Source organism: Salvelinus alpinus, chromosome 3 (assembly GCF_045679555.1).
Source record: "Salvelinus alpinus chromosome 3, SLU_Salpinus.1, whole genome shotgun sequence".
NCBI lineage: Eukaryota > Metazoa > Chordata > Actinopteri > Salmoniformes > Salmonidae > Salvelinus > Salvelinus alpinus.
Genome location: NC_092088.1, coordinates 64,740,811 through 64,856,470, shown reverse-complemented (window position 1 = coordinate 64,856,470; position 115,660 = coordinate 64,740,811). Strand labels below are relative to the sequence as shown.

The window sequence follows — 115,660 nt, the reverse complement described above, 5'->3', positions numbered from 1 at the left end:
CCAGTAGAGTCATTTTGGTTGTGAAGTGCATTATCAAAAAGCTTTGTCCTTTCATTAGAACAAAATGCAATTTACCACTTGGCTGTCTATTATATCACCCTGTCGCAGGACCTCCCAGTCATCACCACCTCATACGATTGCATGCTGCAGTTGTTTGAGAGATGTCCAGTATGCAGGTGAACATGCAGCACAGAGAAGACAAGCAAGGGGTCTCATCAGCATCATACAGACATGCTCTCGCTGTCAACAACCTTCACTAGCTAGCTAGCCAGACAGTTTTAGAGGAATGATTCCATAAATGTTTCTTATTAGCTGCCAGTATGCCAACATTCCAATCAAACAATGCAGTCAATCCACAGGTTTACACTGGCTGAAATCAGTTGATGATAGGACAGTTGTAAATGCAACAAGTACGGATATTGTATCATATTTTAGCACTCACACAGCTTTCCAAGAAAACCAAAAATGCATATAAAGTATATAAACTGTTTGCATATATTTTAGACACTATTTATACATACAATTTGTATAAACCCGTATAAACTGTATTTATAATTATATGACAATATTTTAGGTTGACAATAAATCTATTACACAATTTCTGATATATCACATGCCTTACTTTTATTTTCCTGCATAAGTAAAATCTGGATTATGCCTCTACTGCCTTTCATTCCAATTAGACTGGTATGGATTTCTCACTGGCTGTCATTTTCACCCCATTCTGTAAGTTTGAAGGTTTATGACACAGCCTGTCTAGTAATTTAATAGGATCTCTATGAGGGCCACTAAAAAAATTGCCCGCTTGGTGGGAGGGTCCCCCACCTTTCCTCGCCTCTTTCTGGATGTACAGGGTTCTGGTCTGGAGCCAATGGGCCTTCTTCTCTACCTCTATTTATTTCTCCATTTGTCTCCTTCCCAAGTAATATTATTGTTCAAGTTGATCATTAAACATCTTTATAACTTAAAAAGGTTTATTTTCTTAACCAAACTACTATACAGTAAAAAACAACAATATAGGTTTTTCAGATATCAAGACAGAATCGCTCTTTTGAAAATAGCAAAACAGGGCAAGCAAACTTGATGGAATAATGAGTAAGTCATATTGCCATTTAATGACCTACATTGTTGACGTTATTGTATCACATATACACACTGTTAACCTTAGATCTGTAATTTATTACTGGTAACTCACAGATGTTGGTTTTGAGATTATCTGTATTATCTATGCTGCAAGTTACAGGGCTAAAATTGTTTTTGCACACTTCGGCACTGTGAAGAGGACTGAAAATGTCGCCCTCTGTAGTCTACTACTTGTACTTCTTCTCTATGTGAGGTTTGAACCTGAGAGTCACAACGATTCAACAATGGGTGGAGTTAGACCATGAAATAAGGTTGCTCATGTATGATTATTCAAGTTCATAGGCAAATATGTCTCACAGCCATGGGATTTACTGCAAATAGGCCAAGTAAGCTCAGACCTGTTCAGCAGACCTGGGTCAAATACATGTAATATACTTTCAAATATAGAAAGCATTTGAGGTGTGCTTGATTTAGCTCACTCATTTAATTAGACTATTCCCTTGGTTCCATTGAACAGGTCAAACTAAATAAACTTCTCATGTACAGTTATTATACTGATTGATTGATGATGAATAACTTTTTGTAGATGTATGCCTGCAAATGAAATTACTTGGCTTCTGTGGCCTCACAAAAGTATGCAAACTCATATCAAAGATAACATGAAATATGTGTTTGCATATATGACAGTAAATTATAGCTTTGTAAAAATAACAGAGAAATAGTCAAGTTCAGACAATATTTATGTAGTTTTTTTTATAGTGGTGTATAGCCTTGAAGAAAAAGGCTATAGGCGCAGTGAAATGTGTTGTTTTACAGAGTCAGCCATAGTAGTACAGTATGATGAGACAATCCAGCTTCACCTACAAGTGAGGGTTACCTTTTTAAAATGTAAACATAAGAACAAGACAAATCATGAGCTTTCAGGGAAATTAAGAGGCACTGTTGCAGAGTGCCCACACCCTTAACAGCTCAGGCTAATAGCTTAATGTTCCAGTATTCACCATTTTTTACAAAACATATATGACCACTGTCAAATTCATTTTTGACCCCATTCAACCTTCATCATAACTACATTCTCCCAGACAGTACATAGGATCATAATTTGACCTATATTGTCACAGCAAAATAATCCTGCAGCTACAGGATTTGAATGTTTAGTCCACAATGTTGCTTGATCGGTGGTTAGGCTATTAGCTGGCCAAAAGTAGTCTACATGAAAAGTGCTGTTAATATAACCATGTGTTAGTATGTGTTTTCAGTGAATGTATGGGTTTCACTAAGCTCATCTGCATTTCCTGCTATGCAGGAAGATCTCAAAAGAGTGATCAAATTCATTCCAATTCACATAACTGTACTGTGTAGTGTGTTAAATGCTCAAGTAAAAGAAGCAACAAATACTAACCAACAGCACCTACTCCTGGTAGGTACAATATAACATTTCTTCATGATTTATTAATCCAGCAACAGAGTAATTCCTTTACCTTCTGCATTGACATCTAATTTCAGAGACATTTTCTTTTCAAGTTTGAAATGTTATTTCACAGTTGTATACCTGTATATGATGTTTTAAGTATACAGTCTTCCATCATCGTATGTCTAGTCTTTGTTTATACTATATGTCACTGGAAAATAATGATAGTGACATTATAACAAGGGTTCAATATATGGGCATGTTTATGTGTATTGTACAAATAATGCTGTTACTATTCACACATATACCGTCAAATAAGTATTATATTGGGAATAACAGCTATGGTCTGTGGAGTATTGGCTGATTCAACTATTATGGCTGAATAGTTCCCAAAATAAAATAAATGTTCCCATCATAATAGAAGATTTTAATTTGTCTCACAACACAAAACAACTTCCTGAATTGTCACACATTAAAGCCTTAATAAAAGTCATGAAAACAATTTGAATATATCTGATTCAATTCCAGATTAGTTGTATGCGTGACATTTGTATGTTATCACTTTTTTTCTGACCTTAAGTAGGGATGATCACTTTCTGCATTGAAACCCATAAAGGATTTTCTGAAATGAACTGGCTAGAGGATTTTTGGTCTTGCTTTAATTAGCAAGTAAACTACTTTTCAAACGCCCTACCAGACTCTATATGCTGACTGGCGCAGATAAAACTGAGCTGGCCCTGGACTCTCGTGTTTTGCGTGTGGGTATGGTAACGACACAGCATGAGATGCCAACTGTAGCCTCTGGCAACTCATCGTCCTCAGTCCATTCATTGAGGTCAGGGTTATACACCTGGATGCATTTCTTGTACTTCTTCTCAATCTCGTTCCAGCCTCCAAGAAGATAGATCTTATTATTCATGCTGACGATACCAGCAGTACTCACTCCTGTGTTCAGGGGGGCAGAGTAGCTCCACTGCCCATTGTGAGGGTTGAAACACTCAACAGCTAAGACATCCACCCTCTCTCCACGGCCACCCAGCTGGCTGCCACCAATCACGTAAGCCCGTTCTCCGACTGTAGCAGCGGAATGCCAGCCTCTAGGGGAGCTCAAACTGTTCTTATCCTGCCACACATCAGTGGAAGGATCATAGCTGCACACAGCCCTGGAGTACGCATTGTTGATGTAACCACCGCTAACAAGGATCTTGCCATCAATGACGGAGCTGGCGTGGCAGCACCGGGGGATTTCCATGGGGGCTTTCATCTGCCATTGGTTGGAGGAGGGCACGTAGCACTCCATTGAAGCCTGGCATCCATCAGAGTTACGACCACCAATAGCGAACAAGAGGCCATTGAAGGTGTTGAGACTGAAGTGGGTGCGCTTCTGGATCATGTTGGTCAAATGAATCCAGCTGTTGAATCGAGGATCGTACCTAATTGCCATTTTTTTTTATTAGATACATATTATTATTCAATACACAATTGAATGTACAGTACAATAGTCTATCATGGTCTATGTAATATCGACCATACTTTTAGAGCAGAGAAAATACATTTACAATAGAATAAGCTTATATAGAATCAAATCCTCACCTGCAGAAGTTGCTGACAGCATGTTTAGCCTGGTTCCTGGCATCATTCTGGTCTTCACCACCAGCAACATAAAGGAAGCCATCCAGGACTGCCACACACTGATTGAAGCTCTTGGCTGGCATCTCTGTGAGCCTATTCCATACATCGTCATCATCCCTGTAGAGGACCTCTTTGCTGAGAGACTTCTCCGTCAAGGCCGGTCGTCCACCCACTGTCAGCATGACCCGGATGCCACCACGTACCTTTGTTCTGCGGGACTGCAGAATGTTCTGCTGGTAGGGCAACAGGTGGTAATTCATGGCGTCCACTAGGAGACGATGGCACTCGGGGTCCTGCATCATTCTGGGCACACTCTGGACATGGTTGACCAGGTCCATGGCTGAGATGGTCCCGAAGCGGATGTTGGTCAGAAGATCTGGGGCGTATTTCAGCCTCTTCTCGTTGAAGTCCAACCACTTCATGGCTATCTGAAAGGCTGTAATCTCAGAGGGCAACTGCAGAGAATCATCACTGAGGAAGTCGTTGATCTGCTCGTAAGTGAGCTTCAGGAACTGCTCCATCTCAGAGAACTCTATAAAGTTCTCCCTCATGAACTTCTGGGTGGCCTGCTTTGTTTCTTTGAGGTTGTAGGTGTCGGCGATGTTGGCCACGTACATGCAGTTCTCTGCACTGAGCTCCTGCATGAGGAAGTCGCTGCACATCTTCACCAGGGTGTTGATCTGCAACAACATGGCTGCTGCGATGGTGCTGCCAATGCTGTACAACGACAGGGTTAGTTTCCCTGAGTAGGCGTATGTGATGGCTGTGGCCAGGCCTGTGGGTGAAAGGTCGTTCAGGTCGATCTTTGTGAGGGCGGAATCCCTCTTTAAGATATTCTGAATGTACTCACTGCAGGAGGCCATGACAACTTTGTGGACATCGAAGGACTTTGACTTGGTGGAGACGGTCAGGTCACAGAGGAAACTGTCCTGCCTCATGGTACTAAGACCCTCCAAGAGATTAGGAGCATAAACAGGGTCAGTGACTTCACTTGAGATGCAGCTGAAGCCGTTTCCTCCCTCTAACAAGGTATTCAGCCCATTGATATTATTTATCGGGCTATCCTCGACCATTATGGTTATTTCATTGATATCCCCTTTGTTTTTTTTGGCAGTCTTGTTCTTTTTGGGAGCCATGTCTGCAGCAGAGGGACACAGCCCAGATCTACTGTAAAGAAAATAATAATATGACAGAGAGAGAGCAACCTTTTGATATTAACAATCACAATCACAACACTAAATGGTAAATAATACATTGAAGGCAAATCTGACAGATGTACAGTTTACTAAATATTGTCATACAAATTATTGTCAAACTCAGATGTGTAATATAGTAGGTAATAATCATTACCTGTATTTGTGGTTATAAGTAGGTCTGCTTTAAGAAAATATCAGTCAAATCAAAGTGTATTTGTCACGTGCGCCGAAAACAATAGGTGTAGACCTTACAGTGAAATGCTTACTTACAGGCTCTAACCAATGGTGCAAAAAAGGTATTAGGTGAACAATAGGTAAGTAAAGAAATACTGCATTTATGCTGCATTTATGCAGTACTGCTACTGCATTTATGCATGTTATATATGTTTCTGATATGTTGCTGCTGCCATTTGAAAATGTCTGTTGTGGAATAATTGACAAAGTGGTTGAATAAATCAAATCAAACTTGCACCAAATACAACAGGTGACCTTACAGTGAAATGCTTACTTATAAGCCCTTAACCAACAATGCAGTTTTTAGAAAAATAAGTGTTAAGAAAGTATATACTCAAATAAACTGAAGTGTGAATAAAGGAATGAAGTGGCTACATAAGGCTGTCTGAATAATAAATAAAAAATGTGTGCATTTATACTGCAATTTGGATATTTTAACCAAAGTTCAACACGTTAATGAAAATATAACCTTTTTTTTTTCTTCTGACATTTGGAGAGGATTGTGACAAGGGCATTACATTCCCAAACCATGTGAAGGCCTATTCTATCTTAGTTGCATTTTTGGCATTTATATTTAATACAAATTTAAAGCAATTTTGTTAGACATAATCGACGTCAACAATATTACTATAAACTGCCAACTCCCCCCACCCATCAAATAAATTAAAACAACAGTAGGTATAGTAGGACTATACCGGAATAATGCTATAGGCCAAGTCAGCAAGACAACATTCCTCTCTCTGCATCTGTCATGATTTATCAGTACCATGTCCAGGAATAGCAACGCTTGATAGTTCAACCATGACGTTCCTTTTATAGACTTTGTGGCGTGAGGACCTGGCCTAATGTCCTTCTAAAAAGTTATGTTATTATTAAGATTTTTTTTTTACAAGAAGTCCCAATGATCAACTAATCAATTAAATAATCCACGTTTCTAGAAATTATAAATGTAAAATAAATAATAAATAAACATTATTGAAAAAGTCATCAGATCTACAGCCAATAATAATAGCAGCCTACAATAAAATATTGAGCCTATAGTAAAAACTTGCCTAGTTATTTGGAAATCTGATGGAAATACACTGACAATACAACTATACTTACAAACTTACACATTAGGCTACTGTATTGTGTCACTGTGCCAATATCAAACCAAACCTGTTGACACACATATAGGCAACTTTATTCATTGACAGACAGAGAAAATTCAGTGACATGGGAATAATATGGCCTAAACGGGGACTTACTTACCAAAGATATGAGAAGCCGGTGAAGAAAAGACTTGCACCTCCAGATAGTGTGCAGGAGAGAGAGAGACTCGCTATACTCAATAGTGCCAGAAGAGCTGGGCAAGCTCCTCCTCTGAGCATATGCGAATAGAAGTATTGCACAATATGTGTGAGGAAGACACTTGAGTTTGGAGCTCTGAAAGCTGAAACCATACTCCTAATCAGGCAACCCGACACCCTAACAATAGTGTATTGATAGGTAATATGATAGCTGGGTTCACCCTGAATAACTTTTCATATAGTATAAACTACATTAAAATCCATCTTTCTGGCTTGATATCACAGGCCTAGTTGTCAACCAAATTTAATACCTCAAGAGCATCGAGAGCATCCTGACCAGTTGCAGCAACTGCTCGGCATCTGACCACCTTTACTCCACACACAGAGATGCATACAAAGCTCTCCCCCGCCCTCCATTTGGCAAATCTGACCATAATTCTATCCTTCTGATTCCTGCTTACAAGCAAAAACGAAAGCAGGAAGTACCAGTAACTCGCTCAATACGGAAGTGGTCAGATGACGCGGATGCTACACTACAGGACTGTTTTGCTAGCACAGACTAGAATATGTTCCGGGATTCATCCAGTGGCATCTAGGAATACACCACCTCAGTCATCGGCTTCATCAATAAGTGCATCGATGACGTCGTCCCCACAGTGACTGTATGTACATATCCCAACCAGAAGCCATGGATTATAGGCAACATCCGCATCGAGCTAAAGGCTAGAGCTGCTGCTTTCAAGGAGCGGGAGACAAATCCGGACGCTTATAAGAAACCCCGCTATGCCCTCAGACGAACCATCAAACAAGCAAAGCGTCAATACAGAATTAAGATTGAATCCTACTACACCGGCTCTGACACTCGTTGGATGTGGCAGGGCTTGAAAACTATTACGGACTAGAAAGGGAAACCAAGACGTGATGCCTTTTATGCTCGTTTCGAGGCAAGCAACACTGAAAGCTGAGACTGAAAAACAGCTTCTATCTCAAGGCCATCAGACTGTTAAAAAGCCATCACTAACATTGAGTGGCTGCTGTCAACATACTGACTCAAATCTTTAGCCACTTTAACAATTAAAAATTGGATGAAAATAAAATATTTTATTAAAAATAAAAGTATCACCAGTCACTTTAAACAATTCCACTTTATATAATGTTTACATACCCTACATTACTCATCTCATATGTATATACTGTACTCTATACCATCTACCGCATCTTGCCTATGCCGTTCAGCCATCGCTCACCCATATATTTATATATTTATATGTACATATTCTTATTCATTCATTTACACTTGTGTGTATAAGATAGTTGTTGTGAAATTGTTAGATTACTTGTTAGATATTACTGCATGGTCGGAACTAGAAGCCCAAGCATTTCGCTACACTCGCATTATCATCTGCTAACCATGTGTATGTGACCAATAAAATTTGATTTGATTTGACTCTGAGACTAAACACCTCCCTCTGCAACTGGATCCTGGACTTCCTGACGGGCCGCCCCCAGGTGGTAAGAGTAGGCAACAACACGTCTGCCACGCTGATCCTTAACACTGGGGCCCCTCAGGGGTGTGTACTTAGTCCCCTCCTGTATTCCCTGTTCACCCACGACTGCGTGGCCAAACACGACTCCAACACCATCATTAAGTTTTCTGACGACACAACAGTGGTAGGCCTGATCACCGACAACGATGAGACGGTCCATATGGAGTAGGTCAGAGAACTGGCAGTGTGGTGCAAGGACAGCAACCTCTCCCTCAATGTGAGCAAGACAAAGGAGCTGATCGTGGACTACAGGAAAAGGCAGGCCGAACAGGCCCCCATTAACATCGACAGGGCTGTAGTGAGCGGGTCGAGAGTTTCAAGTTCCTCGATGTCCACATCACCAACGAACTATCATGGTGCAAATATACCAAGACAGTCGTGAAGAGGGCACGACAAAACCTTTTCCCCTCAGGAGAGGGTCCCCAGATCTGGGTTCCCAGATCCTCGAAAGGTTCTACAGCTGCACCATCGAGAGAATCCTGACCGGTTGCATTACCGCCTTGTATGGCAACTGCTCGGCATCTGACCGTAATGCGCTACAGAGGGTAGTTTGAATGGCCCATTACATCACTGGGGCCAAGCTTCCTGCCATCAAGGACCTATATAATAGGCGGTGTCAGAGGAAATCCCATAAAATTGTCAGAGACTCCAGTCACAGTTGCAGTTAAAACTTAAGCTCAAAGAATCAAAGAAGCAAGGAAGGTTTTTTAGACGCACTAACAACAAGTGTAATTGCCTGTTTTAATCTGATTCTTTATTGTACAATTACTCACATCCTGGACAGTAATAGATTGACACCAATGATTCAAATTTGGTAGCCCTCGTTTGCTTTGTCAACTGAATCCCAATTATTGTACATTAGGCTACTGATTTACTAAAGAAATTACATGGCCGATTATATTTTAAACATGCATATTGTCTGTAGGGCTGCTTCCTAAATCAATTCATGAAATGCTTGTTTTGTTTGACACTAATGAATGTTTGAAAGAGTTTACAAACAACTATAGTTAAAGTTTACATGGGAGTTTCTTGTGACTGATTGTATGCTGCTGTCTCTGAGAAGGCATTGGGAAGGCACCACTTTAGATTGGATTGGGAGTGTGGAGAAGCAGGGGTAGACATAACATAGTAAACGTAAATCTGGGACACGCCAATTAGTATGATATGTTATGTTTCATATGGTATGCATTACTTTGTGGATGTCCATCATCCATTTTGTATGATATGTTCCGAATTGCAATTCGTACAATATGTTACGAATTTGCAAAACATATGATATAATAAGAATTCCAAATTGCTGTGGCTAACAGTGGCTAGATGGCTAACGCTGACGTTAGCTAGGGGGCTAACATTAATTAGGCTAGTGGTTAGGGTTACGGTTAAGGTTAGGGTTATCGGAAGGGTTATCTAACATGCTAAGTAGTTGCAAAGTAGCTAAAAAGTAGTAAGAGGGTGCAAAGTTGCTAAAATGCAAAAGTTGTCCGTGATGAGTTTTGAACATGCAACCTTTGGGTTGCTAGACAGTCGCTTTATACGCCCACCCCGACCAAGCACCCTACTTTCATTTTTGTCATAAGTAACCTTTGGACTTGTGTAACCATACCAAACGTAACATATCACACTAATTTCAGTGTTTCCCAGATTTAAGTTGACTATGTTACATCTAGCCTATGAGACCAGGTTGGGGTGGAGGAGAGTGTTGGAGGGAAGGGGAGATGCTCTGGTGCTATAATTAACAACCCAGCCAGTTGCCCAACTTGTGGCTACTGTCTGTCAATTCAGCACTGAGTTGCAGAAACACTTACTGGAATGGTTTTGTTTGAGATAATTATGAATACAGATGTAGCGCTCACCATCTGTCATGTGTGAAGACCTTGTTTTAAGTGTGTGCCTTGTGTATCTGGGCTGCATGTGGGGCCTCTGCTGCATACATGCATGCAGTAGGCTACGTAGGCAGCCACATTTTACAACCGAGGTGGATGCAGGCATTGCCCATTTATAGTTCATAGTAAAAGGAGTAGCCTAGCTGGGCGGGGGGTGTTCCCATACATAGCTCCTTCTCGGAATGCACATTCAGCAATTCTGACTTTCTAGTGAACCGAAACAAGGATTACCATTTTGGGATGTATGTCAATTTGTTTCAGCTTTCATACACATTTTCTTTTGTACTTTTTCACACAAATTCTGCATGATGTCCATGGTAGTTCATGATAAACAATAATGTTGGCCATTATAATCGTGCAAGGACAGTATTATAATGTATCCTAATCACAGGTGATTGGTGGCACCTTTATTGGGGAGGATGGGCACACATGGTTTTCATGTATTTGATGCAATTCCATTTGCTCCACTCCAGACATAATTATGAGCCACCCTCTCCTCAACAGCCTCCACTGATCCTAATGTAAACTGAAGGTTTATGCTAAACATTATGGTTTATGCATAGACATCTGTTTATTTTACAGGTCCTGAAAATCATAAAGAAACTACAGGAGTTGGCTGTAACCCTAGACATTCTTGCAGTAAGACACTCCTATACTTAATTTTTTGTATTAATATATTATATATAATTTAGCATAAAGAGTTGTGGCTTGCATGCACCGATTTTTATTCAATTGAATGTATGTTTGTCTTGATTCTGATTAGGAGACCGGAATCAGTAAAGCTATAAACTGTTTGCAGGAGAAGCAGCCAGGCTTATTAGTCAGACACTATAAGAAATTGGTTCCAAAAGAGACCTCAAGGTACAGTGTACTTAACGTACTTGCTTTGACTCATTTGGAATAATTTGAATGATGATTGTGTCCATTGTCCATTATCAGCATGTTTGAATTTCTCCCTAATACAGCCATACAGACAAGGATGATGCTTTGCAGAACAAGTTTTTGAAAACTGAAGTGGAGGTTCAAAACAGCTCAAAGGAGGAGTGCTCAAAACAGTTTCTTGGGTATGACGCTACAAGCTTGGCACAGCTGTATTTGGGGAGTTTCTCCCATTCTTCTCTGCAGATCCTCTCAAGCTCTGTCAGGTTGGCTGGGGAGCATAGCTGCACAGCTATTTTCAGGTCTCTCCAGAGATGTTCGATCGGGTTCAAGTCCGGGCTCTGGCTGGGCCACTCAAGGACATTCATAGACTTGTCCCGAAGCCACTCCTGCATTGTCTTTGCTGTGTGCTTAGGGCCGTTGTCCTGTTGAAAGGTGAACCTTCGCCCCAAGTCTGAGCTCTTGAGCGCCAAAGTGTTCAATCTTGGTTTCATCAGACCAGTGAATCTTGTTTCTCATGGTCTGAGAATCCTTTAGGTGCCTTTTGGCAAACTCCAAGTGGGCTGTCATGTGCCTTTTACTGAGGAGTGGCTTCCGTCTGACGACTCTACCATAAAGGCCTGATTGGTGGAGTGCTGCAGAGATGGTTGTCCTTCTGGAAGGTTCTCCCATCTCCACAGAGGAACTCTGGAGGTCTTTCAGGGTGACCATCAGGTTCTTGGTCACCTCACCGACCAAGGCCCTTCACCCCAGATTGCTCAGTTTGGCCAGGCGGCCAGCTCTAGGAAGAGTCTTGGTGGTTCTAAACTTCCATTTAAGAAAGATGGAGGCCACTGTGTTCTTGGGGACCTTCAATGCTGAAAACCTTTTTTGGTACCCTTTCCCAGATCTGTGCCTCGACACAAGCCTGTCTCGGAGCTCTACAGGCAATTCCTTCGACGTCATGGCTTGGTTTTTGCTCTGACATGCATTGTCAACTGTGGTACCTTATATAGACAGGTGTGTGCCTTTCCAAATCATGTCCAATCACTTGAATTATCCACAGGTGGACTCCAATCATGTTGTAGAAACATCTCAAGGATGATCAATGAAAACAGGACGCACCTGAGATCAATTTCGAATCTCATAGCAAAGGGTCTGAATACTTATATAAATAAGTTATTTCGTTTTTTTATGTTTAATCAATGTGCAAAAATGTCTAAAAACCTGTTTTGCTTTGTCATTATGAACCGGAAGAGGCAGGTGTATTCTGGTGCCAAGTCCGCCTTTCTGCCAACCATGATGTCCTTGTACCAGCAATGTATCCGGGCACTGAAGAACAACATTGACTGTGAGTATGGCTCAGGCAGGGAACCTCAACACTCGCACACAGGTAGTCCTTTGGATGGAGGGAATGTTGAGGCTCTGTGATCTTTTCCTAGTGCTCTATGAGATCAGAGGGGCCCCATTTGAAATCCTTGAGCCAGTACTAGAGCACTGTACACCTGATCAGCTGCTTCATATTGAAGAGTGCAACCCGGTAAGAATCCCAGTCTTAAACTGATTTTGAAGAGTCCAGATTTAAGTGTTGTGCCTGCAAGGGTTAATGCTGGAAAGACCTCTGATAACCTAACTTAACCCATAATCTAACTTGATCCATACTTGACCTATAACCTAACTTGACCCATACATGGGTAAAATGTATGCATGCATTACTGTAAGTCGCTTTGGATAAAAATGTCTGCTAAATGGCATATATTTATTATTATATTGACCCCTGCGTGCCTACTCACAAGTACTTCCTGTATATCTGATAGGATTGCATAGGTAATGGCTTCACCTTGGCATGTGATAGGCTTGGTGATGGGTTTTTCATGTTTCTTACACCAAGTTCTTACACCTCATTGCTGTGAATACTGATGGCTTAGATTTGTAAGGTTTTGTAAGAAATATGTTGTCAGTATCTACTGTGAGCAGATTTGTCATTGTAACTGATCAGCCAATGCTCTCTGACAGGTGTACGTTGGATTGACTGATCACTTATGGGAAAATCACTGTCAGCGAGACTTTAGGAATACCCAGCTAGAAGAGTACGAGTCCTGGAGAGAGATGCACATGAGGCTATATGAGGAAAGAGAGTGGAAGCTCCAAAGACTGACAAAAACCATAGTCTCTGCCCATTCAGGAAAACTCAAAGGTGTGTGTCAAGTTGCTGTTTATGTATAATTGTATTGCTTTTTTATTGATTAATATAATTCACAGGAAATCCTTATCGTTCAAGCTCTTGGACAGGTCAAAAGGTAGCCCTAGCTATCTTACCAATCAGCCATGTGATTGGTAAGTTGCTCATGCTCAGTTGATGTTCATTTGTTACTCTATTTTTCAACTGAGATTTTCCTCTTCTTTACAAACTCTGGTCACAGTTTGAAGTTACTTATTTGTATTTATTTAACCTTTATTTTAAGAGGGAAGACATATTGAGACTTAGGTCTCTTTTTCAAATGCACCGTGTATAATACAACATAAATATACACATTATACACAATATATACTGTATAGACAGTACCAGTCAAAAATTTGGACACACCTCGTAATTCAAATGTTTTTTTTATTTTTCAAGTGTCACTAGCAAAACACCCCCACACAATCACACCTCATCCTCCATGCTTCACGGTGGGAACCACACACGCAGAGATCATCTGTTTGGAACCAAAACCAAAAATCTCACATTTCCACCGGTCTAATGTTTCTTGGCACAAGTCTCTTCTTCTTATTGGTGTCCTTTAGTAGGTTTTTTTTGTGCAGCAATTCGATCATGAAGGCCTGATTCACATAGTCTCCACTGAACAGTTGATATTGAGATTTGGCTGTTGAACTCCGTGAAGCATTTATTTGGGGTGCAATCTGAGGCGCAGTTATTCTAATGAACTTATCCTCTGCAGCAGAGGTAACTCTGGCTATTCCTTTCCTGTGGCGGTCCTCATGAGAGCTAGTTTCATCATAGCACTTGATTGTTTTTGTGACTGCACTTGAAGAAACTTTCAAAGAGCTTGACATTTTCTGCATTGACTGACCTTCATGTCTTAACTTCTCTAGGGTAGGGGGCAGCATTTTCACATTTGGAAGAAAAACATACCCAAATTCAACTGCCAGTTACTCATCGCCAGGAGATAAGATATGCATATTATTAGTAGATTTGGATAGAAAACACTCTGACGTTTCTAAAACTGTTTGAATCATGTCTGTGAGAATAACAGAACTTATTTAGCAGGCGAAACCCCGAGGACAAACCATTCAGGTTTCTTTTTTTGAGGTCATTGGGACATCAGATTTCTAAGCAACTTGCTTGCAGTTCCTACGGCTTCCACTGGATGTCAACAGTCGTGAGAAATAGGTTGAGGTTATTCCTTTGTGTAATGAAGAAATACGGCCATCTTGAAGTCGAGGCACTCCTGGTGTCCTAGACATGCGTTTCAATCAAACAGAAGGCATGCTACATATCGTTTTAATCCTGTATTGAACACATATCATCCCGTCTTCAATTGTATCGATTATTAACGTTAAAATATACCTAAAGTTGTATTACATAAGTAGTTTGACATTTTTTGGCAAAGTTTAAAGGTAACCTTTGATATATTTTGTCGTCATGTTTGAGCAAGTTGGAACCGGTGTTTTTCTGGATCAAACGCGCCAAATAAATGTACATTTTGGACATATATCGACGGAATTAATCGAACAAAAGGACCATTTGTGATGTTTATGGGACATATTGGAGTGCCAACAACAGAAGCTCCTCAAAGGCATGAATTATATTTTTATTCTGCGTTTTGTGTCGCTCCTGCAGGGTTGAAATGTTTTCTCTCTTTTGTTTACAATGGTGCTATGCTCAGATAATAGCATCGTATGCTTTCGCTGAAAAGCCTATTTGAATTCTGACATGTTGGCTGGATTCACAACCAGTGTAGCTTTAATTTGATATCTTTCATGTGTGATTTAAGGAAAGTTTGATTTTATAGTAATCTTCATAGTAATTCATATTAATTTGGGGCTCTGCATTTTCTCAGGCTTTTTGCCAAGTGATACAGTAGCGTCTTGCCTAAACTCAGATTTTAGGATATAAATATGAACTTTACCGAACATAAAATACATGCATTGTGTAACATGAAGTCCAATGAGTGTCATCTGATGAAGATTATCAAAGTTTTTTTTATTTTATCTCTATTTCTGCTTTTTGTTAATGCTCTCTTTAGCTGGAAACATGGCTGTCTTTTTCTGTGACTTGGCTCATACCTTACATAATCGTTTGGTATGCTTTCGTCGTAAAACGTTTTTGAAATCGGACACTTTGGCTGTATTTACAACCAGTGTAGCTTTAAAATGGTGTAAAATACTTGTATGTTTGAGGAATTTAAATTATGGGATTTCTGTTGTTTTGAATATGGCGCCCTGCAGTATCACTGGCTGTTGATGAGGTGGGACGCTAACGTCCCACCTACCCTAGAGAGGTTAAAGTAATGATTGACTGTCATTTCTCTTTACTTATTTGAGCTGCTCATGCCATAATATGGACTTGGTCTTTTACCAAGTAGAGCTATCTTCTGTATACCCACCCTACCTTGTCACAACACAACTGATTGGCTCAAACGCATTAAGAAGGAAAGAAATTCCACATATTAACTTTTAACAAGGCACACCTGTTAATTGAAATGCATTCCAGGTGACTACCTCGTGAAACTGGTTGAGAGAATGCCAAGAGTGTGCAAAGCTGTCATCAAGGTAAAAGGTGGTTACTTCGAAGAATCTCAAATATATTTTGATTTATAAAAATAAAAAAATGGTTACTACATGATTCCATATGTGTTATTTTATAGTTTTGATGTCTTCACTATTATTATACAATGTAGGAAATAGTCAAATAAAGAAAAACCCTTGAATGAGTAGGTATGTCCAAACTTTCGACTGGTATTGTATTGGCATGAAAATACAAAAATACAGACACGGGAAGCACAAATAAAACATCACAAATCACCCAGAAAGACGGGTACATTGCTCAAACAAATAATTCCCCAATCAATATTTTCCCCGAACTGCACCAAAACATCAAGATGAAGTGACTTGGCAACAGTTGGACCAGTTGTTTTCAGTGACATGAGCAAGATTACTCAAAAATAATGGCCAGGCACTGGGTTAACAAAGACATGGCCATCTGTCCCCCGACCATCTGAGGCTATGAATAGATATGGAGTGTAACTAGCTACAGGGCTAAATGAGACCCTTTCAATTTGTCAGAGTCCTCATTGGCATTGTCAGGCTAAAGTTTGTTTATTAATATATGAGAGGATCCTAACAGGGTTGAGGTCAATTCTGAATTGAGTTGCGAATTGCTATTTAATTCCAATATCAATTCACACCTCACAGGAAACAGAATGTTTTAATTGAGTTTGAATGAAAGGAGGTAGAATTTAATTCAATGAAATTGAAATGGATTATCTATTATACACATCACCATTTACATTTTTATTTTGACATCATGTATTCTTACCAATACCATGTAGCATAAGGTTGTGTTTTCTCATGTCATTGAACTTATTCGTTTTTCATTGGTGGCCCAAAAACATCTGACCATGGACAACGTTTGTTTTATTCCCGTGGTCTACACACTACTCCCCCAAATGAAAATGATCAGCAACAGTAGCTAAGCAGGGTCATAACATGGCTGTTAGAGATTGATGTGATGGTGCTGGCTGAAATACCTTTGAGGTTTCATTCTGGTTAGAGACGGCACGCTTGTCCTCGGTCTGATGTCCACTGGTGGTGTACATAGTCTCTGCCCTGCCTTTACTCTGACATCTGTAGCATGCCGTTATTTCAGGCCCAGTGGAACATCAACAAATCATCATAACAGACATTGTACACTAGATTGGACTAATTTGACATCATTTGGCAGTGTCAATACAACAGAAATGGTTTGTTAACAGAAATTGCTGATGGTGCTTTCGAACTGATGCTATTCAAAAACAGGACACCAAACATTTTCAATATTAATCCTTTACTTGGTCTGTGTGTGTGGTTTGCAGTTTATCACCAACAATGTATTGATATGAACCCTTTAAAGAGCAAATGCCTTTAAAAAGCAACAAATCCCTTTCAAAAACACCTATTGTGGCATCGATATAAGTCAGAAACAGTTATTCTAGTGTAAACATTTACTTTAGTGTAAATAGGATAATTTGGGTCACAAAGTCAGTCTTGTCTAAAACGGAGTTTGTGACATCCGTGTGTCACAACGGGTAAATTAAGGTTTGGTTTTGATTTGACAATGTCCATTTGCCCACTAACATGCGGTGAACAGCTGCGGTGATTGCTCTCTATCCAATAGCATAGACAGTGAGACAGACCTGCCCAGCAGCTCCTACTTTGTGTACATAAGACAACACATTGCACATTTATTTACTTGAGAAATACTGCACCAAACTCTTTAGTTAGAACCTCCGGTATTGGAGTTGTTGGTTCTGTGGGTCGGGCGGATGGGGCACCAGCATCCTCCTCCTGAATCGTCCTCACGATGGCTGCAGAAGCCGGTGTCGTGTTGTTGACTATCATTAAATGTGAAGACTGTATATTATCAAATCAATTCTCTGTGTAATTTAATTACGTGATTAAACTAATCATGTAACTTTAATTAACTAGGAAGTCGGGGCACCACAGAAAAATGATGTTTATAGAGTGTCAATTTCCTGAATATAACTCTTTAGATCTTTTCATATCTTATCAAAACAGTCGCTTATCAATGAATTTTATTACCTCATCAGTGTCATTACTGAACGTCGCAAACCCTTGGAAATTGCTAATACTTTACATGAATGACCGCTCATTCAAAAATATATTGCAATTTACATATTTCCGGGTGTATGTCTTGTTGTTTCTCTCTGTGGTTGCCGGTCCATCTGCTGGAGAGAGTCGACAGAAAAGTCTCTGGTTGCGTTCCTAGTGGATACATCATGTTGTCGCATAGAATAGATGTTCCGTGGCTTTTGGGATTCTTCGTCCTTGGCTACGTACATTTCCAGCTGCAGACAGAAAAGGCCTCATCTAAGATTTGTTCCTTCTGTGGCAATGTTTTAAAGTTCAACCATTTCTAGCTGTGTAGCCAATGCTACATGCTGTATGGTCTTAGAAATTAAACCATTTGCAACCTTAGATTACATCGTGGTTTACGTGGTCTGGTGTGAATTGCGTCACGGGGGATTTTATACTTGGGTAGAAAAGGGGCCTTCTCATCGTGTTTGTGCCCACCTGGGCGTGGCTACTGACTGTGCATAAGTTACCATAAAACAACCAATTCTCATTTAGAAGACTACATCACATTGTTATATTTTCAAAAGTATTCTTATACTTATTCATTCATCTTATACAACATTCAGATGTAAACCTGACAGCTGGGAAATGTACACTTTAGGAGATACAGTGTTTCCTGTCCTTCATGAGATAACCAAATGAAACACACTCGACATGACTGTCCCTTAAGTGTCCACGGACCATTCCCACACTCTCAAAAATATAAATATTGTTTAATTCTCCCATTTTGGGGATTAGGAGTTTTGGCAGGAGAAGCACTTTGTTCTCCATAGACTCTCCCTCAATACAGCATGGCAGTTTCTACCAGGTATTTATGACCGTTGTAAAACCTGATGTGGGAGAGAGAGTGAGAGAGGGGAGGAGCCACGATATACACCCCAAAAGGGCCATGTCGTGAAACCGGGTCTTTGGGATATGTTGCCTCCTCTGGATTTGATGTCTTAACAATGCCTTGGTCAGCCCCTCGAGAAAGAGCCATCTGGAGCTTCCCTCTGTTCCAATCTGGGTTCAACGCCATCCAGATGACAAACGCTGTCACGACTTCCACCGAAGTCGGTCCCTCTCCTTGTTCGGGCGGCGTTCGGCGGTCGACGTCACCGGCCTTCTAGCCATCGCTGATCCACTTTTCGTTTTCCATTTGTTTTGTCTTTGTCTTACACACCTGGTTTCAATCCCCCAATTACTTGTTAATTATTTAACCCTCTGTTAAATGTTTGTTTGTGTGATTGTTTCTTGTATTGCGGTCCGTTATGTGTGGCCTTGGATTTAATTGACATGTATTGTATTATTGTTGAGTAAATTGCGTACATTACTCTTATCTGCTGTCCTGCGCCTGACTCATCTACAACAGCTACACACAGACAAATTACAAACGCGTTGTACCCCTAGATGTCCAAGATGTTGAAGAATATCACAAGTGGCCAGCGTAGGGTCCTTCTTTTGCAGATGTAGTCAGGCACTAGCTTGTCTAAATTGTCCACCCATCCTTTTGTGGCATTGTAATCCATTATGATTTCTGGTTTTTGATGTTCCTAGCCACAGATTCTCCCATCCCTATGCAGCATACTCATGAGTACCACATTTGTGCCTTTCTTTTGCACGTAGGACACTATGGACTTGTCGGCCGTGAACACAAACTTAGAGGAATTGATAGGCTTGTTCCGTGTATTCAACAGTTAAGGTGGGAGCTCTGGCTTGTTTTTTCATACTGTTGCTACCATCGTCAGATTTCTCTTGAGGAGCTCCGGTCCCAGCTTGTGCGAATTAAAAAAGTTATCACATGATGTTGTGGCCACAGAGTCCCTTTGTCACGTCTAGGACAACCTGCATCCCTTGGTTCTTCTCAGGGGCTCCTCCATCTGGCTTCCTCGTATACACTTGCAAGTTTCACGCATACGATGAAGCAGTGTCACAGGCAGCCCAGATCTTGATTCCGTATTTTGCGGGTTTAGATGGTATATACTGCCTGAAGGGGTAGCGGCCCCTAAATGGCATAAGCTGCTCATCAACAGTAACGTTAGGCCCAAGGTTGCAAAACAGGGGAAGGCGGTCCACCCACTTGTCACACACTGACCTGATTGCAGCTAGCTTGTCTCTCTGCCGTCGTATTAGTTGTGTCCCTCCTCCAATTTGCACCTGGCTGGGGTAGAGTGTGGGAAAGTACTGCATTTTTTTTTTTTTTTACAACGTATCGAAATAATGTATTGAAATAATTTATTGTAATAACATTGTGCAAGTTCCCGCAAGACATTGTGTAGTTTCACACACTACAAAGGGTAAAGAGTGCGAGAAAAGCGGGAGACATGCAGGTTCTTGGTGCTATGTTGAAACAGCAGGCCCAGGGAGGAGGAAGACAGAGTGAAGGCACACACACACACTTTTCCACACTTTTATTACCCTCGGGTCCAGTGGACCCGCACACCACATATGTAATATAAATGTGTAGGAGTGTGCATAGTGTGCACTCAATGAAAATTTGTTATTTTACATGTTCTTCAAAGAAAATGAGCCAGGCGGTTGAGATAATTTCATTTAAAATTGGTTGTCAAAATTAAACATATGAATTTTGTTTGGCATATTTTATTTCTCAACCAATGCCATTTAATAAAATTATAATTTGGTTTTCATTATCAGACTCCTGTATTTTGAAAACCAGGAAGTGAATTTTAGCAAAACCGAACCTCATTAATTACACATTTTCAGTAGTAATTGTGTATAAAATGGGAAATTACAAGACTGTAAAATGTTGTTGACGTCTAAAACATTTGAATGATGAAATTATTAAAATGTTACTTCATAATTTTAGGAACTCTTGAAAAATATGCTCTACCGGGTGGTTGAGTTGCCCATTAAAGGAATGCTATTTACTCAAAGCTAGCTATTATGGACAATGGAGAAATATTGCTATGGGATTTTTTGGTCTGTGCAAATACACACACATTTTCATATCAGTATTTACAGCACGTTTTGTACATAGTCCTACCATTTTAGGGAACCAAAAGTATTTGGACAATTCACTTAAAGTAGTCAAAACTTTAGTATTTGGTCCCATATTCCTAGTATGCAATGACTACATCAAGCTTGTGACTCATGAATACACCCCCCCTTCCCTGTTATTGGTAATGGTGAGATGTTATCATGTCTTGGGGTTATGATCTTTGTGCCTCATCATTCATTCAGGATTATCAGTACTCATGGTAGCATCCACATTAATGTACAACTGTTCAGAAACATATTCTCTTCTTATTCACAATAAAAGTGACCCCAAAATGACAACATTATTTACCATTAATTTCTATTGGGCACAAAATAATCTGAAACACAACCAAAACAAACTGCAAATGCAACCAACAAGTTTGTTGAGTCACAAGCTTTTTGTAGTCATTGCGTGCTAGGAATATGGGACCAAATGCTAAATGTTTGACTACTTTAATACACAGTGCGTATCCTGAGTTGTGATACTTATCACGACTCAGGATATGACGCAGATGCCAGGTCAGATTTCGGCAGGTACAGGACGGCAGGCAGGTCAGATCCAGGAAGAAACATGCTTGTAAGACCTGACAAAACAAGATGAACAGAAAACGCAGGTTTCTCACCTTGTCAGGAAAGTTTGCGGGATTCCACCCGGAGGGGCAGATCCCGAGTGGAAAGTCATACACTCTGTGATAGCAGGGAGCAGGGGTCCGGTGGCGGTCCGCCTGTCGCCGATACCTAGAGGTGGTCTTGAGAAGAGCGGACCGGGTTCTCTTCTAGGTTTGTTGACAGCGACGGACAAACATCTGGGCAGAGCGTATGCTGACTTCTTTCTCTTGCTCTGGGAAGAGCTGGGGCTGATATCCCAAGGAACACTCGGAGGGCGAGAGACCAGTGGCCGAGCAGGGAAGGGTGTTGTCGGCGTATTCCACTCACACAAGTTGCTGGCTCCAGGCGGTGGGGTTGGCAGAGACTAGGCAACAAAGAGCCGACTGGCCGTTAGACTGGGGATGAAAACCGGAGGACAGGCTGGCCGACAACCCAATGAGGGTGCAGGACGCCTTCCAGAACCGGGATGAGAACTGAGGACCACGATCGGAGACCATTTTGACTGCAAGTCCATGGATCCAGAAGACGAGCTGGGCCATCTTCTTGGCAGAGGGTAACTTGGGAAGGGGAATGAATTGGGGAGCTTTGGAAAACCTATCCACCACCGCAAGGATAGTGGTGTTGCCATCTGACAGAGGGAGACCAGTGACGATGTCCAGGGATATATGAGACCAGGTGCGGTGAGGAACAGGGAGTGGTTGAAGGAGGCCAGCTGGAGCTTGTCGTGGAGTTCTATTCTGTGCACACGGCGATGAATGCAGAGACATCAGGAACCACGGTGGGCCACCAAAAATGTTGTCGGATGAAAGCCAGGGTCCGACGGGAGCCAGCATGGCAGGTCAGTCTAGAGGAATGTGCCTATACCAGGACCAGGGAACATGCAGACCCCTGTATAGCCCCGTTGGTGTAGCAACGGGGCTATACAGGCGTGAGAGCGTGTCAGGCTTCACATTCTTGGACTGAGGGCGGTAGGAGATAGTTTAATTGAACCGAGTGAATAACAGGGCCCATTGAGCCTGCCTTGAGTTGAGGCACATAGTGGTGCGGAGATATTCTAGGTTCATATGGTCAGTCCACACTAAGAATGGATGTTGCGCCCCCTCTAACCAGTGCCTCCAGTCCTCCATTTCCCATGTCATATTTCCTCAGCAGGGTTAAGATGATGGGAAAGGAAAGCGCAGAGATGCAGCTTTTGGTCTTGGTCAGAACACTGGGACAGGACGGCCCCCACTCCGACGTCGAAGGCGTCGCCTTCCACCATGAACTGACGGGACTGTTCCGGATGGATCAAGATGGGAGCTGTAGTGAATCGATGCTTGAGATCCGAGGATGCCCGGTCAGCTGCTGGAGACCACGTGAACGGAACATTGGGAAAGGTGAGTGCTGAGAGGGTGGAAGCCAGGGTGCTGTAACCACGGATGAAACGGCGGTAGAAATGAGCAAACCCCAGGAAACGTTGCAGCTGTGCTATGGATGTGGGTTGAGGCCAATCCACTACCGCTCTCACCTTGTCAGAATCCATCTGATTGGCCTGGAACACTGCGGGAGCGTTGGTCAGTCCGAATGACATAACAAGTTACTCATAGTGCCCGCTAGCCGTGTTAAAGGCTGTCTTCCATTAAGTCTTCTTCCCGTATTCAAACCAGATGGTAGGCGTTCCGAAGGTCCAACTTAGAGAAAAATGTCGCCCCCTGGAGACGCTCGAAAGCCAAGGAGATGAGTGGTAGAGGGTAACGGTTTTTAACCATGATGTCATTAAGGCCCTGATAGTCGATACACGGGCGCAGGTTTTTGTCCTTCTCCACAAAGAAGAACCCAGTGCCGGCGGGGGAGGCAGATGGGCGAATACTACCTGCAGCAAGAGAGTCCTCAATGTACCTTTCCATAGTCTTAGTCTCCGGACCCAACAGTGAATAAAGTCGTCGCCGAGTCAGTGTAATTCCTTGGAGAAGATCGATAGTGCAGTCGTAGGTTCGATGCGGAGGGAGAGATGTAGTGAGGGCCTTGTTGAAAGCCTCTCGGAGATCCTGGTACTTCGCGGGAATGACGGAGATATCCGAGGCTTCTCCCAAGCCCACAAGAAGACGTTCTGTGGCAGGTTGCGCCGACTTCAGACAATGTGTGGCAGAACAGGCTTCAACCCATGATAGAACCAGTAACACAGTTGATCAGGGGATTGTGCTTCTGAAGCCATGAAAACCCCAAAACCACAGGCACATGTGGAGATTCAATGAGCAGGAACTGCTTGATTCACTGCGATTACCTGACACTCACAGGTTAATAGGAACCATATTGTGGGTGACTGCCAATAGAGCACCCATCCAGCGCTCTGACGTCCATGGGAATGGAGAGGGGTTGTGTGGAGATTCCCAGCTCTGACACCAGGATAACATCGATAAAGGTCTCGTCGGCCCGAGTCAATGAGCACCCAGAGGAATTTGGACTAGTCACCCCACAACAGGATGACATGGATAGGGGTACGAGTATTGGAGGATTGGACACTCCCCGTACGGCTCACCAGCGTACTCGTACCTACTGATGAGCCTGGTCTTCTAATGGACAGGTAGATATATAATGTCCTGTTGTTCCACAATACAGACAGCTCTTGGTGCTCAGTCTGCATAAGCGTTCAGCAGGAGACAATCTAGCCCTGCCCAGTTGCATGGGCTCCAGAGAAGGCAAGTCGATAGCCCTCTGTGATTCCCGAGGGAACTTGGGTGACATCGGATTTCCCCGGTGTTGTAGACGCCAAGGACTTCCGGGATTCCTTGGAGGCGAGGTGGGAGCCATGGATGAGCGAGTGTGACCGGGAACGGACTTCCTCCCTCCTACGTTCTCGCAGCCGCCCATCGATCCCTATGGTCAAGGCTATGAGAGAGTCAAGGTCCATGGGAAGCTCCCGGGCTGCGAGCTCGTCTTTAACCACCTCCAATAATCTATGAAGGAATGTGTCAAACAGAGACTCCGGGTTGCAGGCACTCTGCATAGTCTGCCACACTACGGGGGTCTTGACGCAGTTGAAGTATCTTCTGAGCAGCCTCCCTCCCGGACGACGTAGAATTGAACACCTTTCCAACCTCCGCCTCAAACTCCTCCATACTGAAGCAAATGGTGGATTGTTGCTCCCACACTGCCGTAGCCCAGGCGAGTTCCCTGCCGGACATCAGCGTTGTCAGGTACGCTATCTTCGAGTGACCTGAGGGAAACGAAGAGGGCTGCAGCTCGAAGATAAGGGAGCACTGGGAGAGAAACGCCCGGCAGGTTCCTGGATCTCCAGCGTAGCGCTTTGGAGGGGGTAAGCGTGGTTCTCTGGAAGCCGGGGTAGGCTGGGAAGAGGCTCCGCTGGTAGTGGGGTTACTGAGAGTCTGGGGGGTTATCGTAGTGGCTTGCTGCCTAGTAGATAATATGCAAAATTGCTCCAGCAATGCATTGAAAGCGTGATCATGGCGTTCCGCCAAGGTCTGGAGTCTTTTCATAAGGTTTTGAAGTAGCTCCTCGTGTCTTCCAATGGTGGCTCCTTGGGAAGAGACAGAGTTGCGAAACTGGTCCGAGTCTGCTGGGTCAGTCATGGCCAGTTTGTACTATCACGACTCAGGATATGACCCAGATGCAGACACAGGAGGCGGATAGTTCGATTCTCTGAATATTTATTATCACAAAGAGGCAGGTAAAAGGCAGGGCAAGGGCAGGCAGAGGTTCGTAAACCAGGTCAGAGTCCGGCAGGTACAGGACGACAGGCAGGCTCCGGGTCAGGATAGGCAGAAAGGTCAGAACTGGGAAGACTAGAAAACAAAAACTTGAAAACAGGAGAAACGGGAAACGTGCTGGTAAGACCTGACAAAACAAGATGAACTGGCAAAAGATAAACAGAAAACGCAGGTATAAATACACAGGGGACAAGCACAAGACAGGTGAAACAGATTAGGGTATGACAAAATACTTTTGGTTCCCTACATTGGTGGGACCATGTACAAAAACTGCTTTAATTTCTAAACGGTTCACCCGATTGGATGAAAATACCTCCCAAAAATACCCCCTTTTGGAGCTCACTGTAGCTATTGGACCATTTTTGTCTTTGTACAACAAGCTGTTTGCACATGCTGCTTGTAAAATAATCGATGTGTATGAATGATGAGTATGTTGGCCAAAATCTAAGTTGCACCTGGAATAATAAAATTCTCTTGCATTTCAAATATGATGGAACACAAAAAAATACAAAAAAACAATTGTTTTTTTCTTTGTATTATCTTCTACCAGATCTAATGTGTTATATTCTCCTACATTCCTTTCACATTTCCACAAACTTAAAAGTGTTTTCTTTCAAATGGTACCAAGAATATGCATATCCTTGTTTCAGGGCCTGAGCTACAGGCAGTTAGATTTGGGTATGTCATCTTAGGCGAAAATTGAAAAAAAGGGTCCGATCCTTAAAAGGATAACTACAACAAGGTGTGTCCGCTCCCTCATGCTTGTGTACCCAAAATGTTCCCGCTTTGGGGTATTGTTCAATAGGGCACTGTGGAATGACTCCAGATAACCTGAGTTTACAAAAAGAAAAGGTCAGAAGAAAGGGCTAGACTAAATTGATTACATAGTCTGGAAGGTACTCTGTGGTCCTCAGGCTACCTCTAACCACCTGTAACCCCATAACAAAAACCCTACAAACACTACCCAATTCATGTTTATACCATGCCGTCAGATTGCAAATATTTTGGATAATTTACCTTCACCTCGTGGAGAGCTAGGGGTTGGAAGCATATGTTGGTGGATTTAGATTCTGTACCACCTACAACAAAATACACAACAATAACTAATTTATCCACCCCCAGTCTGCTAGACTGGCTAGCTAAGCATACCTAACATGGACATTTCAATATTGCCAGCTTGCTGTTAGCTAACTAGAGCCACTAAATTGGCAGCGAGCTGAGACTAGATTGCTACCCAGTTGAGACTGGCTGAGAACCAACTAACCTACCATAGACAATTTATACACATTCATCACTGCTACCAACACACAGAGTGAGTTAGCTATATTGAACATATTATTTTTAGTAACAGAGTGTTTTTGAGAAAAAGGTGGAATATATGGCTACCAAATTGATATACTCTTTATTTGGTAACATTAGCTAGCTTACGTTAGCTAACGTCAGTCAAAGATAGAACGAACAAACAAACGTGTTTACTCTGCTGAAGTTAGCTACCAGTCTAGCAGACTACCATGTCATAGGCGAAATTGACTGACAGTTTGTTTACCAAAAGATTGCTATACGATTTAGCTTATGGCTTTCAGAGTTCAATACAGGACTGTAGCGTTATCTAGCTAGCTAACTTACCCAGCTAAGCTAGCTAACGTTAGGTTACCTCTAATTGAGAATCTTCAGTGTTGTTGTGAAGTAAACAATTTGCTGGTGTTCCATCACTTCTGAGCTGCCATCGAAATGGATTCCGCATCAGTTCAGCCTGAAAATCCTTCTGATAATCTTTGGTCTCCGCAGCCATCATTCCATTTAGGAAAAAAATTGCAGTCAGAGTGCAGTATAACTGCAGCTAGAGTGCAATTTAAATGCAGTAAATACTGCGTTCTAAATAACATAGCTTTTTTTACTGCAGTAATTTTGCAGTGTGACTGCAGTTAGAGTGCAAAATAACTGCAGTTCAACGGCAGTACACTACAGTTATTCTGCAATTACTGAGTCCAAAATACCACGGTGGACTGAAGTTACTGCACTTTTACTGCAGTTTCAAAACTGCAATCTTTTTTTGTAAGGGTCTTGATAGCCCAAGCCACTGGCAGAATCGGGGTGAATCTCTGGTAGGTAGAAGATAACTCATTTTCGCGCGTGTTTGTAATTAGCACAGCCAGGCACAGAACACTATACGAGCATGATGACAAAAATCGTGCCTGGAGAAGTTCTGAGATTTACTGTGTTTTGGTCGTTCGAGGTAAACAACGCCATTATTCAAGTTTGTTTGCATGCCCCCTCTACCTAGCGGGCGGTATCAGCATTAGCTATGAATGTCGGACTTTGTGGTTCACTATGAGCAGACCAATACACAGGGAGTTGAAACTTCCCGATTCTACCAGTGAAATTAAAATGTGCTAGTTCTAGCTTGTGATTTGGATAATTGTGATGTTTATGATAAAAACATAATGTTGTTAATATAGTAATGACTATATGCCGTGGCAAAGCCAGGGAGAAATTCCCCTTTAAATTTCATAAACCATGCATGATTGTTTTTGGCCTTACATCCACTTGTGGACATAATGTGAGCGTTCATTTCAGGGTGCTAGTGTTGTCATCAAGTAGGCACTAGCGCCTCTTGGATAAGAGAAGAAAATTAGAGGCAAGTCAGTCGTGCCCATCATATTATCAAGGCTCTCATTTTGTCAAGGGGCAGTGGTTCTCAAAATGTTTGGTTACTGTATACCCTAATCACATTCTGCTCTACCCAAGGTATCCCATCATATGCAACTGATCATTATGGCTATGCTCTTGAGTCTTTCCAAGTATCACCCGTGGGTATACCATATAGCCCCAGGGGTACTAGTACCCCAGGGTTGAGACCCACTGACCTAAATGTTCACCAAGTGGAGACTAATTATTCATCTTGATTTACAAAGGCAAGCAATGACTTGAGTTCAGACACTACACCCTCACTATTTAGAAAATGGGTTCTATATTTATATTAATTACTTTTGATAAATGGACATACATTTGGGTGCGTTCAACATGACAGAACGGTGTTTAACAAGTCAAACGAAACTACTATACTCAACGACCAGTGAAGAACAGTGTGATTGTGGCCCAGAGGGCGGTTGTGCATGTGGGCTGCATGAGTTTTGCGATTTCTGATGGTCACACCCATATTGATTAGGCCAGACTTCGCCACACCCACCAAACGGGAGCAAACGTAGCCCTACCTCAAAGGCGGTTGAAGAATGATGCACACCCTTTTGGTAATTCAGTACACTACAAACCGTCAAACGTATCAAACGTTGAACCAAACTGAATGCACCCCAGGTTTACATGTTCAATTCAGACAGGGAGCCCATAAAGACAGGTTTACATTTGAGAGAAATGCTTTATTTGAAAAAATCGCCCATGCTGAAATGCATTTAATTTTTTTTTATTTGTACTCTACCTACCTACTCTAAAGTATAACTCCAGAATGAACTGTATAAAAGATATGTATAACTGTAGGCTATTTCAGGCTAAAATAACACTGAGCTGAGGTACAGTAGGCCAACTGAAGAATGAATCAGAAGCCTATCTATAATCCTCTCTGGCTTCTACTTTTCTAGAGGGGGAGGGAGATATACAAAGGGAGGAGCGGTTAGGATTGGTGACGTCAGATTGGAATGAGGGAGTGAATGTTCCGGGTCAGACACGGGACTGAGAGGAAATTAACTCTGGGACAAGGAAAACAGTAGGTTACACGAAATAAAACAGAGATGTGATCGTTTTCTGGACACGATTAGAAAAACTACTAACATCAGAGTGGCGACGTGATTAAAGGATAAAGAACCAAGCGAAAATCAGGTGCCTATAAGTATTCAAAGTGAGATAGACAGCGTATGTATTCCATGGTGTCCAGTGCAATTTATTTACGCCTGTGGAGGTGGTTTCGATGTTTGTTTTCTTTGAAAATTCGTTCGAAGAGCAAGAAGGTGTTTGGCAAGCCATCTAGCTAGTTCAGTTCGAGTAGTAGCTGGCCGTATTCAGTTGCGCCTTCCGTTTCTTTTATTTGACGTCTTTTCGGGATATTTTTTAAGAACGGATTTTGCCATCACCCCGTGATGTTTCAGTGTATACCCCTGTGGCGGTGCAATCGTCATGTTGAATTGATCGATAAGCGGCACTGTTCTCTGTTATACGTTCCGGATGAGATCTACCGCTACAGTCGGAGTTTGGAGGAGCTTTTGCTGGATGCTAACCAACTCAGTGATTTGCCCAAGGTAAGCAGAATGTTTTCCAACTGGCTAAGTTAGCTAAGCTAAACCTGTAGAATGCGAAGTTCACTGATAAGGTTTACATGGTGGCATGTCAGGAAACAACATAAGTTGTAAGTAAATTAAATGTAACCAATGACCACGTGTTGTTGTTCATGTGATGGAAAATACCATAACCTGCAGTTTAAACAGATCGTTAGGTACATGATTGCATCTCAGGGGGTCATCATTACGCAATATCGTCATTCGTCAGGACAGAGAGGGAACGCGTATGTCGTAGACATTTTCCTTGGACAGATTTTTTACGTGGACTGATGCGCACGCCCTATTATTTGACATTATGCAAACTACAAAACATCGCCTACTACATAAATGACACTTTCTACTGTCATGCTATTTGATCTTTATTATGACGAGGGAAGACTAATCAGCTGCAAACTTCTTTATTCAATAACCAATCTACATAAAAAAAACATTAGGATCAGCTTGATTGTCACACATATCTGGCTATGTGTATACTATATGGTAGTTGTCAGTATTTGAAAGATGAAAGGTGAAATAGGCCTGTCACAATGATGAGTATCTCTGGCCCTGTGGTTTTGAAGTGACTACAACAGTTAGGCCTAGGCTTAGCCCAATAATGGACTAAAGGAGCTTAACTTTAGTCTTTATAGTCCAAGGACCTTGACATGTTCTGCTTAAAGGTAAATTGTCTCTGGAAGACAAAACAGCCAAATACTCCATATAAACAGTAGCAGTAGCATCACTGAGGAAGACAGGTCAGTTAAAAAGCCATATTACAACCTATGTTGTGATAATGGCATTGTTTACTCTAACACATTCGTCCATACACCACCGTGATATACAATAATACCGTGGCAACAAAAAGACAACAGTCACAGGGGCGGAATGAATTCAACTACACCTACTTTTGTTTCATCACAAAACCGGAGAGCAAGATCTGTCTGGTGAAGTCCACAAAGCAAATATTGCATACAAACAGTTATATCACCTGCGGCATGGTCAAGCACGTTAATGTTTTCGACAGTTTACTAAACAACTACTGATTTAGAAAAACAGAGTCAGCACAAAGAGAACAGGAGCACATCCTCAGCTATTCCAGCAACATTTCAACTTAAACATCATCAAATCAACAAGGCTATATGTGCTTAGTTTAATACACTGAAAACACATTTTAAAGATACCAAAAACAATTAGTCTTATCAATGTTGCAAAATATAATGTGGCTGTCCATGGCACTGGGGGGTGTGTGTGTGCGCGAGCAAGTAAAACAAACATTTTAGACTCACCCTACTTTTAGACTAGTTGAACGCCAATGCCATCTTCCTCTCTTTCATGTTGTCAACGGTCTATGGATCTTTCATACAGATACAGTACACTTTTAGTTTTTGTTGTCACAGGCTACCTAGCTAAAATGCTTGATAGCCTGACTTCCTCCCACGGGCAACAATGAACCAGCTAAGTTAGCTAGCTGGCTAGGTAATGTGAGCCTACTAGGCTACATATTGAACTTCAATCGTCTCAGGCCAGTGGCACAACATATTCACTTATGGTTAGATCAGAAACACTGTCATAATCATTGGCCTGTACAGAGAATTAAGTCAAAACCACAAGTCCAAATCCCCATCTCCATCCATGGCTTAGGAAAAAGACAATTTAGCAAGCTAGCAGGACATCAACATAAGCAGACTAGAAACAGACAAGTGATTTGATTGGTCTGAAGCCAAATCCCAGCTGGCCTCCCTTGGGGGGTGTTTTGCTGCACCTGGACTACCCACAGTTGAGCTCAGCTCAATGCTGATTGGCTAATTATGATTTTTTTTAATCAAGGGAGACAAATGATTGCTGGCATCAATCAATCAAATGCTATGGCAGCAACATGTTATACTCTTTTGGTCCAGACAGCATCAAATACATGGGCTACACATTAGAGGTCGACTGATTTATGATTTTTCAACGCCGATACCGATTATTGGAGGACCAAAAAAGCCGATACCGATTAATCGGTCGATTTTAATTTTTAGTTTTGTAATAATTTCAACAATACTGAATGAACAATTATTTTAACTTAATATAATACATCAATAAAATCAATTTAGCCTCAAATAAATAATGAAACATGTTCAATTTGGTTTAAATAATGCAAAAACAAAGTGTTGGAGAAGAAAGTAAAAGTGCAATATGTTCCATGTAAGAAAGCTAACGTTTAAGTTCCTTGCTCAGAACACGAGAACATATGAAAGCTGGTGGTTCCTTTTAACATGAGTCTTCAATATTCCCAGGTAAGAAGTTTTAGGTTGTAGTTATTATAGGAATTCTAGGACTATTTCTCTCTATACGATTTGTATTTCATATACCTTTGACTATTGGATGTTCTTATAGGCACTTTAGTATTGCCAGTGTAACAGTATAACTTCCATCCCTCGCCGCTACCTGGGCTCGAACCAGGAACACATCGACAACAGCCACCCTCGAAGCAGCGTTACCCATGCAGAGCAAGGGGAACAACTACTCCAAGTCTCAGAGCGAGTGACGTTTGAAACGCTATTAGCGCGCACCCCACTAACTAGCTAGCCATTTCACATCGGTTACACCAGCCTAATCTCGGGAGTTAATAGGCTTGAATTCATAAACAGCAGAGCTGCTGGCAAAACGCACAAAAGTGCTGTTTGAATGAATGCTTACGAGCCTGCTGGTGCCCACCATCGCTCAGTCAGACTGCTCTATCAAATCATAGACTTAATTAAAACATAAAAACACACAGAAATACGAGCCTTAGGTCATTAATATGGTCGAATCCGGAAACTATCATCTCGAAAACAAAACATTTATTCTTTCAGTGAAATACGGAACCGTTAATATTGCCTGCTAACATGAATTTCTTTTAGCTAAATATGCAGGTTTAAAAATATATACTTCTGTGTTAGAGAGGGAGGGAGACAGAAACGATGACAGAGGGAGAATAAAGCAGAACTGAAGACGTGAGATGAGAAAAGGCTAACAATACAGTAAGGTGGCAGAGAGAGAAAAACACAAAAAATATAAATGGCAGATTCAAACAGCCTCAAATAGATTTTTGGCGATTTTTTTGCATCTCCTTTTAATACTGATTTGCATCATCAGTCTAAAGATTCCTGTTACATTGCACAACCTTCAATGTTATGTCATAATTACGTAAAATTCTGGCAAATTAGTTCGCAATGAGCCAGGCGTCCCAAACTGTTGCATATACCCTGACTCTGCGTGCAATGAACACAAGAGAAGTGACACAATTTCACCTGGTTAATATTGCCTGCTAACATGGATTTCTTTTAGCTAAATATGCAGGTTTAAAAATATATACTTCTGTGTATTGATTTTAAGAAAGGCATTGATGTTTATGGTTAGGTACACGTTGGAGCAACGACAGTCATTTTTAGCGAATGCGCACTGCATCGATTATATGCAATGCAGGACACGCTAGATAAACTAGTAATATCATCAACCATGTGTAGTTATAACTAGTGATTATGATTGATTGATTGTTTTTTATAAGATAAGTTTAATGCTAGCTAGCAACTTACCTTGGCTTCTTACTGCATTCACGTAACAGGCGGGTTCCTCGTGAGGCAGGTGGTTAGAGCGTTGGACTAGTTAACCGTAAGGTTGCAAGATTGAATCCCTGAGCTGACAAGGTAAAAATCTGTCGTTCTGCCTCTGAACAAGGCAGTTAACCCACCGTTCCTAGGCCGTCATTGAAAATAAGAATGTGTTCTTAACTGACTTGCCAAGTTAAATAAAGGTGTAAAAAAACGGCAAAATCGGCATCCAAAATTACCGATTTCCGATTGTTATGAAAACTTGAAATCGGCCCTAATTAGTCGGCCATTCCGATTTAATCGGTCGACCTCTACTACACATACTGAGACAGAGGGACACTTTTTCCTTCGCTCTGATGATTTCTCCAGTGAGATTTGGCCACTTGCGAATTGATGGAAAGTTCTGAAAACACAGAGAGAGATGAAAGATACATTAAAATTATGAAATAATTTATTTATTGGTCAAATATTTGGGGAAGCCTGGCTTCCCTTGGCATTCATGAGTACACGCCACTGCATCTAAAGGTAAATTGATTCTCAATTGTGGTACGGTTCTAGAAACATAAATCCCTCTACTTTCCTGTCACATCAAAATAATTTCACAAGTGCAAACTATCTGCGTTTTAACCATTTCAATTGAGTGCTTAAATTGAGTGATCAGGGGCATGCAAATAGTTTTCCTTCACAGAAAATACATTGGTGCAACACATTCGGCAGAAAATAGCTTAATTTTCATCAGATGACGAGAAGTGCAATTTTTTTGCTTCTTTTTTGCAAAAACGATGCATGGCTATCATATTTCTAATGTTTATCATAGAATGTAGCCAGCTACATTTCCTAATGTTTTTCTGAAAGTAAATCTTGCGTTTTATTTAAGTATTTTAGATCAGCGTTTAGTAAACGCAGCAAAATTTAACGAGTTAATTCTGCATTAACGTGACCCCTGAGTCCACTCTGTCTTTCGACTGTTTTCCATAAACAAGCACTGTAACATGGAAATACGGCTGTGCGGGAACCCTAACTCTATAAAGGTGCATATCAATTTAACCTTTTGCTTTTTGAAAATTATTTCTCACTGATATGAAAGATACGGTCCTTTTGCTTCCCAAATCATACCACAAGCGATGAGTGTTAATGTTCAGCCTGAGCATCGGGGCTCTTAACAGAACTTCCCTGTACAGAAGACTCCTTAGTCCAATGTCTAATGTAATGGAACTGAGAGTCATGATCAAGGGCTAAGCTTAGGCCAATATGGAATTGACAAGGCAGTTACTGGAAGAACTGTGCAGATGCAAAGTTTAGTAACAGAATTACGGTAAAATCTCAGTTTTTTTTATAGACCACGATTTCCAAAAACTGCTAAATATCTGTTCTGAATTAAGATTCAAAGATGTCTTCAGAAAAATGGGGTGTCAGTTATGACATGACAGCTTATTGAACTACAGTAAGTGAAGTGGATTTACACCCGGTAACAGAGTTTTATGGTAGTGGAATTACATCATGGGTTCTGATCTGTACTACACAGAAAAGCATAATTGTAGACATGATTGTCATTCTCTTCATAGTGCATCCTGAATAGGTTCACAAAGGTAGAAATATACAATATCATCCTTCGCATATATGGGTAGTTTTCTACACACTGGACCGAGTTTGGGAAACCCTGGAGTAGAGTTCAATATAGTACATTATACTGTACTGAACTATACAATACTTTTCTTTACTGTACTCTACTGTGCGTCACTGTACTGTGCTGTCCAAACTTGTGAAACATAGACATCTATGATTGGTTCAGATTTGGTCCGGTCACCGGTCTGTTTGGGCCAAATCAAGGCCGGTCTGTCCTGAACCAAGAAACTACATCTGTGGATGTTGAAATCAAGGCCAGGGCAAACTGACCAAGTATCAACTACTTTTCATTGTCCATGGATGTCCGGTGTCAGTCGGCGCTCAGTGGGTGCGGACACTGGTTACAGTAAATGGAAAGAGCGGGCTCATGGGTATGTTTCAGTAAGGGCCGGGAGAGGTCACATTAACTGGAGAGAGAAGAGATGGAGAAAGGCAGAATTACGAGTTTTAATCACTTAATTTGTAAACAAAAAAGTATATAAGTAAAAACACTAACCAATTGGTAAATCTACCTTTATTTTTTAGTTCTGTGAACTTTCATTATCCTCATGATGGAGAGAAATAAAATAATCTTAAAATATATACACAGTGGGGCAAAAAAGTATTTAGTCAGCCACCAATTGTGCAAGTTCTCCCACTTAAAAAGATGAGAGAGGCCTGTAATTTTCATCATAGGTACACTTCAACTATGACAGACAAAATGAGAGAAAAAAATCCAGAAAATCACGTTGTAGGATTTTTTATGAATTTATTTGCAAATTATGGTGGAAAATAAGTATTTGGTCACCTACAAACAAGCAAGATTTCTGGCTCTCACAGACCTGTAACTTCTTCTTTAAGAGGCTCCTCTGTCCTCCACTCGTTACCTGTATTAATGGCACCTGTTTGAACTTGTTATCAGTATAAAAGACACCTGTCCACAACCTCAAACAGTCACACTCCAAACTCCACTATGGCCAAGACCAAAGAGCTATCAAAGGACACCAGTACAGCTAAGACGACTGTCCTTCTCTCAGCACATATCAAAGCTGCAGGCTAAGGTTAAATCTAGACTTGGTTTCCTCTCATATTTTTTATTTTATATATTTTGTAATTTTTTACATTTAACCTTTATTTAAGTAAGCAAGTCAGTTAAGAACAAATATTTTTTTACAATGACGGCCTATCCCGGTCAAACCTGGACGACGGTGGGCCAATTGTGCGCCGCCCTATGGGACTCCCAATCACGGCCGGATGTGATACAGTGGATCGTAATTGCTCCTCTTTCACCACAGCTGCCAAACTAACCCTGATTCAGATGACCATCCTACCCATGCTAGATTACGGAGCAGTAATTTATAGATCGGCAGGTAAGGTTGCTCTCAAGTGGCTAGATGTTCTTTACCACTCGGCCATCAGATTTGCCACCAATGCTCTTTATAGGACACATCACTGCACTCTATACTCCTCTGTAAACTGGTCATCTCTGTATACACGTCGCAAGACCCACTGGTTGATGCTTATTTATAAAACCCTCTTAGGCCTCACTCCCTCCTATCTGAGATACCTACTGCAGCCCTCATCTTCCACATACAACACCTGTTCTGCCAGTCACATTCTGTTAAAGGTCCCCAAAGCACACACATCTCTGGGTCGCTCCTCTTTTCAGTTCGCTGCAACGAGCTGCAACAAACACTCAAACTGGACAGTTTTATCTCTTCATTCAAATACTCAATCATGGACACTCTTACTGACAGTTGTGGCTGCTTCGCGTGATGTATTGTTGTCTCTACCTTCTTGTCCTTTGCTGTTGTCTGTGCCCAATAGTGTTTGTACCATGTGTTGTGTTGCTACCATGATGTGTTTTTCATGTGTTGCTGTCATGCTATATTGTCTTAGGTCTCTCTCGTTATGTAGTGTTATGGTGTCTCTCTTGTTGTGATGTGTGCTTTGTCCTATAAAAAAAAATCAAAACAAAATCCCAGCCCCCGTCCCCACAGCAGGCCTTTTGCCTTCTTGTAGGCCGTCATTGTAAATAAGAATTTGTTCTTAACTGACTTGCCTAGTTAAATAAAAAATGAAATAACACATATGGAGTCATGTAGTAACAAAAAAGTGTTAAACAAATCAAAATATAATTTAGATTTGAGATTCTTCAAAGTAGTCACCCTTTGCCTTTGACAGCTTTGCACACTCTTGGAATTTTCTCAACCAGCTTCATGAGGCAGTTACCTAGAATGTGTTTCAATTAACTGGTGTGCCTTGTTAAAAGTTAATTTGTGTAATTTATTTCCTTAATGCGTTGGAGCCAATCAGTTGTGTTGTGACAAGGTAGTCAAGGTATACAGAAGATAGCCCTATTTGGTAAAAGACCAAATCCATATTATGGCAAGAACAGCTCAAATAAGCAAAGAGAAATGACAGTCCATCATTACTTTAAGAAATTAAGGTCAGTCAAGTCACAAAACCATCAAGCGCTATGATGAAACTGGCTCTCATGAGGACTGTCACAGGAAAGGAAGACCCAGAGTTACCTCTGCTGCAGAGGATACGTTCATTAGAGTTAACTGCACCTCAGATTGCAGCCCAAATAAATGCTTCACAGAGTTCAAGTAACAGACACATCTCATCAGCTGTTCAGAGGAGCCTGCTTGAATCAGGCCTTCATGGTCGAATTGCTGTCGAATTGCTGCAAAGAAACCACTACTAAAGGACACAAATAATAAGAAGAGACTTGCTTGGCCCAAGAAACACAAGCAATAGACATTAGACTGGTGGAAATGTGTCCTTTGGTCTGATGAGTCCAAATTGGAGACTTTTGGTTCCAATCGACTTGTCTTTGTGAAATGCAGAGTAGGTGAATGGATGATCGCCACGTGTGGTTCCCAACATGAAGCATGGAGGAGGAGGTGTGGGGGTGCTTTGCTGGTAACACTTATTTAGAATTCAAGGCACACTTAACCAGCATGGGTACCACAGCATTCTGCAGCGATACGCCATCCCATCTGGTTTGCGCTAGTGGTTAGAGCATTGGCCCCTGTTCCCCGGGCGCCGAAGACGTGGATGTCGATTATGGCAGCCCCCCGCACCTCTCTGCTTCAGAGGGGTTGGGTTAAATGCTGAAAACACATTTCAGTTGAATGCGTTCAGTTGTGCAACTGACTAGGTATCCCCATTTGTTTTTCAACAGCACAATGACCCAAAACACACCTCCAGGCTGTGTAAGGGATATTTGACCAAGAAGGAGAGTGATGGAGTGCTGTATCAGATGACCTGGCTTCCACAATCACCCGACCTCAACCCAATTGAGATGGTTTGGGATGAGTTGGACTGCAGAGTGAAGGAAAATCAGCCAACAAGTGCTCAGCATATGTGGGAACTCCTTCAAGACTGTTGGAAAAGCCTTCTAGGTGAAGCTGGTTGAGAGAATGCCAAGAGTGTGCAAAGCTGTCATCAAGGTAAGGGTGGCTACTTTGAAGAATCTCATATCTATTTTGATTTGTTCAACACTTTCTTTGGTTACTACATGATTCCATATGTGTTATTTCATAGTTTTCTTCATTATTATTCTACAATGTAGAAAATAGTAAAATAAAGAAAAACCCTTGAATGAGTAGGTGTGTCCAAACTTTTTATTGGTACTGTATATCTGCCTTAATTTACCAAAAATGTAGACCCTTAGCTTTCATTTGACACCCAATTTGATATGTGACTATGAACTTCACATGTTGGTGCTCATGGGTCCTTTTTACATGGAAATGACCCAAGGTAAAACATTAGGGAACATTGAGAAAACATGCATTTTCATCCCATTCATCATTCTCTAAGCTTTCATTTAATATCTTCGTGTGAGAGTAGGAGAAGAGGGGAGCTCCCTTGCTTTGCATGCCATGCAGTAAGAAAGACCACAACCATAGTTGATGGTGCTCCTTGGCATGTAACTAATACGATCTAGGCTAGCTGAGTGAGCGCAAGACGAGTCAAACAGAATAAATCCCCAGATCACTGTTGTACTGTAATGTGCTCTGCTCATTGTGTGGTCCCATCACATTTGCTATCAAGGTGGTGATGTAACACTTGCCTTAACACAAGACAGGCCTATAGTATTTACAGTTGGTCATTTCCATGTAATAGGACCCATGGTGTCAAATTTGGTGTCAAATGAAAGCTAGGATTCTATATTTTGGGGAAATTAAGGCATAGATACATTTTTCAACCATGTTCCATCCCAGAAATGTGTAAAAAGCAAAGGCTTTGATTTCTGGTCACTCAGATGGGGAATGGGGTCTTTTAAAAAGAGTACCAGAAAAAGTCTTATAAGATATTAGAAATACACCAACACAATATTGTTGAAGTAACGGCCCATAACAATTAATATCAACATTTTATATTTCGTTTTTCAGAAAGTATTTTATATTGCCTAATGTCTTGTCATTTTGTTACCAAAAACGGACTTATCTTTAAGATATTTTCAGGAAGGATTATGAGAGTTCACAGAAGTACCAAGTAAAGGTATATCTACAAATGTAGTTATAGTTAACACTATTAAAGCTGATCTCCCCCCCAACTTTTTTTTTGTGTGTTTTTACTGATAACTATTTTGTTTATGAATTATTAAGTTATTAAAGCACTTCACACTGTTACCAAAACGGTAACAGTGACCGCAATTGAATTGCCCACAATGGGGAAAATCATAGTATTCACAAAACAGTCAGAATAGGGCAAATAACTTTTTGGTCCACCAGCCACTGTGGCAGGTAGATTTAAAAAGAAAAAAATTAATAGTAATCTACCAGCAAAAACAAGGTTTTAGATTTTTTTTGCTAATTTATGTATAAAAAAACAAATACAATATAACATTTACATAAGTATTCAGACCCTTTACTCAGTACTTTGAAGCACCTTTGGCAGTGATTACAGCCTCGAGTCTTGTATGACGCTTTAAGCTTGGCACACCTGTATGGCGCAACTTTTATTTGGGAGTTTCTCCCATTTTTCTCTGCAGATCCTCAAGTTTTGTTAGGTTGGATGAGGAGTGTTGCTGCACAGCTATGTTCAGGTCTCTCCAGAGATGTTCAAATCTGGGCTCTGGCTGGTTCACTCAAGGACATTCAGAGACTTGTCCCGAAGCCACTCCTGCCTTGTCTTGGCTGTGTGCTTAGGCTTGTTGTCCTGTTGGAAGGTGAACCTTCGCCCCAGTCTGAGGTCCTGAGCGCTCTGGAGCAGGTTTTCATCAAGGATCTCTCTGTACTTTGCTCCGTTAATCTTTGCCTCAACCCTGACTAGTCTTCCAGTCCCTACTGCTGAAAAACATCCCCACAGCATGATGCTGCCACCACCATGCCGTAGGGATGGTGCCAGATTTCCTCCAGCAGTGACGCTTGGCATTCAGGCTAATGAGTTCAATCTTTGTTTCATCAGACCAGAGAATCTTGTTTCTCATGGTCTGAGAGTCCTTTAGGTGCCTTCTGGCAAACTCCAAGTGGGCTGTCATGTGCCTTTTACTGAGGAGTGGCTTCCGTCTGGCCACTCTGCCATAAATGCCTGATTGGTGGATTGCTGCAGAGATGGTTGTCCTTCTGGAAGGTTCTCCCATCTCCACAGAGGAACTCTAGAGCTCTGTCAGAGTGACCATCAGGTCCTTGGTCACCTCTCTGACCTCTTGGTCAGGGATGTCACCTCTTGGTCCTTCTCCCCCGATTGCTCAGTTTGGCTGGGCTGCCAGCTCTAGGAAGAGTCTTGGTGGTTCCAAACTTATTCCATTTAAGAATGATGGAGGCTGCAGTGTTCTTGGGAACCTTCAATGCAGCAGACATTTTTTGCTACCCTTTCCCAGATCAGTTGAATTTACCAAAGGTGGACTCCAATCAGGTTGTCGAAACATCTCAAGGATGATCAATGGAAACAGGATGCACCTGCGCTCAATTTCAAGTCTCATAGCAAAGGGTCTGAATACTTATATAAATAAGGTATTTTTGTTTTTAATACATTTGCAAAAAATTTACTTTCACTTTCATTATGGGGTATTGTGTGTAGATTGAAAAGAAATACAATGTAATCCATTTTAAAATGCGTAACGTAACAAAATGTAGAAAAAGTCAAGGGGTCTGAATACTTTCCGAATGCACTGTGTACCACCTTCACTTATTTGCTTAACCAGAAACCAATTAACCAAATTGTCTATACAGACAGATATTCAGTGAAACAAAATCACATTAATTGATTATCAAACAAGTCGGTGAAGTCACAGGCTTTTGGTCGGGAGTAGGCCTCGGCTACTAGGCGACTGCGAGTGTAGAGCAAAATAATCCATTAGTTAATCTACATAACATGGCAAAATGTTCTAATAAATGAGCATACTAGACAAGATGATCATGGGCAGCACTCACCTCAATTTAGGTAACATTTTCCCAGCCTAATTGTAGCATAACCAATATCCAAATGGAGATTCAGGGAAAACAAAAATCTGACATTTATTGATTTATCAAAACGAGTCCCCACGCTTGTCTCACAGCATGATGGTGCTGTCCCAATCAAAACCGTGCTGAATTTATAATCTAGTTGATCACATGCGGGTAGGCTATTGCTTCAAATTTATTACAAGGAGTGGATGACTTTGTGAGTTTCAGTAAGCAACATTTTGATACATGCCTTGAATTGCATTTGCCTACTTTATTCCAATATTTCAGTCATTCAGGGATATTTATTTCCATATAAATTATTTTATGCATCCATCTAGTTGTGGTTAAGAAAACAGTGCATGCTTAGTGATGGGTAGGGCTGTTGTGGTGACCGTATTACCGACACACCGGCAGTCATGAAGGCAGTCAAATTCCACATGACCGTCTAGTCACAGTAATTAGGCTTCTCCAAGCTCTACTACTGCTGGTCATTAGTAGCCTCCCGAACTTGCTAACTGCCTGGTACTTAGTACTCTATTGTCCCTCTAATCACTCTGACATCAATGCAAAGGTGTTCAAAATCTAATCAAGCACTTCATGAGAGCCCTTGATCTCATGTTGCGCAACATTTCTATAGGTTATGCAATTGCAGGAGAATACAGAGTTTTGATGGCCTCTTAAAAAGAGGATCCCATCTTTCTATAGGCTAGGCCTACGAATTGTATTTATTTATTTATTAACTTTCCTAATATTAAGCACATAAGTTATACTCCTGTTGTAAATATAAGCAACCTGGCTGGCATGTAAATAAACCACGGGGAAAAGCATGCACCATTCGCTATTTAAGTGCATAGATGACATGTTATTTTTCCCACTGCCCCTGTTTCGATACGGGTGCATATGTTATTTAGTATATGTAAAGACAAGATTAAATCAAGAATAGCCTGATGGGTGACAATATTAGCCTATCACTTGTGAATTATATATTATCACTTGTGAATGATGCCCAGCATAAGAAACAATGGCTTTTTTTTGTGCAACTTGTTTGAATCATAGTCGTCTAGCTCATATGTTTTAATAAGGTTTGTATCACAACTAAAGTGGCCAAATAATTAAGCACATTCATCTGCTTTACAAGGGGTGTAGAGCCTAACTGGCATACATAAACAGCGAGTGAGTTTCAAGTTTGGGAAAGATAATTTCCACCATAAAAATGAACCCTTTTCTAATAAGCATTACATGCATAATGGCATTTGTGGTCACTTTTGATAATGGTGTTTTCCTGCTAATGGAACATTTGCACTTATAGCCTACTACCATGTGCACATTGCTGTGCTTGTAATGTGAAGAAATAGCTGAATAGTCTATAAAAACTTTAAGCTAGGGATGCACGATATATCGGCGAACATATCGGAATCGGACAATATTAGCTAAAAATGCCAACATTGGTATCGGCCCGATGTCTAGTTTAACGCTGATGTTAAAAACCAATGTCAAGCTGCCATGCATACCTATATAACATAGGTACAAGACGTAATGACCCCACGTCAAATTTTGCACTACACGTGCAACACAACATCCCTAACCTAGCCCACAATGTCTGCTGTGTGAATCGAGCAGGCATTTGAAAGAGTAAACACATTTCAGTGAAACAACTCAAAGGCGAAATCCATTAAAGCCAAGATAATGGAATTCATTGCCCTTGACAATCAACTGTTCTCTGTCGTGGGTGTTGGCTTTCGCGACTGGTCGAGCACCGGTACACACTACCAAGTGCGCTATTTTTCAGATGTTGCCCTACCGGAGTTACACAGTAATAGCGTCACTGCTATTAGCTTCACGACATACATACTATGGAATGCCGTTTGGGTCTTTGCATGTCAAAAAATATACAGTAGCACTGTCAAAGTTGTACCAAAAAGTCTGCAAACAAGCAAATACTGGCCACGAACGATGTGTTTACAATATCGCTTTGGTAAAAAACATAATTAGTTCGACCGCAACTTCTGGGGTAGCTAGCTTTATCTTGATACCTAGCTAGCACCAATACAACCAGCCTGAAAACAATGACCAGTAGAAACTGCAGTCATTTTCATTATTCTTAGCAATGATTTAGGAATCCTTGTGAGTAAGTATTAGCAAGGTAGCCACATGTTGTTCGCCTATTGAAATTGAACTTCAGTTAATGAAAATAAATAGCTAGCCAGCTACTTAACCCTGTTGCCCAAAGATAACGTTATAAGCAGCCAGCTAGCTTCATCTGGCTAGTGAGGCTCGACTGGACCGGGTTATGTGTTGTGAAGCTAGCCACAATAAGGATTAGGCACAATAGTGGAATTTGCGGTCTGCCTTCAAAATAAAAGTATGTCATTGACGGTGATGCAAATGAATACAAATAGTAGAATTATGCCACACTTTTGTTTTGAAGGCTAACCGCAAATTCCACTATTGTGGCTACTCCTTATTGTGGCTAGCTTCACATAGATGGGTCCGACCACCATTAATCAAATAAGAACTGACTTATAAATTAGGATTCTTTTAGATGACACCTAGCTATCTAGTTAACTATAGCTACTGAAACAGATTGTTGTTTTGCTATGTTTTTGGGGAAGAACATTGTTTGCATCCATGAGCTAGCTAGCTTTTTTTTTAATGACCAGCAAGATAGGTGTGCGAGACAACTTTACCAGAATCATAGCATACGTGTCAATGAATCGTTGTGACATAAGAAATACGAGTGCTAGTGTGATCAATGTGTAATAAGTACATAAAAAATTAATGAACGTGTTAAATTATAATGTGACGTGCAGTCATATTCAGATCCTGATTGGTCAACAAGCTTATTTGACTCGTCAAATAGTGTTATTTTACACATCTTTTTTGACATGCAAAGACCCAAACGGCATTTCATAAAAATACTGGTTGAGATAGGAAAGAGCACAGAAAGTTATTGAAATAAATAGTTTTTGATTGTTTTACTGGTAATGGGGACATATGTAAATGGAAACAAAATATTTTTTGGGGTGTGTGTGTGTAATCTTTATTTAACTAGGCAAGTCAGTTAACTTCTTTCAGCTAGGGGGCAGAATTTTTATGTTTGGAAAAATAACGTTCCCAAGGTAAACGGACTATTTCTCAGGTCCAGATGTCAATTATATGCATATTCTAGCAAGTTTCCAAAACTGTCAAAATATTGTCTGTGAGTATAACAGCACTGATTCTGCAGGTGAAAACCTGAGGAAATCCAACCTGGAAGTGCCTTTTTATTTGGAAAAATCCCTGTTCCGTTGCCTGCCCCTCCATTTAAAGGGGTATCAACCAGATTCCTTTTCTAATGGCTTCCTCAGGCTGTGACCAGGCTTTAGACATAGTTTCAAGCTTTTATTTTGAAAAATGAGCGAGATTTTTCAAAACGCGTCAGGTGTCCTTTGATTAGTTCCTGCGTGCGAGAGATGTAGCTCGACATTTTCTTTCTCTGTAGTATTGAATAGGTTACCGTCCGGTTGAAATATTATCGATTATGTATGTTAAAAACAACCTGAGGATTGATTATAAAAAAAACGTTTGACATGTTTCTACGAACACTACGGATACTTTTTGGAATTTTCATCTGCCTTTCAGGACCGGAACGAGCCTGTGGTTTTCTGAACATAACACGTAAACCAAATGGTGGTTTTTGGTTATAAAACGAATCTTTATCGAACAAAAATAACATTTATTGTGTAACTGGGAGTCTCGTGAGTGCAAACATCCGAAGATTATCAAATGTAAGCGATTAATTTTATTGCTTTTCTGACTTTCGTGACCAAGCTAATTTGGGGCTAGCTGTTCTTACTGTTTTGTCTAGTGATTGATAAACTCACAAACGCTTGGATTGCTTTCGCTGTAAAGCATATTTTCAAAATCTGACACGATAGGTGGATTAACAACAAACTAAGCTGTGTTTTGGTATATTTCATGATTATAAATATTTTTAGTATTATTTTTGAATTTGGCGCTCTGCAATTCAGCGGTTGTTTACGAAAATGATCCCGATAAAGGGATCCGTGCGGCAAGAAGTTAACCTCTCTAGGGTATGTGGGACAGTAGCGTCTCACCTCGTCAACAGGCAGTGAAACTGCAGGGCGCCAAATTCAAAACAACAGAAATCCCATGATTAAAATTCCTCAAACATACATGTATTTTACACCATTTTAAAGATACACTTGTTGTAAATCCAGCCAAGCAAACCAAACGATTATGTTAGGTCAGAGCCAAGTCACAGAAAAACACAGCCATTTTTCCAGCCAAAGAGAGGAGTCACAAAAAGAAGAAATATAGATAAAATTAATCACTAACCTTTGATGATCTTCATCAGATGACACTCATAGGACTTCATGTTACACAATACATGTATGTTTTGTTCGGTAAAGTTCATATTTATATCCAAAAATCTCAGTTTACATTGGCGCGTCATGTTCAGTAGTTCCAAAACATCCGGGGATTTACATCAGTTTACAGAAATAGTAATCATAAATGTTGATGAAAATACAAGTGTTATACATGGAATTTTAGATCCACTTCTCCTTAATGCAACCTCTGTGTCAGATTTCTAAAAAACTTTACGGAAAAAGCAAACCATGCAATAATCTGAGTACGGCGCTCAGACGACAAATCAACCCAAAGAGATATCCGTCATGTTGGAGTCAACAGAAGTCAGAAATAGCATTATAAATATTCACTTACCTTTGATCTTCATCAGAATGCACTCCCAGGAATCCCAGTTCCACAATAAATGTTTGTTTTGTTCGATAATGTCCATCATTTATGTCCAAATTCCTCCTTGTTGTTCGCGCGTTCAGTACACAATCTAAACTCACGACGCGCGTGCAAGTCCAGCGGAAAGTATGGACGAAAAGTCCCAAAAGTTATATTACAGTCCGTAGAAACATGTCAAACGAAGTATAGAAACAATCTTTAGGATGTTTTTAACATAAATCTTCAATAATGTTCCAACCGGAGAATTCCTTTGTCTTCAGAAATGCAATGGAACTCAAGCTAACTCTCACATGAACGCGCATGGTCAGCTCGTGGCACTCTGGGAGAGACTTTACTCAATCCCCTCTCATTCACCCCTACTTCACAGTAGAAGCGTCAAGCAAGGTTCTAAAGACTGTTGACATCTAGTGGAAGCCTTTGGGAGTGCAACATGACCCCATTTCCACTATCTTGGATAAGCAAAGAGTTGAAAACCTACAAACCTCAGATTTCCCACTTCCTGGTTGTATTTTTTCTCAAGTTTTTGCCTGCCATATGAGTTCTGTTATAATCGCAGACATCATTCAGTTTTAGAAACTTCAGAGTGTTTTCTAGCCAAATCTACTAATAATATGCATATCCTAGGATCTGGGCCTGAGTAGCAGGCAGTTTACTCTGGGCACGCTTTTCATCCGGACGTGAAAATACTGCCCCCTACCCAAGAGAGGTTAAAAGCTTAACTTCTTGTTAACCTCTACTTCATCACCATCCCTGATCCTGGGAGCATCCTCATCAGTAAAAAGCTGACTAGCATAGCCTAGCATAGGGCCACAAGTAAATACTAGCATATAAATATCATGAAATCACAAGTCCAATACAGCAAATGAACGATACACATCTTGTGAATCCAGCCATCATTTCCGATTTTTAAAATGTTTTACAGCGAAAACACTATGTATTTCTATTAGCTAACCACAATAGCAAAAGACTCAACTGCATATTTTCACAATTTTTTTACCGCATAGGTAGCTATCACAAAACCGACCAAATAGAGATATAATTAGTCACTAACCAAGAAACAACTTCATGAGATGACAGTCTTATAACATGTTATACAATAAATCTATGTTTTGTTCGAAAATGTGCATATTTGAGGTATAAATCATAGTTTTACATTGCAGCTACAATCACAAATAGCACCGAAGCAGCTAGAATAACTACAGAGAGCAACGTGAAATACCTAAATACTCATCATAAAACATTTATGAAAAATACATGGTGTACAGCAAATGAAAGATAAACATCTTGTGAATCCAGCCAATATTTCAGATTTTTTAAGTGTTTTACAGCGAAAACACAATATAGCATTATATTAGCTTACCACAATAGTCAAACACACAACCGCATTTATTCACCACATAGATAGCATTCGCAAAAACCAGCAAAAGATATAAAATTAATCACTAACCTTGACCAACTTCATCAGATGACAGTCTTATAACATCATGTTACACAATACACTTATGTTTTGTTCGAAAATGTGCATATTTTGAGCTGCAAACCGTGGTTATACGTTGTGAATATGTAGCATCGATTCACCAAATTATCCGGAGATATTTTGGACAGTCACCTAATCTGACCAAAGAACTCATCATAAACTTTACTAAAAAATACATGTTGGACAGCAAATGAAAGATACCCTAGTTCTTAATGCAATCGCCGTGTTAGATTTAAAAAAAGAACTTTACCATAACAAACAGCCTACGTTATAGCGAGACAGCGCCCGCAAAAAGGAAGGAAAATAGGACTAAACATTTTCCACAGAAATACGAAATAACATCATAAATGGTTCTTACTTTTGCTGAGCTTCCATCAGAATCTTGTACAAGGAGTCCTTTGTCCAGAATAAATCGTTGTTTGGTTTTAGAATGTCCTCTTCTCCTGTCGAATTAGCAACCTTAGCTAGCCAAGTGGCGCGAAGATGTCCATCTTCACCTAACGCAGAGAACGGAAAATTCAGAAACTCCCGATAAACGTTGAATAATCTGATAAAACTATATTGAAAAAAACATACTTTACGATGATATTATCACATGTATCAAATAAAATCAAAGCCGGAGATATTAGCCGTCTATACCAAACGCTTTTCAGAAGCCAATGCTGATGTCCTTCCCGCGCCTTGGTAGACAAAGGAAATTGTGGTCACGTCATTCCAAGAGCTCTTGTTCGACCTCAGATCAAGCTAGACACCCCATTCCACCTCCCACTGCCTGTTGACATCTAGTGGAAGGCGTATGAAGTGCATGTATATCCATAGATTTCAAGCAATTGAATAGGAAGGCCCTGGAACAGAGCCTCGATTTCAGATTTTTCACTTCCTGTATGGAAGTTTGCTGCAAAATGAGTTCTGTTTTACTCACAGATATAATTCAAACGGTTTTAGAAACTTGAGAGTGTTTTCTATCCAATAGTAATAATAATATGCATATTGTACGATCTAGAATAGAGTACGAGGCAGTTTAATTTGGGCACGATTTTTTACAAAGTGAAAACAGCGTCCCCATATTGACAAGAAGTTAATCCAACCGCATTGTCAGATTTAAAAAAGGCTTTACGGCGAAAGCATACCATGCGATTATCTGAGGACAGCGCCCCACACCAAAATATTTTTTCAACCAGCACAGGCGTCACAAAATCACAAATAGCGATTTAAATAAATCACTTACATATGAAGAGCTTCCTCTGTTTGCAATCCCAAGGGTCCCAGCTACACAATGAATAGTTGTTTTGTTCGATACAGTCCTTTATATCCCAAAAAGTCTGTTTAGTTGGGGCCAATGATCTCAGTAATCCACTCTTTCAACATGCATACAAACGAATCCAAAAAGTTACCAGTAAAGTTCGTCCAAACAAGTCAAACGATGTTTCTAATTAATCCTCAGGTACTCTAATATCTAAATAAATGATCATATTTAAGACGGAGAATAGTATGTTCAATAGGGAAGATAAATAACGAAGAGCGCGCACCTCATTCACACCCCAACAAGACCACTTTTCTAATGAGATACCTTATAGTTATTCCAACTACTTATTCATTTTTCAAAAAACAAGCCTGAAACCCTTTCTAAAGACTGACATCTAGTGGAAGCCATAGAAACTGCAATCTGGGTCCTATCTATTTGTATTTCCCATAGGCAAGCACTGAAAATGCCTGTGACCTAAAAAAAGTAATAATTCCTGTTGGATTTTCCTCGGGTTTTTGCCTGCCATATCAGTTCTGTTATACTCAGACATTATTTTAACAGTTGTAGAAACTCCAGACTGTTTTCTATCCAATGCTACCAAGTATATGCATATCCTAGCTTCTGGGCTTGAGTAACAGGCAGTTTACTTTGGGCACGTCAGTCATCTGAAATCCCGGACAAAAAACAGTATTCTAATGAAGTTGAGCCATTTTGCCACAACTTTGGAAGTATGCTTGGGGTCATTGTCCATTTGGAAGACCCATTTGCGACCAAGCTTTAACTTCCTGACTGATGTCTTGAGATGTTGCTTCAATATATCCACATAATTTTCCTGCCTCATGATGCCATCTATTTTGAAGTGCACCAGTCCCTTCTGCAGCAAAGCACCCCCACAACATGATGCTGCCACCCCCGTGCTTCAGGTTATGTCGATATAGGACTCGTTTTACTGTGGATATAGATACTGTTGTACCTGTTTCCTCCAGCAACTTCACAAGGTCTTTTGCTGCTGTTCTGGGATTGATTTGCACTTTGCGCACCACAGTACGTTCATCTCTGAGAGACGGTATGCGTCTCCTTCCTGAGCGGTATGATAGCTGCGTGGTTCCATGGTGTTTATACTTGCGTACTATTGTTCGTACAGATGAACGTGGTACCTTCAGGCGTTTGCTCCCAAGGTCTTGGCTGATTTCTTTGGATTTTCCCATGATGTCAAGCAAAGAGGCACTGAGTTTGAAGGTAGGCCTTGAAATACATCCACAGGTACACCTCCAATTGTCTCAAATGATGTCAATTAGCCTCAAATGATGTCAATTAGCCTATCAGATGCTTCTAAAGCCATGACATAATTTTCTGGAATTTTCCAAGCTGTTTAACTTCTCTGGGATATGTGGGATGGTAGCGTCCCACTTGGCCAAAAGCCAAACAAAATGTAGCGCACCAAATTCAAACATATTACTATAAAAATCAATCTTTCATGAAATCACACATGAAAGACACCAAATTAAAGCTACACATGTTGTGAATCCAGCCAACATGTCTGATTGCAAAAAGGATTTAGCTCAGTACATAGCCACAGAAAAACACAGCCATTTTCCCAGCAAAAGATAGTAGTCACAAAAAGCAGAAATAGAGATAAAAGTAATCACTAACCTTTGATCTTCATCAGATGACACTCATAGGACATCATGTTACACAATATATTTGTTTTGTTCGATAATGTGCATATTTATATCCACAAATCTCGGTTTACATTGGCGCCATGTTCAGAAATGCCTCCAAAATATCCGGAGAAATTGCAGAGAGCCACGTCAAATAACAGAAATACTCATAAACTTTGATGAAAGATGCATGTTTTACATATAATTAAAGATACAGAGGTTGCATTAAGAACAAGTCTGTCAAATAAAAATAAAAAAGCGTATGTAAAAAGCACACCATGCAATAATCTGAGACGGCGCTCAAAAACATCATCATTCAAACAGTTTTAGAAACTTCAGAGTGTTTTATATCCAATAGTAATAATAATATGCATATATTACCATCTGGGACAGAGTAGGAGGCAGTTCACTATGGGCACGCAATTCATCCAAAAGTGAAAATGCTGCCCCCTATCATAAAGAAGTTAAAGACACTAAGTTGACTGTGCATGTAAACTTCTGACCCACTGGAATTTTGATATAGTGAAATAATCTGTCTGTAAACAACAGTTGGAAAAATTACTTGTGTCATGCACAAAGTAGATGTCCTAACCGACTTGCCAAAACTATAGTTTTATTAACAAGAAATGTGTTGAGTAGTTGAAAAATTAGTTTTAATGACTCCAACCTAAGTGTATGTAAACGTCAAACTTCAACTGTAGAAGTACCTATTTCTTTGTTAACCACTCGAGACAGAATAGCCGCATGTGCACACTCTCTCAAATTGTTTGGAGAAGATATTTATATGTTCTTCAGCTTTGTTCAATTGTATTCTTAATAATATAAAATAATGTCACTGAATTATAAGCAAATCTTGTCTGATAAATGAACTAGTGTAGCCCACAGCCGTTTGGCATAGCCACATCAGGACCTAACATAGGGACAACTCAGCGTATGCTATTATTTTCTTCTTAAATAGTCTACATTTTCTTTATATCATGCTTCCTTAGACCTGTCTAAAATAAATAATGGCTTTATTGTGAAGGTGTATGATGGATTTATTAGACTTTTAAAAATGGCTTGTAAGCTATGTGTGGAAGCCAGGAGATTAATTAACAGTAAATTACTGTGTGACCGACCAGTTATTTGCTTGACAACCACCGGCTGACAATTTCGTGACCGCCACAGCCCTAGTGGTAGGCTATGCGAAGAGATGGGTGAAGTGACATGCCTTGCAAAGTTTAGAACCTGTAGGAGGATGGTTAACGGGCTCTGCCTAGCAACCATCAAGAGTTTGAGAGCTTAGTGCATGCCAATGCCGCCTCGGTATTACGGCTATGTTTCATACTAAGCCGTAGGCAGAACTTTACCGAAATGATTACTAGGTTGTTTGGCGGAAATACAAACTTTTGCTTTGATACTGTCAATACCTTTCAGATATAAAGAAAATGCAGAAAAAAGTTGGTTGTGTAATAAAGTTTGCGGGAAAATGTCTTAGTATGAAAGGGATAATATTGCTATGCGTCAACATGATTGTTTCTTTGTTCTGTTGTACTCTAGTCCTAGCATCACACCTGAAGTTTATTGTCATTGTCTTATGTTAAGATGCTATCTTAGCCTAATATACAAAAGACAGTACGAGTCAAAACCGGACCCCTTTCTCCAATATGCAAGTTTTAAAGATATAGGCTAGGGTGCTAGACCACACCTAAACGCCTTCATCTATGTAATAATTTCCCCCTTTTAAAAACTGAGCCAGCAGAGATGTTGTACAAGGTAACCATGTCAAATGGCTTGGAATTTTTGACATTCCCCTTTACCCCTAGCCATGTTGGGTAGTGTGACCTCTTGGGGTCTCTCATTTTGAGACCGAGTCAGTACCAGTAGTTTGTGGTTAATTAATTTGGCAGCTGTTTGAACAAGTCATCCTTGAGGATCTGTGACTTCGACTGGTCTTAATTATGCTTGTACAGTTGTTTAGAAAACCTTTGTTAGGCCACAGGAAAATGCCTAGGTTAAGCTAAATGTAGGCTGGTTTTGGTTGTCTTTGTTCAGTTTTCAAGCTAATACCTTTGGGTAATGTTATGTGCAAGGTAGAAGGTAGACACTAAACTTCACTATGTTATATCCTAAATCATGAAATGGACTATTAGTGATGATCAAATAGCCTAGCTCACAGACCAAACTAGCATATCACGCTAACCATGCTGTGGATGTGTCTTAGATTTGTTCTATTTTGTTGCCATTTTCTCTTTTTAAACAGCAGCTCTTCTTTTTGTAAAGAAACTGATACAGAGACAAATTTAGAAGTTTAGTTTGTCGGAGTCATTAGGCTATCCCTCAGTCTGACTTAACCCAATTAGATTCCAAATATTGACTTAGGAGTGGAGAACGGTTTAAGTATAACCTACTTGTGAGTTTCTGTCTGCATGGTGTGGAGGGTGGTTTAGAGGGCTGCGGGTCCAGACCGAGATCATTGCGGCACGGTTGATATTTTTCATGCTGCGGGCGGGAGCTGGTGGTCACACAGACAACTGTGGGACGATATTATTATTTTTTGTCCCGCAGATTATTTGGAAATGATTGTTTCTGCTTTGTATGTGTTAGCCTACCTACTGTATTAAAATGTTTGTTGCTTTGTTCACACACTCTGCTTCAAGTGAAGTGGCGTTCCTCTCTTCTCCTAGTTGGACGTGCAAGACCAAGTGTGCCTACAGTAAACGTTAGAATGTTTAAACGTAATTGGGATCCTTAAAGTAAAAAAAAGAAACCCTAACGAACCCCCTTTAAATTTGTTTTTTATATACAATTTTAATCACTGCAATTGTCACAAAACTACCACTAACAGGTCCCAAACATCATATAACAAATAACACAACAATGTTGTAATAATAGTAAGAGGAGGAAAAAATGACATTTTAGTTACTTTATTAACCGGCTTGAAGCAGTGCAGCAGCTTAAATGTGAATGAAGAGGTAAGCAGGGAGGGGGAGAGATGGCAGCGAACTTGACTTGCACTGGTACACAAAATTTTGCTAGTTATTTATCTGATTATGTAGTACCTGTCTTGACTGCATCAAATTGAGAGAAGCTAGCGTTAGGTAGACTAATTGAGACTACATAACTTTTAACTGTGTGCTTTCTCCCCTTCCCGAATTCTACAGAAATAACAACCACTCCATTCAAATTATTAAGTAGCAGCCTACCTGTTGGCTTTTGGTGTTGTAGCTTGTCCTTCTCATTTAACTTTTAGTTCTGTCATTTTAATTCCATCTTCCTTTAATTAGCCTAGATATCGCCTAATAACCACACGGAGGCTCTATGACTGAATCCTAGTGCTGGTTTGACTCGTGATTGGACGATAACAACAAGCTACATGCGCCACTCTCGTGAAACTCAAGAGCAGCAGCAGGATAAATGATACAATTTTCTCCCTCTGCTGGATGCGCGATGTAAACCATCTGCATTGTAAATGTGGCAGTTTAAACTTAAAGAAAAACAATTAATTTGTCACATCCCTGTGGTGTCGAGGTTACACGGAACCCAAACCGGCTGCGCGCGTGCGCTATCGTGCATACATTTATTTTGCCCCCCCACACCAAACGCGATCACGACACGCAGGTTAAAATATCAAAACAAACTCTGAACCAATGACATTAATTTGGGGACAGGTCGAAAAGCATTAAACATGTGTAGCAATTTAGCTAGTTAGCTTGCACTTGCTAGCTAATTTGTCCTATTTAGCTAGCTTGCTGTTGCTAGCTGATTTGTCCTGGGATATAAACATTGAGTTGTTATTTTACCTGAACTGCACAAGGTCCTCTACTCTGACAAATTAATCCACACATAAAACGGCCAACCGAATCGTTTTTAGTCATCTCTCCGCCTTCCAGGCTTTTTCATTGTTGAATTCATATGGTGATCGCATCTAAACTTTCATAGTATTACCACGACAACCGGCAACAAAGTTCGTCTTTCAATCACCCACATGGGTATAACCAATGAGGAGATGGCACGTGGTTACCTGCTTCTATAAACCAATGAGGAGATGGGAGAGGCAGGACTTTCAGCGCGATCTGCGTCAGAAATAGGAATGACTTGTATTTTAGCCCGTGGCAACGCAGACGCTTGTTGGCGCGCGCGCGCAGTGTGGGTGCAATAATTGAATAACATGGATTTCAAAATGTATTTTGCAACGCTCACACACGCGACGTATCCGGTCTGGTCAGCATGTTAGGCTTTTTTCTTAATGTTTTGCTTAAAGTCAATCTTGCATGTTACTAGGCTGGCTACACTGAGAAAAGTATGGAGAAAAGTAGCTACACAATTAAAAAATAAATAAACTCAGTAGAAAAAGAAACGTCGCTTTTTCAGGACCCTGTCTTTTTTGAAAGATAATTCGTAAAAATCCAAATAACTTCACAGATCTTCATTGTAAAGGGTTTAAACACTGCTTCCCGTGCTTGTTCAATGAACCATAAACAATTAATGAACATGCACCTGTGGAACGGTCGTTAAGACACTAACAGCTTAAGACGGTAGGCAATTAAGGTCACAGTTATAAAAACTTAGGACACTAAAGAGGCCTTTCCACTGACTCTGAAAAACACCAAAAGAAAGATGCCCAAGGTCCCTGCTCATCTGTGTGAACGTGCCTTAGGCATGCTGCAAGGAGGCATGAGGACTGCAGATGTGGCCAGGGCAATAACTTGCAATGTCTGTACTGTGAGACGCCTAAGACAGTGCTACAGGGAGACAGGACGGACAGCTAATTGTCCTGGCAGTGGCAGACCACGTGTAACAACACCTGCACAGGATCGGTACATCCGAACATCACAGCTGCGGGACAGGTACAGGATGGCAACAACAACTGCCCGAGTTACACCAGGAATGCACAATCCTGCCATCAGTGCTCAGACTGTCCGCAATAAGCTGAGAGAGGCTGGACTGAGGGCTTGTAGGTACTCACCAGACATCACCGGCAACAACGTCGCCTATGGGCACAAAACCACCGTCGCTGGACCAGACAGGACTGGCAAAAAGTGCTCTTCACTGATGAGTCGCGGTTTTGTCTCACTAGGGGTGATGGTTGGATTCGCGTTCATCGTCGAAGGAATGAGCGTTACACCGAGGCCTGTACTCTGGAGCGGGATAGATTTGTAGGTGGAGGATCCGTCATGGTCTGGGGCGGTGTGTCACAGCATCATCGGACTGAGTTTGTCATTGCAGGAAATCTCAACGCTGTGCGTCACAGATCATTAAAATCCAGACGGAAAATATTTACACAAGAAGCAACCTAATATCACACAGTCAAACTCTTCAGTTGGTGGAAGAGTGGGGTGACATCTCACAGCAAGAACTGGCAATTCTGGTCCAGTCCATGAGGAGAAGATGCACTGCGGTACTTAATGCAGCTTGTGGCCACACCAGATACGGCTACTTTTAATTTTGACACCCCTTTGTTCAGGGACACATTCCATTTCTGTTAGTCACATGTCTGTGGAACTTGTTCAGTTTGTCTGTTGTTGAAACTTATGTTCATACAAATATTTACACATGTTAAGTTTGCTGAAAATAAACGCTGTTGACAGCGAGAGGACGTTTCTTTCTTGGCTGAGTTGATATATCTTATTTACGTAAGTATTCAGACCCTTTGCTATGAGACTCAATTGAGCTCAGGTGCATCCTGTTTCCATTGATCATCCTTGAGATGTTTCTACAACTTGATTGGAGACCACCTGTGGTAAATTCAATTGATTGGACATGATTTGGAAAGGCACACACCTGTCTATATACGGTCCCACAGTTGATGGTGCATGTCAGAGCAAAAACCAAGCCATGAGGTCGAAGGAATTCTCCGTAGAGCTCCGAGACAGGGTTGTGTTGAGTCCCAGATCTGGGGAACGGTGCCAAAAAATGTCTGCAGCATTGAAGGTCCCCAAGAACAGTGGCCTCTATCATTCTTAATTGGAAGAAGTTTGGAACCACCAAGACTCTTCCTAGAGCTGGCCACCCAGCCAAACTGAGCAATCGGAGGAGAAGGAACCCGATGGTCACTCTGACAGAGCTCCAGAGTTCCTCTCTGGAGATGGTTGTCCTTCTGGAAGGTTTTCCCATCTCAGCAGCACTCCACCAATCAGGCCTTCACGGTAGTGTCCAGACAGAAGCCACTCCTCAGTAAAAGGCACATGGCAATCAGCTTGGAGTTTGGCACCTAAAGGACTCTCAGACCATGAGAAACAAAATTATCTGGTCTGATGAATGAGTTTGAACTCTTTGGCATGAATGCCAAGCATCACGTCTGGAGGAAACCTGGCACCATCCCTACGGGGAAGCATGGTGGTGGCCCTCCAAGCTGATTTCACTACTGCCCTCAAGGAACTTCACTGGACTTCATGCAAACTGGAAACCATATATCCTGTGGCTGCATTTATTGTAGCTGGGGACTTTAACAAAGCACATTTGAGGAAAAGGCGACCTAAATTCTATCAACTTATTGACTGTAGTACTCGCCTGGAAAAACACTGTGTTGACCATTGTTATTCCGACTTCCGGGATGCATACAAGGCCCTCCCCCGCCCTCCTTTTTGCAAATCTGACCATGACTCCATTTTGCTCCTCCCTTCCTATAGGCAGAAACTCACACAGGATGTACCCGTGCAAAGTACTATTAAACGCTGGTCTGACCAATCAGAATCCACACTTCAAGATTGTTTTGATCACGCGGGCTGGGATATGTTCCGGGTAGCTTCAGAGAATAATATTGATGTGTATATACCGAGACAGTTACTGAGTTTATCAAGAAGTGTATAGGAGATGTTGTACCCACTGTGACTATTGCAACCTACCCTAACCAGAAACCGTGGATACAGTTGAAGTTGGAAGTTTACATACACCTTAGCCAAAGACATTTTACTCAGTTTTTCACAATTCCTGACATTTAATCCCAGTAAAAATTCCCTGTCTTAGGTCAGTTAGGATCACCACTTTATTTGAAGAAAGTGAAATGTCAGATTAATAGTAGAGGAAATGATTTATTTCAGCTTTTATTTCTTTCATCATATTCCTGGTGGGTCAGAAATGTACATACACTCAATTAGTATTTGGTAGCATTGCCTTTAAATTGTTTAACTTGGGTCAGAAGTTTCAGGTAGCCTTCCACAAGCTTCCCACTAAGTTGGGTGAATTTAGGCCCATTCCTCCTGACAGAGCTGGTGTAACTGAGTCAGGTTTGTAGGCCTCCTTGCTCTCACACGCTTTTTCAATTCTGCCCACAAATGTTCCATAGGATGGGGGTCAGGGCCTTGTGATGACCACTCCATTACCTTGACTTTGTTGTCCTTAAGCCATTTTGCCACAACTTTGGAAGTATGCTTTGGGTCATTGTCCATTTGGAAGACCCATTTGCGACCAAGCTTTAACTTCTTAACTGATGTCTTGAGATGTTGCTTCAATATATCCACATAATTTTCCATCCTCATGATGCCATCTATTTTGTGAAGTGCACCAGTCCCTCCTGCAGCAAAGCACCCTCACAACATGATGCTGCCACCCCCGTGCTTCATGGTTGGGATGGTGTTCTTTGACTTGCAAGCCTCCCCCTTTTTCCTCCTAACATAACGATGGTCGTTATGGCAGAACAGTTCTATTTTTGTTTCATCAGACCATAGGACATTTCTCCAAAAAGTCCAATCTTTGTCCCCATGTGCAGTTGCAAACCATAGTCAGACTTTTTTATGGCGGTTTGGAGCAGTGGCTTCTACCTTGCTGAGCGGCCTTTCAGGTTATGTCGATATAGAACTCGTTTTACTGTGAATATAGATACTTTTGTACCTGTTTCCTCCAGCATGTTCACATGGTCCTTTGCTGTTGTTCTGGGATTGATATGCACTTTTTGCACCACAGTAAGTTCGTCTCTAGGAGACAGCTCCTTCCTGAGCTTTCTGACTGCTGCGTGGCCCCATGGTGTTTATACTTGCGTACTATTGTTTGTACAGATGAACGTGGTACCTTCAGGCGTTTGGAAATTGCTCCCAAGGATGAACCAGACTTGTGGTCTACAACTTTCTTTCTTAGGTCATGGCTTTCTTAGGTCATTCTTTTGATTTTCTCATGATGTCAAGCAAAGAGGCACTAAGTTTGAAGGTAGGCCTTGAAATACATCCACAGGTACACCTCCAATTGGTCTCAAATGATATCAATTAGCCTACCAGAAGCTTCTAAAGCCATGACATAATTTTCTGGAATTTTCCAAGCTGTTTAAAGGCACAGTCAACTTAGTGTATGTAAACTTCTGACCCACTGGAATTGTGAAATAATTTGTCTGTAAACAATTGTTGGAAAAATTACTTGTGTCATGCACAAAGTAGATGTCCTAACTGACTTGTTAAAAAACTATAGTTTTGGCAAGAAATTTGTGGAGTGGTTGAAAAACTAGTTTTAATTACTCCAACCTAAGTGTATGTAAACTTCCGACTTCAATTGTCGATGGCAGCATTCGCGCAAACCTGAAAGCGCGAACCACCACATATAACCATGGCGAGGTGCACTGGGAATATGGCAGAATACAAAACAGAGTAGTCATTCCCTCCGCAAGGAAATCAAACAGGCAAAAGGTCAGTATAGAGACTGTGGAGTTGCAATTCAACGGTTCAGACACTATACGTATGTGGCAGGGTCTAAAGACAATCAAGGACTACAAAAGGAAAACCAGCCACGTCGCAAAACCAGGAAAACCAGGACACCGACGTCTTGCTTTTGGACAAGCTAAACGCGTTCTTTGCCCGCTTTGAGGATAACACAGTTCCACCAACGCGGCCAGCTACCAAGGACTGTTGGCTCTCCTTCTCCGTGGCCGATGTGAGTAAGACATTACACGTGTTAACCCTCGAAAGGCTGCCGTCCCAGACGGCATCCCTTGCAGCGTCCTCAGAGCATGCGCAGACCAGCTGGCAGGTTTGTTTACGGACATGTTCGATCTCTCCCTGTCCCCTATTTCTCCCTATCTGCTGTCCCCACATGCTTCAAGATGACCACCATTGTTCCTATACCCAAGAAGGTAAAGATAACTGAACTAAATGACTACCGCCCCGTAGCACTCACTTCTGTCATCATGAAGTGCTTTGAGAGACTAGTCAAGGATCATATCACCGCACCCTAGACACACTTCAATTTGCTTACCACCCCAATAGGTCCACAGATGATGCAATCACACTGCACACTGCCCTATCCCATCTGGACAAAAGGAATACCTATGTAAGAATGTTGTTCATTGACTATAGCTCAGCATTTAACACCATAGTACCCTCCAAGCTCATCATTAAGCTCGAGGCCCTGTGTCTGAACCCCGCCCTGTACAATTTGGTCCTGGACTTCCTGATGGGCTGCCCCAGGTGGTGAAGGTAGGAAACAACATCTCCACTTAGCTAATCCTCAACACTGGGGCAACACAAGGGTGCGTGCTTTGCCCCCTCCTGTACTCCCTGTTCACCCATGACTGCGTGGCCATGCACACCTCCAACTCAATCATCAAGTTTGCAGACAACGCAACAGTAGTAGGCTTGATTACCAACAACAACGAGACCGCCTACAGGGAGGTGGTGAGGGCACTGGGAGTGTGGTGTCAGGAAAACAACCTCACGCAACGTCAACAAAACAAAGGAGATGATCGTGGACTTCAGGAAACAGCAGTGAGAGCACCACCCTATCCACATCGATGGGACAGCAGTGGAGAAGGTGGAATGTTTAAAGTTCCTCGGCTTACACATAATGGACAAACTGAAATGGTCCACCCACACAGACAGTGTGGTGAAGAGGCTGAAGAAATTTGTCTTGTCACCTAAAACTCTCGTAAACATTTACAGATGCACAATTGAGAGCATTCTGTCGGGCTGTATCACCGCCTGGTACGGCAACTGCACCGCCCACAACCACCGGGCTCTCCAGAGGGTGGTGCGGTCTGCACAACGCATTACCGGGGTCAGACTACCTGCCCTCCAGGACACCTACAGCACCCGATGTCACAGGAAGGCCAAAAAGATCATCAAGGACAACAACCACCCGAGCCACTGCCTGTTCGCCCCGCTATCATCCAGCAGGTTAGGTCAGTACAGGTGCATCAAAGCTGAGACCGAGAGACTGAACAACAGCTATCTCAAGGCCATCAGACTGTTAAATAGACATCACTTGCACAGAGAGGCTGCTGCTTACATACAGACTTGAAATCATTGGCCACTTTATTAAATGGAACAGTAGTCACTTTAATAATGTTTACATATCTTGCGTTACTCATCTCATATGTATATATTTTATTCTATACTATCTACTCTTAATCTATGTCGCTCTGACATTGCTCGTTCATATATATAAATATATACTTAAATCCTTTGACTTGGTATTTGTTGTGAAATTTGTTAGATTTTATTTGTTAGATATTGCTGCACTGTCGGAACTAGAAGCGCAAGCGTTTTGCTACACCCGCAATAACATCTGTCCAATAAAATGTGATTTGATCTGGCATGGACTGGAAGACTTGTCAAGATCAAGGCACAGAGCAAAGTACAGAGATCCCTGCTCCAGAGCACTCAGGACCTCAGACTGGGGCAAAGGTTCACCTTCCAACAGGACAACGACCCTAAGCATACAGCAAAGACAATGCAGGAGTGGCTTCGGGACAAGCTGCTGAATGTCCTTGAGTGGCCTAGCCACAGCCCGGACTTGAAGCCGATCAAACATCTCTGGAGAGACCTGAAAATCCTGACAGAGGTTGAGAGGATCTGCAGAGAAGAATGGTAGAAACTCCCCAAATGCAGGTGTGCCAAGCTTGTAGCGTCAATCCCAAGAAGACTCGAGGCTGTAATCGCTGCCGAAGGTCCTTCAACAAAATACTGAGTAAAGGGTCTGAATACTTACATTAATTAAATATTTCAGTTTTTTGTTTTTATACATTTGCAAACATTTCAAAAACCTAGTTTTTGCCATGTCATTTTTAGGTATTGTGTTTAGCTTGATGAGGGGGGAAAAAACACTTTAAACCATTTTATAAGGAGTCAAGGGGTCTGAATACTTTCCCAATGCACTGTATGTATAACTTTGAGCTGGATTCCCTGTCTTTGCAATTTGTTTATTTTCGTTTGCGTGTACGTTAGCATTTTTTTGCTAGCAGACTCCATGGAAATTCGTTATTACTTGTGCTAATTTATTTAGCAATCTGGTAATAAATGCTCAATGGGCTTTTTTGTGGGGGGGTTTGGCGCCCCATTGTGTACTAAGCCGGTAATCCCGGTGTGAGAGAAGGACGGAATGAGGATATGAAAATCTGGATACTGCCCAACCCTAGTCGAGGTGCAATCAAAAAATTGTGAAAAGGCGCAACGTGCGCATAGGCTACCATGTTGAGTGAACGATAGTTGTGCCTTTTCCAACCTAACGGTTGCAAGATCGAATCCCCGAACTGACAAGGTTAAAATCTGTCATTCTGCTCCTGAACAAGGCAGTTAACCCACTGTTCCTAGGCAAATAAGAACTTGAAAATAAGAATTTGTTCTTAACTGACTTGCCTAGTTAAAGGAAAGAAAGTGCAAGTGTCTGCTGTCTGTCCAACTCTGCTCTCTTCAAAATGTCTAGCCTATTGGCTGATATAGACTATACCGATAACTTAATATAATGGGCCACGTGAGAATTGCAGGTAATTTAATATTTCTTCAGTTATTTGTGTGCATTTTGATGTTGCCTATAGGGTGCAAAATAGCTGGCACCATGGCTGGCAAGTGAGCTGTCACATTCGCCTAAAATAACTTTGCGGGACTGGGGGGAAGCGGTCGTACAGAAAGCCAGCAGGAGCGGGCCGGTACGGTATGAAAAGCTGCGGTTGTGGGTGGCAGCGGGATGAAGAAATCTGTCCTGCGCAGACCTCTTGATGGGTTTCTTGTGTTGGGTGTGCTCTGGGGGTGAATAACGGTAACAGGAAGAGCAGGTTAGGCTAGCTGACATTGTATTCTGGAGCAGCTGATTGACCTGTCTTGTCGGGACATTGGAATAGGCCTAGTCTATAATGAACACAATAGAGGCTTGTGTGCTCCTCTGTCTGGCCTAAGGATCATTGAAACCATGAGTTTCAGGCCAGGAAAAAACATTCTATGAAACCAGTGTAGGTTTAATCCACACATCAGATAGGCTAGGCCAAGGTTGTATTGTCTGGGTGTGTGTGTCTGTGCCTCCATCCCAAGAATACCAGTTTACAGTTCAGTTATCATTAGGCTAGGTTTGTTGTTGACATAGCAGAATGTGTTATTGTGAACAGGAAAATGTAAATTTCCAAAACTCAACCACAATGTAATGTTTTTATCAGGTAACCGCACAAACACAGTCAACAAGAAATGCACATGTAGGCCTATTAGCTTGCCTATTTCATTCTCTAGTTTACATTTTAGCATGTCATTGTCACCTCTATTTGATTATTATTATAAGTAGGCCAAATCACAGCCTGGCTACCATTCAAACATAATATACAGTTGGTGTTGAAGCTGTAGGCCTCGAAAGTCCCAGTATTGATCTACTTTCCTTCACGCGAAGATGGGCAGGCCTTTGTCATAAAGACAACCTGCAATAGTTATGAAAGTTATATCAATGGTAAAGGATGATCAAAACATTGATGTATTTGAATGACTCCTTATTACCTTTTGAGTTCATAGCACCTAAGAACCACTAGGCTATTTAGCCTGTGTGTTACGCTATTTAGGCTAACTCGATTTCTGTCCTGAAGTTGTGAAACCTTGAACATTTCTGGAAGTTTACTTACCGGTAGAAGGTCTAGGCTACATTTTCATTTAAATGAATGTAAAATATGGAAGCCTAGATTGAGTGTGCTCTTCAAAATGCAAATTGGAGTCCAGTTCACCATCACTGATTGCATTGTTTGCAATCAAAGTAAGCTACTTGTCCTTAAAATAGGCCTACTTCAATAGAGATTTTTTTATACCTGTTATGCTGTAGCTTATTATTCATATTCAATTAAAGTGGAGGACTATTCCCTCACGACTTCTGTTAGTCTCACTATAGGTCTCTACTTCTAGGGTCAATGTGCATTTACACAGGCAGCCCAATTCTGATCTTTTTCCACTAATTGGTCTTTTGGCCAATCACAGCTCTTTTGCCCATACTTGTGCAAAATCACACAATTGGGCTGCCTCTGTAAACGCAGCCTAATTCAGATCTTTTGCCAATTCTTTGCATATCTGATACCCATCCAAGTTATACCACCTTTACACAAGCAGCCAAATTCTGATAATTTTTTCACTAATTGGTATTTTATACAATCAAATCAATCAATAATCAGAGGCTACACCAGTGTGAATATGCAACTCTGATATGGTTAATGTAAAACTGAGTGTGGACAGTCCGAAAAAAAAGATTAGGCCTAGATATAGAAATAAAATCTGATTTGAGTTTTTAAAGTGGCTGTGTAAACACAACCATAGTGTTCTTGAAAATGCTGTATGTTTTTGAAACAAGTCTTTTGGGGTTAATGTTAATATTTATGAAACAGAGATGGTGTCTGGAAGTGTCAGGATAAGGCAGCATCCAAGTAGGTCATCATCCAGATAAAAGAATAGGCTAGTTGATTTACATCAGAGAACTGGGTAGGAACTGAACAATATTTGCCAGACCACTGACTACCACTCTTAGGCCTAATTGCTGAACTTTTTGCTGGTTAAAACTTATTTAGTGAGTTGATTGTGGTCAAGTATGGTCTTTCAGTTAGCCTGTTATTTCATATGTTTAACAGTAGCTAGGTGTCCATCCAGTTGGCAACAGATTTTAATGCAAATAATGTAAAAACTATGTGCATTTTCCCACCAAACATTTTTCCATCAAACTGACTTGTTGTAGATAAGTCTATGTATGAGGACGTAGTGCACATATAAATATATTTTGCAGTAAAATTTCCATATACCGAATAAATAAAAAAAGTTAAGTTCAATGGGTTTCCATCACATTTTCAACTCTACCCTGTTTTTATAGCAAATGTGCCCACTCTGGTCTTGGCACGTGTGCTGAAAAAAATTGCTTACAGATAGCCTACATGAGGAGATTATTTTTGTTGGTTAAACGGCAGCCAAGCATTGATCATCATGTCACCAGAACAAAACCCTCGATATTTATTGGAAAGGAGCATCAAGCTCATCAGCGTGCGCTTTCACCACCCTGTGAATTTCATCTTAACTTATTGCATTTTTGTAGCCTTATAAACTGCATGCTTTCCCAAGTTGTAGTGGGATAACAACAAAGAAATTGTCTATCAACATTTAAAAAAATTGTACTGACATTTCCTGTTTCCATCAACCTGGTTGTGACTTTTTTTTCATGCGTCAGGTAAGTCATCCACATGAAATGGTTGGATGGAAACCTGGTTAGTCACTCAACATTTTAAAGTGGCAATCCGCAGTTGAAACAATAACAAAGCATTTCCCTGCCCCCTTTTGGTAAAAAGTTGAGGGATGGGGCTGGAGAAATGTGACAATTCTCAAATTAAAAGACAGAGGTATTGACGCAAGGACTGAACATCCATGATATTAAATTATAGTTTTAACCATATTTTGAGGTTATATAGTGTTTGTTTAAATACATTTGAGTTAAACAAGCTTATATTTTGAATTCTGATTGACTGTTCTTGTCTACTGTTGTGTTTTAGGTTTTGTGTGCACCCTAGGAATAATAGCTGTTGCTTCGGCAAAAGCTAATGGCAATACAAATAAACCAATAAAAAGACAACAGTTATATTTTTCAAGAATCAAGTGGTACATCATTAATTTTATAAGCCCCAAAATGGATGTACAGTAGCAACTGCAGATTGCCCCTTTTAATTGGGTTCATAGGTTTCTGGAAACATTTTCAGGATGGGACAAATAGTAGGCCATTGAAAACCATATTTTATCTAATTTGTTCACACTGAATGCTTTACTACGTCCATGTCAACTATACAGCTAGTCTAATATGTGTGTTTGTCTTTTTCAGCCATTTTTTCAGCTGCTAAAGCTACGAAAGCTGGGCCTGAGTGACAACGAGATCCAAAGACTTCCTCCAGAAATAGCAAACTTCATGCAGCTAGTAGAACTTGATGTCTCTCGTAATGGTGAGAAGAGAGAACCACTGGTCTTAAACACTGTTGGAAGGATCTTCAACCCCACCAAATAAACTCACATTGATTCAACCACTGGTGCTATGAATGAACAAACATTTTAAAACTGCTGATATTTTGATAACAATCAATCAATTAAATGTATTTATAAAGCCCTTTTTACACCACCAGATGTCACAAAGTGCTATACAGAAACCCAGCCTAAAACCCCAAACAGCAAGCAATGCAGATGTAGAAGCACGATGGCTAGGAAAAACTCCCTAGAAATGCAGGAACCTAGGAAGAAACCTAGACCTTGGTTATAAGATGTTATTACTATGATAGGCCTATATGTTAGAAAATGCAGCGAGTAAGTGCTAGACAAGCAATAGAAGTAGCTCAAACCACCAGTCATGCTCAGCACTATCCATCCTCTCGCTTTCACTGTACACATCAAACATATTCTCAGAGCCATAATGGTGTGGTTTCTCTCATAATGTCTGGACTAAAAGGGTTAACATTCCTCAAAGAAAGCTGCCATCACAGAACTTCCAAGCAGGACCAAATCCAGAATGCTTCCCAGCAGAACCAAATCACATGCAACTCTCCATGTTTGGCGCAACAAGCATGATAATTTAGTGGCGATTACAAATTATTTTAAATAGACAGTTCTCCTTTATGTATGTTTTATGTCTATCTGTTTACATTATCTGGATCAGTAGTTTTAAGTGTAATGTCTAGTTGGATGGACTTTCTGAACTATTTTGTCATCTTGATTGAGGGATGTCATAGTTAATGGTTTTATAGTTTGGTCAAGAAAGCTTAGGCCTGGCTAACAAAACTTGTCTTAATTTTATGTCCAATATTTATTTATATTGTTTCTCTATACCAGTGGTTCCCAAACGTTTTATAGTCCCGTACCCCTTCGAACATTCAACCCCCTCTAGCACCAGCGTCAGCGCACTCTCAAATGTTTTTTTGCCATTGTAAGCCTGCCACACACACAGTATACGATACATTTATTAAACATAGGAATGAGTGAGTTTTTGTCACAACCCGGCTCGTGGGAAGTGACAAAGAGCTCTTATAGGACCAGGACACAAATAATATAATACTAATCAATAATTCTGCTCTTTATTTAACCATCTTGCATATAAAACCTTATTTGTTCATCGAAGATGATTGCGAATAACTCACCACAGGTTAATGAGAAGGGTGTGCTTGAAAGGATGCTCATAACTCTGCAATGTTGTATTGGAGAGAGTCTCAGTCTTAAATCATTTCCCACACACAGTCTGTGCCTGTATTTAGTTTTCATGTTAGTGAGGGCCAAGAATCCACTCTCACATAGGTACGTGGTTGCAAAGGGCATCAGTGTCTGAATAGCGCAATTTGCCAAGGAAAGATACTCTGAGCGCAGCCCAATCCAGAAATCTGGTAGTGGCTTCTGATTTATATTCAATTTTCACAGAACCGCTTGTTGCAATTTTGATGAGGCTCTCTTGTTCAGATATCGGTAAGTGGACTGGAGGCAGGGCATGAAAGGGATAACGATTCCAGTTGTTTGTGTCATCCGTTTCAGGAAAGTACCTGCGTAATTTTGCACCCAACTCACTCAGGTGCTTCGCTATATCACATTTGACATTGTCCGTAAGCTTGAGTTCATTTGCACACAAAAAAATCATAGTGATGGAAAGACCTGTGTGTTGTCTTTGTTAATGCAGACAGAGAAGAGCTCCAACTTCTCAATCATAGCCTAAATTTTGTCCCGCACATTGAATATAGTTGCGGAGAGTCCCTGTAATCCTAGATTCAGATCATTCCGGCGAGAAAAAACATCACTAGATGCCAGTCGTGTGAGAAACTCGTCATCATGCAAATGGTCAGACAAGTGAAAGTTATGGTCAGTACAGAGAACTTTAAACTCGTCTCTATTTAAAAAAACGTGTCAATACTTTGCACCTTGATAACCAACGCACTTTTGTATGTTGTAAAAGCATTACATGGTCGTCTGTCAGGCATTCCCTTGGCAGCAAGAGCTTCTCGGTGGATGCTGCAGTGTACCCAAGTGGCGTTGGGAGCAACTACTTGCACGCTTGTTACCACTCCACTATTTCTCCCTGTCATGGCTTTTGCGCCAGTACAGATACCAACATGAGCAGCAGCTACGTTTGGCTACATACGGACTGTCAGTCGAATTCCTGCAAGAGAGTAACGGTTGTGATTGGATGTTAATTATTTGACTATGCTACCTGTATTTGTATTGTATGTATTGGTCCCGTGTGGCTCAGTTGGTAGAGCATGGCGCTTGCAACGCCAGGGTTGTGGGTTCATTCCCCACGGGGGGACCAGGATGAATATGTATGAACTTTCCAATTTGTAAGTCGCTCTGGATAAGAGCGTCTGCTAAATGACTTAAATGTAAATGTAAATGTATTTGACATTGATGTTATTTCGCTGAACGCTAGATGGTTTCATTTTATTTTTGGCAGTGAAACGAGGCTACTCGGGCGAGAGAAAAGCCTCACCCAAATGCATAGCCCCGTTGGAAAATATAAATAGACAGTGTGTGTTGATCAAGATGTATCTAACATGTATTTCTTTTCATCCCTCATATAGACATCATGGAAATTCCAGAGAGCATTTCTAACTGTAAAGCTCTCCAAGTAGCAGACTTTAGTGGAAACCCATTAACAAGGTAACTGAACTTTGAATTCATGTCGCCATAAATGTTTAGCAAATCGGAGTGAACAAAACAAACATACCGTAGCAACACAGTAGTGTAGCAGCACTGTAGTAAGTTATATCTAGGAACTTTGCATGACTTAGAGAAGGAGTTGTTCAAACACAAGCTATATTGAGAGGAAAACGGAGTAACTTTTATAAAGGTATTTTCAGACAGGATTTCTTTTTTGCTCGAACTGCTATCTGATGGACCTGTTTTAGTGACAATTTCATTGATGACATTGAAGAACTACAGAATTAGATCTGTTGTATTTAACAGGTAATTTATGCTAATGAATATTGTATGTTAAATTTTTTGCCCCAGTTTGCCTGTCAGCTGTCTCATGGTGAGGTCTGTATAGTTTGCACCCTAGTGGTGGCAGTCACAATGCCATATGGTTCAGTTTGGGACTGGCCATGCTCTGGGATGTGCAATTTGCCTACCTAGTAAACATAGCCTAGATCTCTCAAACTCAACTCTGGACCTCAAAGCCAGTTCCACTGCATTTTTACATAGTTATGCTGTAATCAGGGACTCATTTAGACCTGGGACACCAAGTGTGCGCAATGAATTATCAGGTAGAACAGAAAAACCAGTCGGCTCTGGACCTCATAGGGTAAGAGTTGAGTACCCCTGGCTTAGATGTTCTTGTTAGACAGCTTTACAGCTACTCAGTCGGGGAAGGGAATATGTAGTGCTCTGACCTGCAGATGATATAATACGGTTAAGCGTTGTGCTTTGGATTGTAATGTGGTATGGCATTACAACCCACAAACAAACCTTTCACACTCCTACACTCTCACACTGACAGAAGCATTGTGTGTCTGAGATTGTCTCTGAGTGACCATGTTAGATAGAAGGGAATCCTGTCATGAAGGCTTAAAACTATACAGTGCATTTGAAATATATATATATATAACAATTAAATCAGATTTACATAGTTATTCAGACCCTTTACTCAGTACTCTGTTGAAGCACCTTTGGCAGCGATTACAGCCTTGGCTCTTCTTGGGTATGGCGCTACAAGCTTGGCACACCTGTATTCGGGGAGTTTCTCCCATTCTTTGCAGATCCTCTCAAGCTCTGTCAGGTTGGATGGGGATGGTTGCTGCACAGCTATTTTCAGGTTTCTCCAGAGATGTTCAATCGGGTTTAAGTCCGGGATCTGACTGGGCCACTCAAGGACACTTGTCCCGAAGCCACTCCTGCATTGTCTTCGCTGTGTGCTTAGTCGTTGTCCTGTTGGAAGGTGAACCCTCGCCCCAGTCTGAGGTCCTGAGCGCTCTGGAGCAGGTTTTCATCAAGGATCTCTGTACTTTGCTCTGTTCATCTTTCCCTCGATCCTGACTAGTCTCACAGTCCTTGCCGCTGAAAAACATCCCCACAGCATGATGCTGCCACCCATGCTTCACCGTAGGGATGCTGCCACATTTCCTCCAGATGTGACACTTGGCATTCAGGCCAAAGAGTTCAATCTTGGTTTCGTCAGACCAGAGAATCTTGTTTCTCATCGTCTGAGAGTCCTTTAGGTGCCTTTTGGCAAACTACAAGCGACCTGTCATGTGCCTTTTATTGAGGAGTGGCTTCCGTCTGGCCACTCTACCATAAAGGCCTGATTGGTGGAGTGCTGCAGAGATGGTTGTTCTTCTGGAAGGTTCTCCCATCTCCATGGAGGAGCTCTGTTAGTCACCATCAGGTTCTTGGTCACCTCCCTGACCAAGGCCCTTCTCCCCTGATTGCTCAGTTTGTCCAGGCGGCCAGCTCTAGGAAGAAGAGTCTTGGTGGTTCCAAACTTCTTCCATTTAAGAATGATGGAGGCCACTATGTTCTTGGTGACCCTTCCCCAGATCGCTCTACAGACAATTCCTTCGACCTCGTGGCTTGGTTTTTGCTCTGACATGCTCTGTCAACTGTGGGACCTTATATAGACAGGCGTGTGCCTTTCCAAATCATGTCCAACTAATTGAATTTACCATAAGTAGAAGTAGAAACATCTCAAGGAGGATCAATTGAAACAGGATGGACCTGAGCTCAATTTCAAATTTCATAGCAAAGTGTCTGAAAACGTATGTAAATGAGGTATTTATAATTTCTAAAAACCTGTTTTCGCTTTGTCATTATGGGGTATTGTGTGTAGATTGAGGATACATTTTCTTTTTTTTTAATCCATTTTAGAATAAGGCGGTAACGTAACAAAAAGTGAAGGGGTGTGAATACTTTACAAATGCACTGTCATCAAATGGAAAGAAAAAGTTACAGTTCCTGTTGATAGATTAAACTTTCCTGTCAGAGAGGAAAGTAGTAAACCTGTATTAGCTTTATAGTATATTTTATAGTATTCTTATTGCCTATATATGCAATCGGATCCATTGATTTTTCAGGAATCTGCCACCATTTATTTCAGCTGCAAAGATCTGATTTTGATTTGAATTCCTCTCTTGTTTTTGCAGATTGCCTGAGAGTTTTCCAGATCTTCAGAATTTAACATGCCTTTCCATCAATGACATTTCATTGCAGGCTCTTCCCGAAAACATTGGAAAGTAAGTGCTTCTTTCTGGCAAAAAAAATAAAAAATAAAAAAAATGTTTCATAGTCCTGTCATACAGAAACGTGTTTAATGGGTTGGAATGTAGTTCTCACTTATGCGCTTTTGATGTTCATATGGGCTGTGACTTTGAACATAAAAAATAATGAGTAAGAAATGGTATGCTACTGTCGGTCATATTTCTTAGTCACAGGTGGTTATGAAACTGCTTCCTGTTTTTAAGTTCTGAACAATGTAATGACATACTGTGACTACAAATTGTCTGTAACTGACATTTTTGGAAGTTGCTGGCACTCACACCCTCCTTCAATGGACGTGGTTTGGAGCTGTGTGTGTTTCCATGACAATCTATTTTAATAAATACTGCTATGTTACTGTGTAATATCTTTTGGTAGTTTCATGACGATCCATTGTATAATTTCATGGTGTTATTTGATTTATGGCATAATAACTTACAAGGGTAGTATCAGTAAGTTCTGCTTCTTTCCTGTCCCCCTCTATCCCCAGAGACCCTGAAATTTCCTGTGTAATTTCCTCCAGCCTGCCAAGTTCGTTTACGTTTCACTTACAAAAGAATGCCAGCCCTTTCTCCCTTCAAATAACTGAATAATATATCATGCAGTTATCATACAGCAGCTACAGTCATAATCTCTCTTTAGGCTCCTACTAGGATTTTTCATCATCAGATGAGGCACTAATATTATACGACACCTCCAACACTCACCGGCCGTATATCGTTCTATACTCGTTGACAGGGCCCTTTTGTGGTATGCACAACGCAGCAACAGATTTTGAATTAAGGAACACTTGAAAAAATGTAACTAGTGTAAAACTAAATAGGCCTCTGTTTGACTTGACATATTGCTGTAAATTAGGGATTACTGTATGTAGCATAACCTTACATGGTTAATGTAAATATGGTGTTTTGCAGAATGATTCAGCTGTGTTTCTCTCTCTGTGATAAGTAGGTCTAGATTGTAGACTGAGTAATGTTACTTATTGTGCTCGATTAAGTCATATTAAAGCTGTGTTGATCTGATTTACCATGGTGACCTAGTAAGAGCTCTGTGACAGTTGGTGAAGATGTGAGAAGACAGACCTACTCGTGCATAAATGCACAGTGTTAGGCCAGATATTGATTGTTCATCCATTCACTCACTCGCTCGTCTAGCTGTGGAGGGCTGAAATGCTGTCACCCAAATGGTGTAGGCTTAATGGATTTTGTAGGGGGAAAAAACTATTTTCTACACCTCTGTTAATCTCTCGTGGACAGACACACGTAACATAAATTGTATCGTAGTGTCTGTCAACAGACTGTGGGATGCGACTAAGGAGGAACTTTGTTCCGATGTGTAGATTTTTCATCACTGATCATTTGAACAAATCACAGTTTTGCATCTTTCAAAATTTCGAAGGGGATGGGACATTTGACCCATATACTTGCCTGTAACTTCAGAGAGAGGAGGGTGGAGCTACCCCTTGACTTTTTCCACCTTTTTCTACGTTACAGCCTTATTCTAAAATTGATTAAACTGTTTTTTCTCCTCATCAATCTATGGACAATATCCCATAATTACAAAGCAAAAACAGCTTTCTTGAAATTTGAGCAAAAAAACGAAGAAAAACCTGAAATGACATTTACAAACAGTACCAGTCAAAAGGTTGGAGACACCTACTCATTCAAGGGTTTTTCTTTATTTTTTTTACTATTTTCTACATTGTAGAATAATAGTGAAGACATAGACTATGAAATAACACATTTTGAATCATGTAGTAACCAAAAACGTGTTAGACAAATCAAAATATATTTTATATATTTGAGATTCTTCAAATAGCCACTCTTTGCCTTGATGACAGCTTTGTACACTCTTGGCATTCTCTCAACCAGCTTCATGAGGTAGTCACCTGGAATACATTTCAATTAACAGGTGTGCCTTGTTAAAAGTGAATTTGTGGAATTTCTTTCCTTAATGCGTTGGAGCCAATCAGTTGTGTTGTGACAAGGTAGTCAAGGTATACAGACGATAGACCTATTTGGTAAAAGACCAAGTCCATATTATGCCAAGAACAGCTCAAATAAGCAAAGAGAAATGACAGTCCATCATTACTTTAAGACATGAAGGTCAGTCAATCCAGAAAATTTCAAGAACTTTGAAAGTTTCTTCAAGTGCAGTCGCAAAAACCATCAAGTACTATGATGAAACTGGTTCTCATGAGGACTGCCACATGAAAGGAAGAACCAGAGTTACATCTGCTGCAGAGGATAAGTTAATTTGAGTTAACTGCACCTCAGATTGCAGCCCAAATAAATGCTTCACAGAGTTGAAGTAACAGAGGAGACTGCGTGAATCAGGCCTTCATGGTTTAATTGCTGCAAATAAACCACTACTAAAGGACATCAATAAGAAAGAGATTTGCTTGGGCCAAGAAACACAAGCAATGGACATTAGACCGGTGGAAATCTGTCCTTTGGTCTGATGAGGCCAAATTTGAGATTTTTGGTTCCAACCGCCATGTCTTTGTGAGACGCAGAGTGGGTGAATGGATGATCTCCGCGTTTGTGTTTCCCACCGTGAAGCATGGAGGAGGAGGTGTGGTGGTGCTTTGCTAGTGACACTGTCAGTGATTTATTTAGAATTCAAGGCACACTTAACCAGCATGGCTACCACAGCATTCTGCAGCGATACGCCATCCCATCTGGTTTGGGCTTAGTGAGCCTATCATTTGTTTTTCAACAGGACAATGACCCAGCACCTCCAGGCTGTGTAAGGGCTATTTGACCAAGAAGGGGAGTGATGGAGTGCTGCATCAGATGACCTGGCTTCCACAATCACCCGACCTCAACCCAATTAAGATGGTTTGGGATGAGTTGGACTGCAGAGTCAAGGAAAAGCAGCTAACAAGTGTCCAGCATATGTGGGAACTCCTTCAAGACTGTTGGAAAATCCTTCCAGGTGAAGCTGGTTGAGAGAATACCAAAGCTGTCATTAAGGCAAAGGGTGGCTACTTTGAAGAATCTCAAATATATAAAATAGATTTTGATTTGTTCAACACTTTTTTGGTTACTACATGATTCCATATGTGTTATTTCATAGTTTTGATATCTTCACTATTATTCTACAATTTAGAAAATAGTAAAAACATTAATTAAAAACCTTGAATGAGTAGGGGTGTCCAAACTTTTGACTGGTACTGTATACATGTTTACTTTTTGTGCCATTTGATTCACAATAACCCACGATTTGATTTTAGGCTTTAATTTTCCAGTCCACAAGATTTTTAGATTTCTCTGCTCATTTAACTAATGCAGTTAGGCCTATATTTCAACACTGATGTCCAAGCCATATCTTCTGAGACTGGAAGCAAATATTTGCCTAGTTAAATAAAATCAAAATATATATACCTTGGCAAGAAACGTCTACTTACAGATTGTGCATAATAATTTATTCTCACCAGAGCTTCATAGCTCCGCTGCTGCGATTACTAAATACAACTATTTTCCTTTCTTTTGGGAACGAAGATATTACCTCCAAGCCATGTTGTGCTCCTAAAAGCCTAAATTCTTGGAATTCATTGACTCTGTCCTAGATGGCTTCAATCAGTAATCCTCATGAAAAGGATTACTGTATTTTCTGTTGGTTGTGATCATTTGGGGACAATAACAAACACCAAATGGCCCTCCCTCTTTTGCCTCTCTCCACAGCCTCTCCAACTTGGTATCACTGGAACTCAGAGAGAATCTGCTGACATATTTACCAGAGTAAGTACTTACCCTGGATAGATACTGTATGTTTCAGGGCAAAAAATTAATTGGAGGCAGAAGACAAGTAGGCCTACTTTATTAGTCCATGCGAGATGGAAATTCTTATTTCGCTCTGCTCCCAACCCCCCAGACATCACTGTTCCACAAACGCTCTGTGTTCCACAAAGTGTAAGAAGTAACGTCTGTGTGGCTACATTATAAGCATGTAACAAATTCGGTAGACCACAGATGAAGCCTTATGTGTTTCACATGACGTGTGTGTGTGTAGACTTTAGAGGTGATATAGAATTCAGTGTACCCTCTAAAGAGTTGTTGGTCTATATTCAGCCAATGCGCGACTATTATGTTGGCACAACAACAGTCTCTCTCTGAACATCTAACCATCTCACTACTTGGTATGTGGCCAATACATTTTCACTCGCACATGGTTCAAATTAAACAGCAGTGAAACAGACTGAGAATGAGAAGTAGATACAATATAAATTCGTCACTGTATGATGATTGTTTTTTTTTGTTTTTTTCAAACCCTATATGTCATGTTTTTTTACTCTATAACCCCTCTTGTGCATTCCACAGGTCACTATCACTACTTCACAGACTTGAAGAGCTTGACCTAGGGAACAATGAACTTTACAATTTGGTGAGTTTCTGACTTTGCAAATCTCAGTAAAGATGTTGATTTCTTGGAATAACATTCACACAGAAGAAAACAATATGCATAGCTACGCATGTGTAGAATGGGCAGCCCTCAAATCTCACTCAACCCTTTTCTTGTTATGTGAAACTTAATTGAGTGTACTGATAGAAATGCCTCCCTCTTATCATCCTGAAGGGGTAGTGTGACAGGGCCGTTGAGTTTTTAAGTTAAAGTCTGTTACAACATAATGTCAGGTTTGATGTTTATAAAAAGGTAACTCCGAGACAGAGACACACTCCCTCCCTGAGAGATTGACTGAAACCAGACGAGGCTAGGGAATGACAGTTTACACATGGTTGAAATTATTCCACAGTCTTGTTTACATTTGCCTCAGTCGTGTATAATTGTCTCTCTTTCTCTCGCTCTCTTTTTTTCTCGGTCTGTCTCTCTCTCGCTCCTTTTTCTCGGTGTCTTTCTCTCTCTCTGTGTCTCTGTCTCTCTCTTTTGCCTCCAATCCTTCCTCCCTCACAGCCAGAAACAATAGGATGTCTTGTCAGCTTAAAGGACTTGTGGCTGGATGGAAACCAGTTGGCTGAAATACCTGCAGTAAGATTTTTACGAGATATTTAGACTAATAATTGTCATTTTGTAAGTGCCTTGATATAATGGGTCTCCCGAGTGGCGCAGTGGTCTAAGGCACTGCATCTCAGTGCGAGGCGTCACTACAGTCCCTGGTTTGAATCCAGGCTGTATCACATCCGGGTGTGATTGGGAGTCCCATAGGGTGCAGCACAAATTGGCCCAGCGTCATCCGGGTGTGGCCGGGGTATGCCGTTATTGTAAACAAGAATCTGTTGACTTGCCTAGTTAAATAAAGGTAAAATAAATGAAAAATTACAGTTGAACTTGTATGATATGGTTTGATTCCCCAAAAAGTGAAAGGCTAACACCTATTTTTTAGGCTAAATTAATATTGCGACTTCTGTTGATATAATGGGATCACAAGAGCTGCACCATTATCTTTAGTCACTAACACAGACTGTGAAATGTATTTACAATTGAAGTGTGTTCAACCCGTAGGAGATGGGCAGCATGAAAAGCCTCCTGTGTCTAGATGTATCAGAGAACAAGCTGGAGCACCTTCCAGAGGAGATGGGTGGCCTGGTCTCCCTTACTGACCTGCTGGTGTCCCAGAACCTCATCAATGCTCTGCCAGAGGGCATAGGTCAGCACGCTGCTGCACTGTATACTACTATAGTGTGTGTGTTTTTGATTTTACTATCCTTGTGGGGATCAGAAGTCAGAAATTCGGACAAGTGGGGAGATTTCGTTTGTCCCCACAAGGAAAAAAGGCTTGGGGTTAGGGTTAAGGTTAGGTTAAGGGGTTGGGGTTAAAGTTCGGGTTAGGTTAAGGTTGGGGAAAATATAATTATGAATGGGAATCAATTGTTTTGGTCCCCACAAGGATAGTAAAATAAACGTGTGAGTGATGTGTGTGTGTGCATTTGTGTGCACTCATGCGTTTGTATGCATGTGTGTTTGTGTACATGTTTGTTATTGGTCACTTGTTTTACCATGTCATGCATTGGACCATGCTGAAACTGATTAGGTCAAAGATGGGATCAACATCAATGTAAACTGAGCATAAACCGGAAGTTAATCTGAATCACATAATAAGATAGTCCACATTTGGTAACTGAACTGATTTAATAACACAGGTGATGTGCCCCTTAGGGCACAATATAACTTTGGATGAATGGAAAATGAAATGTGACAGTCATTAAATCCATATAAAATGATTTGATGTTTTATTGATCTGTCGTTTCATTAGCCATAGGCTCTAGTGTTGGTTGCAAATCAACTAACTTGTTTTACGAATTATATTGATTGCCATGCTATCCTGACTACTCTCATATGTCTATATCAAAGTATGTAACATTTTTATTTTTTGCTCTGCAGGAAAACTAAGGCGACTGTCAATATTGAAAGCAGACCAGAATCGGCTTGCCCAGCTACCAGAGAGCATTGGCAACTGTGAGAGTCTCACTGAACTGGTGCTCACTGAGAATCGGCTACAGGTGGGTTTGTGGTTGCGCTATACTTGCTCATACAGTATATACATATTATTATGAGGGCAGCTTTGATAAGTAAGACCCAATTACTTTTCTTTTATGTAATTGAGATCACAAGACACATGGCTGACTTTTTCAGCCCACAACAAACACTTTAATTTGATAAACTCAACTCTGATGGCTGCCCTCTTCGGTCCTTTGAAAGACCTTCTGAAGGGATGTATTCTGTTATTATTGTGTAACCTTTGACCTCCATTATGCCCTTAGTCTTCACTTCCTAATAGGCTAAAAACATCTAAGTGTGCACCAGGAACTTATCCTCTTTACCACTAGCCAATCAGATATGTTTATGTCATCCTCACAGTGGGACTGTGCAGGTAATCCCCATGCTCAGGCCACTAGCCGGTCTACTGTCACTGCTACACCTATTACTGCATGTGCGAACTGTAGATGTTTAATGTATTATTTCTTAATTGTTGTTTCTCTCTTTAGAGTTTGCCAAGAAGTATTGGAAAACTAAAGAGACTTTCCAACTTCAACTGTGATAGGAACCGACTAGCGTCATTGCCTAAAGAGGTATGCTATAGTCTTTCTACATGTAATAGTTTGCAAATGTGAGACTTGTTGATGAATGGTAGGTCCTTCATGCTTCACAGGGCACCACAGTCCATAGTCTAGTGCAGGTATTCCCAACCTGGGGTACGGGTATGCGCAATGCCATCGGAGGTACGCCAATACAAAATGTGATTCACATACAAAATAACTTATTTTTTAAATTAAAAAAATAAAATAATCTTCACATTTTCAAACAGTCCATATATATTTTCCAATGGGGGTATACATTTTGGTGAGGTTTTTCTCTCGCCTGAATAGCCTCGTTTCACTGCCAAAAATGTAAATTAAACCATCTGTGTTCAGCGAAATAACAACATAATGTCAAATACAGGTAGCCTAGTCAAATAATTAACATCCAATCACATTAACCGTTACTCTCTCGCGGGAATTCCACTAACCAAACGTAGCTGCTTCTCATTCCGTTTGCTTGAAAACTGATAAATGGTAAAAAAAAAAGTAAGGCCTTGTCCATACCAGCAGTACTACACCTGCACTTGTTGACGACACAAGTTGTTCTGCCTCCACAAGCACATCCGATGCTAGCATCAGTAATTCTACATTTGTTGTGAGCCCAGCTAGCATGGACTCTGACTATTGTGAATCTGATGCAGCCGAAGAGCTACTGTCCCCTTACCCGGGAAAGCACCGAACAACAGACAGGGACGTTGGACCATCAAAGAGGCGCAAATATGATGAGAATTACATTGATTTGGGGTTCACTTATATTGGGAGTAGTGCCTTTCCTCAGCCACAGTGTGTTATGTGCAAAAGTACTATCTCACAACTCGATGAAACCTTCACTCATTTAGAAACAAAACATGCCAATTATAAAAATAAGCCACAAGTTTTTTTGTGCGAGAATTAAGATGACTTTCAAGTAGTAAGACATATATAAAAGCAATAGATACCATTAATAAGAAGGGGCTAGAAGTGTCTTACATGGTGAGCTGCCGAGTGGCTAGGACAGGCAAGCCCATACTATTGTGTAGGACTTCATTCTTCCTGCTGCCCCGGATATGGCTGGGAAAAGGCAAAAAAATAACTATACAGACAATGCTTTCATCAAACAACACTGTTTCACGATACATCAGTGACATGACAGGAGATGTTTTGAAACAATTATTGCTTCGCATATAAGCCAGTGAATTCTATGCGTTACAGCTGGATGAGTCAACAGACGTGGCGGGCCTGGCATAGCTCCTGGTATATGTCCGTTACGTTTATGGGGGGTCAATTAAGGAAGACATCCTCTTCTGGAAACCAGGACAACAGGATAGGATATTTTTGAAGTACTGGACAGCTTTGTGACATCAAATGGACTTTGGAGGTCAAGATGTGTTGGTATCTGTACTGATGGTGCAAAAGCCATGCCAGGGAGACATGGTGGAGTGGAAACGCGCGTGCAAGCAGTTGCTCCCGACGCCACTTGAGTACACTGCAGCATCCACCGAGAGGCTCTTGCTGCCAAGTGAATGCCTGACAGCTTGAAATACATGTTGAACACTACAGTGAAAATGGATAACTTTGTTAAATCAAGGCCCCTGAACTGTTGTGTATTTTCTGCACTATGCAATATGGGCAGCGATCATGTAACGCTTTCACAACATACAGAAGAAGTGCGTTGGTTATCAAGGGGCAAAGTATTGACACGTTTTTATTTTTATTGAGAGACTAGTTTAAAGTTCTTTACTGACCATCATTTTCACTTGTCTGACCGCTTGCATGATGACGAGTTTCTCACACGACTGGCCTATCTGTGTGATGTTTTTTCTCACCTGAACGATCTGAATCTAGGATTACAGGGACTCTCCACAACTATATTCAATGTGCAGGACAAAATTGAGGCTATGATTAAGAAGTTGGAGCTCTTCTCTGTCTGCATTAACAAGGACAACACACAGGTCTTTCCATCCTTGTATGATTTTTTTGTGTGCAAATCAACTCAAGCTTACGGACAATGTCAAATGTGATATAGCGAAGCACCTGAGTTGGGTGCGCAATTACGCATGTATTTTCCCGAAACAGATGACACAGACAACTGGATTCGTTATCCCTTTCATGCCCTGCCTGCAGTCCACTTACCGATATCTGAACAAGTGAACCGCATCAAAATTGCAACAAGTGGTTCTGTGAAAATGTAAGTTAATCAGAAGCCACTACCAGATTTCTGGATTGGGCTGCGCTCAGAGTATCTTTCCTTGGCAAATCGCGCTATTCAGACACTGATGCCCTTTGCAACCACGTACCTATTTGAGAGTGGATTCTTGGCCCTCACTAACATGAAAACTAAATACAGGCACAGACTGTGTGTGGAAAATGATTTAAGACTGAGACTCTCTCCAATACAACCCACATTGCAGAGTTATGAGCATCCTTTCAAGCACACCCTTCTCATTAACCTATGGTGAGTTATTCACATTTTTTGATTAACAAATAAGGTTTTATATGTAAGATGGTTAAATAAAGAGCAAAATTATTGATTATTATTTGTGTCCTGGTCCTACAAGAGCTCTTTGTCACTTCCCACGAGCCGGGCTGTGACAAACGCACACTCATTGTTATGTTTAATAAATGTATTGTATAGTGTGGGTGTGTGTGTGGCAGGCTTACAATGATGGCAAAAAACAACATTTGAGAGTGCACTGACCCTGGTGCTAGAGAGGGTACGCAGCTGGAGGTTGAATGTTTGAAGGGGTATGGGACTATAAAACGTTTGGGAACCACTGGGCAAGTGTATTTGTGCCAAGCTTTTATTATCTTAGCTATATTTTTTATGTTGTCAGGACATGAGGCTGCTTCCTTCTGAGTTTCTTTCTGGGATACAAGCACTTTTCCTTGTTTTTTTGTTTTATTGCTCAAAGTTTTATTCCATCTCCCGTTGTGATCTTACCTTATCGATCACGTTTTGTGATGCAGCAGTGAAGTAGTTCCACTGTACATTGTGATTTACCACCCCGTTCTTGTATTATCTGAATGAGTGCGGACTAGATCCAAAAGCAATTTCTTCCCTTGCTGCAGTGAGCCACTTCTTCTGTGGGTGCTCTAGAGTCAATGTGTGAGTGAAGTTGCCTATTTGTATGTAATGCTATGTTAACCATTTTACCCCAATACTGTAAGCAAAATGCTTGTGCATGCTAGGTCTGAACATGCTCAGAAAAAGCTAGCGTAAACCTTGATTGCATCTCATTTTGCCTTCATGATTTACCCTACTGCTTGGAAAAATTGATGTAAAATCATAGAAGCCTCAGTCATGAGTCAGTGGAATCTGGTTAGTGCATCCCCCAGTGATCACTGTATGATTTGCATGCAGAGCTTTGCTGGACTAAACCTGACCCCATCTGATTTTAATGGGTATTGTAAAAAGGCTAATCCTTACACCTGCTAACCAGCAAATCTGGTTTCTGTGAGCTGAATCCCATTCAGTGGAAGCGTCTGCCACAGTGGTACTATGCAGGCAAAGGTCGATTTGTCATATCGACCTGACCTGGAGCACTCTCACAGGCACAAAAGCCATCTCCCACTGTGACTGTCTTCACCCTAGACATGGCTGTGTGACTCTTCATTGTGTGTGTGTGACTTGACTATTGTCTGTCTGTACTTTAGCATGATTTCAGCTCTCCGGCTTCAGCTCTCCGGCTGTTGGCATGCTATCTTTTGTTTCTAGGGGATTCAAGCACAGACAAAACAAGTGCACACACACACACACTGACTGCAGTTCTCTGGTGTATTCAGCACTGGTTTATTGTCCCAGAATGCCTGCTTCGTGTGTGTGCGTGTGTGAGAGAGAGAGAGAGATACTGTTGTTGATTCTAGCCTCTTGTCTTTTAAAGCGAAGGCAAGCTCCCTCTGGTTAAAGTTTAATCTGAAAGAGCCCTTTAGTAGTTATACAATGCCCCTGTGTCTGAGTCCACAGCACTTTGCACAGATAATGTCATTGTTTTATTATCTCTAACCATTAACATAGTACTAGACAACTACTTGTTTACCACAGGTGTCGGGATGTAGCTATGTTTTTAATTAATAGTCATGACTGATAATTGGCTCAAAGTTTCAAAACCTGATCTTGTTGTGATTTTAAATCCACAGATTCAAGGTAAGATATCTGCTGAACCTTGGCTTGTTTCCATTTTAATTGAACAGTTGCATATTCATTTAGTATTGACCCCCCCCTAATGGCTAGGCTTTGAGTAGAACCTGTGTGTAGTCTACTAACTGTAACTCCTGCTGATATTTGACTTCTCTTCAAGGCACCTCTTTAAATCAATCTTAAGTACTCCAGTGAGGGCATCAGCTTAGCCAGATCCTTTTAAAACGATGAGACTCCATTACTGTATTTGTTCAGGTCTGTCTGGCCGCTGGCTGATAGTAGATTACAGTCTGACTACAGCACTTTAGCTGGCCCATCCGGTCCTTACTTCAACACACTACTAATTGCAGCTAATTTTAGCTCCTACTTTGCCAAACTCCATAGCCCAATTCTGTGGCAAAGCTCCCAAATGCTCTTAATGGTTTTACTATCTATGCCCATTATGCTAAATAGATTTTGGAACAATTAAGGTAATTTTTATAAACATAAATTCATTTTCTGTGATTTAGAAAATGCTACGGTATAAAGGTAAATACTTAATTTTGATAGTTTTTACGTGAACTGTTCTTACCAAAGCCTACTCCTCACTGCTCAAGATGTTTGTGTGCCTCAAAGAACACCTTCTCTGTTCGTATATGGAATTTTGTGGGTGTGTGATGATAAATTAAAACAGTGTCTTTAGAGTTTTAAATTGTCTTATTTGTATGCCTTTCTTCCCTAATCCAGATTGGAGGCTGCAGTAGCCTGAATGTCTTCTGTGTTCGAGGGAACAGGCTGACAAGAATTCCCTCTGAGATCTCTCAGGCCACAGAACTGCATGTGTTTGATGTGTCTGGAAATAGGTAGGCTACATAGAAATTAAATTCAATGCATCTTTATTAGCCTGTGATCATATTCACATTTATATCATATACACAACTGGTCAAAGTTTTAGAACACCTACTCATTCAAGGGTTTTTCTCAATTTTTTACTATTTTCTACATTGTAGAATAATAGTGAAGACATCAAACTTATGATATAACACATGGAATCATGTAGTAACCAAAAAAGTGTTAAAGAAATCAAAATATATTTTTTTATTTTAGATTCTTCAAATAGCCACCCTGTGCCTTGACAGCTTTGCTTACTATTGGCATTCTCTCAACCAGCTTCACCTGGAATGCTTTTCCAACCATTTTTGTTGGAAAAGAGTTCCCACATATGCTGAGCACTTGTGGGCTGCTTTTCCTTGACTCTGCAGTCCAACTCATCCCAAACCATCTCAATTGGGTTGAGGTCGGGTGATTATGGAGGCCAGGTTATCTGATGCAGCACTCATTCACTCTCATTCTTGGTAAAATAGCCCTTACACAGCCTGGAGGTGTTGGGTCATTGTCCTGTTGAAAAACAAATGATAGTCCCACTAAGCCCAAACCAGATGGGATGGCGTATCGCTGCAGAATGCTGTGGTAGCCATGCTGGTTAAGTGTGCCTTGAATTCTACATAAATCACAAGCAGTGTCACCAGCAAAGCACCCCCACACCATAACACCACCTCCTCCATGCTTCATGGTGGCAAATACACATGCGGAGATCATTCGTTCACCCACACCACGTCTCACAAAGACACGGCGGTTGGAACCAAAAATCTCCAATTTGGACTCCAGACCTTAAGGACAAATTTCCACTGGTCTGCTGTCCATTGTTCGTGTTTCTTGGCCCAAGCAAGTCTCGTCTTCTTATTGGTGTCCTTTAGTAGTGCTTTCTTTGCAGCAATTCGACTATGAAGGCCTGATTCACACAGTCTTCTCTGAACAGTTGATGTTGAGATGTCTGTTACTTGAACTCTGTGTTAGAATGGTGCCGGAAGAGATGGCAGCCATTTTACGGACTCCTAACCAATTGTGTGGGTTTTTTTTCACGTTATTTGTAACTGTGACAATAACATTTGATTTGAAGCATTTATTTGGGCTGCAATTTCTCTGGTTGGTAACTCTATTGATCTTTTCCTCTGCAGCAGAGGTATCTCTGGGTCTTCCAATCCTGTGGCGGTCCTCATGAGAGCCAGTTTCATGATAGCACTTGGTGGTTTTTGTGACTGCACTTGAAGAAACTTTCAAAGTTCTTGAAATGTTCCGTATTGACTGACCTTCATGTCTTAAAGTAATGATGGACTGTCGTTTCTCCCTTGGTTATTTGAGCTGCTCTTGCCATAATATGGACTTTGTCTTTTACCAAATAGGGCTATCTTCTGTATACCCCCCCCCCCACCTTGTCACAACTCAACTGATTGGCTCAAATTAACTTTTATTTAACCTTTATTTAACTAGGCAAGTCAGTTAAGAACAAATTCTTATTTACTATGACTGCCTATCAGTGCCTTTTAACAAGGCATACCTGTTAATTGAAATGCATTCCAGGTGACTACCTCATGAAGCTGGTTGAGAGAATATCCAAGTTGACAGCTTTGCACACACAAGTCCTAGGGTTGCTATTTTTTTGGTTACTACATGATTCCATATGTGTTATTTCATAGTTTTGATGTCTTCATTATTATTCTACAATGTAGAAAATAGTAAAAAATTATGAAAAACCCCTGAATGAGTTCTAAACTTTTAACCTGTAGTGTATATTATTATTATTTATCTTATTATACACCAGACCGAGTAATGCTTTTAGATGTAGCAAAGTAAGTCATAATATTTGACACCAATGTAGACTCTGAGCTGTCCACAAATCAATAAGGGTCACACAATATTCTCTGCAGTCTTTAAATAACACATTATCATCTCTCTCCAGACTACTCCACCTACCCATATCTCTGACCATGCTGCGACTCAAGGCCCTGTGGCTGTCAGAGAACCAGTCCCAGCCTCTACTCACCTTCCAGAATGACATGGATCCAGAGTCGGGGGAAAAAGTGCTCACCTGTGTTCTCCTGCCCCAGCAGCCTTTAGAACCTGACAGTAAAGGTAAGGTCTTCTCATGTACTACCAACTCTGTGGTCTTGTGGATAGAGTATCCGCCCTGAGATTGGAAGATTGGGGCACGAGTCATTTTTATTTAACCTTTATTTAAGTAGGCAAGTCAGTTAAGAACAAATTCTTATTTTGCAATGACGGCCTACCCCGGCCAAACCCTCCCCTAACCCGGACGACGCTGGGACAGTTGTGCGCCTCCCTATGGGACTCCCAATCACGGCCGGTTGGGATACAGCCTGGGATCGAACCAGGGTTTGTAGTGACGCCCCTAGCACTGAGATTCAGACCGCTGCGCCACTCGGGAGCCTGAAGACTGTAAAAATGTGACCTGATTCGTCTCTGCTTGGCACTCTGCATTAAAGGGAAGATTTCTTTTATCCTTCCAATACGACATATCGCTTTACATTTGTATTTCGGGAGAAATGTATATTTGATATAATGTAAAGAGGAGCACTAGACGAGCAAGAATGAAGCCACTGTCCACATTAGACGGTAAAGACCCTTATATCGAGTCCTCATTGTTTTTGCTAAAATAAATTGGCACTCTGAATAAAGCCAATTTATCATTTGACCATATCCTGTGATTTAAAAAAATTCTTTGTCAGCTAAAAAAAAGTTGCACTTATACAGCGTGCAGGCTTTTAGCATAGCCCCTTTTACACTGCTGCTGGCCTACCCCTACTAGCTAACCACTAGCAGCCTTGAAACACATCACTTATTAGCAGTTCAGCATATCAGCATTTCTTTATATAGTAGACATTGAACGTCGATAACCAAACTGGCTAAAACTCTGTTGTTGGCCGATGGTAGCTATAGCTAGCCACATGCTAGCCTGAGGGCTTCCTTTCGGAAAAGCTGACCACGACTCCATTTTGTTGCTTCCAGCCTACAAACAGAAACTAAAACAACAAGCTCCCTCGCTCAGGTCTGTTCAACGCTGGTCCGACCAATCTGATTCCATGGTTCAAGACTGCTTCGATCACGTGGATTTGGATATGTTCCGCATTGCGTCCAACAACAATATTGACGAATACGCTGATTCGTTGAGCGAGTTCATTAGAAAGTGCATTGACGATGTCGTACCCACAGCAACGATTAAAACATTCCCAAACCAGAAACCGTGGATTGATGGCAGCATTCGCGTGAAACTGAAAGCGCGAACCACTGCTTTTAACCAGGGCAAGGTGACCGGAAACATGACCGAATACAAACAGTGTAGCTATTCTCTCCGCAAGGCAATCAAACAAGCTAAGTCCCAGTATAGAGACAAAGTAGAGTCGCAATTCAACAGCTCAGACACAAGAGGTATGTGGCAGGGTCTACAGTCAATCACGGATTACAAAAAGAAAACCAGCCCCGTCGCGGACCAGGATGTCTTGCTCCCAGACAGGCTAAATAACTTTTTTGCTCGCTTTGAGGACAATACAGTGCCACTGACACGGCCCGTTACCAAAACCTGCAGGCTCTCCTTCACTGCAGCCAACGTGAGTAAAACATTTAAACGTGTTAACCCTCGCAAGGCTGCAGGCCCAGACGGCATTCCCAGCCACGTCCTCAGAGCATGCGCAGACCAGCTGGCTGGTGTGTTTAAGGACATATTCAATCAATCCTTATCCCAGTCTGCTGTTCCCACATGCTTCAAGAGGGCCACCATTGTTCCTGTTCCCAAGAAAGCTAAGGTAACTGAGCTAAACGACTACCGCCCCGTAGCACTCACTTCCGTCATCATGAAGTGCTTTGAGAGACTAGTCAAGGACCATATCACCTCCACCCTACCTGACACCCTAGACCCACTCCAATTTGCTTACCGACCGAATAGGTCCACAGACGACGCAATCGCAACCACACTGCACACTGCCCTAACCCATCTGGACAAGAGGAATACCTATGTGAGAATGCTGTTCATCGACTACAGCTCAGCATTTAACACCATAGTACCCTCCAAACTCGTCATCAAGCTCGAGACCCTGGGTCTCGACCCCGCCCTGTGCAACTGGGTCCTGGACTTCCCGACGGGACGCCCCCAGGTGGTGAGGGTAGGTAACAACATCTCCACCCCGCTGATCCTCAACACCGGGGCCCCACAAGGGTGCGTGCTGAGCCCTCTCCTGTACTCCCTGTTCACCCACGACTGCGTGGCCATGCACGCCTCCAACTCAATCATCAAGTTTGCGGACGACACTACAGTGGTAGGCTTGATTACCAACAACGACGAGACGGCCTACAGGGAGGAGGTGAGGGCCCTCGGAGTGTGGTGTCAGGAAAATAACCTCACACTCCAACGTCAACAAAACAAAGGAGATGATTGTGGACTTCAGGAAACAGCAGAGGGAGCACCCCCCTATCCACATCGACGGGACAGTAGTGGAGAAGGTGGAAAGTTAAGTTCCTCGGTGTATACATCACGGACAAACTGAATTGGTCCACCCACACAGACAGCGTTGTGAAGAAGGCGCAGCAGCGCCTCTTCAACCTCAGGAGGCTGAAGAAATTCGGCTTGTCACCAAAAGCACTCACAAACTTCTACAGATGCACAATCGAGAGCATCCTGTCGGGCTGTATCACCGCCTGGTACGGCAACTGCTCCGCCCACAACCGTAAGGCTCTCCAGAGGGTAGTGAGGTCTGCACAACGCATCAACGGGAGCAAACTACTTGCCCTCCAGGACACCTACACCACCCGATGTCACAGGAAGGCCATAAAGATCATCAAGGACAACAACCACCCAAGCCACTGCCTGTTCACCCCGCTATCATCCAGAAGGCGAGGTCAGTACAGGTGCATCAAAGCAGGGACCGAGAGACTGAAAAACAGCTTCTATCTCAAGGCCATCAGACTGTTAAACAGCCACCACTAACATTTAGTGGCCGCTGCCAACATACTGACTCAACTCCAGCCACTTTAATAATGGGAATTGATGGAAATTATGTATAAATGTACCACTAGCCACTTTAAACAGTGCCACTTAATATAATGTTTACATACCCTACATTACTCATCTCATATGTATATACTGTACTCTATACCATCTACTGCATCTTGCCTATGCCGTTCTGTACCATCACTCATTCATATCTTTATGTACATATTCTTTATCCCTTTACACTTGTGTGTATAAGGTAGTAGTTGTGGAATTGTTAGGTTAGATTACTTGTTGGTTATTACTGCATTGTCGGAACTAGAAGCACAAGCATTTCGCTACACTCGCATTAACATCTGCTAACCATGTGTATGTGACAAATAAAATGTGATTTGATTTGACCAAACTGGCTAAAACTCTGTTGTTGGCCGATGGTAGCTATAGCTAGCCACATGCTAGCCTGAGGGCTAACATTGCTAATGATATTAGCAGCAGTAACAGTAAATCCAGGTATACTGGCTAACACACATTGGCTACAATGATATGCTGCAAGTTATATCTTGCCTAGCTAAATAAAGGTAAAAAAGCCTGTAGCACATAAAAATCATCTGTCCTCGTTTGCAACCCTCACTACAAAGTTCCAAACTGCCTCTGGAAGCAACGTCAGCACAATAACTGTTTGTCTGGAGCTTTATGAAATGGGTTTCCATGGCCAAGTAGCTACACGTAAGCCTAATATCGCCATGCGCAATGCCAAGCGTCGGCTGGAGTGGTGTAATGCTCGCCGCTATTGGGCTCTGGTGCAGTGGAAATGCGTTCTCTGGAGTGATGAATCATGCTTCACCATCTGGCAGTCCGACGGACGAATCTGAGTTTGGCGGATACCAGGAGAACTCTACCTGCGCCAAAGCATAGTGCCAACTGTAAAGTTTGGTAGATTAGGAATAATGGCCTTGGGCTTTTTTTCATGGTTTGGGCTTTGTTCCAGGGAAGGGAAATCTTAACGCTACAGTATACAATGACATTCTAGACAATTCTGTGCTTCCAACTTTGTGGCAACAGTTTGAGGAAGGCCCTTTCCTGTTTCAGCATGACAATGCCCCCGTGCACAAAGCACGGGGGCATTGTAAAACTCTGTGTTGTTTTTGTCGCACTGTTTTGCTTTATCTTGGCCAGGTCACAGTTGTAAATGAGAACTTGTTCTCAACTGGCCTACCTGGTTAAATAAAGGTGAAATAAAATAAAAAGTGAGGTCCATACAGAAATGGTTTGTCGAGATCGGTGTGGAAGAACTTCACTGGCCTGCACAGAGACCTGACCTCAACCCCATCGAACACCTTTGGGATGAATTGGAACGCCAACTGCGAGCCAGGCCTAATTGCCCAACATCAGTGCCGACCTCACTAATACCTGCAGCAATATTCCAACATCTAGTGGAAAGCCTTCCCAGAAGAGTGGAGGCTATTATAGCAGCAAATGGGAGACCAACTCCATATTAATGCCCATGATTTTGGAATGAGATGTTCGACAAGCAGGTGTCGCATACTTTTGGTCACGTAGTGTACCTTGAAATAAAGAATGACAATCAGATTTAGTATTTGACTATACATTTCTGCAAAATGTGCAGTATTCTGTTGATTGAGTTGTAGTAGCTAGCTTGCTTATTCCATCCCCAAACACGCTAGATCCGTGTGAGTGGGCCAATTTGTTTTGTATGGCCCGATTCACTTAGATAGCTGGTTGTCCCTGTTTATTATCATAGTAGCAACATAACATGACAGCAACATAACATGACAACTCTATGGGCATTGTAGTACCTACCAACCCGAAGGGATAATCTCCGCATGTGTGGTTCCCACCGTGAAGCATGGAGGAGGAGGTGTGATGGTGAGGGGCTGCTTTTCTGGTGACACGGTCTGTGATTTATGTAGAATTCAAGGCACACTTAACCAGCATGGCTACCACAGCATTCTGCAGCGATACGCCATCCAATCTGGTTTGGGCTTAGTGGGAATATCATTTGTTTTTCAACAAGGCAATGACCCAACACACCTCCAGGCTGTGTAAGGTCTATTTGACCAAGAAGGAGAGTGATGGAGTGCTGCATCAGATGACCTGGCCTCCACAATCACCTGACCTCAACCCAATTGAGATGGTTTGGGATGAGTTGGACTGCAGAGTTTTTAATTTAAAAGAATATTTTTTATTTCACTGTTATTTAACCAGGTAGGCCAGTTGAGAACAAGTTCTCATTTACAACTGCGACCTGGCCAAGATAAAGCAAAGCAGTGCGACAAAAACAACAGCACGGAGTTACACCTAAATAAACGTACAGTCAATAACACAATAGAGTGAAGGAAAAGCAGCCAACAAGTGCTCAGCATATCTAGGAACTCCTTCAAGACTGTTGGAAAAGCATTCCAGGTAAAGCTGGTTGAGCGAATGCCAAGAGTGTGCAAAGCTCTCAAGGCAAAGGCTGGCTACTTTGAAGAATCTAAAATATATTTTGATTTGTTTAACAATGTTTTGGTTACTACATGATTCCATATGTGTTATTTCATAGTTTTGATGTCTTCACTATTATTCTACAATGTAAAAAATAAAGAAAAACCCTTGAAGGGGTAGGTGTGTCCAAACTTTTGACTAGTACTGTACATGTCATTAAACAGTGCACTGCTGCCACCACCAGGCTGTTTCTCTTGAAGTTGGTATATTTTTGATAATTGTATTTCAAATTGTGAAAATAAGTGTGTGTGTGTGTGTGTAAAATATGTTTATAAACTTTTGCATAAAGACATTTTTAGAAAGACTATCATCAATCTATATTGCCATAATTTCTTTCAAATCTAACAAACATCCATTTTCATCACCAGTAAGAAACTGCTAACATCTAAGAACTGCTAGCAAACTTGCTAGCACAACAAGTGAACAACTTTGAGAGGGCAAGCTTGCCAAATAGAGACCCCTGGAAATCATCCAACGAAAATAAGAACTGCAGTTAAACCGAAAATATACGGTCAGAGGAGAATAATTATTCTGATAAAGGAATTTTGGATGGGGGGTGAAATAGATGCATGCTAGAACAAAAGAAACGCAACGCCATGTGTAAATTAATACCAAATGAGTGCAGGAAATTTAAGAAATTCATAAATTATGGAATTGAACAAATAACTATGCAAATGGAAAACCATTGGTTGAGTTCTGGAATTTGAGGCTACAAAAAGGGATTTTAATTCCTATGCAATGTTCTACAAATAGGACTAGTTCACTGTCAGTTTTGTCCTATTATTTTTGTTGAACAGTAAAAAGCAATCAGAATGGAGAAAAGCCCATTCAAACCACTTGGAATTAATTTATTGCCATCCTAGGGCCATGCACTACCCATAAAGCATATTTAGAACTTTTATTATTCAGAAACCTCATACCGTCCTACCTTCAAAAATGATAAAAATACCAGGATATCATATTTTAAGCCGTCACTGAGCTTTGTATGTTCTACTGTCAAAACCACTATGACCACTAGCTATACCGCAGCTGCCTACAGTAAAAAGAGACCTGTAATGTCACAGGGATTCTTTCTATATGGGTTTCAATTTGTATTACGTGATCTTGGTCATTGGCAATTTCATCACCTAAAAGCTTTCTCATGGGTCACTGGCCTCTCTATACACCTACTGTATGTAATCATTTATAGATCAGCTATAAGCGCCTTTACTCCAAATTCTACCCCATAGTGAAATTTGTTTAATCCTACAGGTTATATCCTATTCCCATTCTACGTCACTCCTTTGCATATTCTCCAGAGTCCTACAAGCAATAGATTCGGTCTTAACATGATCAAAACCGTGGGGCACTTATCACATGATCTACTTGGAGAAGCACACAGTGTCCTGTATCCCTGATCCGTCGCTGTATTGGTGATGCATATTAAGAGGGGGAAGTGGGGATCACAGAGCCTCTAACCCAGGGTTGTCAAACTCATTTTTCCTGCAGGCTGCATTCGGTCTTCACCGAGGTCCGGAGGACTGTACATTTTCCTCGCCGTCAAAATGTACTAACATTTTTTTCCTATCCTTCGCTTTTGGAATTCGTTATGCTCCCTGATTGTCTAGTGGACCTGATTGGTGTCACAGTTTTGCCCCAGCTAACACACCTGACTCCAATAATCACCTAATCTTGATCTTCAGTTTAGAATGCAATTTGATTAATCAGCTGTGTTTTGCTAGGGATGGAGAAAGAAGTGTGACACCAATCAGGTCCTCGGGGACTGGAGTTGCTCACCCCTGACTCTAGTGTGACTGTTAGCTTGCTGGACAGAGTGAAGAGACTATAAATGTAGGTCTATTGTAATTTCTACACAGTTGAGATTTGGTTTTAGTCATTTCAATGTCGACGGAGATTGTTTTTCCCTGATTTATTTTTTGTAATACTACCGGTCAAAAGTTTTAGAACACCTACTCATTCAAGGGTTTTTCTACATTGTATAATAATAGTGAAGACATCAAAACTATGAAATAACACATATGGAATCAGGTAGTAACCAAAAAATGTTAAACAAATCTAAATATATTTTATGTTTGAGATTCTTCAAATAGCCACCCTTTGCCTTGATGACAGATTTGCACACTCTTGGCATTCTCTCAACCAGCTTCACCGGGAATGTTTTCCAACAGTCTTGAAGGAGTTCCCACATATGCTGAACACTTGTTGGCTGCTTTTCCATCCAAACATCTCAATTTGGTTGAGCTCGGGGGATTGTGGAGGCCAGGTCGTCTGATGCAGCACTCCACTACTCTCCTTCTTGGTCAAATAGCCCTTACACAGCCTGGAGGTGTGTTGGGTCATTGTCCTGTTGTAAAACAAATGACAGTCCCACTAAGCCCAAACCAGATGGGATGGTGTATTGCTGTGGTAGCCATGCTGGTTAAGTGTGCCTTGAATTCTAAATAAATCACCAACAGTGTCACCAGCAAAGCACCCCTACACCATAACAACTCCTCCTCCATGCTTTAAGGTGGGAAATACAAATGCAGAGATCATCCGTTCACCCACACTGCGTCTCACAAAGACACGGTGGTTGGAACCAAAAATCTCAGATTGTGACTCCAGACCAAAGGACACATTTCCACTGGTCTAATGTCCATTGCTTGTCTTTCTTGACCCAAGCAAGTCTCATCTTATTATTGGTGTCCTTTAGTAGTGTTTTCTTTGCAGCAATTTGACCATGAAGGCCTGATTCACGCAGTCTCCTCTGAGCAGTTGATGTTGAGATATGTCTGTTACTTGAACTATGTGAAGCATTTATTTGGCTGCAATTTCTGAGGCTGGTAACTCGAATGAACTTGTCCTCTGCAGCAGAGGTAACTCTGGGTCTTCCATTCCTGTGACGGTCCTCATGAGAGCCAGTTTCATGATGGTGCTTGATGGTTTTTGCGACTGCACTTGAAGAAACTTTCAAAGTTCTTGAAATGTTCCGTATTGACTGACCTTCATGTCTTAAAGTAATGATTGACTGTCATTTCTCTTTGCTTATTTAAGCAGTTCTTGCCATAATATGGACTTGGTCTTTTACCAAATAGGGCTATCTTCTGTATACCCTCCTACCTTGTCGAAACACAACTGATTGGCTCAAACGCATTAAGAAGGAAAGAAATTCCACAAATGAACTTTTAACAAGGCACACCTGTTAATTCAAATGCATTCCGGGTGACTACCTCATGAAGCTAGTTGAGAGAATGCCAAGAGTGCGAAGCTGTCATCACGTCAAAGGGTGGCTATTTGAAGAATCTGAAATATGAAATTTTTTGATACTACATGATTCCATATGTGTTATTTCATAGTTTTGATGTCTTCACTGTTATTCTACAATGTAGAAAATAGTAAAAAATAAATGAAAAACCCTTGAATGAGTAGGTGTTCTAAAACGTTTGACGTGTGTGTGTACACATTCGGAAAGTGTTCTGAGATCTTGACTTTGTACACATTTTGTTATGTTACAGCCTTATTCTAAAATGGATTAAATAAAATAAAAAATCATCATCAATCTACACACAATACCCCATAATGACAAAGCAAAAATAGGTTTTTAGATTTTTTGGTAATTTATAGAAAATTACAAACCGATACCTTAATTACTTAAGTATTCAGACCCTTTGTTGTGAGACTCGAAATTGAGCACAGGTGCATCCTGTTTCCATTCATCATCCTTAAGATTTTTCTACAACTTCATTGGAGTCCACCTGTGGTAAATGTCAGTTGATTGGACATGATTTGGAAAGGCACACACCTGTCTATATAAGGTCCCACAGTTGACAGTGCATGTCAGAGCAAAACCCAAGCCATGAGGTCGAAGGAATTGTCCGTAGAGCCCCGATACAGGATTATGTTTAGGCACGGACTGGGGAAGGGTACAAAAAAATGTCTGCAGCATTGAAGGTCCCCAAGAACACAGTGGACACCGTCATTCTTACACGGAACCCAAACCGCTGCGTGCGTGCGCCATCGGGCATAAATGTATTTTGTCCCACCACACCAAACGCTATCACGACACGCAGATTAAAATATCAAAACAAACTCTGAACCAATTACATTAATTTGGGGACAGGTCGAAAAGCATTAAACATTTATGGCAATTTAGCTAGCTAGCTTGCACTTGCTAGCTAATTTGTCCTATTTAGCTAGCTTGCTGTTGCTAGCTAATTTGTCCTGGGATATAAACATTGAGTTATTTTACCTGCAATGCACAAAGTCCTCTACTCCGACAATTAATCCACACATAAAACGGTCAACCGAATTGTTTCATCTCTCCTTCTAGGCCTTTTCTTCTCTTGACTTTATATTGCGATTGGCAACTTTCATATATTAGGTGCATTACTGCCACTGAACTCGTTCGTCTTTCAGTCACCCACGTGGGTATATCCAATGAGGAGATGGCATGTGGGTACCTGCTTCTATAAACCAATGAGGAGATGGGAGAGGCAGTGTGATCTGCGTCACAAATAGAACTGACTTATATTTTAGCCCTTGGCAACGCAGATGCTCGCGAGCAGTGTGGGTGCAATAATTGAATAATAAAGATTTCTAAATGTATTTTGCAATGCTCGCGCACGCGACACGAGCGTTGTAGTCAGCATGTTAAATGGGAGAAGTTTGGAACCACCAAGACTCTTCCTAGAGCTGGCCGCCCCGCCAAACTGAGCAGGGGGAGAAGGGCCTTGGTCAGGGAGGTGACCAAGAACCCGATGGTCACTCTGACAGAGCTCCAGAGTTGCTCTGTAGAGGTAGGAGAACCTTCCAGAAGGACAGCAATCTCTACAGCAGTCCACCAATCAGGCTTTTATGTAGAGTGGCCAGACGGAAGCCACTCCTCAGTAAAAGGCACATGACAGCCCGCTTGGAGTTTGCCAAAAGGTACCTAAAGACTCTCAGACCGTGAGGAACAAGATTCTCTGGTCTGATGAGGTCAAGATTGAACTCTTTGGCCTGAATGCCAAACGTCACGTCTGGAGGAAACCTGTCACCATCCCTATTGTGAAGCATGGTGGCGGCAGCATGTTTTTCAGTGGCAAGGACTGGAAGATTAGTCAGGATCGAGGGAAAGATGAACGATGTAAAGTACAGAGAGATCATTGATGAAAATCTGCTCCAGAGCACTCAGGACCTCAGACGAAGTTCGAACATTCACCATCGACCAGGACAACGACTCTAAGCATACAGCCAAGACAATGCATGAGTGGCTTCGGGACAAGGCTCTGAATGTCCTTGAGTGGCCCAGCCAGAGCCCAGACTTTACCCCGATCAAACATCTCTGGAGAGACTTGAAAATAGCTGTGCATCGACGCTCCCCATCCAACCTGAAAGGGCTTGAAAGGATCTGCAGAGAAGAATGGAAGAAACTCCCCAAATACAGGTGTACCAAGCTTGTAGCGTCATACCCAAGAAGACTTGAGGCTGTAATCACTGCCAAAGGTGCTTCAACAAAGTACTGAGTAAAAGTTCTGAATACTTTTGTAAATGTGATATTTCAGTTTATAAAAATAAAAAGTGCAACATATCAAAATAAAATGTGTCATTATGGTGTATTGTGTGTAGATTGATGAGAAGAAAACAAATATATTTAATTAATTTTACAATAAGGCTGTAACAGAATGTAGAAAAAAATCAAGGCGTCTGAATATTTTCCGAGTGCACTGTGTAACATTTTTATAGCATTTTTATTCAACCACCTGCGGGCCGGATTAAGTGGGATTCCATGCTTGATCTGATCCTACGCTGCCCCCAAGGGTCTGCTCCTCTGCTATGTATTGGAAAATTAAAAGACCTCAGTGGATTGGACAGCTTTAAAAAAAAATGTTTTTATTTATTTAACTAGGCAAGTCAGTTAAGAATAAATTCTTATTTATAATGACGACCTAGGAACACTGGGTTAACTGCCTTGTTCATGGCCAGAACGACAGACTTTTACCTTGTCAGCTCGGGGATTCGATCTAGCCATCTTTCGGTTACTAGCCCAACGCTCTAACCAGTAGGCTGCCTGCTGCCCCAGATAAAGAGGCTTACCTCCCGACTGAACTTCAGCCATTAAAATCTTTCTGTGCTGGGCGAGGAGAGGCTCGCTCTCTAACTCAGCTGAGGCCTGGTGGAATCTAGGCCTGATCCAACTGTTGATAGTGATTATTTTGCGCAATCTCCACAACCTGGTTGCTGCACCCATATGTCCCATATGTCATGTTTTTATTTTATTTGAATCATTGAGTGAATGACTACGGAGCATGTTTCTTGTTACGCCCATCCCCCTTAGTCCCTGACGTGCCTCGGAATGAGAGGACTATGTGCTTATGTTCCATTCCATGACCCTCATTCACTTGTGGAGCAGCAGATGAGGATCTAAAACTTGTGGAGGTCAAGTCAGTGAGCTCGAGTTGGGGGGGGGATTGTCTAGCTGTAAGCTTGTGGCTAAACTGGGATTTGAAACTGTGATCTGGATGGTTCCAAGTGCTCATCTGGGTGGTTTGGGGGTGCAGATTGAGTGATGCAATCATACCAAACACGTTGATTTTAATCAGTTGGAGAATTCAGGCCACTTTTGTGTTAGTTTTCACACAGGTCTTACATTTCAAGAGTGCATGTAAACATCATTTTGAAAAGCCAATTATTAATAAAGATGTGAATGATTACTATCCTCACACACACATCAAATGTATCCTGTTTTAGGCTCAGACAACCTGGCTCGCTGCGGTGCTCTGGAGAGCCTGGTGAATGATGTGGTTGATGACACCTGGGATGACAGGGCCATGAACAGGATCAGTGCCATCCACTTCCTGGATGATGACGATGACGAGGATGATGAAAAGGTGAGGTGAAGCGCTAGAAGTGTGTGAAGAGACTAAGGTTGTGGTGAGGAGTGTGTGAAGGGGAATGACAGGAGGCGATGAGGTAGAAAAGACCTTTCACCATTCACAGGGGTCGTTTGAAGCGTCAACTGTCAATACTCAATCACTAAACAAGGAATAGAGATTTAAAAATATATATATTCAACTAATATAAAGCATTGTTGAGTCCATTAACTGGTTAAACTAGGTTTAGTCTTTCAGATCTTTTAAATTACAGTCGGGTCCAAAATGATTGTTAGCCTTGATAAAGATGAGCAAAAAAAGACTGTATAAAATAAATAATACAAATACTGAGCTATATTGTATGTAAAAGGAAAAAAAGACAATTGCTCAGATAAATATTTTGTTTAACAATTTAATATTATTTTTCCTCAAAGATGAGAGTCAAAATTATTCGTCTGCGCTTATGGACTTGCCCTCTTCAATTCAAGTCTCATAAAATATTTTTAGAAAAGGGCTCAGTTCCATTAATAATAGAATATGCCATTTAGCAGACGCTTTTATCTAAAGCGACTTAGTCATGTGCGCATTTTTATTTATTTTTTACGTATGGATAGTCATTATCTTCGGAAGGTAAGGTATTGAAAACAGAGGTGCCAATAATTTTGACCCCTAGCTTTTTGAGAAAAAATGGACTTGTTAAACAAAATCTCTTTCTCTGTGCAACTGTATTAGTATAAAATAGTATCCCCATTTTCTTTAGCATACAATATATATACAGTATTAAAGAAAAACATTTTTATCAAGGTTGCCAATAATTTGGGACCTTACTGTATGTCCAAGTGCATATGTACACTCAGTTGCCAGTTTATTAGGTAGACCCATATAGTACCGGATCATAACCACATTTGCTTCCAGAACAGCTTGAATTCTTTGGGGACATGGAAATGTTGCTCAAATGGTATCAAGGGACCTAAGGTGTACTAGGCCTTGGACTCATGCTGCTTACACCAAATCCTGACTCTGCCATCAGCGTGACACAACATGAACCGGGATTCGTCGGACCAGGGCAATGTTTTTTTCCCACTCCTCAATTGTTCAGTGTTGGTGATTGCGTGCCCACTGGAGCCGCCACTTGTTTTTAGCTGATAGGAGTGGAACCTGGTGTGGTCATTTGCTGCAATAGCCCATCCGTGACAAGGACTGAGATGCGAATTTCACACCACTGTTGTTCTGCTCCATTATTTGCCGGTTTGTGGCCCACCTGTTCGCTTGCACGATTCTTGCCATTCTCTTTCGACCTCTAATCAACAAGCTGTTTTTTGCACTATTTTCAGGAAAGCCTAGACACTACTGTGCATGAAAAGCCTAGAAGGCCGCCATTTCTGAGATACTGGAACCGGCGCGCCAGGCACTGATGATCATACCACGGTTAAAGTTGCTTAGGTCACCCGTTTTGCCCATTCTAATGTTCAATCGAACAGTAACTGAATGCCTCAATGCCTGTCTTCCTGCTTTACAGTATATAGCAAGTCATGGCCATGTGACTCACTGTCTGTAGAAACGAACCATGCATAAACTGGTGATTGAGTGTATAACATATTATATACGTTGCTATGAAGGTAATATAATACATGACAGAATGACAGACCTGTTGTATAATCTGGGTCCATTCAGTCATACAGATCCGTCTCACTGTTTCTCCTCCCTGTCCCTCTTTGTTTCCTCCCCACAGGGAACGCTGATGCGACGGGCCACTCCTCACCCAGGCGAGCTGAAGACTATGAAGAAAGCAGCGGAGAACCTCCGCAACGACCTGAACGCCGCCAAAGGCCTGGATTCCAACAAAAACGAGGTCAATAATGCTACAGTCACCACGTCTGTGTGACTCTTACCTCAGAAACATTCTTACCTCCTGTGTCTCTCGCCATGTTCTCCTGCACAACCCCTCGAACCTACATTTCCCCACAAACCCCTCTGCGATCTACCTACCCCTCCTGCAGCTCATCCCTGGGACTCTGCTGTGATCCTCTTGTCCAGTATCTTACTTCATTTCCAATACCCTGCACGGTATCTGGCTCAGACTACCAGGGCCTATGTGCCTTCTTTTCAAACAGCAATAATATGCACAGGTGTGCTATTTTTTAAAGTTAGTGCTTTTTAAAGATGTATTTTTTCTGTTTTTTACAGACAATAGGTAGTTGCACTACTGTAAGTCTTAAGTATATTAAATATTGTTGACATCTTTATATATATTTGTTTTATTTTTTAAACACTGGGGGAATATTTCTTTTTACATTTTGGGGATACTTAGTTTTGGACCTACTGATTTAAGAATTATTGTATAGTCATTTGTGAATATTGATACTTTTATACTTTTTGGCAGCTCAGATGGTGTAAATTAAAACAATGTATAGCAAGTTTCTTAAACTATCGCAGAATTTAAAAAAAAAAATGTTATATCTTGGTATTTGGTACGTATTTTATTTCCTTTTTAGTGTTTTCTTTTTAAGTAAAGAAATTAACAAAAATGCAGTTGCTAATGTCTTATCAAAACAATATAATTCCCTTTGGGTGAGTAGACAGCCTCGAATCTTCTTTTCTACTCCATTGTCTAACTTCTTAATCAAATCCTAAACTCACTTTTATATAGACATGTTTGGTAATTTTGTAATTAAGTTTGGAACATGTACCATAACCACTCTCCCACAACAGATTGAGTGGAAGTGACAAGGCTGTCTTAACTTTTTTCATTGCGATTCACTGCTTTGAAATGTTTTCTTAATACCAGATACCAGAAACAGCTGCATTTTAAACATTTGCCACTTTCTCCCTTTAGCATATGAGCTTAGACTTTCAATGGCCAATTTCATTACAAACAAGGTAATAAGGACCAGGGTGGAATCTTTTGAAAATGCAGTTTAAGCATACACTAATGCACTTCTTTAAGTTTATTGCGTCTTAATAAAAACAGATTGTTCTTCAAATGGTACACTACAACATTGATTTAACTTTTTTTGTTTTAAATGTATTTCAAGGAGAGGACCATATAAATTTGTTTTAATGTGGAGTTCATCTTTTAAAATGATTTTCTTTAATGATCAAGCTGCACAAAAACACAATTTGAAATTGGCATGGACACTGAGCCTACAGATTTGGATTACTTTTAACCACTGATAAAATAAAATGGGTTTAAAACCAAACATGATTCGTTATTCCCCTTAACTTCGTTTTTAGTCCATTAGTCTTTAGAGTTTCAGCCTTTAGTCCTTTATGAAAAATGTAGACCTTCCGTTTTTGCTTCACCATCTCACAATTGTTAACATGTCATCTAACGTCTCATAACTGTTAACATGTCAAATCATAAATGCCATATTTTTTGTATTCAAGCCGCACATGCCCGTTATCATTGATTATTCTTAAATACTGTATGTATTTGCCATTAAAATTGGATTAGACTTTAACCGTTTAATTTTTTTAAAGGAAATCACTCAGTTTTAACAAAGCCCATTGATAAAGAGCTCATCAGGGTGGTCATTCACATACACACGTTAGTACTTTTTCCTCAACCATTCATCTGTTTTGTCCATCCAACTTGCATTGCATGACTTGTGTATATAGTATGCAACACCTCACCTAACTGTCATGTGCTGTATGTGAAGTCTGCTTGTCTTGAAATGAGAGTGTAAGTATGGACTGCATTCAATGTTGCATTCACAAAGTTTAAATTCCATGTGTTTATCTCAAGTAGATGTTTATATTGTATTAATACAATGCAATGAGTATCGTTATCCCTAACCGTGCCCTGGTTTTATTTAGGCTTTTAAAAGCAAATTATACATCCCCTGAACAGCTTGTATGATTTTCAAGTCTACAGTGCCTTCAGAAAGTATTCATACCTCTTGACTTATTCCACATTTTGTTCTTACAGCCTGAATTCAAAATGGTTTAAATATATTTTTTCCCCACCTATCTACACACAATACCCCATAATGACAAAGTGAAACATGATTTTAGACATTTTTGCTAATTTATTGAAAATGAAATACCTAATTTACATAAGTATTGACCCGCCTGAGTCAATACAAGTTAGAATTACCGCTGTGAGTCTTTCTGGGCAAGTCTGAGCTTTGCACACCTGGATTGTACACTATTTGCCCATTTATTATTTTCAAACCGCTTCAAGCTCTGGCAAATTGGATGTTGATCGTTGCTAGACAACCATTTTCAAGAATTGCCTAGGGTTTCAAATAGATTTAAGTCAAAACTGTAACTCGGCTATACAGGAACATTCACTGTCTTCTTGGTAAGCAACCCCAGTATAGATTTGGCCTTGTTTTAGGTTATTGTCCTGCTGAAAGGGGAATTCATCTCCCACTATCTGGTGGAAAGCAGACTGAACCAGGTTTTACTCTTGAATTTTGCCTGTGCTTTGCTCCATTCAGTTTCTTTTTGTATCCTGAAAAACTCCCCAGTCCGTAATGATTACAAGCATACTCATAACATGATGCAGCCGCCACTATGCTTGAAAAATATGGAGTATACAGATAGCCTAGTGGTTAGTGTTGGTTAGTGACCGAAAGGTTGCTGGAACAAATCCCGAGCTGACACGGTAAATACTGTCGTTCTGCCCCTGAACAAGTCAGTTAACCCACTGTAGGCCGTCATTGTAAATAAGAATTTGTTCTTAACTGACTTGTCTAGTTAAATAAAGGTTTCATTTTTTTATTTTAAAAAGTGTTGTATTGGATTTGCCCCAAACATAACACTGTATTGAGAACAGCATGCATGTTTTGGAATAGTTTTCTGTACATTCTTCCTTTTCACTCTATCAATTAGGTTAGTATTGTGGAGTAACAAGAATGTTGTTGATCCATCCTCAGTTTTCTCATATCACAGTCATTAAACTCTGTTTTAAAATCCCTGGGTGGTTTTCTTGCTCTCCGGCAAGTGAGTTAGGAAGGGCGCCTGTATCTTTGTAGTGACTGGGTGTATTGAAACACCATGCTCAAAGGGATATTTTTACCCATCTACCAATACTGTAGGTGCCCTTCTTTGTGAGACATTGTAAAACCTTCTTGTCTTTGTGGTTTAATCTTTGTTTGAAATTCACTGTGGGACTGAGGGACCTTAAAGATAATTGTATGTGTGGGATACAGAGATGGGGTAGTAATTCCAAAATCATGTTAAACGCTATTATTATTAAACAGAGGCCATGCAGTTTGTGACTTGTTAAACAAATGTGTACTCTTGAACTTATTTAGGCTTGCCATAAAAAATGGGTTGAATACTTAATGACTCAAGACAATTCAGCTTTTCATTTTGAATTACTTTGTAAACATTTCAAACAACTTCATTCCACTTTGACATTATGGGGTATTGTGTGTAGGCCAGTGACCATAAATCCCATTTTAATACATTTTAAATTCAGGCTGTAGCACAACAAAATGTAAGTCAAGGGTTTGTGAATACTTTCTGAAGGCACGATATCACCCTGCTTCTGAAGTGTTCTGGTCCTTAATAGATAACCAATGGAACTGTATAGCTTACTTTTCCTTATCTGCCATTTTGTAAAGGAAGTGTATACATCTCCCAAAGGGACTGTCTCTCTGATTTCATCATTCCTGGAAAGGCAGAGCTCACTGTTTCCTGCCATGTCAGTAAACTTCTATAATTGATTAAAGCCTCTAGATTTCTACAATATCCTTTGGTCTTAACAGCTGCAATGATGTACGTGGTGCTTTGCCTCTGAAACCTAACAGAAATTAAATACACTGCTCAAAAAAATAAAGGGAACACTTAAACAACACAATGTAACTCCAAGTCAATCACACTTCTGTGAAATCAAACTGTCCACTTAGGAAGCAACACTGATTGACAATAAATTTCACATGCTGTTGTGCAAATGGGATAGACAACAGGTGGAAAGTATAGGCAATTAGCAAGACACCCCCAATAAAGGAGTGGTTCTGCAGGTGGTGACCACAGACCACTTCTCAGTTCCTATGCTTCCTGGCTGATGTTTTGGTCACTTTTGAATGCTGGCGGTGCTTTCACTCTAGTGGTAGCATGAGACGGAGTCTACAACCCACACAAGTGGCTCAGGTAGTGCAGCTCATCCAGGATGGCACATCAATGCGAGCTGTGGCAAGAAGGTTTGCTGTGTCTGTCAGCGTAGTGTCCAGAGCATGGAGGCGCTACCAGGAGACAGGCCAGTACATCAGGAGATGTGGAGGAGGCCGTAGGAGGGCAACAACCCAGCAGCAGGACCGCTACCTCCGCCTTTGTGCAAGGAGGAGCACTGCCAGAGCCCTGCAAAATGACCTCCAGCAGGCCACAAATGTGCATGTGTCTGCTCAAACGGTCAGAAACAGACTCCATGAGGGTGGTATGAGGGCCCGACGTCCACAGGTGGGGGTTGTGCTTACAGCCCAACACCGTGCAGGACGTTTGGCATTTGCCAGAGAACACCAAGATTGGCAAATTCGCCACTGGCGCCCTGTGCTCTTCACAGATGAAAGCAGGTTCACACTGAGCACGTGACAGACGTGACAGAGTCTGGAGACGTCATGGAGAACGTTCTGCTGCCTGCAACATCCTCCAGCATGACCGGTTTGGCGGTGGGTCAGTCATGGTGTGGGGTGGCATTTCTTTCGGGGGCCGCACTGCCCTCCATGTGCTCGCCAGAGGTACCCTGACTGCCATTAGGTACCGAGATGAGATCCTCAGACCCCTTGTGAGACCATATGCTGGTGCGGTTGGCCATGGGTTCCTCCTAATGCAAGACAATGCTAGACCTCATGTGGCTGGAGTGTGTCAGCAGTTCCTGCAAGAGGAAGGCATTGATGCTATGGACTGGCCCGCCCGTTCCCCAGACCTGAATCCAATTGAGCACATCTGGGACATCATGTCTCGCTCCATCCACCAACGTCACGTTGCACCACAGACTGTCCAGGAGTTGGCGGATGCTTTAGTCCAGGTCTGGGAGGAGATCCCTCAGGAGACCATCCGCTACCTCATCAGGAGCATGCCCAGGCGTTGTAGGGAGGTCATACAGGCACGTGGAGGCCACACACACTACTGAGCCTCATTTTGACTTGTTTTAAGGACATTACATCAAAGTTGGATCAGCCTGTAGTGTGGTTTTCCACTTTAATTTTGAGTGTGACTCCAAATCCAGACCTCCATGGGTTGATAAATTTGATTTCCATTGATCATTTTTGTGTGATTTTGTTGTCAGCACATTCAACTATGTAAAGAAAAAAGAATTTAATAAGAATATTTCATTCATTAAGATCTAGGATGTGTTATTTTAGTGTTCCCTTTATTTTTTTGAGCAGTGTACAATCAACTACTGATAAATATGCATAGAGCTGGTCGTGCCCGGCACTGAATTGCATGAGAATGCAGTTCTCAAGTGTGTAAATTAATTAAGAAGAATGTAAACTAATTGAGACTGGAAAACAAAGTTTCCTTTCATCTGAAATGTAGACAGATATACCGTCCCGGTAAGAACATAATTTCACAAGAACTAATTATCTCTGAAAACAGTACTGCTACATTACATAGCATTCCTCCTCATGCCATGGTGCTTTTTTTGGCAACCTGTCTAGTCCCTGCACAGTGAACTCACTGTATCATAATTCCATTTTAATCCTTCAAAAATACAAATATTTAATCTGAGCATTATTAGTGCCAATGATCTGAAGGTAAATAAAAATGTTGTTCATAATCAAATAAAGTTTATTGCTGCTTAACAATACATAATCTAACACATTTTTCTGTGTTAAAGTATAATTTATGTATAATGTGCATCTGGTTTTCTCCTGGCTTTGTATTCTTATTGTGCAATAACTTCTGGATTTATCTAATTTTGAACAGCAATGCCTTAAAGGTTCAATTCAGCTATTTTGACTTTATCAAATATTTTCTGGGTAACAATTAAGTACCTGATTTGTTTTTTAAATTAAAATCTAAAAAAAATTAAGAAATAGCTTCTTAGCAAAGAAAAACCTCTCGAACAAGGATTTTGCTAGGACTGTCTAGGAGTGGTTTGAGTGGGGAAGGTAAAACTGAAAATTAGCTGTTATTGGCAGAGAGTTGTGGAACTATTTCTTATTGGTCTATTAACTAATTTACTGCATGTGTTACCATGAAAGGCCAAAACTCCCTCCCACCAAAACAGGCAGAAATTTCAGCTGGACTTTTCAAACATCTCTTACACTAAAAGGTGTTATCATTTTCACAATTTCAGTATTATATATACAATTTCAGTATTATTTATATATATATATAAATATATATATAAACCACAGGAATATCTCATTTTTGACTGCTCTAGGCCTTTAAGATGGAGATAATTGGAATGTACAAAATTAAATAGCTTTTGGGGTCTTGGCTACTATTTCACAGCACTTGGACACAGTCCACATACACTACATGACCAAAAGTATGTGCAAACATGCTCATTGAACATCTCACTCCAAAATCATGGGCATTAATATGGAGTTGGTCCCCCCTTTGCTGTTTTAACAGCCTCTCTTCTTCTGGGAAGGCTTTCCACTAGATTTTGGAACATTGCTGCAGGGACTTGCTTCCATTCAGCCATGAGCATTAGTGAGGTTGGGCACGGATGTTGGACGATTAGGCCTGGCTCGCATTCAGCGTTCCAATTCATGGGGTTGAGGTCAGGGCTCTGTGCAGGCAAGTCAAGTTCTTCCACACCGATCTCAACAAACCATTTCTGTATGGACCTCACTTTGTGTACAGGGCCATTGTCATGCTGAAACAGGGAAGGGCCTTCCCCAAACAAAATTGGGAGCACAGAATTGTCTAGAATGTCATTGTATGCTGTAGCGTTAAGATTTCCCTTCACTGGAACTAAGGCGCCTAGCCCGAACCATGAAAAACAGCCCCAGACCATTATTCCTCCTCCACCAAACTTTACAGTTGGCACTATGCATTGGGGCAGGTAGCGTTCTCCTGGCATCCGCCAAACCCGGATTCAAGCATTATTCATCACTCCAGAGAATGCATTTCCACTGCTCCAGAGTCCAATGGCGGTGAGCTTTACACCACTCCAGCCGACGCTTGTCATTGCGCATGGCGATCTTGGGTTTGTGTGCGGCTGCTTGGCCATGGAAACTCATTTCATGAAACACCTGACGAACAGTTATTGTGCTGACGTTGCTTCCAGAGGCAGTTTGGAACTCTGTAGTGTGTGTTGCAACTGAGGACAGACAATTCTTATGCGCTACATGCTTCAGCATTCGGAGGTCCCATTCTGTGGACTACCACTTCACGGCTGAGCTGTTATTGCTCCTAGACGTTTCCACTTCACAATAACAGTACTTACAGTTGACTGGGGCAGCTCTAGCAGGTCAGAAATTTGATGAATTGTTGGAAAGGTGGCATCATATTACAGTGCCACGTTGAAAGTCACTGAGCTCTTCAGTAAGGCCATTCTAATGCCAATGTTTGTCTATGGAGATTGTATGGCTTTGTGCTCGATTTTATACCTGTCAGCAACGGTTGTTGGCTGAAACAGCCGAATCCACTAATTTGAAGTGGTGTCCACATGCTTTTGTGTATATAGTGTACATTCCTGCTTATGAATTTAAAAGAAAAGTAAAGGCAGGTTGTAAGCTGACTGGTATGTACAAATGTTTATTGTGTTACTGTGCGTACACTGTGCACTATTTCAGTTTAAAACTAAATGACACAATTTTAAAGTAGATTTATTTATCTTTGAAGTGTAATCTCAATCAGCAAAATGAGCTCTGATCCACAATCAGACTAATCTGCCATCATTGTAGACTAATCATAACATGTTTAGCTATGCATGATATTTTCTGACTCTCCAGGGGTGTAGAAATGCTCAGGCTAACACATCCTCCAGTGGCAGCAGTAGCCACAACTGGCCCATCTCTGGCCTGCGCTGGGTGGGAGCCTCCAAGGAGCTCCTGCATGGGGGCCTCAACCTGTTCCCCGTCAATGACAGCGTGAGGGGGCGCTGCTCCAGTCCAGAGAAGGATGCTGAGCAGATCGAGGAGGAACAGCTTGAAGACGTGAGCGTACTCTTTTGATTAGATTTTCTTTCGATTTTGAGGTCTCACTTTGTTGACGTCCCACTTATTGGGTATATTTTTTTCTGTCTCCAGAGGTCAAGATCAAAAGGTTGTACTTAAGCTGCTGAAAGCTACAGATTGCAACTTTTCTCTTCCTTCTCTTCCTCCCTTCTCCCAGGATGGTTCCGTCCATTCCTCTGAGGGAGAGGGGATGCCCAGGAGGTTCAGGCATGACAGAGACAACCAGGAGGACAGGAAACTGCAGCGATGCAGAGCTCAGCAAGCAGGGCCCAGTCCCCAGTCCCCCCCACATAGCACTGAAAACCTTGCTAGCTCCGGGAAACAGGTCCAAGCTGGGGCTGCCGACAGGACCTCGTCACACGAATCGGTCATCTCCAAAGTGCCCTTAAGAGTAAATCTGCACGCCCTATGATATAATGTATTCCATTTGTTTTTCAAACTTCAGTTCCTACTAGTGCTACAATGCAAGTCCCATGGTATAGAAGCTTTGTGGTATTGGTGTACTATAATTTTTCATTTGTATGCAGGCCAAGTTCTTTCTGTAGGTCGCTCTGTTGAGATACAGTCTCATTTGTACTCTAATTGTGTTTTTTCCCACTTAGCTACAGATCAAAGTTTGCGGCCAGAGGGGCAGTCTGGGAATCAGCATTGCAGGAGGGAAGGGCTCTCTGCCTTACAAGGAGCATGATGAGGTCAGCCTTATCGCAGGAGCAGCAGAGCTGTCAGACTTGATGCAGCACTGCTGCAACTCCAATCGAAGCACCACCTCCTGCATTATAACCATAGTTAATAACAATATCTGTGGAGTGGCATTTATAAATGACAGGAATGTTAACCAGCAGTAATATAGCAGAATATTTACTTAAGCAGTTGATATTACATTTCAGTGGTAGGTCTCAGCTGACTTAAGAAGCATGAGAGATGCAGACAAATCCAGATTCCGATTATTGGAGGCGCAGTGAAACCACAGTTGATTAAAAAAATTCCCTTTATCATGTTCACCATTTAAATGCCAGTTGTTGTACTACTACTAGTGTATATTTTCCTTTTTCAGGGCATCTTTATTTCCAGAGTGTCGAAAGGAGGGCCATCAGAAAAGGCGGGGGTCCACATTGGAGACAGAGTACTGGAGGTTGGACCCAAACATCCTCCCATGTTTATAGTCCCTGTAGTTTTAGCCGATCTGATTATTTACATGTAGGTCTTATGACCACCATATGTTAAATCACCAGCCTACATCCCCTCCATACCAGGCTTAGTAAAAGAGGCCATTGCAATTCACCTCCTGGCCAGCGGAGGGTGCCATTAGATGGACACAAATGCACAAACTGTTGGCTGCAGTGTTAGACAGCTTCTCTTTCTGCATGTATAGGCTACTGTTACAACGGAGTTATGCTGGTTTGTAGAACAAAAAATATTTTGCTCTAAAAGCAAGTATACAAAAATCTATATATGAGTGATATTGATATTGGTCAAAGAATTGACCTTTCATTGGCACTACAAATTAAATGTCAAACTCTTAGACCAAATGTGGATATGAATGAGCTATTGTGGGCCCATAAATATACCTGTTTATTTTCAGTGAATGCACATTTTGATGCGATAGCTTCTATTACCCACCCTTGACCCCTGCTTCTACGTTTGTTGGCATCCAACCCGGATCATTTGTCACTTGTCCATCCAGGTCAATGGCCTGGACATGCAGGAGGTCAGCCACCATGAGGCTGTCACTGTCCTGAGGAATGCTGGGAGCTGCATCAAGATAAAAGTCATGAGGGAGAGGGCTATCCCGCGCCTCAACGCCTGCCGGGCCCAGCAGGAAAGCACTGTTGCCGTCACCGCGGAGACGGACATTCTCATGAGCTGGCAGCTTGTTGACCTGGAGGATGGACGCCAGCGACCCAAGGCCAAGCAGCCAGGTTCAGAGCCATCTGTGGATTGTGACCTGACCAAGAGGATTGAGGTTGGAATCTGTAACGGCAATGGAGGGGTGAGTGGAGTTGACCACTAATGGCTCTAACTATAATTGTGTTGACAAAAGAAAGGTGAGGCAGAACAGAATCATTTTAGGTTGGATATTTCACAGGTTTCAGAAAGTCCTCAAGATGTCCTTTTTAAAACGACTCCATTATTATACTGTCTTGTTTTCTCTGAACATTCTCTCCATCTAGGTTATGGTTTTCATTATTGTTCATGTCTTTGTTTCTTTTCAGTCTGATCTGCATAGCGATCTTAATTGGTCCTTCTTGAAACGAGAACCGGAGGTCTCGTTTAAAAGCAATGCACTTCAAGTGGTGAAAAATACCATGACGGTAAGCAAAAGGATCTTCGCAGGGGTCCTTTCCTCACCCCCTCTCCTTTATCTGCACTAGTCTGAAAAACTGACAAGGTGAAAGCCAGCTAGTGGAAGCTCATCATTAGGCTGGTTTTCACCTGGTCAAGTCTTTAACAACCAGTCCAGTTAATGGGAAGGAAACAAAGGCAGGACAGATTATATATATTTTTTAAGAGCCTCGAAAGACTTTCTGATGCACATAGCTGTGGGAAGTAGGGGTGCTGGGGGTGCTAATAAATGTAAATAATGTTGCCAAAATGTGTAAAAAAATATTTTTACTCCTGTCTGAACAGCCACATAGAAAAAAATTCAGCTACAGAGGATCAATAGCTTCTAAAAAATTGCTGTGGATTAAGTTATCACAAACACTTAGTCGGGAAGGCCACAATTTGGGCAGTACGAGCGCTAAATGTAGAACAGCTTGTTGCATTGTGGCCATAGACACAATCCATACAATGATTTTGGAACCTCTAACCCTGGCACTGACAGTTAAACTGATGTGTACACTAGCAATAGCTGCCAGTCCTGACTTGAATGGGAACTGCCATCTATGGATTATATTTGTATGGCTGTCAGTTTGCCCTTCACACATTTCAAAATACAATAGCGAGAAAAACGTAGACCTACTGTTTGGAAAGGAAATGCCTACGAATCTGTCAATTCTCAACAACGTTTGAGCGAACAGCACTGTTTTTCAAAGTAGCTTATCTTGAGATATTGGAACAAGTGAAAGTTTATTTGTAGCATACTATATACAGTATATATCAGGGTGTCCAATAGGAGAATTTGGTGCCAGACAAGTGACTGGGAAGAAGAAAATGTATTGGACATTTGAGAAATTGACCAGTTACTCTTGACCAGTTAAATTGACCCACCAGTTACACCCACGCCGCCAGCGCCATCAATAAACAAGTCATATTGGCCAAATAAGCCACTGTATGATATTAATCAAAAAATATATATATCGAACCCACAAATGCTGGTGCTCCAGATACTCAACTAGTCTACAGAAGCCCAGTTGTATTGCTTCTTTAATCAGCACAACAGTTTTCAGCTGTGCTAACATAATTGCAAAATGGTTTTCTAATGATCAATTAGCCTGGTTGCTGTAGATATTCCATTAAAAATCAGCCGTTTCCAGCTACAATAGTCATTTACAACATTAACAATGTCTACACTGTATTTCTGATCAATTTGATGTTATTTTAATGGACAAAAAAATTGCTTTTCTTTCAAAAACGAGGACATTTCTAAGTGACCCCAAACTTTTGAACGGTAGTGTATATACATAAAGGAAGAGAAGCTTATGCCTAACCCCAGAGAGATAGAGATATGCAACGACACCTGCATGCATTTCTTAATCCATGTCAGAGGCTACAGGATCTGCTATACAGATAAAGGCATGAAGAAGGAGGCTAATTTGTTATTTTTCAATCAAAATATTATATTGTTAGATTATAGGAATAACTCTGGTAGTCCTCAAACATTCTTCCTCACCTCAAGTTCAACTGTCGGAGTCAGTTGGAGGGCAAGTGTGCACTGCCTTCATATCATAGGCCTGCAGTATAATAGGTTAATAGCCACACCATACCAAACCTTCACAAAAGTTTCTAAACTTTATTAGGGTAATATCAAAAGTAAGTCAAGTCGTTGTTCATAGTGAAAATACGAGCAGGATATTATATTGCGGCAAACACAACATTAGTTGAAACTTCATTTGGCCAAAGATAATGTCCCAACAGAATGAAACAAAACACGTTTTGCTTTTTTAGATTTAGATTATTAAGTAGGCCTTCAATAATAATAAATACAAAAAATTGTATCCTACCTGAATAGTGAGTCACACAGTAGTAGCCCGCATTTGGCCATTTGTGTGGTATTAAAAAATATTCTGCTAATGTCGTCGATCATGTAAATGACGTAGAATCGGATGAAATGCGTTTATAAAATGCACCAAAAAAATCCAGACCCTTCTTTAAAAAAAGAATGTCTGCTGAGCTGCATGCCCGCCCCCTCCAGCATCTCCCACCTCAAAACATCTTCCCACCACGGCTATGCTGATGCAATCTTTGCAACTCGTCAGTCATCTCAGTGTCCCTTAGATGTACACTCTTGTTGAATAATTCATAATTTACAGTATTAGCACTATCAAACGCCCTTAACGGGATTCTTCACTTCAAATGTTTGTCAGATGTGTTCTAAGCTCATAAGTGGTGTAATATCAAGTTTAGATCCAACAATAGTATACCTCAACCCCAGATTAATCGAAAAAATCCACAACGTCAAATTTTATTCAGTGTGTCTTTTCCATAAATTTGGGATTGGGGTGTAAATTTAGACAACGGATAGTCAGATGTGGACTCATCACAACAATTGTGAAATGTCAGTATGCCTTCAAACTAACTCATTTTATTTCCCACCCATTAATGTTCAATTTCTGGGCAATTTCCTGCTAGATACCTCGGATTATCCTCACCCACCCCTCTACCTCAGACGATGATGTAGAGCCCTTGACACAGGACCCTGACAGTGAGGCATTAGAGGACTTTGAAGATCCTGACAGCCACATCCAGTCTGAGTGCTTTAACAGTGCTTTCTATCCCCCCTGACCACATGCCTAAAGTTTGCAATGTTGAAAACAACTGACTTGTTATACACAATCCACTGGTCACAGATGTCAGTTCAACGTGTAGTTTTGATTTACATTTGGTTGAGTTGTCAAATCAACAAAAAATGTCACCATGTCATTGGATTTAGGTTAAAAGTTGGGTGAAAAAAAATACGAAATTCCCTTGCGTTGATTACTTTTTCCAATCAGTTTTCCACGTTGATTAAACGTCAACATATACAACATTTTGGGTTGAAATGATGTGGGAACTGTCTTTTGTATAGATTGACTTGTTTAAAAAATGATATTCCAGCTAAAGATTTGTATACGTGATTAAGAAACTAGTAAAAATAGCTGCTACAGTAAATGGTAAGACCATTGCAAGAATTAACTAATTGAACAATGGGAGTCTTTGTTTTGGCACAACAATAGACTTGTTTTGCATTGCGTCAGCCACGTGGGAGACCAACCACAATGAATCAAGACAAAAAGAGTATTGTTACACTCCAGCTTCTCTGTCTCTGAAAGGGATATTCACAAAACAAAGGATAGTTATTCAGAGGAAAAATATCTGTACGACACTTAAAATCTGTTGTGCACTTTCAATTTAGAAGTTTGTGTTCAGTTGGGCAAAGTGTTATTTTTCTAGCTACCTCTACCAATGAGCCACATGTTTTGGCAAATGGTATGCCCCCCTAGCCATGAGAGAGAGATGTCATTTTACTCTCCCCAATAGGAGCTTAGATAAAATGTCACATGCCTGGAGTGACTATACAGTGGGTGTGACAGTCCCTGCCGAGGCTCAGGAGACAGTTTGAACCCTGGCCCCTTTTCCTAACACCTGCAACCCAATGCTGTCTTTTCACCTGGTGGAAATATTTCTAATGTATGAAAGGCCAGTGAGTCTAGATGTCATAAGCTAGTATCTTAATACTTCTATACTTGTCTGAGTCACTCGGAAAGGAGTCTTTCATGTAGTAGTTGTGGTGATGTCTTAAAATGTACTTTGAATTAAGAGAGTGTGATGTTAAGGAGAGATAGCAAATCAATTGATTTCACACTTCTCAGGTTTGATGCCTCGCCAATGCCTTTGGTATTCTCACCTCCATGTGTACACGATGGCCACTTCTAATGTTATTTCTAGAAAATTGTTTATGAAGACTCTCACCTGAGAGAATATTCTTGCTTACTCTTCAGTCCATGCTGAAAAGCACCAATGTTCCTCAGTTTAGATCAGGTTATGATATGTCAGTTGTGACAGAAATTATTCTAGGCAGCAAAGCAATAAACCTCAGTCTTCCTTGACATTATTCCATCAAGTCTCTGCTGTCGCTGAAAGGTAGCATTGGTATACCAGCAGAGGAGAGGCTTATTGTGGAAATAATGAAAGATTTATGTTGTGCCCACATTTTCTGCAAGACTCTTAGCCAGAGTGTTTAGTTATGCATTGCCTCTGAATAAAGATACCTTGTTTACTGATTCCAGTCTGTGTAAAATCAAAGAAAGAATTGTACTTAACCGGTTACCTGCTACTGTACTAGAACGTGGAACACTTTAGACCTCACTTTCCTTGTATGATATTATTTTATTTTGATGTTCATTCTCACCATTCTTATATTGCCAAATACTTAATTTCTCAATAAAAAGTTCTGAAAGTTTTGTTTTGCATTTTTTTTTTTAAAGCTCTGTGAAACCTGTATTTTTCCAAGTTAGAGGTAAGTGCAACTCAAAAGGGTGTACATGTACAAATGACACAGCTACACATTTATGTTCCTTGTTTGAAAGGGACCTTTTATTTGACCTATGATTATTTTCTGCTGTGCCGGTGCACCTCTTGTATCCCATTGGCCACAACAGCTTGGTATTCCCAGCTAGTCTGCAGGATGCTCAATACTCTGCTCAAATAGCTGGAGTGTTTGAGGAGCAAGGTCACGACCTCCGGCGTGCTCGCCTTTTTACCTTGTCTTCCACACACACTTTACATGTTTAAAAAAATGGGTGAGGGTTTTGACTCGATTTCTACAAAGCTGTACATGAAATAAACTTGTAAGGGTGGTGCACCCTGACTTAAATGTAAGATTGTCATTTCTACTGTATATAAACAGATGGCAGAGTATCATATTACTACAGATTATGTGTGCGTTTATTGGATTTAGACATTATGTAATTACATCTGTTGAAGTGAAAATATACTGAATCTGGTTTAGTGAAACTGTCTTGGGTAGGGTGGAGAAGCTAGCAGGTGTTTTAATAAATTGTTAAGGTATGAGTCCTGAGACTGATGGGTATAGCAGTGCAAAGTAATTATTGCCAGAACGTTTACACATTTGATGATAGATCATGTTATTGTTCAAGCATTATTGGTTTAATACATTGTGTAATTAATTTTTCATTCTCACAGAGACGCAAGAAAGGCCTATCGAGCAGCACAATGACTGATATGTTGAGCAGTACGATGATATGTGTGGACAGACGCTGACTGATGACACAAGGGAAGTAAGGGCTGAGACAGAGCTCTGATGTTTTTGTTCACATTTCTTGGAAACGCAGCAATAGAAAGAATGAAGGTCCGCACTCAGCAATTTGAAGTGGAAGAAAATGTTATCCATATTTCTCAGGAAATACACACCACAATACATCAAAATGCAATGGAGTGAGGGATAGCCTGTTGGTCAAGGTTATTCCTTCTGGCAGAAGTAGGTTGCTGTGCATTCATAGCTTTGCCATGGTGCAGAGAACATACCCAAGAATACTTCAATTACTACTGGGTTGGGTTGATATTTGCTGACACTAACACATCACTTTCTTTCGAATCAAGAAAGTCAAAAACGTATCGCTTAAATTAATTTGGAACGAAATAATGTCTATAACTGGTTCAAAGCAAATAAGTTGTCCCTAAATGTAAAAGAAATATATATATATTCCAATTCACACCGAAAAGAAACAGGGAAAAGGTTCAATCTCTTTTCAAATTCAGGTTAATAATTTTCGCTTTGAACTGCCACTGATCTGAACACCCCTTTTCTGTATCAGATTAGGGCAAATTTTACATCACTTACAGAAGTCAGTTTTTATGGAACAGTCTCTCGGACCACCTCAATAACAAACAACTTCAACTCCTTCAAATACAAAATGAAAAAATTATCTACTGGATATTCCATACAATGACTCATCCCAATAATCGTCTGCCGATCTGTCAATGTTGATTTAGCATTTGACCGGAATCGATCTAATTTATTTTTTATCCCTGATCCATCATGTTTTTCTTTGTGTAAATCCCCAACTATTTGCTTCTCTGTTTTAATAATCATGACATTTTTTGTTTTGTTCTATAAATATTTGAAACTTGCCCTTACAAGCCCCTCAGGTAGTTTTTTTTTTGTTTACCTCTCCTGCACATGCACTTTTCACTTGGCTTATAAACTCACATTGGTCACGTTCTCCTGCTCAGACGTTGCATGCATCAACCAATGGTTGTGTGCCACGTCATTGACTGTGCAGTCGGGCACCAGATTGCTTTAACATGATGGGGTTAGCTGATGCGTAAAATACCTATCCAGGCATTGTAAGATCTGGCAGGCGTCAGCAACCTGCATGCGCCCCTTGTCTTGTATTGTGCAAAATAATTGTCTACATGTGGCTCAAAAGCCAAAACCAATCA

At 41.1% G+C, this 115,660-nt stretch overlaps 3 protein-coding genes across 5 annotated transcripts; 2 read left to right on the top strand and 1 right to left on the bottom strand.

The window, feature by feature from the left end:
* Window positions 1-1,805: 1,805 nt before the first annotated feature.
* LOC139571124 (kelch-like protein 31) lies at window positions 1,806-7,276 on the bottom strand. 3 transcript variants are annotated; one of them, XM_071393710.1, is made up of 3 exons: window positions 6,808-7,276; window positions 4,088-5,290; window positions 1,806-3,927 (listed from the first exon to the last, which is right to left on the bottom strand). In XM_071393710.1, the coding sequence occupies exons 2-3, from the start codon at window positions 5,260-5,262 to the stop codon at window positions 3,195-3,197; spliced, it is 1,908 nt and encodes a 635-aa protein (XP_071249811.1). In that variant the 5' UTR covers window positions 5,263-5,290; window positions 6,808-7,276; the 3' UTR covers window positions 1,806-3,194. The 3 variants fall into 3 exon arrangements, with proteins under 3 accessions (XP_071249811.1, XP_071249810.1, XP_071249812.1); XM_071393709.1 differs by having other exon boundaries at window positions 4,088-5,293; window positions 6,808-7,272; XM_071393711.1 differs by lacking the exon at window positions 6,808-7,276 and adding an exon at window positions 6,669-6,688 and having other exon boundaries at window positions 4,088-5,293.
* A 21,641-nt stretch (window positions 7,277-28,917) lies between these two features.
* Window positions 28,918-100,171, top strand: LOC139571174 (leucine-rich repeat-containing protein 1-like). The gene is made up of 14 exons (XM_071393791.1): window positions 28,918-29,533; window positions 65,269-65,386; window positions 67,991-68,069; window positions 70,547-70,636; window positions 74,345-74,401; window positions 74,981-75,044; window positions 75,573-75,647; window positions 76,122-76,266; window positions 77,001-77,119; window positions 77,606-77,689; window positions 82,542-82,657; window positions 84,595-84,767; window positions 96,850-96,989; window positions 98,704-100,171. Exons 1-14 carry the CDS (start codon window positions 29,375-29,377, stop codon window positions 98,854-98,856), a joined length of 1,572 nt encoding a protein of 523 aa, XP_071249892.1. The 5' UTR covers window positions 28,918-29,374; the 3' UTR covers window positions 98,857-100,171.
* An 8,167-nt stretch (window positions 100,172-108,338) lies between these two features.
* LOC139571123 (uncharacterized) lies at window positions 108,339-113,658 on the top strand. The gene is made up of 3 exons (XM_071393708.1): window positions 108,339-109,046; window positions 109,270-109,368; window positions 111,848-113,658. The coding sequence occupies exons 1-3, from the start codon at window positions 108,756-108,758 to the stop codon at window positions 111,998-112,000; spliced, it is 543 nt and encodes a 180-aa protein (XP_071249809.1). The 5' UTR covers window positions 108,339-108,755; the 3' UTR covers window positions 112,001-113,658.
* Window positions 113,659-115,660: the final 2,002 nt, after the last annotated feature.

What these genes read in the sequence shown, in the direction of transcription:
- LOC139571174 (XM_071393791.1), top strand. Translation starts at nt 29,375, where the DNA reads ATGTTTCAGTGTATACCCCTGTGGCGGTGCAATCGTCATGTTGAATTG. An exon ending in TGCTCTGCCAGAGGGCATAG is followed by an intron (nt 76,267 to 77,000) that starts GTCAGCACGCTG and finishes TTTGCTCTGCAG; the next exon opens with GAAAACTAAGGCGACTGTCA. An exon ending in TCACTGAGAATCGGCTACAG is followed by an intron (nt 77,120 to 77,605) that starts GTGGGTTTGTGG and finishes TTCTCTCTTTAG; the next exon opens with AGTTTGCCAAGAAGTATTGG.
- LOC139571123 (XM_071393708.1), top strand. Translation starts at nt 108,756, where the DNA reads ATGCAGGAGGTCAGCCACCATGAGGCTGTCACTGTCCTGAGGAATGCT. An exon ending in TCTGTAACGGCAATGGAGGG is followed by an intron (nt 109,047 to 109,269) that starts GTGAGTGGAGTT and finishes GTTTCTTTTCAG; the next exon opens with TCTGATCTGCATAGCGATCT. An exon ending in TGGTGAAAAATACCATGACG is followed by an intron (nt 109,369 to 111,847) that starts GTAAGCAAAAGG and finishes ATTTCCTGCTAG; the next exon opens with ATACCTCGGATTATCCTCAC.
- LOC139571124 (XM_071393709.1), bottom strand. Translation starts at nt 6,998, where the DNA reads ATGGTTTCAGCTTTCAGAGCTCCAAACTCAAGTGTCTTCCTCACACAT. An exon ending in ACCGGCTTCTCATATCTTTG is followed by an intron (nt 5,294 to 6,807) that starts GTAAGTAAGTCC and finishes TTTTCTTTACAG; the next exon opens with TAGATCTGGGCTGTGTCCCT. An exon ending in GCTGTCAGCAACTTCTGCAG is followed by an intron (nt 3,928 to 4,087) that starts GTGAGGATTTGA and finishes AATGGCAATTAG; the next exon opens with GTACGATCCTCGATTCAACA.